Source organism: Panthera leo, chromosome E1 (genome assembly GCF_018350215.1).
Source record: "Panthera leo isolate Ple1 chromosome E1, P.leo_Ple1_pat1.1, whole genome shotgun sequence".
NCBI classification, from domain to species: Eukaryota; Metazoa; Chordata; class Mammalia; order Carnivora; family Felidae; genus Panthera; species Panthera leo.
In genome coordinates, this window is record NC_056692.1 from 41,396,638 (window position 1) to 41,537,037 (window position 140,400).

The following is a 140,400-nucleotide window of genomic DNA, read 5'->3' on the forward strand; positions in this document are numbered from 1 at the left end:
AGTCTTAATAACTAAGACAGGGAGAAAAGAATCACCTGTATCAAACAACAGTGGATAACACAAAAGCACTTTCAGTTAAGAGTGAGATTGCTTCCCCAATAAAGTCCATAAATGCCACAGACAATATTTAATCATAACTGAATGAAATTTCAATTCAAATCACCGTCATTAAGCGATTGGAATGCTGCTAGCTACAGTATCATTCTCTGTTCTAAGAAAACGGGGTCCAGAAGATCAGGACCAGTACAGACACGTACCTGAAAAGTCAAGGGAAAGAGACTCTCCTCCAAAACCACCCCTACTAACATCTGATATTCTATCCTTAAGCCATTCATGCCTTTGTTTGGTATTTGGTCTTCTTTGAAAATGTGAATGTTCTTGGGAAGGGCAATGAAGAACGCTTGCTACATCTACTAAGAATGTGTTTATTAAATGGCTCTCTCCCTCCTCCTTCAAGTTCCCATCCCCAACTACCAATGGGGGCAGTGAGAGAGCCTGAGCAGGAACGCAACAGCGTTGCAGAACATCTTCTCTTTGAGTTGTTAATGTTCTCATCAACCACAAGTCTACAGAGAGAGTGGTGGCCCTTAAGGAACTTGGAAAGAATGTTCTAATTTGTTTGTGTCCAGCTTGGTGTACCGCTGGAACGATTACATTTGTTCTTTTTGCCAAGGATAAATCTGATCTGATTTCTCTAAAGTGAAGTGGGAGAGGGGGCTGACTTTTGGCTGCCTGGAATGGTTGTTCATCAACCATTTGCTAAGCCGGTGGTTCTCAAATTTTGCTGCATGTTAGAATCATCCTGGAAGCTTTCAAAGCTCTCCGTCTCCAGCTTGAACCCCGGGTCAATTAAATGAGAATGTGTGGGAGTGGTTGCCAGACATCAGAAGTTTATAAAGACCCTCAGGTGGTCCCAAAGTGTAGCTGTTTGGGAACCACTGTCCTAAGCATTTGTAACAAGGTGATACAAAACAGACACAATGGTTAATTTTGTTAAATTTAATGAAACGTTTTTTTCTGTTGGTGTACAGTTCTATGTATATTTTTGTCCATATAATTCACATACCGTAAAATTCACCTTTAAAAATTTTTTAAGTTTATTTATTTATTTTGAGAGAGAGAGAGAGTGAGCACGAGTGGGGTAGGGCAAGAGAGAGAGGGAGAGAGAATTCCAAGCAGACTCTGAGCTGTCAGTGTAGAGCCCGACATAGGGTTCGAACCCACGAACTGCAAAATCATGACCTGAGCAGATGTCAAGAGTTGGACGCTTCACCAACTGAGCCATCCTGGCACCCCCTACTTTTTATTTTGAAAGATTTTATTTTTAAGTAATCTCTCCACCCAATGTGGGGCTTGAACTCACAACCCTGAGATCAAGAGTTGCATGCTCTGCTGACTGAGTCAGCCAGGCACCCCAATTCACCCTTATGTACACAATTCAGTGGCTTTAGTATATTTACAAAGTTGTGCAACCATCACAACTAATTCCAGGACATTTACATCATTCCCCAAAGAAACTTTGTACTCATTAGTAGTTATTCTCCATTTATCCCTCTCCCCAAACCTCTGTTAAACACTTTCCCTTTCTATGGATTTGTCTATTCTCGACATTTCATATAAATGGAATTACACGATATGTGGCCTTGGTGTTGGGTTTATTTCACTTAGCATGTCTTCAGGATTCATCCATGTTGTAGCATGTATCAGTACTTCATCCCTTTTTTTTTTTTTAAAGGTTTATTTATTTTTGAGAGACAGAGCTTGAGCCGAGGAGGGACAGAGAGAGAGGGAGACACAGAATCCAAAGCAAGTTCCAGACTCTGAGCTGTCAGCACAGAGCCTGATGCGGGACTTGAACCCACAAACTGTGAGATCACGACCTGAGCCAAAGTCAGACGTTTAACCAACTGAGCCACCTAGGCACCCAGGGTTCTAATTTCTCTATATCCTCACCAATACTTGTAATGATCTTTCTTTTAGGCTATAACCATCCTAGTGGGTTGTTCTATAAGTTTGACACATATATAGGTTTTTATAACCACCACCACAATCAGGGTACAGGATCGTTCCATCACCCCCCAAAAAACTCCCTTGTGTTAGCCCTTTATTGCCATCCCTCTCCCACCCCTCACGCTTGGCAGCCACTGATCTTTTTCCCATCCCTCTAGTTTTATCATGTGAGAACGGCATATGAATGGTATCATACAGCATGTAACCTTTTGATGCTTGCTTCTTTCACTCAGTACAAACGCCTTTGACATTCATCCAAGTTGTGTGTACCAAAAGTTTGTTCCTTTTATTGCCGAGTAGGATTCCATCGAATGGACACTCTACAGTTTCTTTTATCTGTTCAACCACTAAAAAGACATTTCGGATATTACCAGTTTGGGGCAATTATATAGAGAGATGCCATAAATATACATTTACAGGTTTTTGTGTGGACATAAATATTAATTTCTCCAGGATAAATGCCCAGGAGTGGGCACACTGGGTCATAGGGTAAATGTATGTGTGTTTAATCGTATAAGGAACTGATGAGCTGTTTTCCAAGGTGGCTGGTCCATTTTGCGTTCTTACCAGCAATGGACGAATTGGGCATTATCAGTAGTGTTTATTTTAGTCATTCGAATAGTTGTGTAGTGATGTCTCATCGTGTTTTTTCTTTTTCTTTTAAATGTTTATTATATTGAGAGAGAGAGAGAGAACGTGAGCATGGGGGGAGGGGCAGTGAGCGAGGGAGAGAGAGAGAATCTTTCTCCACCTGGGGCTCGATCCCATGCATGACCTGAGATGAAATCGAGTCAGACGCTTGCTTAACCGACTGAGCCACCCAGGCGCTCCTCGTCATGGTTTTAATCTGCATTTCCCTAATGACTAATGATATTGAAAATATTTTCATGTGCTTATTGGCCATCCTTATATCCTCCTTGGTAAAGTATTCACTCATGCCTTTTGCTCATTTTTAATTGAGTTGTCTATTTTCCCATTTGTCCTGAGAGTTTGTTGTATATTCTGGATACAAATCCTGTGTTGGGTATGTGATTTGTAAATATCTTCTCCGTCTGTAGCTGAGACACAGTCCTTTGTGTACATGTGTCTGAGGAGAGAAAGGAATGGCATTAATGTTTACTGAGCACCTACTATGTACTAGACATTGTATTAGGTTGCTGGAAAGGGGGAGTCTAAGGAAGGCAGAGTCATATGCTCAAGGGGGCTTTCTCAGGAGTGGGGGTGGAGAGGAAGCTGGGACACCACCGTCCCTACTACAAGTAGAAATGTCTGAGCCACTTGAGGACACACAGTGAGGCAGGAGAAGGAAATAGCAGTGCTGAAATGTTCAAAGTGAGGGTTCTGGAGTCGGACCGGTCCCAGCTGCACACTTGTCCCCCCCACCCCCCTGTGTGACCTTGAGTAGGTTACTAAACCTTTCTGTACCTCGGTTTCTTCATATGCAAAATCGGGGCAGTAATAACGCCCACCTTGAGGGGTTGGGGGGACTAAACAAGATGATGCAGGTGGCATATGGGAAACGCTCCACCAGTGTTAGCTTTTATTTCTTTTTGTAGCAACATTGTTCAGTGGCAATCAGCGAAAGCTTCCTGGAGGAATACCTCCTGAGCTGAGCCTCAAGGACTCAGTTTCCTGCCAGAAAAGGTAGAAGCTGCACTTTGGAACCAAGTACTTTGTCCCAAAGCTTGTATTTCTTCTCTCTTCCTCAGCCGATCCCCTCCCCTCTTTCCTTTCCCTTCCTCCCCCCTTTTCCTTCTCCCCACACTGGTGCCTTCGCCTTATGAGGTCGCTGATCACCGGGTTATGGACCACTGCCCTGAGGCCCCTTGATGGGGACTGTGCACCCCAGTCCAAAAGGAAGCTGGACGCCGTGCGGGGGCATCTTCCTCCACAGCCAGGTGCTGGAGCCAGCTCCAGGACAGATGGATTCAGAGCCAGGTCACTTCCAGGACAAATCGTTGAGCAGGTTTCTGTGCGGATGTCAGGCCTATGTTGGAACAGCAGCTGTACCACAGCTCAAGCTTGTTCGGTTAATAATTTACTGCTGGGGAAATGGGAATTAAATGAGCCAGGAGACATATTTTGTGTGAACTTTGAGATACCTCTGACAGCAATGTGTGTAATTTTTCCAGGAAGATACTAAAGCTGTCTGAATCCTAATGTCCTGCCTGCCACACTGACCCTTTGGATCCATTTTATTAACATGATTGGCTTTGATTTATGTCCATTTTATTGCTTTGGTTTCTCTTCTAAGCTCGTGACCACAGCAGCAGCGAGCGTGGAAAATGACTCTGTAAGGAAATGTGTTCCCGGGTGTCCTTGTTCGAGGAAACCGACCAGGTGCCATGGGTTTTTCCCTGCTTTGTGGGGCTGGATGTCTTGCGGCCAAACTGTCTCTTTCTGCCCCGCTGGCCACTGTGTGTGTGCAGGGCCAGCTCCATGGGTGGGTGACGCATGCACAGGAGCAGAGCCCTGCGTTGACTAGGCCCCCACGCTGGATTTAATGTTCTATTGTGACTCTTGGGAAATTCTTTTTTTTTTTTTTTAATTTTTTTTTAACGTTTATTTTTGAGACAGAGAGAGACTGAGCATGAACGGGGGAGGGTCAGAGAGAGAGGGAGACACAGAATCTGAAACAGGCTCCAGGCTCTGAGCGGTCAGGACAGAGCCCGATGCGGGGCTCGAACTCACGGACCGCGAGATCGTGACCTGAGCCGAAGTCGGCCACTTAACCGACTGAGCCACCCAGGCGCCCCTCTTTTTTTTTTTTTTAAAGGTTTATTTATTTTGTAGAGAGAGAGCATGAGCGGGAAAGAGACAGAGACAGAGAGAGAGGGACAGAGGATCCAAAGTGGGCTCCACGCTAACAGCAGTGAGCCGGACGCAGGGCTCAAACTCATGAACCGTGAGATCATGACCTGAGCCGAAGTCGGACGCTCAAGCAACAGAGCCACTGGGCTCCCCTCTTGAAATTCTTAATAATTTATGAATAAGTAGTCAACATTTTGTACTGGGCCCTGAGAATTATGTATCTGGTCCTACTTATGTGCCATGGTTCTTGATGTTGAATTCAGGTGACCCTCTAAGGTCATTCTGTCTTACCTCCTGCCTCTGGGACCATCCTGAAATCCTGACTGTGGAAGACACTGAGGGAGGCTATGGCGACCCTGTCCAAGAATCTTACAGCCTCACCAGTCAAGGTATTTTTTTTTTAATTTTTTTTTTTAACGTTTATTTATTTTTGAGACAGAGAGAGACAAAGCATGAACGGGGGAGGGGCAGAGAGAGAGGGAGACACAGAATCGGAAGCAGGCTCCAGGCTCTGGGCCATCAGCCCAGAGACCGACGCGGGGCTCGAACTCACGGACCGCGAGATCGTGACCTGAGCCGAAGTCGGACGCTCAACCGACTGAGCCACCCAGGCGCCCCGGTATTTTTTTTTTTTAATGTTTATTTATGTTTGAGAGAGAGAGAGACAGAGCACGCGTGGGGGAGGGGCAGAGAGAGAGGGAGACACAGAATCTAAAGCAGGCTCCAGGCTCCAAGCTGTCAGCACAGACCCCCATGTAGGGCTCAAACCCACAAGCTGTGACATCATGACCCAAGCCAAAGTCGTAAGCTTAACTGACAACTGAGCCCCCCAGGCGCTCCACCAGCCAAAGTATCTTATTTTATTTTATTATTATTATTTTTTTTATTTTTTAATGTTTATTTATTTCTGAGACAGGGAGAGACAGAGCATCAGTGGGGGAGGGGCAGAGAGAGAGGGAGACACAGAATCAGAAGGAGGCTTCAGGCCCCGAGCTGTCAGCACAGAGCCCGACGCGGGGCTTGAACTCACAAACCGTGAGATCATGACCTGAGCCAACCTGGCGCCCCCAAAGTATTTTACCGACCTGAGTCGGTTGCTCAACCGACTGAGCCACCCAGGCGCCCCCAAAGTATTTTAAAACACACACACAGATAACTAATTTGTTTAAAAGTAAGTAATGTATGGATAGATTTCAAAATGCAAAAGGTACAGAAGGGTATACGTTGTGGCACCTTAATTATTCTCCAGTTTTCTTGTTCTCCTTCTTCTGAAGCAAGCACCTTCCATGAACATATATGCATGTATCTCTATCTCTTTCTTTACCAGAAGGTGTGCAAATTATCCCACTATTCCAAACCTTCCTCTTTTCACCTAACTATGCATCTTGGAAATGATTCCAAATCATAATATAGATCTAGCTTATTATTTTTTTGGTAATAATTTCCTATGGCTTGGATTTCCGCAATTTCCTTAAGTCCCCCGTCGATGGACCCTTAGGTTGTGTCTGAGCTTTGGCTACCAACAACGTCCTTGAAATAGGGTTGTCAGAGTTAGCAAATTAAAACACAGCTTTCTCAGTTAAATTTGAACTTCAGGTAAACAATGAATATTTTAAAAATATAAGTATGTCCCATATTTATGTCCCAAGAAGGTAGGACATTTGGGACATAATTATACTAACAAAAATATTGTGTTTATCTGACATTCAAATTTAACTGGGCAGGGGCACCTGGCTGGCTCAGTTGGAAGAGTTGGTGACTGGCTCTTGGGGTGTGAGTTCAAGCCCCATGTAGGGGGGTAGAGATTACTTGAATGAATAAATAAAGAAAAACTTAGAAAATGTAACTGGGCAGCCTGTAGTTTATCTGGCAATTCTATCCTAGAACAGTGCCCAGCACAGAGGGACTCAGTAAAGGTTTATTTAGTAATGAATAAATGTTTCCTCGAATAAATGTTTCCTAGAATCAAAGCTTAGGAGGATAGCTACTTTGGCCTGGTTCTGGCTGTATCCACAGGGCTTAATAGATGTTCAATACACGAATAGACATTTGTGGCAATACAAAATGCCATGATGAATGTCTCTGCGAATGCTTCCTTTGGCCCAGGAGAGAATATATTTGTAGGATAAGTTCATTCATTTAAAAGTCTTATAGATTCTGCCAAATTGCCCTCCACAGGCCTCTGACACTTCTTGGCCAAGTGATCTGATTGTATTCCTGCTCAACACCTAAAGCCATTTAACCTTAGGAGAACTTCCCCCTTGAGGTTGCCCTAAATGGAGGTCAGAAAGGAGCTGAAAGTACCAACCTCATTACACCACCCCCTTTTTGCTTCCTCCATCAATTTATGCCAAGAAATAAGGGATTTTAGATGCAAATGGCAGTGGATAACATCTGGCTCATCAGGGGCCCCGGGCTCTCTTGTCCCCAGAGGCGCTGGAGGTGCCCATCGGGCCTGCCAGCTCCTAGTGATGGATGGCTCTCCTTGGTTGGCTGTCCCAGAGGCACTCTTGGGTTCATAGTCCACCTGCCTCCCAATCTTCTAATCTGTCACCAACACGGGACGATTTAATCATTGTAACGAGGCTGTCACTGAGCACGCACGGCCACATCTGGTGAAAAAGCCCGTTCCCCATCTTCCGTGGCCCCCCTAAGCACATGCGGTTTGCCAACCACCGAGATCTGGGTGAATCCGAGGTTACACGGAGCAGAGGGCATATGGTATTAAGACTCTGGAACTAGGAATCCAGATGCTTGGATCTTGGGCCCTATTTCACCACTTCCTGATTAGCTGTGTGACCTTGGCCAAGTTACTAAACCTCTCTGAGCATCAGTTTCCTCTGCAGTGAAAAAGGGGCTAATAACCCCTACCTATTACCTGAAGGTTTGTCGTGAAATTCACAACAATAATTTACGGGGAAAGGGGAGTGAGAATTGTGACACATTCTATAAATATACAACATTTTGAGGTTGACAGTGTAAATGGCATAGGGTCAGAGTGGTTTTGAGTGATTATTATTTTTATTATGTTTTTTTTTTTCTTTTTACCAGTGTGGCTTCAGAAATTTCTATCCAAGAGGGCCTAAAGGGCAACCACATGGAAAGTGGGAGTGGGGGGTTGTATTTCAGAAAAGACTGGGAGGGGTGCCTGGGTGGCTCAGCTGCTTGAGCATCGGACTCTTGATTTCCACTCAGGGCATGATCTCATGGTTCATGGGTTCAAGCCCCATGTCGGGCTCTGGACTCACAGTGTGGCACCTGATTGGGATTCATTTTCTCTCCCTCTCCGTCTGCCCCTTCCCCCTCTCAAAAATAAATAAACATTAAACAACTTTTTTCATTAAAAAAAAAAAAAAAGACTGGGAAATAGTCAATATCGATCAATATCCCCCATCAAAACCAGGGAGCAGGGCAGGCTGATAACAGGGTATGGGTGAAGCCTCTCTGAGCCACCCTGGGGTGACCCCGTTGTCTCCTCCCATGACTGGAAACTGGGGCGTCTGCTCCTCTGGGTTCCCTGTTTATGTAGAAGACTCTCTCAAGTTTGTTCATCAGGACAGACAATATTGACTCCGCCATCTTCTAGAAACTTGCCATTTCCAAAGAGGCAGCCATCCAACCTAATTTAAGATTGAGCTTCTTCCAAGTTCCCACGTTGGCACCTCTCAGTTCCTGGCGGGCGCTCTTGCAGTTCCAACCCGAAGCCAATTTGTCAGCGCTCTGGGATAGAGAGCCTTCCCAGAAATGGCTGAGGAAGTGCTGAGCCCCGGGGCAAGGGAGGGCACTTCACTCTTACATCCCAAGACGTGAAGTCCTGACCCACCCCTCTCTGCCTGCCAGCTCTGGGTTGAACTCCTTTTTGCCCTCTGAAGTGAAAGAAAAGGTGGCAAATCCCAGTGTGTGTGTGTGTGTGTGTGTGTGAGAGAGAGAGAGAGACAGAGAGAGACAGAGAGAGACAGAGAGAGACAGAGAGAGAGAAATGCAAAAGGCATTACTGACCTAGCCCCTCACCATGAGGACCATAACTTTTGTTGTTGTGTGAAATGCCAGCGAGCTGCAAATTAAGAATGACTTTCAACATCTACTTCCAGTATAAATTACACCCCAACATCATGTCACAGCTTCAAGGAGAGGCTGTCCTTGGAGAGACGCCTTCCTTTGGCAGTTGTCGGGCCTGACAGCCTCACACCTGAGGTGGGAAATCCACAAGAATGAAAGTGGGTTTGTCCAGGCTGCTGGGGGCGGGGCGGGGGGCGGATTTCCTGGGTGGAGAAAACAGACCTAACCCTACACCAAAGTGCAGCTTATCTCACCCCCAGGTGCTGAACGACTCTAACTCTAACAAAGCAGACAAGTGAGAAGTGGCTGGCTGACGCTTGGATGCTGGAAAAATCTAGTATAACCATTATGGCACTTGTCCTGGGTGCCTCCACTCCCTCCAGCAAGGGAGGTATGCATCTGGCAGAGGGAACCTCCCAAGTTTGGAGAGGGTGACTGGCTCCAGCCCGGTGGGTGGTGGCACAGCAGTATTTCCTCACCTGAACTCTTACTTCCTTGGGAGTTCAGATTAGAAAGCTGTACGAACCCCCCAACCCACACCCCCCTCCCCGCCCAAAGCAAGCAAGCAAGCAAGCAAGTTGGATGAGTCCCTTTCTGGATTCTGTTCCAGGCAGAGGAAAATGGGCAAGCGGGAGAAGGGAGTGAAAACCTTCCCATCCCCCAAACCCACTGCCACGCTCAGTGTCCCAAGGACTCCCCTGCCCACCTACAGTGCCAAAGTTTGGAAACTTGTGGAGTTTTTCAGAAAGTGAAATTCCTGCTTTGTTTTCCCTCCTGCTTTGTTTTCAGCCCCCACTGACCTCCTTTCGGTTCCTGGAAGCCTCCTTCCTGCCTCAGGGCCTTTGCATCTACTGCTCTCCTGTGCAGTTCTCTAGTGACTTCCTCTTCAGATCAAAAGTCTCTTCCTTAAAGAGGCTCCCCCTGCCCACTGCTTCTGTTTATCCCCACACTCTCTAGCCTCTAGGAGCTGGAACATAAATAAGATCCAGTGGGCAGGGATCTCTGTCAGATTTTGCTCACTGACATATCTCCAGCACTTAGCCTGGCCCATCCCAGATGCTCCTACATCTTATTTAAATGAACATTGAATGGGGCTGTCTAGGTGGCTCAGTCAGTTAAGCGTCCAACTTTGGCTCAGGTCATGATCTCACGGTCCATAGGTTCGAGGCGCTGTTCTAACAGCCTGGAGCCTGTTTCGGATTCTGTGTCTCCCTCTCTCTCTGCCCCTCCCCCTCTCGCACTCTATCTCTCTCTGTCTCTCTCTCAAAAACAAACATTAAAAAAATTTTTTTTAAATGAACATTGAATGAATCAATCCCCCTGCTTTATATTTCCCACAGCCTTTATTGCTATCAAACATCATCCTGTTTACTAATTTACTAATTTAACATCATCCTGTTTGCTTGTTTGTTGCCTATAGGCACTACAATTATCCCATTTCTCAGGTGACAAAACTGAGGCTCAAAGAAGTTAAGAGAATACTTGCAGCAGGAACGGAAGCACTCGGCCTCTGGGTGGGAATGGGGATATAGACCTATGCCTATTCTTGGTTAAAAAGATTTTTCCAAATGTTTCCTACTTATAATTTTTCTAGAATCTCTGAGGATAGAAACATCCCCCCCCCCCCCATCTGTAGTCTGCCTGGATTAGAACTGGAAATCAGGATAAGGACGGAGAGCCAGCCTTCTCCTTTCACTCACCCCACATATTACTAGCCTGCATTTAGTAAACTTCGATAAGCAGAACTTGCCACACATCCTTGGTTTTCCTGAGTTGGCCAGAGTCCGGCATTTCCCATGTGACTTGGGCAGGCATTTGGATGCTAATGAGTGACTGATGGGCACGCAGGGAAACAATTACCTGCTGGAGAAGCTGCTGGGATGTCTCTGCTTAGGCCCCTCTCTTTGGAGGGGCCACTGTTCCATTTCACGCACCTTGCTCCATTGTTTGTCTGTCACCCTCAAGGGCTCACAATTAATTTTCATCTGTCCCGGTGCTTTACAAGAAGGTTACAAATGGCCCCCTTCCTGGTGTCCTGCAAAAATCTTTCCTTTTCAGATAGTACCCTGCCACAGAGAGAATAGATCTGTTTAGAGCTAGATAATATATGAAGGGCTTTTTGTGTTGTTTTGAGGAGCGAGTTGGCTTAATTTGCCAAGATTCTAATGGCTGTCATTGATTCTGTTTTCAGATAGAATGCATTAAAAAGGGAGGACGTAGGGGCTCCTGGGTGGCGTAGTTGGTTGAGTGTCCGACTTCGGCTCAGGTCATGATCTCACAGTTAGTGGGGTTGAGTCCTGCATCGAGCTCTGGTGCTGACAGCTCGGAGCCTGGAGCCTGCTTCGGATTCTGTGTCTCCCTCTCTCTCTCCCCCTCCCCTGCTTGCACTCTGTCTCTCTCTCTCTCAAAAATAAATAAACATTAAAAAAAGGGGGGGTAGGGCATTTGCTTTTGTTTTATTTTCTTGCTAACTTTTAAAAAATAAACCCTGGGGCGCCCAGGTGGCTCAGTCATCGGTTAAGCATCCAACTTCAGCTCAAGTCATGATCTTGAGGTTCGCGAGTTCGAGCCCTACATCAGCTCTCTGCTGTCAGCATGGAGCCTGCTTTGGATCTTCTGTTCCCCTCTCTCTCTCTGCCCTCCCCTGCTTATGTTTTCGATCTCTCTCAAAAATAAATAAACGTTAAAAAAAAAAAAAAAAACCTAGGGTGCCTGGGTGGGTTAGTTGGTTAAGCGTCCGATTCTTGGTTTTGACTCAGGTCATGATCTCACAGTTTGTGGATTCAGGCCCCTGCATCAGGCTCTGCGCTGACAGTGCGTAGCCTGCTTGGAATTCTCTCTCTCTCTCTCTCTCTCTCTCTCTCTCTCCCTCTCTGTTCCCCTCCCCTGCTCGCTCTCTCTGCTCTCTCTCTCAAATAAATACACTTAAAAAGAAAAAACTAAAAGTAAACCCTGATTTAATGGCTGTGTGAAGCCACAGTTAGTAAACTGTGGTAAAATGCACATAAAAGTTACCATGTTAACCATTTTCAAGTGTAGAGTTCAGTGGCATTGAGTCCATTCATTGTGCAACCACTACCATCCGTCCACAAAACTCTTTCATCTTGCAAAACTGAAACTCTCCACCCATTAAACAATAACTCCCCATCCTGCCCTCACCCTTTCTTTTGACAGTATGTTTTAAGATGGTGGAAGGAGCACTAACAATGTGGATTTGTCCCCCTTAACTGACCCAGGTCTCTGCTTATCACCGTTTCTAGGAAGAAATGATTGTACAACCACATGAATCACTCACCTATAATGGGGTCAAATGATTGAACCTTTTCCTTTTACAGCTGTGGGCAGGGAAGGGACCTTGGAGTCACAACTCACGGAAGCCTATCAAGTTCAATGGCAAGCTCACTGAGTAATTGATGGTCCAGACAATGGTCACGCAGGACAGATGCTGGGCTGACATCATTCTGATAAAAGATCAAGTAGATTTAATTCTAATAAAAGATCAAGTAGATCAAATAGAATTTAAAAAAATAGTTAAATTAATTGCCCTTTCTTAGTTCTCTTGTTTCTTGTGCTTCTTTCTAGATTAGATACGTATGAAAACCTATGATTCTAAGTGTGTTTATATCCATCTGTACCATCTATTCTTTAAGAAAGAAAAAAATGATGGCACCACACCACTCTGCCAGTTCACAGCCGCTCACCATATAGTCGTGCTGCAATTCATTTAACCGTTTCCCTGCTGATGGGCACTAGAGTTATTTGTAGTTTTTCACTTTTTTTATTTTTTTTTATTTTTTAAGGGAGCGTGCGAGTGGGGGAAGGGCAGAGGGAGAGGGAGAAAGAGAATCTTAAGCAGGCTCCATGCCCTAAGCAGGTTCCATGCCCCGTGCAGAGCCCCAGGTGGGGCTCAATCTCACTACCATGAGATGATGGCCTGAGTCGAACGAACACTTAACCGAATGAGCCACCCTGGCGCCCCAGGTTTTCACTGTTGTAAGCAGTGGGGCAATGAACATCTTTGTTCTTTTGGACATGTAGTCTTACATGCTGCTGTGCGCATGTCTGTAGGATACATTCCTAGAAACAAGATTTAAAAATTAGATGGATATTGCCAAGTATGGAAACATACAAATTTTAAGACAACCGCTAACCTCTTGTGAAACTTACTCAGGGCCTGGTGACTCTATAAACATGAGACATCCTCATGTAATAATTCAGTTAGGACCATCCAGCTGATGGAGGTGCCATGTGGTCCTGGCACCTGCATAATTTCAGACTGGAGGACTCCCAGCACTGGGGAGGTTCACGTTCATTGTAAACGGTCGATGCGGCCTGATTAAGTCAGTCTCTTGGTGACTTGGGTGAGTAGTCATAAATTCTTTGGATACTGCTCGCCAACCTAGGTGGACCAATGTAACTTACGATCTCCTTCCTCCACTGGAGGTTTGAGGTGGTTGACCAAGGGGTAGCTGCACTGCTAAAGCCCGTATCGTGCACTGCTCAGTTGCTTTGCTGCATTGCTGGCTTGAATTACCAAATTCACAGAGCCACTCTGAGACCCGGGATAAATCTGCATGCTCATTATCTCCAAAGCTTGGGGGGATGCCAGGTTGATTGTGGCTGACCCCAAAAAGTCTGCCCTAAGGAGCAAATCCTCTTCTGCTGGGACTTATTCTATTTATTTCCTCAGGATTGGGTCTGCTTGGAATCTAGCCAGGAACTCCCATTGTCCAAGACAGATTTGAGTTGGAGATTCACACCCAGCTGATTCTGCCTGCCCAGGGAACAGAAGCATCTGTCAGGTACGGGGAGGGCGGGGGAGTCAGTGACAGATGGCTCCCAGGGGGTACAGGAAGAGCTTCTGTAACTTCACCAGGGGGAGATTCCCCAAGTGACAGCAACGCCTTCAGCCCCATTTAAATTTTGATCTAATTTCTGCACATGATTTCTGCACCGATATTCTTCTGGTGACAAGGGAATAAAGCAATGACAGGCCTCAATCATCTTCATGTGCTCGGCAGGAGAGATCACATTTTCTGCCACTGGGATTGCCTGCTATAGAAGGGTGGGGTTTTCACCTCCCTTTTACAGAACTTGGGCCATGGAATGTCCTTTCTGCCTCCTTGAATTAGCTTCACATGCCATTGAGAGTAGCAAAAAGGAATTGGGACTGTATGTTTGATCCATAAATCACTCATTAGCTCCATGCAGTAATCACTTTTTTTTTTTCTTGAGCATTTTTGTGCTGGAACCCTAGGTTTCAGAGAGTGCTTGCTTGAGAAGAAAGACCTTTCAATGCTAGAAGGCATGATAATATCTGCAGCCAGGCAGCATTTATTCAAAGAACTTTCTGCAGGGCTGGCAAGCCTGAGACACAGTAAAGCCCACTGCCTCTCTCGTGCAGTGGAGAATTAAGCTCTCTGAACTTGCAGTACATGAATTCACGAAGGGGTTAGAAATGCTCACTTCCTCTTTAGTCAAGGGCAGAGAGAGGCAGTTGCCTCGCTCTGCCCTTGAGTAGCTGTGTCACATTGGACAAGTCACATCATGTCCTCGCGCCACATTTTTCATTCATCAGATGGTTACTGAATGTCAGTAGTGCAGGAAATGAATGGATGAGTTTACTGAGCACCTACTATGCTCCTGACACTGCGGTAGGTATCTTTTTAGTCTCCTTCTCCATAAAGCGTAGGTTAATACTGCACCTGCTTTCTATCCCTCTTGAGTTGCCATAGGACCCAAACCAAGATAATGCATGAGAAAGAACTTCGGAAAGCAGCAAGGCATATAGCCACATAGAGGCCTATTATCTTTGCCTTTAATTCAGATTTTTCTACTTCTTCTATTTTCCCTTCCCATTCTTCCAAGGCTGTCTGGGTGTGGCTTCATAGGGCTGATTATTCACCATGTTCCTCAAGTCCCACGCAGAAACATAGCTAAGAGTGTAACATTCCCTTCCAAGCCCATGCCCTTAGGTGCACGTGTCATTTCTAAATGTACAACATCAGTGGGAACATCAGCTTCCCACACGCTGTGGGGGATTGAAGCTGAATGTATGTGTGGATCGAGTGAAGTTGATGGGCTGGGTTTGGTGCCTTTGTACTGTTCATTCCCACATTGCCAGGGACAAGATCTGAGCAGCCAGGTGAAGTTGATCGACTGTAGCAAACAGAGCGTGGGCTCAGGAGTCAGCTCCTCGAACTGGCCTCTTTACTTGCCAGTTACCAGTTGCATAAAAGCGACTTGACTCAGCTTAGGCAGAAAGGGGGATTTAGTGGAAGGTTCCGAGAACATCTAGAATCAGGGATAACTGAAGTCAGGGACTTAAATGCCTCCAGGACACTCTCTCCCCTGGAATTTTTTTCTCTCTCATGTGTTTGGCTTTATTCTTTCAATTTGGCTTTCTCTCCAGAGAGGGCATCAAGGTTTCTGGTAGTTCTTGTGTCTCATGGATCCTAACTTTACCATTAGAGAAGGCTTGGTCTCTTTCCTCAATTCCATTTTCAAATATCCTAGAAAAGAAGTTGGACTGCCTGGTGTGGGTCAGGTGTCTGGTCCTAGACCAATCAAATGTGGCAAGGTTGGGGAGGGAGGGTGTCAGGCAGTGGAGACGAAACCATTTCCAGAGATCTGGGAAACTCACAGTGAGCCTGGCGGAGAACCCACCGATACAGGCACTTCACCTCTGAGACTCAGTTTCTCATTTGTAATATGAGACTAATAACACCATCCAAAGCCATAGTGAGGTATACAGCTCTCACATTTGGACACTTCTGTCTTGTACTGACATCTAGCTAGACCTGGGGACTGAAAAATAATGAGACAAGTCAGAAAATCTTTAATGTATTAATACAAAGAAACTTGGTGACACGCAATATTTACTTTCACATACCAAAAGTATGCAAGGTAGTTACTTTTACTTTTGCCCAATGCGGGACTTGAACTCAAGACCCTGAGTTCAAGACCTGAGCTGAGATTAAGAGTCAGACACTCAAGCGACTGAGCCACCCAGGTGCCCCAAAGCAGTTACTTTTAAACAAATTATTTCCTGGGCAAGACCTAAATTTTGGAATTCCGTGTCTCATTAAACAACGATAATTCCATGTCTCATTAAACAACAAACAAAGCCCTGGGTGGCTTTGTTGATTAAGCATCCGACGTCGGTTCAGGTTATGATCTCACGGTTCGTGAGTTCAAGCCCTGCATTGGCTTCTGTGCTGACAGCTCAGAGCCTGGAGCCTGCTTCAGATTCTGTGCCTCCCTCTCTGTCCCTCCCTTGCTCATGCTCTGTCTCTCTCTCTCTCCCCAAAATAAATAAATAAAATTAAAAAAAAGAAAACAACAATATTTTTAAAAATGGTAAATGTGACTCTGTGAGTATTAAAAAAATGCAAACTGATATGAAGTCTATTATTACAGAATGGACAGAGAGATAAAAAGCATTGGTATACGCATAAACGAACATAATTGAATGTGGAATCTTTCTGTTTTATGTAAACCAGGTTTAAGACAAAGAAAGGGGGGCACCTGAGTGACCCAGTTGGTTAAGTGTCCGACTTCGGCTCAGGTCATGATCTCGCGGTCTGTGAGTTCAAGCCTCTGTTGGCCTCTGTGCTGACAGCTTGGAGCTTGGAGCCTGCTTCGGATTCTGTGTCTCGCTCGCTCTCTGCCCATCCCCCACTCGTACCTGTGTGTGTGTGTGTGTGTGTGTGTGTGTGTCTCTCTCTCAAAAGTAAATAAACATTTAAAACAAATTAAAAAAAAAAACAAATAAAGGGAGGGGCACCTGGATGGCTCAGTTGGTTAAGTGTCCTACTTCAGCTCAGGTCATGATCCTGCGGTTCGTGGGTTTGAGCCCCACATCAGGCTCTCTGCTGTCAGCACGGAGCCTGCTTGAGACCTTCTGTCCCCCTTTCTTTCTGCTCCTTCCCTCCTTGTTTTCTCTCTCTCTCAAAAATTAATAAACATTAAAAAAGAAATAAAACGAATGCAGGAATGATAATTATAAGAAATTTATAGAAAATTATAAGAAATATCTTTTAATGAATCAGAAATTTAAAATTATAATAAACAAATATATCAATAATATGTATTATTATATATGTAATTTGCAATATACAAGAGTATGAATACCAGTCTTTCTTTTATATTCATAGAAATAGTTAGAAGATACTCAGAGAGCATATTTCCTTGTGCTCTGGAGGAGGAAAGGTCTCTTTGTGAACCAGAGTGATAATAGCACGAACACTCTCTCCTAAGTGGCCAAGGAGATAGTTTCTTGATCACAAACTCAGCTGGAATTTACACATAGCTGTGAATGACGAGTCCAGGCCAAGGCAACTGGGGGCAAATGGCTTTTAGAAAGAGTTGGAGGATATAGTTCAAGGCTTAAACCAGCTGTGCTCAGATCTGCTTCTGAAAAGCAGTGAAAATTGGAGGCCCCATCATTTGAGGGCTAGCCAAATGGCCCTGCTGCCTGTCTCCCCACTTTCCTGTATTTTGCGGTTCCTACTTACCTCCTAGGGTTGTGATGATCACAAGTAGAGCATTTAGCCACATGCCTAAGTAGATACTCAATGAATACGGATTCTTTCTTTCTTTTTTTTTTTTATAGCTCAAAAATCTTTAAAAAAAAAATCACGGGCACATAAAAAGGGCTGGCTACAGACATTCAATTGTAAAAGCAGGCCATATGGCTCAAATATTGACTATGGTACCCTCTGATGTGCTTAACATTGGCCCAGAGGATCCCACAATGATCCTTCATTTCAAAAATGTCTCAGTATTCTAAATACTTACCGGCCCACAATGAGTTAGGCAGGCTAGAGCATGCTTGGGTGAAGATTTACATCTAGCCCATGAAAATACATAAAATGCTTATATTATATCTTATAGTACACAGATGCACGAATATAATTATAGTGCACGGTATGCCAAAGGCTCAAAATAGCAGAACACTTGTTTAATTGTAGTTTAGAATTTCTCAAATCACAACCTTGTCCTAAGAAGTCTGTGTCCTCATGGCATTGTCAGCCCCACAAAAAAAGCAGGAAATCATCTATCATTTGAACGTGAAATCTCCATCATATAGGAAAACATTTCTAACTCGATGTGTGGCTTGGGGCAAGCCACTCGATCTCTTCAACTTGAGAAACATTTTTGTGCCTACCACGTGCAAGGCTCTGGGACGGACTTCTGTGGGATGACTCAGATATGCCTCTAGGATTTGGAGCCTGAGTGATTTGGAGACTGGAATGCTTTCTAAGCAGCAAAATAGGAAGGAAGCAGGAAAACAGCAGGAAGAGTTAGTGGGGGGGAAAGCGTGACACTTTTGGTTTTAGACATATGAAGTTAAAGGTCCTTGTTGGAGGATCCAGCCGCAGCTTCCAATAGGTAACGGAAATGTGGACTCGGAGCTTGGGAGAGTTGTAGCGGCTGGAGACGTAGATCCGAGAGTTGCTGGAAGTGATAGTTGAACTTGACTGAATCTGTATTGATTAGGTTGTAGGTTCAGCTGACGCAATAGTGATGCCCAAATAATAGTAGCTTAAACCAAACAGAAGTGTATCTTTTTTTTTTTTTTAAGATTTTATTTTTAAGTAATCTCTATGCCCAACGTGGGGCTCACACTTATAATCCCGAGATGGAGAGTTGCATGCTCTAGTGACTGAGCTAGCCAGTCTCCCCTAGAAGCATATTTCTTTCTCTGTCACATAAGAGTTCAGGAGTGAGCAGTCTAGGTCTGGTATGGTGGCTCTGGGAGGTCAGAGACTTAGGCTCCTTCTGTCTTTTTGCTTCAACAACCCCAGGGTCGCGACCTTGTTCATAGGGTCCAAGATGGCTCAACACGACCACATGTGCACTTCCAGCCAGTGGGAAGGGGGGGGGGGGGAGTGGGAAAAAGACATGACCTGAAAGTATGATAGGACCAGAACCCCAGTCTTTAGCTAGACATGGCTGCCACAATAAAAGTCACATTTCTTGTGTCCCTTGTAGATAATTGGTTAAGGGGAGGTGAGCAAAAGACATGTGAGCAACTTCTAGGTCCACTCCGTAAACATGTTTTGAATATCAATACGTCTTTGCACACTGAGTCAGAGAGGGCAGTGTTGAGAAAGTCAAATTAAGGAGAGTCTTCTTAAGGAGGGTTTTTTCAATGCTACAGACAGGTCAAGGAGGGTGGGAACCGAAGACATTCTTTAGTGGCCCTCAACCAGTCTGATTTTGCTCTCCAGAGGCTATTTGGCAATCTCTGGAGACATTTTTGACATCTGTGACAACTGGGGGGGAGGGGATGCTGTTGGCATCTAGTAGTTAGAGGCCAGGGATGTTACTAAACAGCCTACAATGGGTAGGAAAACCCCCAGCAACAAAGAATGATCCTGGCCCCAAGTGTCTATAGGGCTGACAAGAGAAACCTCGCATTAGGGGATTAAGACAGCAATTCCCAAACTTTGCTACACGGTAGATTCATCCGGGAGCGTTTCAAAATCCTGATGCCCGGGTCACACTCAGACCAATTAAGTCAGTATCTCAGAGTGAGTTTGATTACATTGTTTTTCAAATCCCTTCCAACTCTAACACTTCGCGAGTAATACGAATGATTGAATACCTCATTTACATCCAAATTTCCAAGTAGCTGACAGCGTGACTCCAATCAATCTCTGTTATCTGGGAAGCCCCATTAGATCCATGTCCGTGGGGGTAAAGCAGAATGGGGATTTCTGCACGTGCTCAGTGGTGAGGATGATCAATCCATTTTGGACCCCTACGTCTTTCACACATTTTCATATAACTTCTACGGGCTGGGCTAGGGAAGTTAGGGAAGATCAGACTCTTTCTGGGTCACGTAAAGGCAAATATATGATTAAGAAGAAAAAATATCTTTGCCCCACACATACCCACGTGATAGAGGTTGATCCTTACTTCCCCTCTCTCGGCCAGTTTGCTACACAAGAGGGTAAAGTAGCTCGTCCTGGAAAGAAATGACTTGGAAAGGTAGCACCACAGGCTGGTGTTCACGACAGGACTAGGGGCACTGTGGAGGGGCGACGGAGATACTCGGTAGGACCTGCGATCCTTATTGAACCGGGCAGGGGACCCCGGGCGACTCTGCCTCCTTCTGCTGAGCCCTGAAAGCAGGAGCTTGGCTCCCTAATTGCCCCATATGCTGGTTTTATTTGGTGGCTCAGCTGGGTGGAGTGAACTCTAGGAAGAGATGCATTCATTTTTAGTTACCTCACCAGATTGCTAATTTTCACTCTGGCGGCATAAATCACCATAATTGCTGTGAACCCCAAGTGGGCAGGCAGCTCTTCTGGCACAGGGCAGCAGCTATTGCTACCGCCAAAGCTCTTCGACGGGAGGCTTGGGGCCCGGAGAGGCTGGGGAAGGAGTCTGGCATGGCTTGCTCTGCTGGGCATTCCAGATTCTGGATGGAGGCCCTGCTGGGAACTCACCCTCCTTCACTTGGGGGAAGAACTGGAGTTTCCAGAGGAGCAGTTTCTTTTGAGTTAGTGGCAAGAGTCTGCAGATTAACCCAGATCTTTGGTCCCGGACTAACTGGACAGCCGTTTACATGCTTGGCTTGCAAAGAGAATGTCAGCCCCTCTTTATTCTGGTCTCCTCCCATTAATGCACTGCTTGGTTGGGCTTGTTTTTTGCATCTCTTCTGAGGAAAGCCTTAAAAGTTCCTAAAGAACAACCTCAAACATGGGCGCCTGGGTGGCTCAGTCGGTTAAGCAGCCAACTTCGGCTCAGGTCATGATCTCACAGTTCATGGGTTGAAGCCCTGGGCCCGGCTCTGTGCTGACAGCCCAGAGCCTGGAGCCTGTTTCAGATTCTGTGTCTCCCTCTCTCTCTGCCCCTCCCCTGTTCACGCTCTGTCTCTGTCTCAAGAATAAATAAACATTAAAAACAACAAAAAAAAGAATGACCTCAAACAGAAACCAGAGGCTGCAAAAATATCACTAGAGAAAAAATAAGCCTAATGTAACATGTCACTTTGTTGCCCATACTTATCATAGTGACTGGTAAAAATTTCTGTTTGAAGAAAACCAACCTAGGGGTGCCTGGCTGGCTCGGTGGAAGATCATGTGATTCTTGATCTTTGGGGTCATGAGTTCGAGCCCTGCACGGGGTATAGAAATAACTAAAAAAAAAAAAAAAAAAAAAAAGACACTTAAAAAATAAAGAAAACCAATCTAAATTAAGTTTAAGAAGCAGGGTCACTTAAAGGATGATTAATTCATAAATAAATATGTGAAAATTCCTTATCATTCTCACAGAAGGTGAGGAGGTGGAGATGAGAGAATAATCTTTTGTTTTTCGTTTTTCACCAAGTTCAAATTGTAAGGCTGTCTGGATGTCTGATTTTTTTTCTTTTTTCCTGATATTTTAAAGATAGGCCTTAAAGTGAGGAATGAGGAAATTTGTGATGAAAAAGAAAGAGCCACTTTTTCTTTTTAATGTTTATTTATTTTTGAGAGAGCGACAGAGTGCGAGCAGGGGAGGGGCAGAGAGAGAGGGAGACACAGAATCTGAAACAAGCTCCAGGCTCTGAGCTGTCAGTACAGAGCTGGATGTGGGGCTTGAACTTGTGAACTGCGAGAGCTGAACCTGAGCCAAAGCTGGATGCTTAATTGATTGAGCCACTCCGGCGCCTCAAGAAAGAGCCTCTTGAGGAATATTTTTTGCCTAATACCATGAAGTTTTGGAGAATTGCAGCCAAAGTATCCATTATTACTGATGGTATTTGATGGCCTAACAAGAGAGGGAATTTTAGGTCAGGGATATTTGGGGCAAAATTGAGGCTGTGCCTGGGCATAAAAAGATAAGGCTGACAAATAATGGGTTGCAGCAGGAGAAACTGCCCTGTGAAATGGCCCTGACCCTGGGCTGCCCCTTCTCCTCCCCCAGCTGCCCCCAGATGACAGGGAGCAGACCTGCTTTGTTTTTTGTCTTCCAATCACCTGCCCTCATGTTTAGGCAGCAGAGAGCAGCTGTTATAAACACAGCTCTGCCACCAGCCCCGAGTGCAGCATTTAGAGTCCTTCCTTGATCGTTTCCCACCACCTTCCAGATCCCTAAGGGTCCTTTCCAGAACCTACCACAAGGCCCAGGCACAAAGTAGAGGTTTAATATGTGTTTGGATGAATCGATTCAAATTTGGAGAAGAATTTGGAGGAAGAGGCAAAGGGGTGTTTCAGGACTTCACTTGCTCTGGGGTCCCGTCCCTATCAGGGAGGGCCTCAAATGCAGGGGCTCAGGCCATGTTTGTCAATATATTTGGGTTGCCTCAGGGCCCCAGTGGAGCAGTGAGGGAGGCGCCATTTTTTCTGAAGTTCCTCTGCATTAATAACAGTAACAACTGAGTGGCAGTTATATGCTTAGAAGCAAATCATTCTGATTTTGCCTTCCAGAGCAGAGGTGTTTCTCCTGAGACCTGAGTTTTACCCCAGCAGAACAAGCTAGGCTGTGTTGGTTGTAGCAATACCATTTTGTTTTGGTGACAGGAAGTCCTGATTTTTCTCACCAACTTCCCTAAGGATGCCACCTTTCAGCTACACACACTTAGATGATTTCTGCCTTCCCCCATCCAATCTAGGGTTGCTAAGAAGTTCAGTGCCTTCTGCTCTGCTTTCTACCTTCCCCAACTTCTTAGCCAAATGCCAGGAGCTGTGACTAGTTTCTGGGACAGAGCAGAAATAATGTGGGAATTGCGATTAGGGCCAAACACGTATATCAGTCTAGGAACAGACGTAAATGCAAAGTCCTTGTTACTACAAAGAGGGTGGTAGGAAATCATTTCTTACCCATCATGGGTGGTGGTGAAGGTGGTGACCAAGCATGCTAAACACAGGCTATTTATTTTAATATATATATATTTTTTGGTGAAGGTAAATTATTTACAGGGAACTGTCAATGGCTGTGTTAAGAGGGTCACAAGGAAGGTATCCAAGGACAGCAATATAATGATAATGGGGGATTAATTGTATTGATGTAATATTAAAAATATCTTTTAATATTAATAAAAACGTTAATTAAATATATTAAGAACCAAAGGGCAATTAGAATGCATTCGTTTTTGGACTGCATTTGATTCAGTGTCTCTTAAGAGAAGGAGGATACCATGTGTATCTGTGTTTGGCTGTCAGGTTCCATTATCTACGCTTTTCTTTCTTTTCCTTTGGCTTCAAAAAAATTCCTTGGTGTTACAGGAAATATGTGTATTGCATAACAAACTTGCACTCCTGAAACATACCTATGTAAATAAAATTTAATAAGTTTTCCTGTTCGTATTTACTGTTGAGATGTATGTTCAATAACTCCCAAATAATTCTAAAAGTTTCTACAGTATTTTACTGCTCCTACTATTACCCATTGTGGTTCTATAGCCCTTTTCCCCACAGAGATTTTAAGACAAAACAGACTCTATGTACCCCCCGCCTTCTAGTTAAATATTGGAGAAGAGCAGAATATAAATATAACATTTCTATTTTTATTTATTTATTTTTTAATGTTTATTTCTTTTTGAGAGAGAGAGAGACAGCACGAGTCGGGGAGGGGCAGAGAGCAGGCTCTGAGCAGTCAGCACAGAGCCAGATGCAGGGCTGGAACTCACAGACCGCGAGATCACGACCTGAGCCGAAGTCGGGCACTTAACTGACGGAGCCACCCAGGTGCCCCATAAATATAACATTTTTAAAAGCCAAGAAGCATAGAGAAAGGAAGTCAAATGGAGTAAGTCTCTAATATCCTAATTCCAAGCTGGCAAGTTGAGCAAGTTGAAGGATTTTCCTTTCCATTCACGGGGAAAAGGAATCAGTGCAGTACTGACTCCTTAGGGACCTGGAAACCTGGAGCTCTTGCAGTCAGCAAGAACTACTGTTCCGTGGTTTGCTCTGCCATTTCTAGGCCCATGCTGACATGTTGGAGGGACACAGTCCAAAGGTACAGCAGTGTAATGTAGCCTGAAGCTGAAAGCAAAAGGGTCCGATTTCCTCTCTTTTACTTGATCGGAGGGTCATTCACTTCAGGGTGCCTTCATTTCCTTATTCATCACACAGAGCAGTGTGGTGTGGAAAAATCCTTAACGGTTAACGTTAACCGACTGAGCACCCAAAATTATTTTTATTTTAGACACAGAGAGATTGTGAGTGGGGGAAAGGAGCAGAGGGAGAGAGAGAGAAAATCTTAAGCAGGCTCCATATTGAGCATAAGCCCAACTCGGGGGCTCCATCCCACGACCCTGGGATCATGACCTGAGCCAAAATCAAGAATTGAACACTTGGGGCACCTGGATGGCTCAGTCAGTTAAGTGTCCTACTCTTTAAAAAAAAAATTTTTTTTAATGTTTATATTTCAGAGAGAGAGACAGAGTATGAGCAGGGCAGGGGCAGAGAGAGAGAGGGAGACACAGAATCTGAAGCAGGCTCCAGGATCTGAGCTGTCAGCACAGAACCCGATGCGGGGCTCCAACTCACGAACCGCGAGATCATGCCCTGAGCTGAAGTCAGACGCTTAACCGACTGAACCACGCAGGCGCCCCAAATGTCCCACTCTTGATTTCAGCTCAGGCCACGATCTCATGGTTCATGGGTTCAAGCTTCACATTGGGCTCTGTGTTGACAATGCAGAGCCTGCCTGGGATTCTCTCTCTCCTTCTGTCTGCCCCTCCCCAACTCACAGGCTCTCTCTCTCTCAAAAATAAATAAACTTAAAAAAAAAAAAAAAAAAAAAGAGTTGGACACTTAACTGACTGAGCCATCTAGGTTCCCCCCCAGAAGGGGTTTTCACAAGAGAGGAGCCAGGTGGCTCCCTGGGGTCTCAGATTGAGGGGATCTGTACTTGACAGATGAATTTTACAATAGCCATAGTCTCTCTCAGTTTTGGGATTATAGTAACCGTCATTTGTAGTGTGTTTACTGTGCATTAGGTTCCTTGCACAATTATCTTATTTCGTTATCACCTAAGCCCAGTTAGAACAACATTATCCCGGTTTATAGATGAGAAAACAGGCTCCACAGATTAATTTGCCCAATGTCATTTAGCTAGATAACAGAAGTGTTGTTTCCTCATCTGTAAAATGAATTAATAACAGAAGTAGACTATCACCTACAGAATCGCTCGAGATAGTTATGAGCCACGAAGAGGCAAAGCCCTGGTAATACAGGGAACCTCTGTAAACCGAGTTTTGCCTTTTCCAAACTTGAATTTGGGTTCCTTTTTCAAAGCGCAGGCGCAGGCGCGCGTGAGGCGCGGGGATCGTGACCTCCCCGGCGCCCCTTGCGCAGGCCACGGTCGCCCTCTGCCGACGGTGGGTGGGAGAGCTCTCAGAGTGAATGTTTCCGGGCCTGAGAACCGACCAAGAAACTGGACGGCCTGTAGAGGGCGCGGCCGGCGCCCAGAGTAACCCACTTGGCCGTCCCTTCCTTAAGCACTTCCTGTTTGATCTCTATGATTCTCTGTTGCGTCATGGGAAGTTCCGGTAGTTTTCAATTTACTGTAAACAACAGGGACGTGCGCCGACCCGGAAGTGAAAACTGGAGCAGGCCCGGAGCAGTTCAGAAGGCCGGGTAAAGCGGGGTGCGGGCGGCTGTAGCCATGGCCGTGGCCGTGGCCCTGGCGGGGGCTGTGACCGGAACAGAGCTAGGCCCCGCGGAAGAACTCGCCAAACTCGAGTATCTGTCTTTAGTGTCGAAAGTTTGCACCGAGCTGGACAATCACTTGGGGATCAACGACAAGGACCTGGGTAAGCTCGGGGAGGCCCCTGCGGCCTCTGGGCTTAGGGTCGAGGGAAGCGAAGGAGAAATGGGGTTGATAGGCTGAGTATTGTGTCCGTACGAGTCTCTTTTTCTCTGTCGCAGACACTCGGTCCTGCGGTACCTTCGGCCCGGGCTCACCGTTTGAGAACTCTCCAGGCCGAGCTGTTTAGAAACCATTGCCCAGAGCTGTCAGTGAAACCCAGAGTGGCTATCGCTCCTGCTTCCTGTTTTTATTTTCCTCAGGTCCCAGTTAATTAAACAGCGTTAATAATAACAGCAGCAGCAGCCGCATCATAATGATGATGATAATGGCCGAGATTTATTGGCATGCCAGATGTTATGCACGGTGTTTTACTTATGTTATCTTACTTGGTCTTGTCACGACCCTATGAGATGTGTTATCTGTTTTTCGATTAAGAAAACAAGGCACTGATTAATTAATTAAGTAATCCCCCTCGATATCACATATCAAATGTGAGCCTGATCTGGAACCCAGGTCTTTTGAGGTCTGCCTTTAACAGTTCTCAACCATTTATTAGGCGTTTTGGGACAGACGGTACAGGTGGAGAACCCCAACCGAGGAACTGAAAAAGGCTAAGGGCCTAGAGCTAAGGCCACAGAAAAATGGAGTCCTTATGAAGGCAAAGGGATGGATGGAGTCAAGAGCATGAGTGGAGGAATTGACCTTTGATAGGTGCAGGGATGCCTGATCCATTAAAGTTTTTTTTTTTTTTAATTATTTAAATTTATTTTTGAGAGAGAGTGTGCGCAAGCGGGGGAGGGGCAGAGAGAGAGAAAGAGAGAGAGAAGGACAGAATCTGAAGCAGGCTCCAGGCTCTGAGCTGTCAGCCCAGAGCCGGATGTGGGGCTTGAACCCACGAAGTGTGCGATCATGACCTGAGCCGAAGTCGAAAGCTTAACTGACTGAGCCACCCCAGGTGCCCCTAAAGTCTTATTTAAATAATCCCTGTACCCAATGTGGGGCTGGAACTCATGACCCTGAGATCAAAAGTTGGATGCTTTTCTGACTGAGCCAGCCAGGCGGCCCATCTGATAGCCAGATGGCCCACTTCCTTAATAGGAAGGAGAACAGAGAATGTGGTTATAGATGCGGACAGGTTTAGGGGTTGGTGGTAGGAAGACGAGGGAGAGGCATCTATTTGATTGTTCTGCTTTCTAAATGAAGATGAAGTTAAGTCACCAGCTGGAGAGATGGAAGGGGGAAAGGGCATGTGACAGAAGGGGTCCGGGGAATTAGATTGTGTGACCTTGAGTAAGATACCCAATTTCTCTGAAGCCCTTTTCATCATCTATGAAATGGGGATGATAGTTGCTTTTCCCAGGGTGACCATATAGCACCTAGGAAGATGCCCTGCTGCCAGTGTATTTTAGTTCACTTTTTTCTTGCTTCCCAGTCAAGATGTGCCTGTCCTGTATCATTTTCTCTCATTCTTTTTCTCTTTTAGATGGTAATGAGCAACACTCCTGTAGTTTACTATCTGGGTAATATGTTCTTTCGTTCAGCAAATACTTACTGAGCCAGTGTTAAATTGTTTCGATGTTACCCTCATTATGTACAAAAGTAAAGTGAGGTGTAAACTCCATGATTTTCTAGCCTGTATATAACTGAAGACCCCATTTAATTTGCAAGTAAGCCACAAATACGCTTTTTCTGTTTCTAATTCCAACACCATTTATTCACATGTTTATTTATTTAAAAGATTTTACTTTATTTTTTTAGATTATTTATTTTGAGAGAGCGGGGGCTCACATGTGTCGGAGAGGGGTAGAGAGAGAGGGAGAGAGAATCCCAAGCAGGCTCCACACTGTCAGTGCAGAGCCCGATGCGGGGCTTGAATCCATGGACTGGGAGATCATGAACTGAGCTAAAATCAAGAGTCTGACGCTTAGCTGACTGAGCCACCCAGACGTCCTGAGATTTTTTTTTTTTTTTTTAAAGTAATCTCTACACCCAACATGGGGTTTGAACTTATAACCCAGAGATCCAGAGTCGTATGCTCCACCCACTGAACCAGCCAGGCATACCTCCCCCCCCCCCCCCCCCCTGCAATTTATGATGTGTGTTTTTTCCAGTACCACTAAGCAATTCTGTGACACCAGCTCGGTGTCACTGAACTCAGTGCTGACACTATCTGGAGATAGCATCAGATCCCACCGGTTAAGGGCTCAGGCCTGTAAGACTGACTCACCTTAAACTTCAGTTGCCATTCACAAGTCCAGGTGGTCACCTGTGCTGAGCCAGTGGCTATAGATCAGAGGTTCCAACGACTCCCCTCCTTGGATTTGATAATTTGCTAGAGCAGCTCCCAGAATTTAGAAACATTTTACTGACTAGATTACTGGTTTATTAGGGAAGGAGATAACCCAGGGACAGCCAGACGGAAGAGATGGGTAGGACAAGGTATGTGGGAAAGATTGAGGAGCTTCCATGCTGAGTGCCCCACTGCCTCAGGTCTCCACTTGTTCACCTACCCAGAAGCTCTCCAAACCCAGTCCTTTTGCGTGTTTGTGGAGGCTCCATTATAGGAGGCATAATCGATTAAATCATTGGCCATTGGTAAGTCAACTCGATTTCCAGCCCCTCTCCCCTCTCTGGAGGTCAATGGTGGGGCTAAAAGTTTCAGCCTGTAATCGCATGGTTGGTTTCCCTGGCAACCAGCTCCCAAATGACATTATCTAGGGGTTTTACTAAAGTCATCTTCTTAATGTAACAAAAGATGTTTTTCACTCTACACTTCCTGAAATTCCAAGGCTTTTAGGAATGCTGTGCCTGGTAAGGGGATGAAGACCAAATATGAATATGAATATAAATATAAATAAGTATAAATAAACATAAATATATACACACACATATATGTATTTAATGTTTATTTATTTATTTTGAGAGAGCGAGCGAGCAGGGGGAGGGACAGAGGAGGGATGCAGAGAGAGAATTCCAAGCAGGCTCCCCACTGCAGAGCCAGATGTGGGTTTGATCCCACGAACCTGTGAGATCATGACCTGAGCCTAAAGCAAGAGTCAGACACTCAACCAACTGAGACACCCAGGTGCTCCAATGGACTTGTTTTTAACCACTAATTCATTTTTGGTAGCTCGGTTAATTTAATGTGCCCCCATATAATTCTGAAAATTAACAAAAAACAAAAACAACCGCCCTAACTAATGACAGCTGCGGTGTGAATATGCTGCTGATTGCTTTGAAATAGACTCTTGAACATTGCATGTCTAGCACCATATGACTGACTTCTCCCTCCACATTTCTCTACCGAATGTGGGCTTTGAAGTCAGATTGCCTGGGTTCCAGTCCTGGCTCCACCGTTTATTATTGGGTAGGTCAGCATCTCAAACCCTTAGCCTCCTCGTCTGTAAAATAGGGCCAGTCATGGTACCTACCAATGAGGGTTATGAGGATCATGGGGATAGCTCATGTGAAGCACTTAGCATAGTGCCTGGCATGTAGCAGGTGGTCAGAAGTCTTAACCACTGGCATTGCTGATACTAACTTGTTATGTGTAGGCTATGTTCATGTAGCCTGAAGGCATTTAGCTTTTACTTAATGTCCTCAAAAAAGTAAAGACAGGGGCGCCCAGGTGGCTCAGTCAGTTAAGCATCCGACTTCGGCTCAGGTCATGATCTCACGGTCCGTGAGTTCAAGCCCCACATCGGGCTCTGTGCTGACAGCTCAGAGCCTGGAGCCTGCTTCAGATGCTGTGTCTCCCTCTCTCTCTGTTCCTTCCCTGCTCACACTCTGTCTCTGTCTCTCTCAAAAAATAAACATTAAAAAAAAAAAAAAAAGAAATTCAAACACTGGGCAGGTTTGTAGTGAAGAATTTGGGAAGCAAGTAAGTCTTTTATCAACTTGGAGATTGGACCATCCAGCAGCTGCCTGGCTCTCATATGTGGATTGAGTCTGACCTTGCAGAAACTGTAGAATGCATCCTACTGTGGGCTTTCATCAGGAGGGTGAGGGTGGGCTCTTGCTTTTGGACGTTGTTACTTCTGGAGTCTGTATGACAACAGGTCACAGCTAGTAGTCTCATGAGAAGAGTAGGAGATCATCTGGGACAGTGAGGTGTGCCATTTTGTAGGAATATCTTGTTTTCATTTCTAAAAATTAACTAGAACATACACGGATAATCTTGGTACTCTAAATTCTCTTTCTTTACCCTCACTGGATAGTACTCTTTGGTTTCTATGACTGTTGGATTGGCTAATTGGTTTTGCTTTTAATGTACTTGAAAATGATTTTTTGCTCGCCTCCGTTCCAGTTTTAATCCCTTTTCTCGTTTGCAGCTGAATTTGTGATCAGTCTTGCTGAGAAAAATACCACCTTTGATACTTTTAAGGCTTCTCTGGTCAAAAATGGTGCTGAATTCACGGTATGTGTATCTGGAGACCCCTATTTCGTTTTAATGTCACTATTGAATTTAAATTTTGATAGGATTGAACATAGGATTTTGATAGAGAAAGGAGAGAATTTGTACATACCAATCAAAGAAACCATTAAGTGTGTAATGTTTTTTTATGCCACCGAGCAGTGGTGACATAACTGGATTTCCTGTGACACCTTTCTAAGAAAATGGGGTAGGATTTCCATCATTAAGTCTTTATGAGTGTTTATATCCTTGTTCTATGAATCTGGAAGTCAAAAGCAAAAGAGTTTAGGTTCTGGAGGTAGTTCTAAACCGTGGAAAATAAAAATGGTTGAAGGGAACTAAATTACCTTTCCCTCCCAAAAGTCCAAAAATAGCCGCTTTATCCGAAGCTACTTTGCTAGGTTCACGCCACATCAAATTGATACTCTGCACTTCATTTGTTCCAATTAGCTACATTCAGCTATGCAACCACCCTTTAAAGGTCATCCCATTTCTGACTGTTTTCAAGCACTGTTTCAGGGGCTGATCATTTTTGTTCTGTTTCTTTTCAAAGGATTCTCTTATTAGTAACTTGCTACGCCTCATACAAACCATGCGGCCTCCAGCAAAGCCTTCTACTAGCAAAGGTGAGTAGGGCATCTGGCTGAGCTTCAGCCTCCAGAATGGTCTAGCTTGTGAGCATCCTGTAAATTGTTTCTGTCCCTTGCAGCAGCTGCTGAGCAAGTACACATCCTGGTAAAATTTTCCAAATGACTTAAGCTTACATAACCAGATGAGTTCTGATGTATCTTCGCGCCCTCCCCCATGCCCACATAGTTTGTAATCAACGTTATTTTTAGGAAATTGAATTACGTGTATAGTAATGTATATGAATAACATGTAGAAAAATGCCATGTTCTGTTTTTAGTTTGATGCAAATCTGATGTTAAAGTTCATTGTTAACCCTTAAGAATATTAAATATATCTTTTTTTTTTTTTAACCCCTTTATATGCTCTGTGATGAAACAAGATCCAGTCGTTAAACCCAAAACTGGAAAGGAAAAGCTGAAGGAACTCTTCCCAGTGCTTTGTCAACCAGACAACCCTTCTGTCCGGGTACTGATACCATTTTGAGAATGTCTCTTCTAATTGGGTATTTCTCTGAGCCCTGTCCCTTTTGTGTGTGTCATTAGTTACTGGCTTTACATTTGTGTTCATTGTAATATGTTTTTCTTTTCTAAGTTTACGTATTTATTTTGAGAGAGAGAGTGTGTGAGCTGGGAAGGGGCAGAGAGAGAGGGAGAGAGAGAAACCCAAACAGGCTCCACGCTGTTAGTATGGAGCCCGATGTGGGGCTCAGTCTTACAAACCATGAGATCATGACCTGAGCTGAAATCGAGAGTTGGACGCTTAACCGACTGAGCCACCCAGGAGTTCTCATTGTAATGTATTCTTCTTTCTTTCTTTTTTTAAAATGTTTATTTACTTTTGATAGTGAGTGAGCAGGGGAGGGGCTTAGAGAGGGAGACACAGAATCTGAAGCAGGCTCCAGGCTCTGAGCTGTCAGCACAGAGCCTGATGCGGGGCTCAAACTCATGAACCGTGAGATTATGACCTGAGCTGAAGTCAGATGCTTTACTGACTGAGCCACTCAGGGGCCCCATAATATATTTTTCAAATTGAAAGTGTTGGATCACTCCCTGAGCATGTACTATACATAGTATAGTGTTAAAGAGTTTAGGGAATATTTGAGGGAAATGGGATTGAGAATTGTGGGAAGCAGTGATTAGGGCTATGAAATAAGGTTCTAGAACAGATACATGATGTGTGAAGTGAGATTTTTTTGCTCTGTTATGTGTTCAGTCTAATTTTTTTAAAGTGTTTTGATTTTTAAATTTTATTCTGGCAAGTGTTTATTGAGTACCTACTATGTACCAAGCACTAATCTAAGTACCAGGGATACAGCTGTGAACAAGACAGATAGAATGTCTGCTCTCTTGGAGATTACATCATAGTATTGGGATGGGGGCAGGAAATAAACATGTAAACTCCACTAGTGGGGAGGATACAGGCAGTAAACAAGTACACAGTGTATAATATAGCTGATAACAGTAAGCACTATGGAAAAAAATTTAGCAGGTGAAAGGGGGGAAGAGTGCAATTCTTTAAAAACACTTCTTTAAATTCTTTAAAAAGAATTGCTAGAATTCTTTTTTTTTAAGGTTTTTTTTTTGTTTTTTTTACATTTATTTATTTTTGAGAGACAAGCAGGGGAGGGACTGAGAGGGAATCAGACACAATCTGAAGCAGGCTCCAGGCTCCGAGCTGTCAGCACAGAGCCTGACACCGGGCTCGAACCCATGAACCTTGAGATCATGACCTGAGCCAGAGTTAGATGCTTAACTGACTGAGGCACCCAGGCACCCCCCTAAGCCTTCTTTTTAAAGCATTGCTTTTTTTTTTTTTTTTTTAAATTTTTTTTTTCCATTTATTTATTTTTGATAGAGATAGAGCACAAGTGGGGGAGGGGCAGAGAGAGAAGGAGACACAGAATCCAAAGCAGGCTCCAGGCTCCGAGCCATCAGCACAGAGCCCGACGCGGGGCTCGAACCCACAAACCGTGAGATCATGACCTGAGCCAAAGTCGGGTACTTAACCGACTGAGCCGCTCAGGCACCCCAAAGCATTGCTTTTTAAAAATTTTAACATCATTTTCTATTTATAATACTTCTTGCATGCTTTCACGGGAGGGGTGATGGCTAATTGCCCTCCATGGGCTTGTATTAAGGACAAAGGGCACTTGCCAGATGTATCAACAGCTTCCAAGAGTGTTTGCTCACTCCTTCTGTCTCTCTCTCAAATGGTGTTGGAAATCTCCACCCGTCTCTGCCTCCTTCACATAAGTGGTCAGTGATGTAGGGGTTGTCAGGTTTGTAGATGTACCCAGAATACAGATTCTTACATGATTTTCTTCCCCTCCCCTCCTAACTTTGCTGGCCTCTGGTGTTGCAGACCATGCTGGATGAGGATGATGTAAAAGTCGCTGTGGATGTCCTGAAAGAACTGGAGGCCTTAATGCCCAGTGCAGCGGGCCAGGAGAAGCAAAGAGATGCGGAGCACCGGTTTGTCCATCATGTCCTATCCTTTGGAGACTTAGGGTGCTGCAATAATTGAGTTTCGTGGGCCAGCTAAGCAAAATTTGGGACAAGTTTACAGACTCTAGACTGGCCATGTACTGTATTGTTAGATCTATTTTCATCGTTCCCCGCAAAGAGTATTTATGCAGAAAACGCTAAGACGTTTATAAGTTAGAAATCAGGGTTGAAGGAGGCACTTGTGACCTCATCCTTCATGGGCCTACAGGGATGTCCGAGAGAAACTAATTCAACTCAGCACTTAGTAGGTACCTGACATGTGCGTGGCACTGTGTGGGGTGCTTGGGGATGCAGAGGTGAAATTGGGCTGGTTTCTCTTTTAAAACAAATGTTTGTTGATTTGTTAGAGACAAGACAAAGAAGAAGAAGCGGAGCCGGAGCCGTGACCGTGACCGCGACCGCGACCGCGAGCGTGACCGGGAGCGGGAGCGAGACCGTGATAGAGACCACAAGAGGAGACACCGGTCCCGCTCTCGGTCACATTCCAGGACCCGGGAGAGGAATAAAGGGAAGTCTAGATATCGGTCTAGGAGCAGAAGTCAGAGTCCCCCCAAGGACCGGAAGGACCGGGACAAGTATGGGGAGAGGAATCTGGACAGATGGCGGGATAAACATGTGGACCGCCCTCCCCCGGAGGAGCCTGCCATTGGGGACATTTACAATGGCAAAGTTACCAGCATCATGCAGTTTGGATGCTTCGTGCAGCTAGAGGGATTAAGGTATTAGCTGGTGATCTTCTTTCAAACCTGTGATGGGCAGAATTTCTCTTCTCGCTGAGGATTTTCATATTTTAAAAAGTTGTTACGATTAATGTCGCTTTAATCAAATCAGCCGTATCAGGTTGTTAGAATTTGACTTTTATTTGAAATGATATATAGCCACACATTCCTTACTCTCCCTTCAAGAGATCTGCCCTTTTGCTCACTGAGACACATGAGAATTTGTCCCCCATGTCTTTTCTTTGGGAGGGTGGTAATACTATTTTATTTTTTTTAACCGTCTTTTTGGTACTTTCCTCTTGAGTTTTTGAGCTTAAGACCATTTCCTCTTGTTGAGTTCCAACGGGGTGGAAATTGGTTGGGGAAAAGGTATTTTAGGCATGCTCCACATATATGTGACTCTCCCTCAGGAAGCGATGGGAAGGCCTGGTGCACATCTCTGAGCTCCGGCGAGAAGGCCGTGTGGCCAATGTGGCTGATGTGGTAAGCAAAGGCCAGAGGGTCAAAGTCAAAGTGCTCTCCTTCACTGGGACCAAGACCAGTCTGAGCATGAAGGTAGGTGAGATATCCAGTCTGTTTCCAGGTCTTAAAAAAACATTTTTTTTAATGCTTATTTATTTTTGAGAGAGAGAGAGCGAGAGAGTGCGCGTGTGCATGTGAGCAAGGGAGGGGGAGAGAGAGAGGAAGACAGGATCTGAAGCGGGCTCTGCACTCAGAGCGGAGAGCCCGATGCAGGGCTCCAACTCACCAACTGTGAGATCATGACCTAAGCCCAAGTCAGATGCTTAACCAACTGACCCACCCAGGCGCCCGTTTCCATATCTGATGGCCAAGGAAACAAGAGGACAGCAAATGAGTTAGTTCCTTTTTTTTTTTTTTTTTTTTTTTTTTCCCTAGGATGTGGATCAAGAGACTGGTGAAGATCTAAATCCCAATCGACGACGAAATCTTGTTGGGGAGACCAATGAAGAGACTTCAATGAGGAATCCGGACAGACCCACTCACCTTTCCCTCGTCAGCGCCCCTGAAGTAGAGGATGACTCTCTGGAGCGCAAGCGCCTTACCCGCATCTCTGATCCAGAGAAATGGGAGATCAAACAGGTTGGGGCCATTTGCCTATATGGCTTCATAGCCATTCTGCATGTAGCGTGGTGGTTAGGAGTGTGGCCCCTGGAGCTCAGTGGCCCGGGGGAACTTCCTGGCCGCTTACTAGCCGTGGGATCCTGAGCCAAGCCACTCTACTTCTTTGTGCCTCAGTACCCTCATCTGTGGAACAGGACCAGTAGTGGCACCGTGGGGATTAAATGAGGCGGAAGAAGTGGAGCACTTACGTTAGTGCCTGCGTGTGGTTAGTGCTGTGTGAGTTCTTGTTTCCGCCATTCCTCAGTACATATCAGAGCCAGGTGATGGAGACAAATGTATCATGGTTCCTCACCCTTGAGGAGCTCAAGGTCTAGTGGCGGGAGACAGATAGAAACATAATTGTCAAAGTTGGATGTTACATAACGGAATGTGCACAGTGCTGCGGAAACCAGGGAAGGAGCAGATAATGCTTCCTGGGGCACGACCCTTGAGCCCTGCTTTTAAGCACCGTGTTGTGCCCCCTAAGGATGAGATATGTGATGTTTGAAGCCCTGCAATCCTGGTCAAAAGAAGAAAAACCTTGGTTTCCTATGTGGAACCTCTGTACTGAAAAGAAGAGTTTCGATCCCAGCAGGTTACAGATGTCGCTTCTGTCCTTTCACTAGATGATCGCTGCCAATGTCCTTTCCAAAGAAGAGTTTCCGGACTTCGATGAAGAGACTGGCATTCTCCCTAAAGTGGATGATGAAGAAGGTAACTAGCCACTTAGATTGAGCAGGATGGTGGATCAGGCCAGTGGATGAGCTGAGCAGTTGGGTGGGGTGGTTTAGATGTAGTTTAACCTAGTGGCTTAACTCATTTGTTTCCTAGGTCTTACCACTCATTACCTCCAAGAACAAGGGCTCCTCCAGGTTGGAAGCAGAAAATTCATTTTTCTTTTTTCTTTTTTTTTTTAAAGGTGCAAATTGGTTTCTTTTTTTTTCCTTTTTTTAACTTAAATTTTTAGAGAGACACAGAGTGCACACGTCGGGGAGAGAGGCAGAGGGAGAGAATGTTAAGCAGGCTCTATGCTGAACGTGGAGCCCAAAGCAGGGCTTGATCCCACGACCCTGGGATCATGACCTGAACCAAAATCAAGAGTCAGACGCTCAAGCAACTGAGCCACCCAAAAATTCATTTTTCTGACAGATGTTTATATATTGTTATACTTTTTGGTTATGATACATATTCAGGATACAAAAAATTCTGATTATATTTTGGGGAGGAAATTTCATCTCATAATCTTAGTAAGTGTTCTGCAAACCTTGGATCCAAGTAGATTACCTCTGAGTTGCCCTGGAAACAACTTTTAACTCAGCCTAGTAACAATTTTTAAAGATTGTGAAATAAATCCAATAAGACATATAATTGATATAATAGTAATAAAGGAACACCTATGTACCTACTCAATTTAAGTGGAATTTTTTTTTAATTTCTTTATTTTGAGAGAGAGAGAGAATGCCAGGGAGGGACAGAGAGATGGAGAGAGAGGATCCCAAGCAGGCTCTGCGCTCACGTCACACGACCTGGGGCTTGATCCCAGGAACCGTGACATCATAACCTGAGCCAAGATGAAGAGTCAGATGCTTAACTGACTGAGCCACTCAGGCGCCCCGGTTAAGTGGAATTTTATCAGCAGCTTTGAAGCCCTTACATGTACCCCTCTGATGAAATCTTCTTACTCTTTTCTCTGGGTAACCACTGTTCTAAATTTTGTGTTATTTCCCTGCCTTTTTTTTTTTTTTTTTTTTTTTTTTTTTTTAACATTTTATTATCTGTATATCTGTCCCTAAACATTGTCTTGTTTGGTCAGTTTTTGAACTTCATTCATTTTTTTCTGATCATGCTTTTGATATTTATCTATGATGATTTTTATAGTTGTATTTCACTTTTGCTGGTGTAGTGTTTTCTGTATAGAAATTTATCATCATTTATCCATTTTGCTTTCGATGGGCATAAGGGCTATTTCTGGTATTTTGTTTACATGTAACGCTATTACGAAATTCCTATTCTTGTTTCTTAATACACATAGCAGGACCTTTTCTTTTCCCTATATGTGTAGGAGAAGAATGACTGGGTAGTAGGAAGTGTGTGATTTAAACCTTATGACGCAGTCCAAATTGCTTCTTAAAGTTTGTGTTTCAATTTACACCTCTTTTTTTTTTTAAAGATTTTATTTTTGGGAAGCCTGGATGGCCCAGTCGATTGAGCTTCCGCCTCTTGGTTTTGACTCAGGTCATGATCTTGTGGTTTGTGGGTTTGAGCCCTGTGTCAGGCTCTGTGCTGACAGCTCGAGTCTGCTGGGATTCTCTGTCTCCTTCTCTCTGCCCCTCCCCTGCTTGTGTGTGCACCTGCTCTCTCAAATAAAAAACACTAAAATCATTTTAAAAAGAGACTTTTGGTTTTAACTCATTTTTGTGACCAATGTGGGGCTCAAACTTAGAATCCCAAGATCAAGAGTCTCATGCTCTACCCACTGAGTCAACCAGGTGCCCCCAATTTATACTTTTATCGTAAGTGTGCGCTCCTGTGGCTCATATTCTTGACGACAGTCGGTATCGTCCAATTGTTCAACTTAATTTTTTTGCCAATCTGTTGTGGGTTAAGTTACTCCATAATGAAGTTGGGTGGAAAATACCTAGTAACATTTGGGACGTTAGACCACGTTTCTCTACAGGCTTAACTTCTTTTGGAAGTAGTTCCGCTGATCAGTTTTTAGGCCAGAACATAAATGCTCAGAAATACCTGGAGGGCAGGGGAAACAGTCATTTCCATTAGTTTCACTTGGATTGCTGTCTTTTTGACCTTGGGAGCTATCTTTGATAAAGATTGCTGGTGCCCATGGAAACCAGTTGTGGTGAAAATGATTGGCTATTTCTCTCTTATTTTTTTTGCTAATTCTTCTTTGGGGGGACTTTTAGATGAAGATCTTGAGATCGAGCTGGTTGAGGAAGAGCCTCCATTCCTGAGAGGGCACACCAAGCAAAGCATGGACATGAGCCCTATTAAAATCGTTAAGGTGAGAAATGCTGGGACTCTAACTTGGACACGTCACATGAACTTCTTTTCCCTAAAGTAACTGTTCCGTTTTTCAGAGCAGGCTATTACGTCCATGTAAGCAGAACTCAGGCTAGAAGGTGTATTGACTGTTGGTCAGGGTCTAGAATATTATTGTTTTAAAGGGTGACTGACGGCTTTGTTACTTTGGACTTTTTAATTCTTTTGCTCTCATTCTACTGTATTTTGGGAAGAAAGAGGGGAATAGGAGTGTTTGATCTATCCCTGCTTTTGCCCTTGCCTTAGGGGCTTGGCTAATTACCTTACACGTTCAAAGGCAGTTTTGAAGCCTTCACTTGACCATTTGGGGCTGGCCCTCAGTGGAAAGCGGGTACTGGGAAAGACAGAGCTGTGAAGAGAATTCGTGGGAAGTTGTGATAAATTTTTAGGTTTGGAGAAGGGTATTTTATTTTATTAATTAATTTATATTTTGGAGAAGGGTATTTTTAAAAAGTCTCCCAGCCCAGCCATCCATGCAGTGCTTGTAATTCACTTGTGTCCTGCAGTGTTCCTCCCGTGTAGTCTTCTATCTGCTTGACATTGTTGGTGACAGAGAACTCATCAATCCTTAAGGAGAGCCATTCCGTCTCCAGATGGATCTGATTATTAGCTCTTCTGTAAGCAGAGTTGAAATCTCTCATTGAGGCATCCATGTTGGTCTTAATTTTAGTTCTTGGGACCTTACAGAAGAATTCTTATCCCTTTCTTGTCTGTCCTCTCTCTCATGGGGTTCTCATCTTCAACCAACACCCCCAGTACCTCCAGTGTAGTATGGTACGTCCTTCTAGGTGGGTCTCGTTTTTTAGATTCAAGGGGCTTAACATTTACATTTTAGTTCCTGGCCATTTTATGCTGAGATCTCATTCTGATGCTGCTTGTCTTCTGTTGCACTAGAACCCGGATGGTTCCCTCTCCCAAGCAGCAATGATGCAGAGTGCCTTAGCCAAAGAAAGGCGGGAACTCAAGCAGGCCCAGCGGGAAGCTGAGATGGATTCTATTCCCATGGGGCTCAACAAACACTGGGTTGATCCTCTGCCTGATGGTAAGACCCTGGTAGGGGTGTGTGGACTTCTCAAAAATAACCCGAGCCTTGAAGTACAAGCACTGCCAGCACATACTAAAAATTTAGCCTTAGCTTTGATTTGGGGATTTTTCCCTTTGGTTAAAGCATGTTTTTTGTGTGCTTGTTTGTTTGTTTTTAAACGTTTAAAACCAAAAATGTTTTAGTAACCCTGGTCAAATCATTAGACTGAGTTTTTCTTCTGAATAACTTAAGAATTTTTTATGCTTGGGGTGCCTGGCTGGCTCAGTCAGTATAGCATGGGACTCTTGATCTCAGGGTCATGAGTTCAAGCCCTATGTTGAGCATAGAGCTTACTTAAAAAAGAAAAAGATTTTTTAAAAAGTATTTTATTGTCAAGCGATCTCCACACTCAGTGTGGGGCTCAAACTCACAACCCCAAGATCAAGAGCCATACACTCTACTAACTGAGCCAGCCAGACACCCTAAGAATTTTTTTATGCTAAAGATAATACAGCTTTGAAACTTCCATTTTTACATAATTCTTTGTGCAGTAAATGTTAAGTAACTCCTCGATACAGTCATAACAAGTACTTAGTAGTATGTGTTAGGCAACTGGGGAACTGAGCCACACTTTAAAGTAAGTAGACATGATCTCTTATGAGGCTTGCAGTTTAGTGGGGAAAATCAATTATTAATCAAACAGTTCCCAAATTACTAACTAAATCATGACTAGTAGTACATGAAGAAGTACAGGTGGTGTAGGTCACTTCCCTGAGAAAGTTGAGACTGGAAGGATAAATAGGACTTTGTCATCGGAGGGGCTGAGGTGGGGCCAGGGGGCACGTGTTCCAGGCTGAGGAATTTTCTGGGCTTGGGCCGTGAGGTGGAAAGCAGGCCTGTGTGGCTGGACTGGAATGGTGGGGATGAGGTGGGCGGGGGGGGGGGGGGGGGGGGGGGGGGGTGGGCAGGACTTCGAGATGGCATTAGGAATTGGGGCTCAATTCTAAAGTCCACTCGGGAGTGTTGCCAGGTTCTATCTAAACAGGGGAAGGGCATGATCAGAGTTGCATTACCAAAGAATTACTGAGGGTACCCTGTAGAATGGATTGGATGGGCAAGTGTAGACACCTGAGCTGACTTAGGGCTTTTCTAATGGAAGAGACTGGATGGTGGCTTGAACACAAGAGGTAGCAGACAGGAGGGATGAACCGGAGAAATGGGATTTGTTGACTGTTGAGGGCAGGGGCACTGAGGTAGCTTCAGGATAGTACTAAGTTGCCTGTTTTCCTTTGCAGCGGAAGGCAGACAGATCGCTGCCAATATGAGGGGTATCGGGATGATGCCCAATGACATTCCCGAGTGGAAGAAGCATGCTTTTGGGGGCAACAAAGCTTCTTATGGAAAAAAGACCCAAATGTCAATCATTGAACAGAGAGAGAGCCTGCCCATCTACAAACTGAAGGAGCAGCTGGTCCAGGTGAGATGCCCCTTTGTGTTGTATTGGTGCAGGAGTAGCGGTGTTTTCTAAAAGAAGGATGACGTGTTTGAACTGAAATTAGCTGGACAGGTATGTGTACATTTGTACATTCTCCAAAGAGAATAGAAAAAAACCCAGAATGTTTCCAAGTACTTTAAAATACATATGTGTATTAGTGTATACATTGTCTAAAGTTTATTTAAGTAATCTGTACCTAACATGGGGCTTGAACTCACAACTCCCAGATCAAGAGTTGGATGTTTCACAGACTGAACCATCCAGGCGCCTCTACCTTTTTTTTTTCCCCCAAAGAAGAAATAAACCTGTTGGAACTGGTGGCCCCTAGAGCAGTTCCAAGTGGGCAGACCAATATCTCTGGTCAGTAAGAAAAATGGGGATGCTTGACCAGTGATCCCATATGGGCAAGACTTTGCTTTAGGTAGTTATTTCCATTTTTTTGGAGATTGGATTTTAAGACAACCAAACTTTCCCTAGGCAACTGAGTTTACTAGTTCACAGTGAATCCTTTCAGTGCTATCTCAGACGTACGCAAGCAAGTACAAGTACATATGCACATGCATTCATAGACATTATATGTTTTATGTGTATTGTATGTTTCTAGATGGCAGGCAGCATATTACGCATATACTCTGCATCTTGTTTTTCCCCTTAATGATACAGCTCAGAAATTGTTCCTTTTTTGTGTGTGTGTGGTGGTTTGTTATGTGGATATGCCCTGGCTTATTTAACTAGTCCTTATTTAACTAGCCCTGTATTAATAGACATATAGGTTGATGGCAGTCCTTTGCTGTTATAAACGGTGTAGAAATAAGATGACTTTTGGGGTATGGAGATTTGGCAGTGGAAAGGAACACGTTATATGCCTATTTTATTTACTGTTGAATTCTTTAACCATGTGGATGTAGTACTTAAAAAAAATATGTAGAATTAGAGATACCTGGGTGGTAGCTTATGCTTTTAGCATTGCCTTTATGTTTTTATAAATTTAAGAAAATGAATAAGGGGCGCCTGGGTGGCTCAGTCGGTTGAGCGTCCGACTTCAGCTCAGGTCATGATCTCACACTCCATGAGTTCGAGCCCCGTGTCGGGCTCTGTGCTGACAGCTCAGAGCCTGGAGCCCGCTTCAGATTCTGTGTCTCCCCCTCTCTCTGCCCCTCCCCTGCTCATGCTCTCTCTCTCTCTCTCTCAAAAATAACTAAAAACATTAAAAAAAAAAATTTAAAAAGAAAACGAATAACATTTTTAAAAAATAGAATTGAGTCATTTAAAGAATACCCATAAAGTTTCAAGTTTTTAAGTTATACGTGCAGTTAAAATAAGAAAGAGCCTTGCCCATAGAAAACCACCATTAATATTTTTTTATGTGTGATTAAAAATAATTTTAACTCTGTAATCTCACCATATGTATATTATCGATCCCCCTTTTCTTCTTTAGTGTTGGAACGTAAATATTATTTTCCTCCGGAGTAATGTGGGAGATTTTAATGACTGTATTTGTTTATATTCTGTTAATTTCAGGCTGTTCATGACAATCAAATCCTGATTGTTATTGGAGAGACAGGATCTGGGAAGACAACGCAGATCACCCAATACCTGGCAGAGGCAGGCTACACTTCCCGGGGCAAGATTGGATGTACCCAGCCCCGAAGAGTAGCAGCCATGTCGGTGGCCAAAAGAGTGTCGGAGGAGTTTGGTTGTTGCTTAGGCCAGGAGGTAAATGGGTACTGAAGTTGTTTCGGAAATGCCTAAAGAAAGTGTCAAAAGGCCCACATCTCCACCTATAAAATGGGAATAGTACTACCTTTCTTCAGGTTTCTCCTGAGGGGTAGAGGGTTGTCGTCATTGATGTGTTCAGGGTCAAGTCCAAGGCAGATTTTACTAAGAGGAAATCACTGCACATCTTGCTCAGATTCTTACCTAAGATTTCAGGTAACAGTCTAACTGGGCTACAGTCTTGGTTGGGAATTGCAGAAAGGAGAGATTTGTGTCTAGGTTTTCAGCTTTGGTTCTGCTTTAGGTGGGCTACACCATTCGGTTTGAGGACTGCACCAGCCCAGAAACAGTCATCAAGTACATGACAGATGGGATGTTGCTCCGAGAGTGCCTGATTGATCCCGACCTCACACAGTATGCAATCATCATGCTGGATGAGGCGCACGAGAGAACAATTCACACTGACGTGCTCTTTGGATTGTTGAAGAAGGTAACTAGGTGCTCTTTGGCGACCCTTCTTCTACCTGTTGGGGACGGAATCCTGGGAATTGGATTTGCGTACCTGTGCCTTACTGGTTAGTCCTTCTTAGTAAAGCCACACTGCACTTCTCTTTAGACGGTCCAGAAACGGCAGGACATGAAGCTGATTGTCACCTCAGCCACATTGGATGCAGTGAAGTTTTCTCAGTACTTCTATGAAGCTCCCATCTTCACCATCCCAGGTCGAACATATCCAGTGGAAATACTGTACACAAAGGAACCTGAGACAGATTATCTGGATGCCAGCTTGATCACTGTCATGCAGATCCACTTAACAGAACCACCAGGTAGGAGGAAAGAGAATTTTTTTCCTCATGGGCCAAAAGTCCTAATGCAGATAGCTTTTTTTCTCATCTTTTAAAAAATGTCTTTTAAATATTGGTCTCCCTGCAAGCCCAAGTCTTGCATGTTTGAAGCGGTGGTAATGGTCTATACAATAACGTGAAGCATAGACACAAATTTTAAAAAATGAAAAATGAGAAAAAAATGAAAAACCAGAATAAACATGGACAGATGAAAACCTCTTGGTTTCTTAGAGGTCGGAATAGGAGCGTGTTTTCCATCATTGGGCGTTCTTTTAATGTCACCGTGGCTTTCGTGTGGAACATACACACAGGAAGTAAACGTTCTCTTCTTAGGTGACATCCTCGTCTTCCTGACTGGTCAGGAGGAGATCGATACCGCGTGCGAGATCCTGTACGAGAGAATGAAATCCCTGGGACCGGATGTCCCGGAGCTGATCATCCTGCCCGTGTACTCTGCTCTCCCCAGTGAGATGCAGACCCGAATCTTTGACCCGGCCCCACCTGGCAGCAGAAAGGTAACGCTGGGCAGATGGGAAGCGCCCGCATGCTCTGAAACCACGTGGGGTGTGCACCTGGCCCTGATGGGGATTGCTTCGGGTGTATGCGAGCCTTGTTTTTTTATGTCTTAGAAAATAGTCCGACCAATCTGTTAAGGAATGAGGATCTTATATGCGGCCCCTGCTCCTCTTCCTCTCCTTCATTCAGCAAGTATCTTTGAAGCGTCTGTCAGGCTTTGGGGTACACGCCGGGGTGGGAGGCCAGGCCTCTATCTGCCATGGGGCATCTACTGAGAGACAGGCCTTTAACATATGGTGTGAAAGAGCTGCTGGGGCTCTGTGTACCCAGAGGGGGAGCCCCTGACCCAGAATTCTTAGAAGAGGTGAGGATCTAAGCTAGTCCTGAAGAGCACGTGGCTGCTCACATAGACGAGAAGGACAGCAGGACACGAGAGGACAGCCTGTGGTAGCCCAGGGGCAAGAGCGTGCAGAACCTTTCAGGGGCTGCGAGTTCGTAGTTCATGGCTGGAGCTAACTGCTGTGCATGTGAGACGGGAGAGAGGAGGCAGATGGACTTATTCAAATAACAGTTTTACTAAGATAGATATAAATACAATTCACCTCTTTAAAACAGAATTCAGTGACTTTTAGTATATTCACAGAATTGTTTGACCATTAATTACCATTAATAGTAACTAACCATTAATCAGTACAGTTGATTTTAGAATAATTTCATGACCTCCAGAAGAAACCCTGTACCCTTTAACAGTCACCGCCTCCCCCCCCCACCCCACCCCCCACCCCCCACAATTCCCCCTTCTGCTCAGCCCCTGGAAACCACTAATCTATTTTCTGGAGTTGCTTATTCTGGACACTTCATATAAATGGAATAATATGTGGTCCTTGGTGACTGGCTTCTTTCACTCAGCATATTTTCAAGCTCCATCCATGTTGTTGCATGTGTCAGGACTTCATTTTTTTTTTTTTTTTTGCCCAATAATATTCTGTTGTAGAATGATATTCTACATCCACAGAGTGGATGTACCACATTTTGTTTACCCGTTCCTCAGCTGTTGGACATTTGGGTTGTTTCCACATTTTAGGTATTATGAACAATGCTGCTAGGAGCGTTTGTTTACAAGTTTCTGTGCAGGCATATGTTTTCACTTCTCTTGAGTATATTCCTAGGAATGGAAGACAGATGGATTTGAATAACATTGAAGAGTTAGAGTGGACAAGACCTAGTGGGTGCCTGGAGGTATAGGGGTGAAGGGCGGGGAGAAGTCAAGAATGACTCCCAGCTTTCTGGCTTGGACAGCTGGACGGAAGATGATGCTGAGGAGGGAAAGACGGAGGAGGAGCAGGTTTGGGGGGGTGGAAAGACGGCGATTCCTCCTCTGTTCTGTTGGTGATGATCGGACTTCTTTGGAAGAGGGCTCTGCAGCTCTGTGGCAGGTGGAAGCCTTTCAGGGCCAGTGAGATGCTGGCATGACGTGGGATGTTCTGGTGCTTCCTTGCAATGATTTTTCCAAGCAATTGTGGTTTATTAGCTGAACCTCTGTGGAAGAACAGTGGCAGTGCCAAGCCGAGACCAATAATCTTCTAGATCACGCGTACTGCTGCATACACACAAACCGTGAAATTCCTCTGCCGCCTCGTTCATTTTATGATCAGGGAAAAAAAAAAATCTCTCTCTTGTTCCACATACACAAACAGCCCATTTTGTAGTCCAGATGTCCCCACGGGGGAAGAAAAATCTCATTTTGCACTGGCACATGTGATGCCAGGAAATCTCTGCTTTCCCAGGGTGCGAGAAAATTAAAATTGTAGTAATCAACATTGGATCTAGAAAATGAGATATGTAGCCATTTGCACCAAATGAAATTGGCTTTCATTGGCTTTTGCTTTCTCCTCTTCCACTTCTCCTCTCAGGTACCACCCTGTCCCCAACTTGACCCTTAAGATGAAGCCAAACAGAATAAGTGCCAGCTAGTCACCTAGAAAGGGAGATCGCTGCACAGTCCTTTAGGAAGATGTCTGGGGTCAGATGTCCTGTGTCACACCTCAGGGCTGAGCCTGGGCAGCTCACTCCAGCTGTGTCCCTCTTGTCTGCAGGTCGTGATTGCCACCAACATCGCAGAGACCTCGCTGACCATTGACGGCATCTACTATGTGGTGGACCCTGGGTTTGTGAAGCAGAAAGTTTACAATTCCAAGACTGGCATCGACCAGCTCGTGGTCACTCCAATCTCTCAGGTATGGCAGCGTCTACCCACAGTGGTCCTGAAAATCCTCTTTGAGGCTTCTCTGAAAATTTTTTATGATTTTGTATTTTGAACTTCATTGTTTTCAAAGATGAACCTTTAAGGTACTAGGGGCTTTTGTGAGATAAGGGACGTTTTTGTGTTGTTTGTGTTTAATCTTCAGGGTAGTGTTTTGATATTAAAAAGCCTCGTCAAATGTGAAATTAAAAAAAAAGTTTAACTTACCACTCTAGATTATAAAAATATAAAAGAACGTATTTTTAAAAATACCGTGCTTAGCCGCAGACATCTGAGGTAGTAATAATGCATGAGACGTTAATGTGTTTCTTTGGTTATTATGGAATCATTTCCTACTCAAATTATTTTTAAAAATGAATAACCTGGTCTGCCTTTTTGAGGACATTTTGGCTACAGCGTATCCAACATTGAAAAGTTCATTCTTTGGACAAAAGAGTTCCACTTCCGGGAGTACATCTCAAAGTTTAGTAGTGACTGAGCGCATGTCTGAGAGTAAGGGAAACGGATGTTCACTGAAGCATTATTTATGTGAAAGGAAACCTGGGAAAATTCTAGCTGAACTCCAGAAGGAAAGTCGTTTAATAAAAGATGGTATATCCACGCCATAGAATGTTGTGTGGCGTTAACAGGGTGGTGCGCATCTATGTTTAATGACATCAGCATATAATTGTGATGTGTTTTTTGAAAAAAGTGAGCTGAAACGTAGCATGAGCAGTAGAATCCAACTTTTGTTTAAAAATAAATAGCGCACGCGGGTATACAGTGTGCATGAGCGTGCCTGGGACTGAAAGCACGTAGTCAACACGGTCGTCGGGGTTATCTGTCGGTGGAGCTGCTGGTTATCATGTTGAGGGGGGTGAAATGCATTGTTTTTCTTTATGCTTCTACGTATTTTCTTAATATTTTATAAGAGGCACGTATGATTTTCGTCATCCATAAAAATCATAAGGCTGTTTTCATTTTGAGCTTAAGGTAACAATAGCTACCACTTGTAGAGTTCTTAGTAAGTGCCAGGCGCGAGGTACTTGTACAATACACGAACTCATTCTCGCATCCATCCTCGGTGGTGGGTGTTGTTATTACCCTCATTTCACAGATGAGCATGAGGCACAGAGGGGTTAAGTGACTTGCCTAAGGTCACACAGCTGGGGGAGCCAGGATTGGAACCGGGGTAGTCTGGCCCCTGCGTGGTGGGTGCAACTTGCACCGTGCAATTAGCAACTTGCTAATTGAGAAATTAGCTGTACTTGGCCTCTCTGATTTGGAGAGACATCTGTAGAATGCTGTGGAGTCTGCCAGTGTGCCATTGCTGCCTGCCTTTGTGTGGTTAGAGACTTCTACTGTATCCTTTGGTTTGGGGCTGGCATAGGAATTTGTAAAATCCTGATAACCATTTTTTTTTGTTTTGTTTTGTTTTGAAAGTTCACTTATTTTGAGGGCGGGGGAAGGGCAGAATGAGAGAAGGAGAGAGAGAGAATCCCAAGCAAGCTCTGCACTGTCAGTGCAGAGCCTGATGAAGGGCTCGAACTCATGAACTGTGAGATCATGACCTGAGCTGAAATCCAAAGTCGGACGCTTAACCACCCAGGTGCCCCAATCCCGATACCGTTTGTCATAAGACAGGTGGTTTTGTCAGCAAATTGCCCTCTTCAGATTGCTATTCACTGTTTCCTGGCAACCTGTGGTTAAACTACCTATATATCTTTTTTGTATTTTTTATTTTTTGTAATTTTTTTTTAATGTTTATTCATTTTTGAGAGACATAGAGCAGGAGCAGGGGACGGGCAGAGAGAGAGGGAAACACAGAATCTGAAGCAGGCTTCAGGCTGTGAGCTGTCAGCACAGAGCCCAACGCGGGGCTCGAGCCCACGAATCGTGAGATTATGGCCTGAGCTGAAGTTGGATGCTTAACTGACTGAGTCACCCAGGTGCCCCTACCTGTATATCTTTTTAATTTAAAAATTAGTGCTCCTTTCCCTTAAATAGTGCGGAGAAGTATTACATTTTTTGGGGGAAATAGGAGAAAAATGTTTAAATTATCCATAATCCTACTACCACCAACTGTCATCATTTTGATGTTTTTCGTGCCCATCTTTTTTATTTTTATTTTTTTTACCTTTATTTATTTTTGAGAGACAGAGAAAGAGCACAAGCGGGGGAGGGGCAGAGAGAGAAGGAGACACAGAATCTGACGCAGGCTCCAGGCTCCAAGCCGTCAGCACAGAGCCCGATGTGGGGCTCGAACTTACCAACCGCGAGATCATGACCTGAGCCGAAGTCAGACGCTCAACCGACTGAGCCACCCAGGCGCCCCTTGCCCATCTTTTTTTATGTTTGTTGCTTGTTTGCAAGTCTAGTAGTCTACTAAGTATGCAGTTTTGTGCATTTTTTGTTTAAATATTTAATTTTCTTCATTATTAAGGTATAAAACATGTTCAACGTCAGATATTTGTGAAAGTATAGAAAATAGAACCTATCTGCAAGCCTACCATCAGAGTTAGCCTCAGTTTTAGGGCAATTTTTTCCTTTTGCTAGTTTTTTTTTTTTTAATACAAAATTAGTATTATTTTATAACTTGCTTTTTCACTTCTATGCATGAACATTTCCTTCTGTCATTGAGAGTCCCAACCTGATTTTTAAAATGGCTACAAGAGTCATCATTGTTATGGTTAACGTTACATTTCTTTAGTTCATTTACATTTTTGGCCACAACTGTGGGGATGGTGTTTTTCATGTTACGCTTTTTCTATTGTGCCACACTATTTTGAATGTGTGTTTCTGGGATCTTTATATTTCTTCCATTCACATTGCTTGTATTTGCCTCACTTGAACTTTCCTGAAATGCTGAGTTTTAGGGAATGATAAAAGCATTGATAGTCTCGGAAATGGTCCTAAAGGAAGTGAAAAACCCCACTTCAGATTTTTGCCAGTTGCTAAGTGTCCCCCGCCCTTTAGCAGATTTCCTGGGCAAAGCCGTTCAGCAACGTTTTACAGATATGTTACTTTTATATGCCCGCCCCTCTAGGCTCAGGCAAAGCAGCGAGCTGGCAGAGCCGGGAGAACGGGCCCAGGGAAGTGTTACAGGCTGTACACAGAACGTGCCTACCGAGATGAAATGCTGACCACCAATGTGCCGGAAATCCAGAGGACCAACCTGGCGAGCACAGTGCTCTCTCTCAAGGTAGAAATCACTGTCTTGTTAGAATGGGTTGGTGGAATACTCCAATCCTACGTCCATAGTAAATGAATGTCAGTTTTACGAACCTCGTTAAATACTTTAGTAACCTCCTGGAACCAGTCCCTTTGAAAGGAATGCAAATGGCTGTGATAACAGCCTCTCCACTGTGGGTCTGGGGCTAAGTTGCCATGTCTGCTGTGAGCACACGGTTTTTTCTTACCTTAACAGCCAGCAGGATACTTGGTTATAAAAGATTTTAGTTAGCGTTTTCTAAAAGGATATTAGAAAAATCTAATTAGTGCCAAAGTGTGGACAGGCACAGTTCCTTCAACCCTCGTCCAATTCTCTTCTTTTAGAATGGCAGCAGAACTCCCCGTCCAAAAACTTTGCAAGGGAACTGTCAGTACAGGTTTGAGACTGACCCTCTGGGAGCTTGGTTTTCATTCTGAATCATTGCTCTTCCTCTCTCAGTCCCCAGTGAGGACCCTCATTTTCTTTTGGCAGGGGGAGCTGCATGAATAATTTCCCAGATGATGGCATCCCCACCCCCTGACACTGATGCTGCCCTGGGGCCCTGGCACTCTACTGGTGCAGAGTGCTCTGTTGTAATTTATTATTCATTTGGTATAAGAGAGACTAAACCAGAGCTTCAGGAAAAAAACCCGGTTCAGTCTCTGGAGTGAGAACAGAGCGGCATCTGTGGCTCAAACTTCTGCTCCGAGCTCTGAGTCCTTGGCAAATTTATCTGCTCAGCCCTCTGTTCTACGTTCTCCTTTCCAAAAGTGAGCTATTAATAGTATCTGTTGTGAAAATAAAAGACAATACAGGTAAAGGCCCTTGGCATAGTGCTTACTGATTGCTAGCATAATTCCTTGTAGTTGTTATTCATACAATAAGCATTTATTGAACACCTGCTGTGTTTATGGTCACAGTCACGTTAGGGGAGAGAAACAGAAGGCTTAGGTCCTACCGCATCCCCCTTATATACCCTGGGATGATGCATCATTCATTTGTTTCTTTGATTCATCAGATTAGCTAACAAATGTATTGAATGCCTACTCTGTAAGGCCCGCCGATTGCACTGTTATTGTGGTTTTGTGTCTGTGCTTTCCATTGTGAACTCTTCGAGAACTGGGACCATACCTTCCTTAGTCATCCTCATAGCCTGACAGGGTATGAGGCACTTCCTAGATGCACAGTAGTAATTATGTATGCAAGAGACAGCAGAAGCTGGTGTGCTGTTTTTTTGTGTTTTTTTTTTTTTTTTAAATCGTGGTAAAATACACAGCACATTACCCTTTTAACCTTTTTAAGATATACAGTTCAACGGCATTCAGTACATTCACAGTGCTGTGCAGCCATCACCACTGTCCGTTCCCAGGACTTTTTCTTCATTCCAGACAGAGACTTTGTACCCCGTAAACTAAACCATCCCTTCTTTGCTCCCTCCAGCCCCTGGTAACCATTATTCCACTTTCTGGTCTCTGTGAACTTAATTTCCATGTAAATGGAATCATGCAGTATTTGTCCTTTTGTGTCTGGGCTGTTTTGCTTAGCATAGTGTTTTCAAGGTTCATTATGTTGGAGCATGTGTTAGAATTTCATTCCTTTTTAAGGGTGAATACTATTCCATCGTGTATGTCTTGTTTATCCATTCACCTGTTGATGGATATTTGGGTGGTTTCTACCTTTTGGCTATTGTGAATAGTGCTGCTGTGAAAATTAGTGTACAAGTGTCTGCTTGTGTCCCTCCTTTCTTTTGGGCATATCTAGAAGTGGGAGTTGCTGGATCATATGGTGATCCTATGTTTAACTTACTGAGAAATCATCAAGCTTCTTCACAGCGGCAGCACCGTTTTTGCATTGTCACTGGCAATGTATGAGGGTCCTGATTTTTCTACATCCTTGCCAACACTTGTTCTGTTCTTTTCCTGATTCTAGCCATCCTAGTGGGTGTGAAATGGCATCTCGTTGTGCTTTTGATTTGCATTTCCCTAATTACCAGTTATGTCGAGCATATTTTCATGTGCTTTTTGGCCATTTTTATAACCTCTGTGGGGAAATGTCTCTTCAAATCCTTTGCCCCCCCCCCCCTTTTTTTGGAAAATCATCTTCCAGTAACTTTAGGGGGAAAAATACGTGCATATATATACGTGTATATGTGTGTGTGTGTGTGTGTGTGTGTGTGTGTGTGTATGTATATGTTTGTGTTTATATATATTATATATATATTTTTTTAAGTTTATTTAGTTAATTTTGAGAGAGCACGTGAGCAAGGGAGGGTCAGAGAGAGAGAGAGAGAGAGAGAGAATCCCAGACAGTCTCCACACTATCAGCACATAGCCCGACATGGGGCTCGAACTCACAAACTGTGAGATCATGCCTTGAGCCGAAGTCAAGAGTCAGATCCTTAACTGACTGAGCCGCCCAGGTGCCCCTGCCCATTTGTAAGTTGTCTTCTTTTTGTTGTTGAGTTGTATTTACATTTACTTTGAAGGAGTGGTTTTTATTTTTATTTTTATTTTTTTTAAGTTTTTATATTTAGAGAGAACGACAGAGCACGCATGTGTGTATAGGCGCGAGTGGGAGAGGGGCGGAAAGAGAGAGAGGGAGAGAGAGAATCCCAAGCAGGCCCCACGCTGTCAGTGCAGAGCCTGATGTGGGGCTCAATCCCACGAACTGTGAGATCATGATCTGAGCCAAGATCAAGAGACGGACGCTTAACCAACTGAACCACCCAGGGCGCCCTGAAGAAGTGGTTTTAAAAGTCTCCTGAGAGGAGCTCCTGAGTGGCTCAGTCGGTTAAGTGTCTGACTGTGGCTTAGGTCACGATCTCACAGTTTGTGAGTTCAAGCCCCGTGTTGGGCTCTGTGCCGACAGCTCAGAGCCTGGAGTTGCTTCAGATTCTGTGTCTCCCTCTCTTTCTGCCCCCCTGCCACTCGTGCTCTCTCTCAAAAACAAATAAACATTAAAAAAAAAAAAAAGTTTCCTGAGAACGTGTAAGCTTTCTGTCGGTCTGAGTTTTATGTGGTTCAGCCGTGGGGGTGACTGCTAATCTTGAGGATGACTTCCTACTTGCAATAGAAGAAACTGGAAAGAAGTAGACAAGTACTCTCCTTCCACGTTAACACTGGCAGGGCTGACCCTCCCAACACACACTTTCTTTCCTTCTTTTCTAGGCCATGGGCATCAATGACCTGCTGTCCTTTGACTTCATGGATGCCCCTCCGATGGAAACCTTGATCACAGCCATGGAGCAACTGTACACACTGGGGGCCTTGGATGACGAGGGCCTGCTTACTCGCCTGGGCCGCAGGGTAGGAGACAGACTTAACTTCTGGTCCTTTTGGGGAGATTCCCTGGCCAGCCTTCCATACTCTTTATTCTGTGCAAAATCAAACTCTGGGGCCCTGGATAAACTTTGAGGAGAATTCTAGATGCCCGTTTTTAAATTGGATTTTCCACTGTTACTTAAAACTATTTCTTCTTTACAGAAAAAGGAATTCTATCCACAGTTTTACTTCAGGATGTATATATATGTATATGTTTTTTAAATTAAAACAGTTTTCTTTTATTTTGGGGGAGGAGTGTATGTGCGTGCATGCGAGTGGGAAGAGGGGAAGAAGGAAAGAGAGAGAGAGAGAGAGAGAAAATCTTAAGCAGGCCCCATGCTCAGTGCAGAGGCCAACACAGGGCTTGATCCCATAACTGTGGCATCATAACCTGAACTGAAGTCAAGAGTTGGAGGCTCAACCGACTAAGCCACCCAGGTACCCCTCTTCAGGATATGTTATTGAGTCTAAATTTTAAAAGATGTCTGCAAAATTCCCATCTGTCCCGACAGTAGTTATGTCTTTGGTCACATACGTTTCGTTGAGGTTTATTTGGGAAATTAAAAAACAACATTCTTCCGATAGAGAGAGGCAACTCACATCATCATGCTTGAGTCAATGTCCTGTGGTCTGTTGCCCCCTCGGACCATCAGTGTCTGATGCTGGCAAGTACCGACGGGTTTTCCCCAGGGCAACTGTAGTTTCTTCTTCTCCCTCTAGATGGCAGAATTCCCTCTGGAGCCAATGCTGTGCAAAATGCTGATCATGTCTGTGCATCTGGGCTGCAGTGAGGAAATGCTGACCATTGTGTCCATGCTGTCTGTGCAGAATGTCTTCTACAGGCCCAAGGTAGGGAGTTCAGACTCAAATTCAGGTAGGGGTGTGGCGAAGGTGGGTAAAATCAGCCTGTTGCCACAGAAGTGCTTACAGTGGACACTTGACAGGGTCACATAGGGCTCCCTGGAACTGCTGGGTGATTACTTAGTAGCTGTTGGACAGAAAACGATCCTCTATCCCACTTCTTGGCAGGATAAACAAGCCCTTGCAGATCAAAAGAAAGCTAAATTCCACCAGACCGAAGGGGACCACCTCACCCTACTGGCTGTGTACAACTCCTGGAAGAACAACAAGTTCTCCAACCCCTGGTGCTATGAGAACTTCATCCAGGCTCGTTCGCTGCGTCGGGCCCAGGATATTCGCAAGCAGATGTTAGGCATAATGGACAGGTAACATCTGGCGACTTTTCCCCATGTGTGAATTCAACCTGCTTGACCGTCATGTCTGTTGATCTCTAAATGCACCTGAGAGAAGTTACAGGCTCCTCACATAAGCTTTTTCCTCCAGCTTTTCCATCTTTGTTATACCTCTCTCCAAGCAAGGGTGCAGCTGAGAATCACTTCAGAAAGTTCCTAAGAGGTTGATTTATTAGTTGTTGAAAAATGCTTAGTTTACAGGCATCTGGGACATTATTGGTAGAGTTGAATAAGATCTCTGGCTCTTACTGTATCCATCTTGCCCACTGTGGAGCTGTGCCTGTGGTACCTTTAGGTACCTCTTCCAGAGGGGAACCCCAGACTCTGGGGACCCATGGTGGGGGTGTTGGGCACCATCATTCTGGAAGACAGAACCTCTGAATGCAAGGTAGTCTCCCATCTTTATCTTCCCTTGATTTATTGCCCTGCTAGACACAAGCTGGATGTGGTCTCCTGTGGCAAGTCCACAGTCCGAGTGCAAAAGGCCATCTGCAGTGGATTCTTCCGGAATGCTGCCAAGAAAGACCCTCAGGAGGGCTACCGGACACTGATTGACCAACAGGTGGTCTACATCCACCCTTCCAGTGCTCTCTTCAATAGACAGCCAGAATGGTAGGTGGGCAGGGGCAGGGCCAGGGTCTGGGGGCAGTTGTGGACAGAAAGAACCTGTAAATTCTACTGCCATGTTACATTTAGGTGTTCGCCCAACCCAGCACTTTCTCCTCCTCCATTGCTTCTGTTTCTAGAACAGTGGAAGCCTGAAGTGGGCACAGTATCCGGCCTATTCAAGAGAAATAAAATCACAGGGGTGAGAGGGAAGGCGGATTTTAGAGATTGTCTAATGAGGCGGTTTAAACAAGTTTTTTACGCAACATTTTTAAAAAATGGGACTCTTACCCACCCTAATATCAAACTGATAAGAAACCACGGTGCTGCCTTGCAGGGAGGATCGGAGATGCAGAGCCTTGCTGCGTGGCCTTCCCCGGTCCCTGTGGCAGCCCCCGAGGCTCCTCTTCAGGGCCCCAGAGTCTGTGTAGACAGCCTGAAAAACCACCCTCACGCTCCACAGAGCAGGGAACCAGGTCCAGAGAAGGGCTGTGTTTGGCTTCGTGTCACTTAACCAGTTAGGGCCGGAGCCTCCTGACAGCTTTCTCGTGGGTAGAGGTACGCAGGCTCCTCAGTACTGGGGTGTGGCTGTCGTAAACAGAGACTGCAGTCCCCTGAGGGTTCAGGCAGGGGAGTTAAGAGGGTAAAACTGAAGCTCAGCTGAGGCCCACAGGGGACCACGGTGACTGGAGTGGAGCCTGGATGGGAGGCTTGAGCCTGATCTCTGTGCCCCACTCAGGGTGGTGTATCACGAGCTGGTACTGACCACGAAGGAGTACATGCGTGAGGTCACCACTATCGACCCCAGGTGGCTTGTGGAGTTTGCTCCAGCCTTCTTCAAGGTCTCTGACCCGACCAAGCTAAGCAAGCAGAAGAAGCAGCAGCGTCTTGAACCCTTGTACAACCGCTACGAGGAACCCAACGCGTGGAGAATATCCCGGGCCTTCCGACGGCGCTGAGAGGTGACACTTCTCTGTCTGCCTCTCCTGCAGAGGGGGCCCAGGGCTTGGACTCCCTTTTATTGATGCAAAGCTGGTCCCGAGGATGCAGCCGTCCAGTGACTGAGTATCTTCACGGGGCATTTTCTAAACTTGATTCTTATTTCTTCCCCGGTGGTCAAAATAGAAACAGGGATTTATGCCCGGTTTGACCAGAGCCCCCAGCCCTGACCGCTTCAAGGCACTGTGGCCAGCTGGGGCTCGCAGCCGGTATGGGAGTACATGGCATCATCTCCACAAAACGGGCAACTCGTGGAGCCCTAGGATGGGAAAACGGAGTTGCGAGCATCTGACGCCCAGACGTAGCGAGGGCCCTGACGCCCGAGCTGGGACTCTGGAGGAAGGGGCCGCGGAGCTCACTGACAGTGTTGGCCCCACTTCTGCCCCTGCCCAGCCCCTGTACTCTCGCTTAACCTCTTGGAAATATTTATTTTCTTAAGGAAACATAAATGGTTTTCTGTGGCTGTTTCTTCTAGCTGAAAGGCTAGGATATTGGCCTGGGCCCAGGGTGGGGAGATTTGTGGCTTTGGTGCACACGGTGGAGAGTCCCCTGTAACCAGAGCTTGGGGCCTCTTTGGGCTCAGAGGTGACGCATAGCCCAAGCCTGCAGTCGTATCTCTTGACACCCGCACCAGCCCGGTGTGGCTGCACACGGTCCCATGATTAACCACATCCACTGCCCCAGTCTGGGCGCCTGAGTGGTTACAGATGCAGCATGTGGAATCCAGAAGGCTCTCCTGGCTCCCTCCGCTGCACACCACACAATGTGCAGCGTGTCCTTTTCCCTTTTGAAACATGCAAGGGACGTCACAGCTTTTGTTTTGTTTGTTTTTTGTTTTTATTCCCCCTCCCCCCGCCCAGGTCCTCGATGGGCTTTAACAAAGGGTTTTTATGGTCAAAGCCTCTCGTCCCCCCACCACAAACAGAAAACCCACCGAACCCCTTTCAGAGTCAGCTTGCTGTTGCCGAGTGGGTTTCTTGTAGCATTTGGTTGGGGAATAGCCACCTCCCAGCGCCCCTGTCATGGCTCCCAAGGAAGCTCTTGACTTTGAAGGACATCCCACAGATGCTGCCAGGCCAGGTTGTTTCCAGAGCTTCTGGAAAGCTGGTCTGGATGTGGAGCTTGTAGGGAAGCCCCTGGGGGGTTGGACACCTCGTATAGAACTACTGACTTGTCCACCAGATGCTGAGTTTATGACATTCTAGGATGTGAAAGAACGTAAGCTGTTGTTGGGCGGCAAACTGACCACCCTAAAGACGATTCAGAGAGAATCCAGCAGAGAAGAGCACAGGCCAGGGAGTCTGCTGACTGAGATCCCCACCCCTTCTTTGAGTTGAGTGAGCGCCTCCAATTCTGTTTGCTCCTGGGAAGCCCTGGCCAGTAATTAAGGGCAGGGGATCTTTGTGTGTTCACCTTTAAGGCCCTACGGGGAGAGAGAGGCAGGGATGTACAGAGGAGGAGGCCGAGAGCAAAGCAGGGGCTGGGCACCCAGCTCCCCAGTCTCTAAGAACTCCCTCCGGGCTTGGCAGCCTGCCTGCCCCAGCTGAGCGCCCAGCACCAAAGACATTGGCACCTAGGAGAAGGTTATGGCCCTGAGGGCAGGGTGGGGAGGTTTGGGATTGAAGCTGAGGTTGAGAAGGACATGTTCCACAGGCAAAGGTGAGAGACAGCAGGGCTAGCCATCTCCTGTGGGTTAGGTGAGCAAAGGACCCTGGCTCTGTGGGTGTTCCTTAAACAACTGTCCCAAGAGCTGTCTCTCTGCTATGTCAAGGTGGTTGATGTCTGACCTTCCGACTGGCCATCAGGAAACAGCATGTCGGCAGCATCGCTGAGCCTGCTCAGAGGGAGATGGGCCAGATTGGGAAGAACTTGCCTGCTGCTCCCACACAATGGGGCCCTTGTTTCTCTTCCTCGAAACAATATTTCCCGAGATTGAGTGACAGGTCAGGAGAGGATGTGGGTCTCCTGCAGGGAGCTGGAATCTTCTAGGCCATTCACCCCACCCCGCAGGAGCCTAGCTCAGGGATTTCCTGCCCCTGTGCACGTGCTGAGTCTGTGCTTGCATACGTGGGGGGGGACCATCCCCGTGGGGCTCGTGTAAACTCTACCGCTGGGTCAGGCTCCTCGGTCTAGGGTTCACCTTCATCCAGTCCGGAGCTTGATTTCCCCTGGTGGTTGCTAGAAGCTGCCTCCTCTAAGCAGTGGCCCTCCAAGGTTAAGGATTTGAACAAAGAGCTGTGAGGAGTGACTTGTTAATAAACATTTCAGAGGGTAGAGGTCAGGCTGTGGACACCGTTTCTCACCCAAATCTGTCACTCCTATACACATACTCGGGACCTCAGGGTTTCCATGGACTTCTACACCTTCTTACCATGAGAGCCTGGTTTTAATATGGAATTAAATAACATGCATTTTTTTTATGAAGATTTTTTTTTTAATGTTTATTTTATTTTTGAGAGAGGGAGAGAGTGCAAGGAAGGGAGGGGACAGAGAGAGAGGAAGACACGGGATCTGAAACAGGCTCCAGGCTCTGAGCTGTCAGCACAGAGCCTGACGTGGGGCTCAGCTCAAACTCACGAACCGTGAGATCATGACCTGAGTCAAAGTCAGGCGCTTAACCGACTGAGCCACCCAGGTGCCCCTACATTATATGTATTTTTAAAAAACGTATATTTTTAAAAACTTGTGTTTTATTTAAAAAGAAAATGTTTTAATGTTTATTCTTTTTGAGAGAGAGAGAGTGAGTGGAGAGGGGCAGAGGGGGAGACACAGAATCTGAAGCAGGCTCCAGACTCTGAGCCGTCAGCACAGAGCCCGACGCGGGGCTCGAACTCCCAAACCGTGAGATTGTGCCCTGAGCTGATTGGATGCCTAACTGACTGAGCTACCCAGGTGCCCCTAAAACTTGTATCTTAAAAGTTTATATGGGGCGCCTGGGTGGCTCAGTCGGTTAAGCGTCCGACTTCAGCTCAGTTCACGATCTTGCGGTCCGTGAGTTCGAGCCCCGTGTCGGGCTCTGGGCTGATGGCCCAGAGCCTGGAGCCTGCTTCCGATTCTGTGTCTCCCTCTCTCTCTGCCCCTCCCCCGTTCATGCTGTGTCTCACTCTGTCTCAAAAATAAATAAACGTTAAAAAAAAAAAATTAAAAAAAAAAAAGTTTCTGTTCCCTTGCTCTAAATTATAAAAGTTGTTTTTGGTTTCTAGGAAGAACAGTAATGTTGCTTTTTATTTGTGCATAGTGGCTGACCAGCACCCTTCCTTTGAGGGCTCGGGGACTGGGGACCCAGGCTGTTCAAGCCTTAAGGAGGGCTGGGCCAGCGCAGCCTCGGCGCTGCAGTTCTGGTTTACCTGAAGAGTACATTTTCGCCAGAGCCTGGATCCTGGGAAGCCGTTTCCACAGGGCCTGGGTCTAGAACCTTCCATTCTGCCCCCTCGCACCTCGAGGGGTATCAGGTCTACTCCCTCCAGGTGTCACCACTTTCTCAGCCTTGCCTCTCCCAGCACCCACAGAGAACAGCCCCAGGATTCTGGGCAAGGGGCACGTGTTTTCTGCTCCCCTTTCCCTGAAGATGTAGTGTCTTCCTCCACAGGCCAGCATGCAGGGCCTGTTCTGGCCTTTCCCTACACCCTCTTGCCCGGGTGCCTTTCTTCTCTCTCCATTCTCCAGACCCTCTCCATACAAACTCTTGTCCCCATTTTCAGCAAAAACCAACCTGGAGCCACTGCAGGAGGGAGGGACACACAGTTGAAGTGTAGACATGGGTAGCATGGCCATGGGAAGGGCATCATAGAACCCACAAGCCAAACCCTGCCTGAGGAAGCCCCGGGAGGGCCTCCAAGCTCAGTAGCCCGATCTGGCCCCTGCCCGGGCAGGGAGACGCCTGGTGGCCAGGGGTCACCAGGCCAGATTATAAAAGTACCCTTCAACCATTCTTCCAGGACCCGGACACAATAATCGTGGGAGGAGGAGAGGCCAGGTAACACTGAGCCCATTTTTCAGAGGAAAAGAATCGGAGGTGAACTGTCTTCCAGATCCATAAGGGAAGTTACGTGTCAGGGCCAGGCCCCAAACTCTGATCGTCTGCCCCAAAGCTGGGGCTCTTTCCAACCCCAATTCTTCTCCCATGGTGGCAAAGAGAACACAGGATGCTAAGGAGAAGCAGGGGCCTTTATTGGGGTCTGGCAGATGTGGTGGAGGTGGGGGTGGAATCCCAGGCCCGGGCCTAGGAAAAGGCAGAGAAGAGGCAAAGGGCCCTAGGAGCAGGAACCCAGCCCTCCCTGCCTCCACCCTGCAGCCCCTCCCCCACCCCAGGTTCCTTACTCCAGCCTCCCCCTGCCTCTGGGAACACAGCACCAAGAATGGACAAGCAGGACCCTCCAGGGCCACCGCTTGGAGCGGAGTGCAGGATCCAGACTTCTGTCTGCCCACAGTGGGAGATCTGGGGAGCTCAATGCACCCTTCTCCACCAGGATAAAGTGGGAACGCGCCTTCTGTCCCCCAGAACAGAGCAGACTCTTTTCTCTGTGATGGGGGGAGAGGAGTGAAGCTTGGGCCTCGACGTAGAACCTGGGAAGAGGCTGGAGGTGACATCCCCAGAGGAGCTTCTAGACCCCACCTTTGCACTTGAGGGTCTCCGCTTTTCCTTCCCATCAACTCTGGTGAGCGGTTCAGAGTCTGGGCAGGGGCAACTGGTGGGCCAGCGGGGATCTGCTCCAAAGACATCTGCGGGCTTCAGAGTGAGGGTTTCCCCAACACCAAATTCATCTATATGTACACAGGGCAGCACCCACCGGCAGTAGGGGAGCAGCGGCCAGGGCTAGTAAGAGTAGCCACCCTTGGGGCCAAAGGGCTGGGCAGGGCCAGCCAGCTCTGGGAGGTAGGCAGGGCTCTCGTCCAAGTGGGACAAAGGGACTGTGTCCTCCTCACTGACTGGCCGGTCAAACTCGGCCTTGAGGGCTGGACGCTGATTGTCCGGGAAGGCCAGGGAGAAGAGGGCCTCAGGCTCACACACAAACTTGTACACGTAGCGCTCACCAGCCACCTGTGGGAAGAGAGGGGCTGGGTGGGCCTAGCTCTCCCTCCAGGTGAGTGTGGGTTGGGGGACGCAGCCCTGGGCCAGGTCCCAGCAGGTGCGTGGGGCACATCTCTCCCGTGCCGGCTCCTCCGAGAAGCCAGCTCCCCACAGAGTTCCCATTCTCCAATCTCAATGTCTCCACACTTTGGGCTTTTCACTTACTGTTTGAGCACTTTTTTGGGGAGAGGGAAATCTTGTCCACATTTTCTCATTCCCTCTGTCCGGTTCATCATCGGCTCCCACCAACTTGCTGAGAAATGCTCCCCTGCCCCCATCACCTTCCCACAGTTACTGCTTCTCACCCGCCCCGGCCCTGGGGCCTCGGCCCCTCACCTTCTGCATGATGCCTTTTTCATAGTAGTATCGGAGCGAGCGGCTCAGTTTGTCGTAGTTCATGGCCGGCCGGTTTTTCTGGATGCCCCAGAGCCTGGCAACCTGGGGACGGGACAGAGGTTTGGGATGCTGGTGCTGGCTCAGCAGACAAAAACGGGGGGCAGGTCAGAAAGAGCACCTGAGATTCTTCGTGCAAAACAGAAGCTGGCCCTGCAGACCAAGCAGCAGCCCACAGACCCAGGTTTGACAAGAATTCAGGTCAGGGGAGGCATGTGCCGCATTCCCAGATCCTGTTATCTCCAGCACCCAGAGATGTTGGGAGGAGAGGTGGGGACATCTGGGAGGCCCACCTCCTCGGGCTCTATTAGTTTGAACTCCATCCCCCGGCCAGTCCAGGCGATGAAGTGGGCATTCGTTGGGTCATCCAGCAGGGCCACCAGAAATTGCCACAGTTGCAAGGCGCCCCTGCGCTGGTAGGGCGGTCCCTCTCGGAACGCTCCGACCCCTTCCTGCTTGATGTCTCCTGGGGAACACAGAAAGCAGGTGTCAGGTTTGTGCCTCCTGGTCCCCCAAGTAACCCCATCTCCCCTCCCCAGCGGTATTGTGATTCTCGGGGTGGGGGGTGGGGACACAGAAGGCAAGGGTAAGACCCTGGCCCTTTTGTAGTCACTTCTCTGACCTTCAAATTTCTCAGGGACAACACAGACATCATCTGGGAATGGTCGAAGAGGTTTCTCATAGCCATAACCTTGAGGAGGAAGTTGGGGGTCACTCAGATCTGGGGGCTCATCGATATGAGCCTCCAGAGAGTCCAGAGGGACTCCTGCACAGGAGACCCTCCCCGACAGCATGACTCCCTCCTCCACCTTGGAGGGCTTGGCGGAGAGGAGGGGGCTGCCTTACCCATGGCCCCGTCGCCTGGAGAGTGTCCGGAGAAACCCTCCGTGTGAAGATACATTGATGCACACCCAGGGACATCTGGGAGGGGAGGAGAGAAGAAAGGGTGATGTTACAGGTGGCTGCGGTGGGGGCAGCAGTCCTACTCACATTCGAGAACTCCTTCCTGCCAGCCTGCTTTCCGGTTCTTTTCCCAGCTGCCTGCCAACCACCAAATCCCAAGGCAAGTTCACCCAGAGGGGGCACAAGGCTTGAAACTCTCAGCTTGAAGTTTGGGCCAGAGGGCATGGCCGGCAGCAGCTGGGCCTGGCAAACTGTTGCACAAGGCCCAAGATTCCAGGGAACAGCTGTTTCCTGTGAGTTTAGGGGGAGGAGGAAGGGGAGGGATGAACCTCCGGGGAAAGGGTTCAGTGTCCATACCTAAGACTCCCTTGGAATGGGCTAACCTCCGGTCAGCAGGTTGGGTTTCTAGCTGTGTGTGTGTGTGTGTGTGTGTGTGTGTGTGTGTGTGTGAGAGAGAGAGAGAGAGAGAGAGAGAGAGCGCGAGCACACTGAGCATGTGTTTAGGGAGGGAGGAAACGGAGGTCAGGGGCTGGGGGAAGACCAGCAGGTAGGTAGGGAAGGAGAGGGGGAGAGGGAGAGAGAGGGAGAGGGGGAGAGGGAGGAAGGGGGGAGCGAGAGCACGCCAGAAGCCAGAATGTATCTGTATCTGGGGACAAGGCAGTGGGCACTGGGCCGTGTTTTTTTCATTTCTGACAGCAGAGCATATTCACTCCCTTTTCATTCTACTCCCTAGGATGGAAATATCCCTACTCCACCTGGAGGAGGCGGCTGTGTAAAGCCACCCGTTCAAGTCCCAGCCCCTTCCCGCCCTACCCCCTCCACTCCCACCTATGAATGAGATGGTGAAACCCGACACCTCCGGGAGGAGGCGGGAGGGTGGGCTCATTCATGCCTCCATTTTGTGAATGGAATTCCTGACTCCATTGAGAGGAAGCTGAAGGGGGAGGGGCAGGAGTTCAAGGGCATGTAACCAGATCTCCTCCGGTCTACATCCTTTGAAGGTCAGCAGCGAGAGCGTTTCCCTCCTCCTTCCTCCACCTCACTGCCTGGTGAGACTCAGCTAATGCCCCGGGTTTGAGGAGAGGCGGGCCTTTCTGGTTCTCACTGGGGTAGCCCTGGATTGGGGAGGGGGGGGGGGGAGTTGTGGTTCATCCCCCTACCCCTGAAAGACTGGACATCAGGAAAAGGGAAATTCGAAAGCTCGAGCCAGCTCTGCGCCTACTCGAACCTCAGTATTTATTTTTCTCATACAAGCTGGCAGATGAATTCAAATTTGGGGATGGCAACAGTGGAACAGAAACCAAGGTTTTCTGGGTCCCTCCTAAATGAGAAAGGCCCTCCCTTCGGGACTTGAGGCTTTGAATTCCAGCTGTTTATGAATGTGGCTGAGCGTATCTCACTCCTGTCCACAGCCAGGCGGAACTAGCAGTCCTATTTCGGTATCTGGCCCCATCAACCCGGAGGCCCCAACAAGAAGGTGGAAACCACACAGTCACCCCGCGTTCCAGTTGGGAACTGAGCCTGGCTAGCTGCGGGTTCATGTTTCTCTTCATTCAAATCCGTTTATGTGTTTCGGATTCTGTGGGGACTGGGACACATCCTATTCATCACTGTGTCTTCCAGGGCCACAAGCCCACACTCCAGGCCGGTAAGGTCATTATAACCTCAAACCCTTGCTGAAGAGAAACAGGAAGAAAGGCTTCCTAGGAAGTCACAAGCTGCCTGAGGGCAAGGACCTGCAAACCACTCATCTTTTATCTGAGTACAAGTTTGCTGACTGGAAAATGACAATTGTTTTGAACCTCCATTAAAAAAAAGCGAGTGGTTGGGTGGGTTGGAGGTAGGCACTGGTAAATGGGCGTGGGGGTGGGTGGGGAAAACACTCGGGAGACATTCGGGGTCTAGTGGAACCGTCCATTTGATCACATGCCACCCTCCCCGGCGATCCCCCCCCAAACTCCTCCTCCCCCTCCCCGGGAGCATTTCTTACCAGAGTCGTAGGTGAAGTCCGTCTGCTCCTGTTTGATCACCACCCCCGCCCCTGGGTACCTGTGCCCGCTGACTCCACCCTGGCCCACTGGCGGCTGGCCCGGCTGGCCCGCCTGTTCGTACAGGGGGTCAAGGTATTCCTGCTTGAAGGTCTGCTGGGGGTAGGGTGGGCAGGGCTCCGACAGCTGGTGTGGGTAGGGGGCCGGGAGGGGTTCCCGGCCCCCTCCCTGGGAGGATGTGAGGGGGTGGCAAATATCCAAGGGTTGCTGGAAGACAGAGCTGGGTGTGGTTGGAGGGAGAAGGAAGAAGAGATTAATTTGAGCCGAGCTGGGTCCTCGCGCCGGCCACCCCCAGAGCTTGCAGAGTGGGCTCAGGTGTGTGTGTGTGTGTGTGTGTGTGTGTGTGTGTGTGTCAGGGTTGGGGGTGGGGTGTCGACATCCCTTCTTCCCTACCTCCCCCCACGCCAGGTCTCTTAAGGGCAGGTGGAGAACACTCAGGGATTGAGGAAGAACTGGTGAGGCCCGGGCCCACAGGTTCTGTGCGTCTCCTGGCCTCCTCCTTACCTATGCTCCCCGACGTACCCATGGCCAGGGTGGGGCTGGGAGGTGCCGGAGGATCTCAGGAAACTCCGTTGTTCTGCCCGGGAGAAGGGCTGCAGGGGCGACTGTCCAGGGGCACCGGGGGCGGGGGACTTGATGGCGATTTGTCTAGGGGGGTCATAGGCACTGGAGTTGAGGGGGAGATGGGGGTGAGGGGGCAGAGAAGCTGGGCGAGCATCTTTGAACCCTTTATCCCCCCGGGAAGTGAGTCACAGGGATCAGGGGAGGAGGACGAGTAGAAGGTGCTGGGAAAGGCCCGGGCCCCAAGCGAACTCTTTTTCTCCTTTTGTGAATCCTGAGAATGCCTCTCCCCTGGGTGGGCCGGTGGCTTCCTCGGGTGGAAGGGCTCTGCCCAGGCCTTGACACACACATCCCTTGAACCCCCTTGCTGCGTTCTTCCTCCCGCCAACTCAGAGGAAATCCTGAGCCGTGGGGCTCCCCTTACAGGGGCTCAGAAATCCTTTCTGTGGTCTATGTGGCAGTGCATCTGCCGCCTTTCGCCCTCCCTCCCCCATCCCGGCCCTTCACCAGGGCCAGGCTGGGGCTTACCTGGAATAAAGGCACTGCTCGCCATGGTGGTAGGGGAGTGGCAGCTTCCTGCTGCAGGACAGGGCCGGGTCTGTGCGGGGACTCTGGGGCTCCTTCTTGATCCTGGTGGGGGGGCTGTGGAAAGCTACTGCAGGGGTGAGGGGTGGGGGTGGGGGCAGAACAAGGCCAGAGCGGGTCACAGAAGAGGCCAGAAGAGCTCCCGACACCTTCTGCTCTTTGACGGCCAGCTGGGTGACCTGTGCAGACTCAGCCCCTCTCTGGGTCTCAGTTTTCAGAGACTCACGGTCAGACAGTTGGGCTGTTGACGCCATGTCTAGCTTTATACGTCGGGCTGATGTCCAATATTAACCAAAGAAACTGTCCAAAATCCAACATTTACTACAACCCCAACCCCCAAAAAAACACCTTTGTAGGATTGAGCACCTCCAACCCAGGGCCTGTGGTTTGCCTGAGCGCCCTGGAAAATTCCAAAGGAGAGAGATGTTTTCTTATTTGGTGCTCTAAAGAATCTTTCTTTTCCCGGTTGAGGTTGGATATTAGCCTACTTGCACGTCAGCTGACCAACATTAAACACATGGTCCTGATTCTCTGTGAAGACTAGTCTCTCCTGTGGCCCCCGCTGGGTCTGCAAACCCCAGCCACCAGGCCGCGCAGCACATTTGGTTCCAAGTCTGCTGAGCGCGAGGGTCTGTCTTCCTGCGTGGAGCCAAATGCCTGTGACTGACTGTTCCCTGTTTTCCATTATATGTGCCCTTACTGCATTTTATCAAAGACAGTTGAGACCGGAGTATCTGACAGTAAATCGGGGCTTCTCAACAGGGCACTATTGACCTTTGGGCCAGATCATTCTTGTTGTGGGGGGCCGTCCTGAGCATTACGGGGTGTTCAGCAGCACCTCTGGCCTCCCTACCCACTAGATGCCTGTAGCACCCCACCCTCGGTTGTGACAACCCCAAACATCTACAGACGTTGCCCCGTGTCTCCTCGGGGGCAAAATTGCTCCTGGGTGCGTGAAAGTAACTGAGAAAAGTAGAACCGGACCCTGCTGAGCTGGCTCAAGCCCCACATTTCGGAAACTGGGAACTGGGGGATCAGAGAGATGAAGTTCGCACGTCCCACAGCCAGGATGCAGAAAGCCCCGATTTGGACCAAGGGCCTCATCTCCCAGTTACTGAGTCCTGGAGTCCAAACCTAAGAATGGGGAGCCCTGTTCTCCCTTTCCTTTAGGAGGGAACAAGTTCATCTTTTGTGATTCTCTATCCCTATGACTCATTTCCTGCCCTCCCCTACTCCCCACTCCCTTGACCCAGGGCCCTCCACTCACAGTTTTCTGAATGGAAATCAGGAACGAACTGCTCATCACTGTCTGGTACCTGGGCTGCAGAGAGAGAGGTCAGAGGTGAGTCTGGGTGGGCCCCCCCCATGGCAGTCCCCAGGAGACACCATTGCGGTGGCCTTGCAGATTAGCACCAGCCCAAGGGGAAAACAGCCTTCCTAGGACGCAAGGCAACCCCACCCCAGGTCCTAGCGCCCTCCATCTCTACGCTCCATTAAGACCCTGGAGGGCAGGCTGCAAGTTCCCAGAACCTGTCTGAGCAGATTCCAGAGTCTTTTCCTGGATGCTTTGTATTCATTCCCTCCATTTTCCTGAAGTGAAGGCAGCCCTGCCCCTCCCAGATCTCCCAGCAGAGTCACATCTGGGAGGGGCAGGCATTGCAGGATATCCTAATGAACCTAGAATAACATGGGGAGATTCTGTAGCTGGGCCGGGCCCCGGAATCTGTGTTTTATACAACCTCCAGGGTGAAATCTAGAACCTGGGGAAGAAGATGGAATAGAGGAAGGGTGGTGGTCCAAGAGAGGTGCATAAGAGGACAGTGGGAGAGGAAGTGGCTGGGGACACGGGCAGGTCCCCTTGCCTCCCGTCTGCAGCGTGCAGCTAGGAGAGGAAGGTTTCCGAGCTTGGAGGTCTGAGAAGCACTCCCAGGGTGCCAGCATGGGTGGCACTGGGTTTGGGGGTTAGGCAGCAACAGAACAGCAGTTCATCCATGATCTCCAACCTGGATATTCCAGCTTTAATTTCTAGTGCTTACCCTGGCCTCTCCAACACCTTCAGGAGGGAATATAGCAGAGTCCCTCCCCTGACCCCAGAATCTTTGCCCCTCTCTCAAGAATAGTCAAAACAGAAGTGGGAAGGGGTAGACACCAAGAAGAACTCCCGGATACTCCAGGAAGAGAGTGGCTTGAAAGTGACGTGGTGGTGGAAGCCAAGGAAGGAGACTGCTCTCAGAGTGGACAAGGAGGAAAGTGATGGAGAAGGCAACCAGATCGAGAACGGCTGGGAAGGACGAAGGGCAGGAGGAGACGGCTGGAGAATACCTCCACTCCCAGCCCTGCACACACACACCCCAGCCTCTAGGCTTCCCAGTCAGCAGAGGCTCCATGGTTTCTTCCTGGGATTTCAGCCAGAGCCTCTATATTGGAACTCCCTGCTTCCGTGCTTACCTCCTACAGCAGGTGCCACACAGCTGTCAGAGTGGTCTTTCTGCAATAGAAGGCCCCTCCCTTTTCTCCTTGCTTAAAGCAGGGACCCCAAAGTCGTCTTCTCAGCAGGCCTCTGATGCCCCACATGGTCTGGCCTGCTTACCTGTCCGACCTGCCTCTCCTTGTCCTTCGTCTCCAGAGCTCTTCATTCCTCTTCCCCAAACCTTTGCCTGCCTGTATTTTTTTTTTCCTGGCCACTGAAGTCCTAGCTGTCACTTGGTCACTTCCTCAGACGTCTTCTCTGACCACCCACACCGAAGTGGTCCCTCTTGGCTACCCAACGCTTCCCTTGTTTATTTTTGCCCTTGCATGTACAGCTACGTGCATGTATCTTATTAATTTACTTGCATCTCTTTAATTCATTTACTTTTATGGGTTTGTTGTCTACCTTCTCCACCTGAAAGTTAAGCTCCCTGAGGGCAGGGGCGTTTGCTTTCTCTGTCTTCCTGATATCCCAGCAACTGGAAAATGGGGTCTGGCTAAGAATAGATGCTCAATGCATTATTTGTGGACTATGTGAATAAACATACCACGATCCCATCCCCAGGCTGGTGGGAGCTGACACTGTGGACTGGGGAGCAAGAGTGGCAGAGATCCTAACAAATCAGCTCTTCCCTCTCCCTGAGGACATCCCCCTTCCCACACACAGGCTAACTTTAATAAAGGCAAGTCCTCCCTCCAGAGAAAGCACATCTCACAAGGGATGCTTTAGGCTGTGATCAATTGCCCGGCAGGAGGATTCTTCCCCAACTTGCTTTGAATATCAGATGTGCCAAGTACTTCAAGGTACGTTTATGGATAGTTGACATCTTGACAGAGGGATTGGACTGAAGGGTTTAAGAATCAGAAGCCACCAGCAGCTAAAGAAGGACTCCCGAGAAGTCAGCGGGAAACTATTCCAAAGTGATCAAATAAATGAGTAGGACACGAAGTCCCCTGGCAAAAACACACAGGCAGCATCTATCTATTCAGAAGCACAGCTGAGGCACGAAGGCAACAATCCCCCAAACTGACCCAAATCAAGAATCCCCAGGGCATTAAAAGTACATATCCCTGGGGCGCCTGGGTGGCTCAGTTCAGCTGGGGTCATGATCCCAGGGTTGTGGGATCAAGCTCCGCGTCGGGCTCCACACTGAGTGTAGAGCCTGCTTGAGATTCTCTCTCTCTCCCTCTGCCCCTCATCCCTGCTCTCTCTAGCTGAAGTAAATACAATGAAAAAAAGAAAAAGACGGGGCGCCTGGGTGGCTCAGTCGGTTGAGCGGCCGACTTCGGCTCAGGTCACGATCTCACAGTCCTTGAGTTTGAGCCCCGCGTCGGGCTCTGTGCTGACCGCTCAGAGCCTGGAGCCTGTTTCGGATTCTGTGTCTCCCTCTCTCTCTGACCCTCCCCCGTTCATGCTCTGTCTCTGTCTCAAAAATAAATAAACGTTAAACTTTAAAAAAAAAAAAAAAAAAAAAAAAAAAAAAAAAAAAAGAAAGAAAAAAAGAAAAAGAAGAAAGAGTACACATTCCTGGGGCCCCTGGCTGGCTCACTAGGTAGGTGGAGCATGCGACTCTTCGAGCCCCACGTTGGGTGTAAAGTTTGCTTAAACATGCACACACTCCCGGTCCCCACCCCTGGAGAATCTAATTCCATAGGCAGGGTTGAAGCCCAGGCACCTGTACTTTTAACAAGCACCCCTGGTGGCCCATAAGAACAGGCAGGTTTGAGGGGCGCCTCACGGTCATGAGATCAAGCCCCTCTTTGAGTGTCCACACTGAGTGTGGAGCCTGCTTGAAATTCTCTCCCCGGCCTCCCCTGCGCTCGCTCTCTCTCGCTCTCTCTCTCTCTTAAAAAAAAAAAAAAAAGTCAGGTTTGGGAAACACGAGATAAAAGGAAGGAGCAAACCTTGCTCTGGGGCGCAAGGGCCAAGTTCATCCCCGATGTGCCCTCTGGCCCAGCCACGGGCGATACCCCCAAAATTGGCAGGATGGGGGTGATGGAGCAGGATAAGCAACCTTCCCATCCCTGCTACCTAGGCAAGGAGGGAGGGTCCCCAGGGCAGGGGAGGTGCAGAGCGTGGGGGAGGCTGACGCATTCTGGGCCCCCTTTGGGGCTTCATTACCTGCCAGTTTCCATTGAGGTAATGGGCTGGGGGCATCTCCTGCTGGCGTCACAGGCCAGTCACAGGCCAGTTCACGTGACTCTAGAGAGCCCTAGGGGTCATCCTGCCTTCCCTCCCGCCTCAGGCCCCCGAGGTTTGACCCCAATGTCCACTCCGCAGCAGTCCCCGGGGAGGCCCCTCCTCCCAGCACACAGCCCCTCCTCCCAAAGAGAGGCCATCCTCTTCCCAGGGCCAGGAGAAATCAGCCAAGGCAAAAATGGGCTGTGATGTGAACCCCAGTCTCTGCTTGGCTCCTGCCCAGAACACTGGCTTCTCAAACCAAAAGGATAGGAGAGGGGCCTCAATCAGAGACTGTCCACGAGGATAGAAATAGGAACAGGAACACCGAGCCCCGAGTTCCTGGAGAGCAGGAGAATTTCTAATTACCGTGTTTGGTCTTGAGTGTATGCCATTTTATTTATTTGTTGACTTGGCTGAGTTTTGGCTGCCGAGCTAGTGTGCCAGGGTCTACCCCCAACTCCATCCTGGCACTAAGGTGGAGTTTATCTGCCCGGGGACATGGCAGATGATTACGGAGCGGGTGGAAAAAGTGCCACGCCAGCATAATGCCCAGAAAGAGAGAATTTTGGGGATCATCCCTCCAATATGGGGGTCAGTAGAAGAGAGGGGCTTGGAAGCCTCCCAGGCTGGGCTCCAAGAGAAGCAGGTTAAAATAGCCAAGCAGCTTAAGCTCACCCCAGGTTAGCCACCTACCTACACCATATACGCCCCATCATCTTCTCCCCTTCCTGGGGCCCCATCACAGGGTGAAGGGGCCTCTTCAGGAGTTCCAGTAGAAGTAGGGGGAGGCATTCTCCAGGGCTTCTGCTTCACCGTGTCACCACTGGCCTTGTCGCTCACCCTTACCCTGCCCCCACCCTGGTAGCCTCTGTACTGGAAGGAACCAGTTCTCTATCTATGGAGGGACATTTGTCCCCAAGAGCCTTCTGGAAGGGGAGGAGACAGAAAGATGTCGAAGGAGGCATTGTAGCTAGGAAAAACTGGGGGAGGGGATTATCCCCATCTTGCTCCACGGACACGCTGAGGCACCAGCGTGCAAGCACACAGATTCACACACACCCTAATTCCTTTTACTATACGGCAGCACACGGGTGAAACACATCTTCCGTGCACACCCTTCACACACTAGGGTCTCTTTTTCGGCTTGCAAAAACGATGGGGGAAAACCAAAGGGCAAAGGGACTGGAGAACTTGGAGGAAGATTTGGGAGCCGTAAACCTTCTGAAAAGGGGAGCACAGACCCACCCCTTTAAGAACCTCATAAAAGCTATGGATCTTCTCTTCCTAGAAAAATCCACATTGCTTTGTGTATGGTGCACCCCTAACGATTTTACACAGTATCAGAGGGCTTAAGGACCCCTGCAACCTATCCACACAGATTCTGCAAATCCACAGACTCTACATTATAGACCCCAGCCTCATACAAAGGACATACGTGGTCCAGACTCAATGTTCCTTAATACCAAACAGAACAAAGTCATTGTCCCTGAGGGTTCCCGAAGGCTTCCGACAAGCCCAGAAAGGAACCTTCGACCAGAAGCAGCACATTTTTTACCATAACCAGGCACAGCTTGGGCTCAGCCTGCCCGAACCTGGGTTTCCCTACAGCAGCCTGATCCTTTCTCTAGCAACTCAACAGATACCCAAAAACAGACACACCCTCTTAGCCTTACTTCAAACCGCCCCCCCCCCATCCCCGGCCACTGTCTAGAAAAACCTCAAACCCAAAGATGTCTAAGTTGTCTCTACAGAGCCCCACTCACACTCACCCCTAAATAAGCCCGGACGCCAGACTGAACCCACAACCACATCCTCTCGGACCCAGCCTGGCATCCCCTGAATTCTTCACAGCCCCACCCACACTACTAGGACTCACCGCATCTCTCCAAATTGGGGCTTAAAAAAAAAATCCAACTTGCGAAGGGGAGGTTGGGCTCCGGGTCCCACTCCTCCTGGTGCACCCCACCACTGGCAAGTTTCCAAAGAAGCTAGACCCCTCCCTACCACCCCAAAGCTCCCCCCTGGGCTTCGGGAGTCACTGACCTGGTGGGAAGAGGCAGGAGAGGAGGCTGGGGTGGTGCTGGGATGGTGCAGGGGGACAAGGCCCCGGCAGCTGCATCTGTCTCCGCAGAGAGGGTGAGGAGCCAGTGGCCTCAGCATCCCCCTCTCAGGCCTGGCCATCCATCGCCAGCTGGGAACCTGAGCTGCTCCCTCAGAAGGAAGGAGAGGGAACCAAGGAGATCCCCACCCCCACCTCCCCACCCACTGGATTTAAATGTACAGGGACTCCCAGGGCAGCAGCATTGAAACACACACACTCGCCCTCACACTGACACATGCACAGTCTCTAGACCCCCCACCGCCAAGGGGTGGGGCTTCCAAGGTTGAGAGAACGTTTTCCTTCCCTTCCCATTCCAGAACCAGGCACAAATGGACCAGCTGCTGCCAAAATGCCCACCTCCGAGTCTGCCCTTAAATCACAGCCCTGGGAGCTGCCCACTGTGGGGAGCACAGGGACCCTCCGCTGACAGACAAGAAGCCTGGCAAGCCAGACAGAAATCAGGCACTGGGAAAGGAAGTCTTTGAGAGACTGTGGAAACTGACACCCCTGCGTTCTTCAGCTCCAGCCCAGCTCCGGAACCTCGGGAGGAGGATGGGCCGACAGGGCATACTCTGACTGTCACTCAGGGCTGGGCACATGGGGCTTGCAGTTGGGAGAAGATGTGTATAATACCCCAGATCCCTCCAGCACCCATGCAGCCATTGGCCACAAATTCTACAAAACGTCCTGAGTGTTTGCTCCATGCTAAATAGTCGTTCCATTAATACACATATTTTGGGGATACCACGGTAGTCAAGACAGATAGTCTCACTCCAAGGATCCAGTCAGGGGTCTTTCCCTTTTATCTGAAGGTTTTAAAGATGGTTCCAGAGGAGCTGGGTTTGAGCTTTAAAAATCACCAGATACCCAGGTGGAAGGATGGCGAGATCTTAAAGGAAAGCCCTTAGAAAGGGGTTCCCAGTGGGCAGTGGTTTCTTGGTTTCCAGAGTGTTAAAATAAAAGGACCCTAAGATGGGGGTATTAACCCTTCCCTTTCAGAGACGGTCTAAATACCATAAGGCTTCTACCTGCAACCCCACCAGCGACACCCTGAGGCTCCACGAAAACACACCAGTGGATCCAACCAGAAAACACTCGGAACCCACCTCCCTACCCGGAGAAGGCCCAGCTCCTGACCCCTCCCCAGCCAGCTCGCAGCTAACCCCTCCGCAAACACCCCAGCCAAAGCAGGGGGAATTTGCCTAGGGCAGAGGTATTCAGGAGGGAAGGAGGAGGGAGGATCACATGCCATCAGAATTACAATCAAGGCTGTTTGGGGGGGAAGCCCTGGGCCCTCTCTGCCAAAGTGCCGCAAAAAGGAATTATTTAAACTTTTGTTGTGCTTTTGGCTCAGACAGTAAATTGTTTAGCATTGGGGGTTGGAAAGAGGAGAAACCAAGGGGGTGAAAATCAATGTTTTGGCAACTCCAGCACATAGGTTACATATTAATCGCTCTTTCTCCCCACCCTCTTGTCTCTTATCCGCCCCCCACCCTCAACACACCAACACACACCTTGGCCTGGTGTCTGCTGCTTAACCAACTTTGCAAATGAAAATTTCTACCAGGAAAACGGGCCTGGGGCCAAGTTCCATTCAAATAAGCAAATACCCCACACAATGGTCTGATTCATCCCCAGGCCTAGTTACACAAGCCTGGCTCAGGGCAGAGAAAATAAATATCAATATAAGTGTCCACACTGGGCGCTGGGGAGAGCGGGGAGTAGGAACTGGGGGCGGGGTGGGGGGGGGGTCTTGGAGAGCTCCTTGAGGCGGGGAGAGAGAAGTGGGTTAGGTTGGAATACCAATTCCAGAGAATTCCTCACCCCAATAATAGAGAAAAGGTCTCAAAACTACTCACCTTCAGCGAGCCACGTCTCCTGGAAGTGACTGAGATCCTGGAAGAGATCTGAGGGGTGAATAATGGAATTGGAGAAGGTGAGGTGGAGGTGATGGTGAGAGGGAGGGAGCCCTAGCAAGCCGGGTGGCCCTCCCCCCTTGGTGGTAGGGGCCCAAGAATGATCAGAATCCCTTGGAGGGGACTCCTTTGGGGAACGAGGCGGGGGCTCCGGGATCGGCCCTCTGGGTGTGCGAGGTGGGGAGGGTCACGATTTGTCTCTCCGGCTCTTTACCTTCGGAGTCGGGGGGCGGCAGGGAGCCCGGGTCCATGAGCTTTCCCTGCGGGACCATCAGCGCTTCGCGCAAGCTCCCATTTCCGGGCGATTTCTGCGGAGAAGGGGAAGAATGCCCCCGAGTCACCCCGAGGCCGCGGGGCCTGGGGGGCGGGGCTGGGGTCCCGGGGTGACACAGGGGCCGGTCAGCGCTGGACCGCCTTGGGGTCTCGGGGAAGGGGCTGTGGGGCGGGGTGCGGGGCGGGGGCGGGCGTGGAGGCCGGCGCGGCGCTCACGCTGCAGAAGGTGTAGGGCACTTGCTGGTCCAAGTATCCGCCTTTCATCCTCCGCTCCATCCGGCCGCTCCCTCCGGCCGCACGGCCAGGGCCCCGCGCGGGGGCAGAGACCTGGGGGCGGGGGGGCTGCGTTCGCACACCGTCCTGGGAAGGCATTGGGTGGGGGTGGGTAAGGGCAGCAGGGAGGGGCAGTCCCGAGGCTCTAGGTCCGACAGCAAAACTTCTCCGACTCACTCAGGCAATGGGGAGGTTTCCGCCTGCCGAGCTGAGCGCCGCCACCACTCCCCCTCCCGCCAAAGGAGGTCCCACCTGCTCCTGGGAGCCAGGCTCGGCGTTTCGGCTGCTTTCTGCAGCCCTGCTCTGCCCAAGCTCGGTTACATAAGACGTGTGTGTGTGTGTGTGTGTGTGTGTGTGTGTGTGTGCGCTCGCGCGCGGAGGAGCGGGCGAGGCGCTCACCATTCGCACGCCCACAACTCCCGCGCCCCCTCCAACCCGGAATCCCAGCGCCTCCCACCCCTTGCCCTAGAATCTGCGGAGGCGGCAGTTGAAGAGTGCAGCGTGTGTTGGAGATGGGGCGAGGAGTCACAGACGCTCTCCCTCCCTCCCCCTCCCGCAGCCTCACCTGAGGCCCGGGCGTCTGTCTTGGAGCCCCGGGGGCTCGAGAGCTTGCCCCGGGGCCGCACGGAGGGCCGCGGGGCTAGGCCGGAGCGAGGCAACCCCGGCCCTGGGTTCCCCGCGCACCCGCTTGTTTTCCGGGCGCCGCCGACAGTTGTGAGCCCGGGGGAGCCGCTGATTGGTGCATTTCCTTTGCCTCGGCCTCGACTCTCTCTCCAACCCCCACACCCCCACCCCGTTCCCTTTGTTTCATTGACTTTTGTGAATGAAACCCCAGGGCCGGGCACGCCCGCCAATCCGGAGACTCGCCCGGCCGAGCCGTGGGGGGCGGAGTTTCCCAGACGCGGGGGCCAATCAGGACGCAGGGGCTGGCTCCCGGCTTCATTCACGGCCTGGGCTCCCATTCATAAAAAAATAAACTCCTCAGCGGCCGGAGTTCATTCATAAAGAGCTGAGAGAAAAGGAGCTAAGCGAAGGACCCGAAGGCTTCACCGAGGGGTTGAGCGGTGTCCCTGGGTGTGAAGCTCAGCGAGCTCCTCGGGCTGGCCCGGCTGGCGTCTGCACACGTCTCTGCATCTGCGTGTACGTGGGAGTGTGAACATGCCTGTGTGTGCGCGCCCTGCGGGGAGGCGAGCGGACTTGTGCCCAGAGGAACAGTAATAACTAGCATTTATGAAGCACTTCGCTTCCACGTGCTCATTTCATTCCCATAACCTGGCGAAGTGCTTCTATTGTTTCCATTTGACAGAGATTGAGAATGAAAACTCAGTGAGGGTGGTGACTTGGCCGCGGTCACTCAGCACAGCTGGGGTTTACAGCCCCCAACCCCCCACATTCTCCTGTACAGCCCTTTGAGGCCACAGTTAAATGAATTAAGCTTTGTGACAACAACTGATACACAGTAGGCCCTCAATAAATGTAAGTTAGCATGGAATCCAGGCTCTTCCTCAAGGGTCTGCTCTTCAGAGCTGTTCTGTGACCTACTTTCTGTTGATTGCAGTAGAAACCAGAGGCCCCAGCGTGGACTTCGGAGAGTGCAGTTTCTCTGAGCTACCTTTCCCCTTACCCTGAGAGCAAACATAGAGTCTTAGGGAGAAAAGCCTCAAGGTATCTGAGAACCTGGGGGTAGGACTGGTTTCAGTCTAGCCAAAAAGCTGGTCATAGGCTCTGTTCCCTCAATCATTCACCAATTCATTCAATAAACATTTATTGTGCCAGACATAGTGCTGGGTGTCAGGTAGGCAGGTAGGCAGCTGTGACCAAGACACCTGATAAGAGCGGGGCTGTTTAGGCTATAGCCATGGGGGCACACAGGACATGAAGTCACCCAGGCCTTCTTTCAGAGACAATCTCTGGGTCTACAGAGCATACATTCCTTTAAGGAGTGACTGAGGGACGCCTGGTGGCTGAGGGACGCCTGGTGGCTCAGTCGGTGTCAGACTTGGGCTCAGGTCATGATCTCACCTCTTCTGAGTTCCAGCCCCGCGTCGTCAGGCTCTGTGCTGACAGCTCCAAGCCTAGAGCCTGTTTCAGATTCTGTGTCTCTGCCCCTTGCCTGCTCATACTCTCTCTCTCTCTCTCTCAAAAATAAATATACACATTAAAAAAAAAAAAAAAAAAAAGAGGAGTGCCTGATTTTGCCCCTTGCCTATTTGTGATATATAGAAGAGACTAGTTGAACCCCAGGCCAGTTGGGGCTGCTTTCAAAATTCATCTAACCTGGGGTGCCTGGCTGGCTCAGGAGGTAGAGCAATGGGGCTCTTGATCTCTGGGTTGTGAGTTCGAGCCCCATGCCGGTGGTAGCGTTTATTTAAAACAAACCACAAAATTCATCTAATTTAACACCCCCACTTTACAAGTGAGGCAATGGAGTTTCAGAGAAGGAAGTGATACCTGTAAGCTCTATCAGCTGGTCAGGGTTAGAACTCGGACTAGAACGCCAAACCTCTAGCACCCAGGACTATTTATTTTATTTAGTGCTCATTCCAGGAGATCATTGTGGGCAAATGAAAATAAACTTCTCTCTTTTCTCCAAGCAACCATTCTTTAAAATGTTTTTTTTTCTTACATTTATTTATTTTTTGAGAAACAGAGAGACAGAGCACAAGTTGTGGAGGGGCAGAGAGAGAAGGAGACACAGACTCCGAAGCAGGCTCCAAGCTGTCAGCACAGAACCTGACGCGGGGCTCGAACTCACAAACCATGTGATCATGACCTGAGCCAAAGTCAGACGCCCAACCAATGGAGCCACCCAGGCGCCCTGCAAGCAACCATCCTTTAAAGCTCATGTTTCTTGCCCCTCTCCTCCAGGAAGCCTTACAGATAACTGAGTCTTAAGGACCCCACAACATTCCTGCCTATATCTCTGTTGTAGATGCCTTTCCTTCTGCCTCATTGGTGTAGTCATCCTTATGTATGGAGAGCTCTCCAGGTCCTGAGGACCCAGGTCTCATTGCCTCTTAGAATCTTCCCCCAGCCTGTTTCATGCTTGTGAGAGTCCCGTGAAATACTAGTTCTGTGAATAGGTGCAATAAAGACCAAACTAATCGAGCTTAGTAGGAGCCCTGCCCCAAGAAGGAGAGACAAGCCCAAGCAAATCCCAGCTTTGGGCTGGATGGAACCAGCTTAGGGAGGAGTTTGTGTCTCAGGGCCAAAAGAAGTGGGGGAGGAGGACAGAGGATTCTTCCTGGAAGGCAGCTCTGATGTGGTCTCCATGACAATGAAGAAGGTTCCCCGGGGTCCCAGAGCAGGCACTCTGGGTGGGTGGGGGGCTCTCTTAGGGGTGCCTCTCTGGTTCTGAGCTTTTGCATTTCTCTGGAGGGCCCCAGGCTCTCTGGGGAGTGAGTGTTCTCTTTCTATTCCCCTTCCGGGGTCCCGGCTGAGAGCCACCCCCAACCCCTTCCGGCTCTGGCTCAGCATGCTGGCTGAGCCAGAGGAAATACCACTGCTGTTGCCACTGCCCTCACCTGGCCTCTGATTCAACACCCAGGTTCAGAGCAGTGACAACTCCAAGGGGAACATTCTAGCCTCTTCCAGGGCTTGAGCTAGTTCGGGAAAGGAAGGAATAGAGGGGCTGGAGGTTTCTGTCGGAAATCACATCACGATAAGAAACGTATTCTGAGCACGTCCAGTGCTTAACCTGCATTAACTCGTACAGCCTTCACAGTGATCCTGTGAGGTATCTTCTCCCCATTACACATGAGGAAATTGAGGCTTTGCAAACACACATCCTCCCCAAGGGTTTACTCCACAGACCAAGGACACCAAAAACAGACTCTTTGTCACAGAGACAATGTATTGAGGGAACACACAACAGGCTGGTTGGAGGATTCTCCAGAGTCAGGACACAGACACGTGGACACAACTCAGCTTAAGGATGTTCACAGTCCCCTCTGGCGGGGGGGGGTGGTGGGGGACGAAGCACAACATACTCCCTGAAATGTCCCCAACACACCGTGGGTGGGGGTTGCCCAGGTAAATGCTTCTTTCTAGTATATCGGGGCTGGAGTCTGACCAGTTTCCCAGGAGTGTTGGTCAGTGTGGGTTTTTTAGAAATGCAAATGTTCATGTACAAGCAGCCTGGGGCTTATTCAGAGACCTGGGCTGAACCCTGGAAGGAGAAGAGAGAGGCACCTAGATCAGACAGGGAGGCCCCGGAGCCATCAGAGAAGCCGGCTATCCCAGGCGGCTTTCAGAGAGAGTGTCGTGGCGGAGCGCTGGGTGACCTGTCCAGCCTGACTGTGAAGGGTGGACATAAATATTGTCAAAGGCCTGGCTTCCTCAGTGCCTGGGAGAGTGCAGAGTCCCAGGGGCATAAAGGGTGGAATTCAGAAGGTAACCCCGGGAGACAGCTCTGTAAGGCCGGATGGATGAGACAAACAGGGTCAAGGGTTGTCCCATGTCCCTTTAGTGTCTCCCAAACTAGAGCTGTCACCAGGGGGAATGAACCAGAGAACAGGGTCAGGCTGTAGGGGTGGGAAATCATGGGGTCTTCCCCACGGGCTGGTGGGGCAGGACCACCAAAAACAAAGTACCACTCGTGGGCATCCTCTTGTCCTTGACTCACAGTCCCGCGCTCACACTGATCCCTCCAAAGCGCAGGGGTTCTGAAGCAGGTCCGTGGACGTACCACCCACTGAAGCCAGCTGCCTGCATGGGTGTGTGTGTGTGTGTGTGTACACGTTGCTGAGGAGAGGGGCCATGGCTTTTAGCAGGGTCATCACAGAGCAGGTCTGTGATTCCCCTACCTCCTCCACCTCCAGGTTAAGAACCACTGTGCTGGGGCACCTGGGTAGCTCAGTAGATTAAGCATCTGACTGTGGCTCAGGTCATAATTCATGGTTCATGAGTTCGAGCCCGGGTCAGACTGTCTGATCTCAGCGCAGAGCCTGCCTCAGATACTCTCTCCTCCTCTCTCTCTGCCCTCCCCTGCTCCCTCACGCTTGCACACACACGCTCTCTCTCTCAAAAATAAATAAACATAAAAAAAAAAAAGAACCACTGTGTTAATGTCTTTCATCATAGATGTCTTTACAAATATCTTGTCAATATCTATTACCTTAAAAATGGTTGGGGGCGCCTGAGTGGCTCAGTCGGTTAAGCGTCTGACTTTGACTCGGGTCATGATCTTGAGGTTCATAGGTTTGAGTCCTGCGTCAGGCTCAGAGCTTGGAGCCTGCTTCGGATTCTGTGTCTCCCTCTCCCTTTGCCCCTCCCCCACTTGCTCTGTCTCTCAAAAATAAACATGAAAAAATAAGTTTTTTTAAGTGGTCGGAAAGGCATCCACTTTGGAGGATATATTGGGGGTGGGAGTTGCAACCACTTCCCTTGTTCATTTCTACCTTCCCTTTCTTGTGACCCCACAGAAAAGGGAGCCCTCCTTCTAGTCAGATGGCTGGGAGCATATGAGGCTAAAGGGGAAGGTGCTGGTAAAGCTGATGTCTTGCTCAATTCCAGAGGGCACCCTGGTAGAGGAGAGTTGTTTTGGGAGAAAAGTCCTAAAGATGAGGTCTTGGAGACCAGGCTTCTCTTCCTCTTGGGTATTGTAGGGTGGGTTATACTCAAGAACTTTGGGAGAAGTAGAAGGTGATGGGGCGCCTGGGTGGCTCAGTCGGTTAAGCGTCTGACTTGGGCTCAGGCCATGATCTCATGTCTGTGGGATTGAGCCCTACATGGGGCTCTGTGCTGACAGATCAGAGCCTGGAACCTTCTTTGGATTCAGTGTCTCCCTCTCTCTCTCTGCCCCTCCCCCACTCTCTCTCTCAAAACTAAATAAAGATTAAGGAAAAAAAAAAAATAGAAGGTGATCAACACCAGCCTGACTCCCAGGGAATCTTCTATGACAGAAGGAGCTGGCAGTCAGTACTTTGAGGTGGGAGGTCCAGGGCTCCAGAAGACCCTCATCTGAGTGTGGCAGCTGTGATATCCTCAGGAGGAGAGGGATGGACACAGTGACCTCCTTGGGGCCCGATCCAATCCCTGGGAGGGGCTGATTTTAGGATTCCTCCTGGGGAGCCATATTTTGGGGGAGGGCTGTATAAGAACTTGTCACAAACCTAGTGAATAGCATTTAAATATATTTTTAAGTAAGCTCTACACTCTGCACCCAATGTGGGGCTCAAGCTCACGACTCTGAGATCAAGAGTCACATGTTCTACTGACTGAGCCACCCAGGCGCCCCTAGCATTTCAATATTTTAGTATTTAAAAAAAATTAACAATAATTTTTAAATTATTATTTATTTTTGAGAGAGAAAGAAAGAGAGAGAGAGAACGCACAGACGAGCAGGGGAGGGACAGAGTGGGAGACAAAGGATCCGAAGCAGGCTCCTCACTGATAGCAGAGAGCCCCATGCAGAGCTTGAATTTACAAGATCATGACCTGAGCCAAAGTGGGACGCTTAACCGACTGAGCCATCCGGGCGCCCCTAGCATTTCAATATTTTTAAACAAGGCTGAATACATGTATCCTCCTTTCATCTGGAATATTGTCCCAAGAAGAAAGGTTGAGCCTAATACTGGGAAGAGTCTGGAAGGCCAAAGAGAGACCAAGGGCGCCCCGAGGAGAGTAATGTTTATTTTTAGAAGGTTCTGGTGACTTCAGCTTTTCCTATTTGCTCCCTGCAGCTGCTCGGGACTCCCCCAGAATGCAAAGCCTTCCTTGTCCTGTTCTGTCTCTTCCCCTATTAATTTAGCTTTCAACCCTCTACTTATAGACCAAGTGCCCCAGCTCAAGTTCAGGCCCTGTCTGAAAGCTTCAGGATTGAAGATTCTTTTTTTTCCCCCCCTTTTGATTTTTACCCCCTCTTTTTATCAAAGAGAGACAAACAGACAAATGTCAGCAGCCTGAAGGATTAGAATGGAAATGGTGCCAGTTGGGCAGAGTCCAGAATGCTCCCCTTTTTAATTGCGTGCAGACTTGAATTATGAATGGTCACAGCTCCTGCTGGGCGGGGCTCTACCAAGGGAAGGCAATTTTTCCTTTTAAAGATTAAAAGTCTTTTATTTCACTTAGTCTCTCTGAGTGTCTATATTTGCTCTTTGTCATAACGAATAATGGGCAACTGAAGGGATGCCCCAAATCGCTAAGGCTGTGGCAAGAAGCCAGGGTACTTGACTCGTTCTGGACTGTTTTGGGGGGAAGAGTGGTGGGGATTCCCGGTTTTATTTCTGAGTGTTTTTGTTCTCCAAAACAGAAACTCGTCTGTCACCCCCAGCCCCTGGCGGCCCCTGAGGCACCCTAGGGCTAAACTGTGACTCAGGGAGCCCCTGCTGTAGATTTACTTCTGTTGATCCTCATCTGTCCCGCCTGCTGGTGACCGCAGCCCACATTTATCTGGCAATTTACAGCCATGTTTGTTAATTTACGGTCTGGGACCACGGAGCCCGGAGCCCAGAGCCCAGGAAATGACCCTCCCTCTGGGTGGAGCTCTGTTTTCTTCTCTCTCTGTGGGGACCAAGTGCCTGGGTGGAGAAAGTACGTGGCGGAGAGGAAGGACGGTAGGGGGGCGCCTGCTGAGAGGACACAATACCTAACCCGGGGAGGAGGGGGATGACCAGGCATTCGGAATCCCAGTTTGAATTTCCAAAATATGGTGTTCGCACACAGGCTTTATGCTTTATTTTCCTAAGCCTTTTCAGAGAGGACACAATACCTAACCTGGGGAGGAGGGGGGCGACCAGGCATTCGGAATCCCAGTTTAAATTTCCAAAATATGGTGTTCTCACACAGGCTTTATGCTTTATTGTTTTCCTAAGCCTTTTCAGATATGTTATCTTACATTTGCCCGGCCCTCCTTGAAATTGGTATTTTTAGGTCTGTTTTGTTTATTTATTTTTTTCTTAATGTTTATTTATTTTTCAGACAGAGAGAGATAGAGCAGGAACGGGGGAAGGTCAGAGAGAGAGGGAGATGCAGAATCCCAAGCAGGCTCCAGGCTCCGAGCTGTCAGCACAGAGCTGACGCGGGGCTCGAACCCACGAGCCACGAGATCATGACCTGAGCCGAAGTCTGACGCTTAACCGACTGGGCCACCCAGGCGCCCCTGGTTCCATTTTATAGTTGAGCACTTTAAAGTTCAGAGAGCAATTCACTTTTGTCATCAGGGGCGGGGACCAAACTCTTAGCTCCCGATTCCCCTCCAAGCTCCACCCAGTTCCAGGGGTGGCTGCCGCGTCTGGGAGTAGAGAGCAGACAGGAGACAAAAGCAAGTTGTTCTTAGCAGCGGATCCCTAGTCCTCCACACCCTGACCCCATCTGACCCCCCCCCTTGACATTTACTTTTTATGTTCTCCCCCGCCCCCCACAAGTCCCACTTTCCTGATAAGAAATACCTGTTAGGGTCTTGTTAATTGCGGATCTTCTTAGGGGGTGCTTCGGCATTTTCTTAAATTGCGCATCAGACATGAATGTCTCCCACAAAGGGAAAACTGATGGGGGGGGTAGCATTTTGCTCCCTAGAAATTGAGAATGTAAAGTATATTTAATTAAAATGATAAATCTGATCTTCAGTTTTGTTTTTACTACTGCTTAAAACTAATCTATTTTATGCGTGTTTCCAGAGGCTGCAGCCATCAAATCAGAGAATATTAGAGCTGTGAGGCACCTGGAGATCTTTCTGGGCCAAACCCTTCATTTTATAGACAAAGAAACCGAGTCCCAGATTGGCGAAGGGTCCCCTGAAGTTCCAGTGATGTGTGAGGGGCTGGTTTTCTGTGGCTCCACCTCCTTCTTCTGTTTGGATTTACTGGTGTATTTCAGGAATCACCGGCTGGGCTCCTCGCTTTAAACGTCTCTCCCCCCAATCCCCCAACCCTCCATGCAAACTCCTGCTGGGAGGGGCTTGGCCTCTGGCGCCCCTTCCCCTGCCTCCCTAGTTGGTACCAGTTCTCTTCTCTGCCCACTTCCCTCCCTCTCACTTTCCTGACTTCCTCACTCTGCATGGATCTCATCTGGTGATGTTTTAAATTGTATTTGGTTCTCTGTATTTTTCTGTCTGCATTACTACAAGGCAGTGACCAGACCCTTGTTTTTGTTTTTGTTTTTTGTCCCAGGTACGTCTTCAGAGTTGGAAACAGAAGCTACTGAATTCTGTTGTTTTTGCTTAACACGAGGCGGTAAATGTTGTAAGGCGTTTCTTTCTTTCTTTGAATAGGTAAGACATCCATATGGTACCAAATCCCCAAGTCATGTAATATTCTCCGGTGGGATTTTATCATCTCTGTCCTGGCAACCCATTTTGCCTTCCTAGGGGCATCCAAGATGTTCGTTTTCTTGTGTGTTCTTGGTGACCTGGACCATGTATGTGTGTATACACGCGCGCGCGCGCGCGCGCACACACACACACACACACACACACACAGCAGCAGCAAATACAGACCTCACACACATACATTAATCTCCTCTCCTTTGTTTACACAAATGGTGTGGAATTGTGAGCACGGAGGCCTGAGTGTATCACCAGCAAAGACACTTCATCCCGACAGAGTCTGGAACAACCAGAGAAGCAATAGTTCTAGTAGAACTGGTAGTTCTGTAGTAGAAACAATTTACGCATCAGGACCAGAACTTCTGGAGGTTGTTCTGTGTATTGTTAAGATACAACAGTTGTGCCCCTTGTCCCATGCCACACAATTAAAAATACAAACAATAGATAATAGAAACCACTGAATAACTTAGAGGAAGTCCAGACAAGATTTGATTTTTATCTTTCTATTTTTTTTTTTAGTGTTTATTGTTGATAGCGGGAGAGAGACGGAGTGTGAGCAGGGGAGGGGCAGAGAGAGAGGGAGACACGGTATCCGAAGCAGGCTCCAGGCTCTGAGCTGTCAGCACAGAGCCTGACATGGGACTCGAACTCACAGACCACGAGATCATGACCTGAGCTGAAGTCGGACGCTCAACCAAACTGAGCCACCCAGGCGCCTCAATTTTTATCCTGATCACCAATACCAGAGCATTTAAAAGAAAAAAAGATGTGGCACCTCTGTTTTGCTGGAGCCCTAGGCATAATCATAGACTGACTCTGGGGTTAGCGGCATGGGTTGGGAAGTAGGCCTAGATCCAGATTCTGGTTGTGCCTCTGATTGGCTTTGTGATCTGGGTGAGTCAAGTAATCTCTTTGTTTCTTTCTATAATTTATTTATTTTTTATAATTTACATCCAGGTTAGTTAGCATATGGTGCAACAATGATTTCAGGAGTAGATTCCTTAATGCCCCTTACCCATTTAGCCCATCTCCCTCCCTCAACCCCTCCAGTAACCCTCTGTTTGTTCTCTATATTTAAGAGTCTTTGATGTTTTGTCCGCCTCCCTGTTTTTATATTAGTTTTGCTTCCCTCCCCTTGTGTTCATCTGTTTTGTATTTTAAAGTCCTCAGACGAGTGAAGTCATATGATATTTGTGTCTCTCTAATTTCGCTTAGCATAATACCCTCTAGTTCCATCCACGTAGTGGCAAAAGGCAAGATTTCATTCTTTTTGATTGCCGAGTAATACTCCATTGTGTATATATATATATATATATATATATATATATACCACATCTTCTTTATGCATTCATCTGTTGTTGGACATTTGGGCTCTTTCCATACTTTGGCTATTGTCGATAGCACTGCTATAAACATGGGGGAGCATGTGTCCCTTCGAAACAGCCCACCTGTATCCCTTGGATAAATACCTAGTAGTGCAATTGCTGGGTCGTAGGGTAGTTCTCTTTTTAGTTTTTTGAGGAATCTCCATTCTGTTTTCCAGAGTGGCTGCACCAGTTTGCATTCCCATCAAGTAATCTCTTTGAAGCTCAGTATCCTCATCTGTACAATGGGGATAATAAGATCTCCCTTGGCTCTTGATGTCAATGACCTTATAGGAGGGAAAGCCCTGGAGATAATGTGTAGTAAATGCCAAGTTAACAGGACAAGCCCTTTCCCAGTCTCTCTTTGTATGTTTGTGCACATATATGCATGTACACGTGCAAGTGGCCGTCCCTTTTCCTACACCCTCACTTCATTGCCTCCTCCTCTTCAGGCTCTCAGTGTACGGACTGACGTTGGATAGGCAGCACATCCTGTGGGCAGTGGTGGGTGGTGGGCTAGCTTCGGGGTCAAGGGCACTGGCGGTGGGTGGTGGGAGGGGCGGAGTCCCAGTCCCCTGAGAATTCCTCTGGGGAGGTCAGTCAGCCCTGGCAAGCGGGGTGAGGAGGAGAAAACCAGTGGTGTGGGGGTGGTGGTAAGGGCTCTTTTCAATCTGTCCCGACTATTCCTCCCGCTTCTCCTGCGTGCTGCTACCTTGGGCATGCATCAGTAGCTGTCAGCCATGGTTCTGGTTTGCCAGCTTCAAGGGAGTGACCCATCTCATTCACTGGGTATTGGTGATCGGGCTCCTGTGGATCCTAGGGGAGTTGGCTTTGAGGCCTCTAGAGCCCAGTCTGCTGCGGCTGTTGGGATGTCTCAGAGACTTCACGTTTTTTTTGGCAGAGAACTGGGCTGTCCAGTTAAGAGGCAGGAGGTGGCTGTCAGAGAAGGGGGGTTTGTGGGTCGGTGTGTGTGTGTGTGTGGACACACACGGACAATAGTAGTTGCTGCTTCCCTTCTTGTTTTCAAGAAGTCAGAAGGCTGCAGTAACTCTCCCAGAATGAGGAGCCCCCTCTAAGAGCCTCTTAGGTTGTGCCCAAGACAGCTGGCACATTCCTGGGGAAGGCCTTTCTGGAACCTGGGGAGTTGGAGATAATGGAGGGAACAACACAGTCTAGTTGGTTCAATTTCCATCAAATCGTTGTCATCCGCTCTCCCGTCCCCACCCTCCTTTCAATCTCAGCAGACATTTACTAAAACATACTTTGTACGAAGAACATGTCCTTGGAGGGGCGCCTGGGTGGCTCGGTCGGTTAAGTATTCGACACTTGGTCTCAGCTCAGGTCATGATCCCATGGTTTGTGGGATCGAGCCCTGCATCAGGCTCTGCACTGACAGTGTGGAGCCTGCTTGGGACTCTCTCTCTCTGCCCCTCCCCTGCACGTGCTCTCTCTCTCCTTCTCTAAATAAATAAATAAATAATAACTTAAAAAAAGAGAGAGATTCCTTTCTTTGGGAGCAAGAATTACTACAAAATAAAAAACAGACAAACGAAACACGTTTTTTGGGAGGATCCAGAGGCTAAGAAATGAGTCAGGCCCCCACCCCTGCCCCAAGTAGCCCACCGTCCAGTGATGGCATTATGGGTATGAGGCGTGGCTACACATTCTCAGTGTTTTTGTGCAAAAGCCAGAGGGTGCCCTTCGTGTGGAGGTGACCTCTTCATTCCTGGAGTTCCTGTTCTCCAGTCCATTTCCAAAGTCATTTCCTCCATGGGGTCTTTCCTGGTACATTTCTTCTCCCAGAGAGCTGGTTATTTTCCCTCAACTTTTCCAAGCACGTTGCCAGAACTTGCTTGTTCACTGGATAAGGTAAGTTCTCTCTCATGACCCTGATCTTTATCCACCTGTGTTAGACTCCTCCTTGGACTTGTCTTGGACACCCCCATTGGATTAGAAGTTCCTGAGGGGCAGGCTGGGTGCCCCACTCCTTTTCTGTACCCCTGTGTGGTGCCCCGTCCAGTCCCTGGAATAGTTAGCGCTTTGCAAAGGGCCTGCTGAAGCTGCTTTGTGCGGCCCCCGGAACTGAGTTTGTGGCCAGGGATGCTCGCTGGAGAGATCTGGAAGGACCAGAGTCTCTGAGGGGAGGCTTGGGAAACTATGGCCTGTGGGCCACCTCGGGCCCAGTGCCTGTTTTTGTGTGGCCTGCAAGCTATGAAGGGTTCTCACCTTTTTTCTTTTCTTTTAATATTTTAAGTTTTTAAAAGTTTACTTACTCATTTGAGACAGACAGAGACAGCAAGTCGGAGGGGCAGAGAGAGAGGGAGAGAGAGAGAATCCTAAGCAGGTTCTGCACTGTCAGTGCAGAGCCTAGTTCGGGGCTTGAACTCATGAACCGTGAGATCATGCCCCGAGCCGAAACCAAGTGTCGAACGCTTCACCGACGGGGCCACCCAGGCGTCCCCTCACCTTTTTTCAATAACTAGAAAGCAGCTAAAGAAAAAGAACATTTAGGACATGCAAAAGATAAGAAATTCAAATTTTAGTGACTCTAAGTAGTTTCGTTGGGACACAGTCACACTTACCGGGTTACATGTTGTCTGGTTGCTTTTGTGCTGCAACAGAGGAGTTGAGTATTGCAGGAAAGACAGTGTGTCTGATTCTCAAAGCCTATGTTATTTATTCTCTGTCCTTTGACTGAAAAAGTTTGCTGAGCCTTGCTCTCGAGTGTAGATGGAGGACATAATTCACAGAGAGTAGGAGTCCGTGTTGGAGGTTGGGCAGCCCAATGGAAGGGGCCGACTATCTCTGGGCAAGTCAAGGGCAGAGGCAGCCCATGACCCATCTTGCCAGCAGGAACCCTGACTGCCCAGGAAGCCAAGAAGGACCCTTGCAGGTGTATTTTCCCCAGGTCAGGAAAGTTGGAGGGTGGGGTGAAGAGTTAGGTGACAAAGGGGCAGGGGCTTTTCTTCTATGTGGCTTGGCCATCTGGCTCTAGGTCCAAGCTTCTTCCCAGGGCCCTCCGGGGTACAGAGGAGTGAGGAACCTGCAGGAGGGGAAGAACAGGCTCCAAATACACCATGCTCTTACTTTCCTGAAGCCTGACTTAAGGATGAGATGGGGAAGCGAATCAGAATCCTCGGGGAAGAGCCCTGCCCATCACCACACACCGGGTCCTGAGTCCACAGGATGCAAAGTGACAGCTCAGCCACCGTGTCACTGGAGTCAGCCCCCAGCCAGCCCTCCACCACCTAGAAAGATGGGGTTCAAGGGGACTGTGCTCCCCTCCTAATTCCTGCACCCTCATTGGGGAGGCCAGGCAGCTGGAGACACTTAGGAAACTTGCCTTAAAGAACAGCCAAGAAGGAAACAATCAGCAAAACTAAAAGGCAACCGACAGAATGGGAGAAGATATTTGCAAATGACACATCGGATAAAGGGTTAGGATCCAAAATCTATAAATAACTTATCAAACTCAACACCCAAAAAACAAATAATCCAGTGAAGAAATGGGCAAAAGACATGCATGGCCAAACGACACATGAAAAAAATGCTCAACATCACTCATCCCCAGGGAAATACAAATCAAAACCACCATGAGATACCACCTCACACCTGTCAGAATGGCTAAAATTAACAACTCAGGCAACGACAGATGTTGGCGAGGATGCAGAGAAAGAGGATCTCCTTTGCACTGTTGGTGGGAATGCAAACTGGTGCAGCCACTCTGGAAAACAGTACAGAGGTTCCTCAAAAAATTAAAAATAGAACTATCCTACGACCCAGCAATTGCACTACTAGGCATTTATCCAAGGGATACAGGTGTGCTGTTTCGAAGGGGCACATGCACCCCAATGTTTACAGCAGCACTATCAACGATAGCCAAAGTATGGAAAGAGCCCAAATGTCCATCGATGGATGAGTGGATAACGAAGACGGGGTATACAATGGAGTATTACTCGGCAATCAAAAAGAATGAAATCTTGCCATTTACCACTACATAGATGGAACCGAAGGGTATCATGCTAAGTGAAATTGGTCAGAGAGACACAAATATCGTATGACTTCACTCGTCTGAGGACTTTAAGATACAAAACAGATGAACATAAGGGAAGGGAAACAAAAATAATCTAAAAACCGGGGGGGTGGGACAAAACAGAAGAGGCTCATAAATATAGAGAACAAACAGAGGGTTACTGGAGGGGGTGTGGGAGGGCAGATGGGCTAAATGGGCAAGGGGCATTAAGGAATCTACTCCTGAAATCATTGTTGCACTAGATGCTAACTAATTTGGATGTAAATTTAAAAATTAATTAAAAAAAACCCAGCCAAGAGTCAGAGAGATGAGCAGAAGATGCCTGAGTGGCACTTCCTGGGGACCAAGTAGGGAATGGTCACTGTTGTGGTCCACCCCAGGAGACCATCTTGAACAGCACTGGCAACAACTCTTGAAAGCTCATACTCATAGTGCCAGCCTTGTCCTCCCTCATTCATTCGTTCATTCGTTCATTCATTCATTCATTCATTCAACACACATTCATGGAGTTCCTTCTGGGGGTTGAGTTTGCCCTCTGGCAGGGAAGACTGACATTCTCCGCTATGGGGAGAGTGTTGTATGTAAAATAGAAACAGCTAACGTTTACTGAGAGCTAACTAGGTACCAGACATTATTCTAAACCTGCATAGAATAATTTAATCCTCTCAAACACTCTATGGGTGGGGGGCAGGAGGGTCTGTCATTATCCCCTAATTACATATAGGTGGGAGCGCACAGGTTCGGTGAGGAGAGGGAATTTGCCTGAGGTCACCCAGCTGGGAAGGGGCAGAGCCAGCCTATAAACCCAGGCTTGTCTGATTTCAGAAGCCAATAAATATTTGTGAATGAAGAAGTGAGTGGGTGCTGGGGGAAGGGGTTTGTCCATGGAGACGTAAAACAGGCCTCTACCTGCCAGAGGCTTCCTGTCTGGTCGGGGAGGTGGGCGGGGAGTGGCAGCGCAATGTTATAATAATAACATTTTTCATAACTCAAGTCTCAAGTTTGAGGCACCGAGGCAGCCCGGGCAGGGTATATGCCAACACGAGGGTGGGGAGCCACTCCTGGAGGGGGCGTCCCCAATTCTAGCCCGAAGAGGTTCTGAGCCCCCTGCTGAACACTGGCTCTTCCTGGAGGTCCTTCCACACTGGGCCCCTCACACCCACGTTTTGGGGTGTCAGGCTCTCATTTGTTCTCTGCTGCTCCCTGCCGAGGATGGAGAGTTTATGGCCATACTGATGTGTGTGTGTCCGTCCTGACACATACAAGGGGGACTTGAGATGCTGGGTCCCTCCCGTTCCCTCTCTAGGAGTTGCAAAGCCTACTTGCTCTGCTCAGACAGCGCTGGGGAAGCAAGTTGTGCCTTTTGTTCAAACCCGATTCCAGCAACGGCTTGTGAAAGGGAAATGGCAGCCCAGGGCCACACTGAGGGTGCCTTGTCACGAGGTCCCCCTGGCAGGAGGGCGTCTGCCCATACCCTCCGAGTCCCCCACCTTTCCACGGCCAGGGTCATGCGGGTGGCTCTGTATCCCACCCCTCCTCCCTGGTCCCCTCAGGATCTCCAACTCTGGAGACCCCAAGGCATTTAGCTCTGATTCTGCCTCACCCGGTCTCCCAGGGCAGGCAGGGAAGGGGGCCCATCAGGCTAACCTCTGGCTGGCTTTGCACTGCTGAGTCTCACCCATCTCCCTACAGTATCACACTGCACCCTGGGGATTCAGAGAGGTCAAGTGACTTGCCCAAGGTCACACAGCCCGGAATGATGGAGCCAGAACATCTCTGATTCTGTCTAGTGCTCTTTCCCTTGTGTGAATGGACTCAACAGACTGAGAACAGGAGATGTGTAACTTGTCCCAGACACCCCCATCCTGAGGAGCAGGGCAAGGGGGCAGAGTCCTGATTAAGCGCTCAATTGGTTTCAGATAACGGAGATTGTAACCAGAGTCAGAGAAAGAATAGAAAAAACAAGAGGGATGGCCCTGTGGGGGCAAAGATCTGGGTTCTCCAAATCTGGAGGCAGGACATTCTGGACAACGGTCCATGCCTGTGGTTGCTGGTTCAGGATGCCCTCTGCTGCCCGCTTTGTGGAAAGGAGGGAGACTGGGGACAAGGTATTCATTTATGTGGAACCCTGAAAGCCGTGCTTTCCAGAGGAAGTACACAGCTAGCAGAAACAACAAAAGAGATGCTATATTTGGGGTCCCAAACTTGGACGCACAGCATCATTTCTGGGGCTGGAGGAGGGAGGAGGTGGGAGGTAATGAATTGATTAGCTATTTTACCCATTTTATTTACTTATTAAGCAGCTACTACATGACAGGTAGTGTGCCAGGAGAAGGGAACACAATAGTCCACGACAGCCAAAAATAACAGCGAACCTTTCTTTCGGTGCTCACCCAGTACCTGGCTAAACGTTTCATGTGTGTTACTCGTTCCACACCGCACAGGCGAGGATCAGAGAGGTGTTTCCTGGAGGCACAGAGCTAGTAAGTAACCGGGGGAGACCACTGAGCAAGCTCATGCCGGCAGTACAGGCGACCAGGTGTCCTTCCCAGAGAGGTGTGCTCTAAGTGTCCCGGGAGGTTTGGGGAAGGGGGGGGGGGAATGGGGGCAGCATTTGAGCCGGACCTTGTGAAATTTCGTCCGTAGGGGAGGGAAGATAGGTCCAGGTTGAAGAAGCAGCATTTATAAAGGCGCAGAAGCCCAAAAGGAAAGAGGGGTCCCAGGGAAATGGAGTTTGGGGCATTAAAAGTGGGCTGGGGAGTGTGAACATTCTATAGAGGAGACCTCGTTAAGGACCTTGTATCCTGCAGGTAATGTGGAGTCATTGACAGTGAGGGTGTGGAGGTGGGGGGCTGTTAAAGCAATTCTGAGGATCAGACTTTGGGCAAGAGGGGCGGGGGGAGAGCGCGGCCTTGGAGCTCATCCCTAGTCCTGCCCTCCGAGGCCCCCTACCTCCCCCCATCTTGCCACAGAAGCTGTGATGTCATCATTCCACTCAGACAGATGGTGGAGGCATTACCACGTGGCTGATGAAAGCGTGGACTTTGGAGGCTGACTCTCCTTGCTCTGCCACCAGCAAGCTATGAGGACCCGAGAAAATGAACGTCTCTTTGCCTCAGTTTCCTCATCTGTCAAAGAGTGGCTAATACGAGTATCTACCTCAGAGAGTGGGGTGTCAAGACAAAATGCGGTGACCTAGGGGAATACAGTGTCAGGCTGCCAGTGAGGGGTTCCATAAATGCTAGTTCCTCTTAGTAGATGCCACCTCCCCACCCTGCCCTGGTCCAGGCAGCTCTTCAGAGTCCTGGCTGTCAAGAATGTGTCGGATCTGATCTAAATCCTTCCTGCTGGAAATGGATTCCAGCCTCCCTGACAGCCTTTCTGAACCCGGAACACTGTGTTGTTCAGGGCTCCCTTACCTCATCCTGCCCCTCTAATCTCAGCTCTTCCCCTCTCCCCTCCCCTGTGATTATCACAAACCCCCTCGAGCTAGCAGCGAGCAGGCAGGCTTGGCTGGGCCCCATGCCCCTTTGAAGTCCGAAGCCAGGTTCCCAGTCCCACACACTGACTTCTGAGAAAGCTGCTTCCCATCAAATCCTGCCGCCAAAAAGACTCCCCTCTTAGGTATTCCTGCCAACTCCGTTTTATAATCTCTGCGCTGGGGAGGGAGGACAGTACAGGCACTTTGTGCGCAGGAAGGAAGCAATTAAATTATTAGCACTTTGAGAAATTAAACGACATAACTTATGGCGGAATAAGTTTAGCAAAAAAAAAAAAAAAACCCTTGTAATGTGAGAAAACAATTAAAAAGAATTATATAAGGTTGGGCTCGCTCCTTTATTGCAATAGAGTTAGCAGTTCATTGATTATCGTCTTGTTATAATGCAGGAGGATGGCGCGGCTGCCACGGAGGCAGAGACATTCAGGAAGCAAGGCGCTTAGCGGGGTCCCGCAAGAGGACACAGAGGAGGAGCTGAAAGGTTTTCTAGACGGGAAGGGGGAGGGGAGAATGGGGTCAGGGGAAGACCAGCAGAGCAGCTCTGCCTTCTCCCACCCAGATCCTGCTTCGGTTGAACCTGTCAGTTTCAGCCTGACTCTGTCCCTCAGCAATTCCGCTCCTAGGTATTCATCCCAGTGAAATGCACATACAGCTCCGTAAGGGGAAGTGGATGAGGGTGGTCGCCGAGGCACATCCCCTGGGTCCCTTGCTGGAAGGCTGGAAAGGTAAAATGGGGCGGACGTGCTGTGGAGCGGCAGCGAAAAGTAACAGCTGGATGTACACAGAGCCGCGTGGCTGGATCTTAAAAACTTCCTGCTCCCCGACAGTTCCCAAGAGCAAACTACTACTACCCACACCATATGTACCGATCTCCCAGACAAGCCGAGTGAAAGAAGCAGCGCATGAAAGGAGAATTACCATCTGATTCCACGCAGATGAAGTTCAAGAACAAGTTGAAGCTGGAAGAGTGGTTACCTCTGGCAGCAGATGGGGGAAGGGAATAGACCCTAGACGGGCAGGGCCCCGAGGGAATCTTTTAGAGGGCTGGAAACCTGTCCTCTTGTGATGGTGATGGTGATTACTCAGGGAGATTTATGGATAAAAAATCGAGTTTTATACTTAAGACCAGGGTACAGTTCACATTTTACTGTTGTGTGCGTGTTGTACCTCAATAGGAGGGTCCAGGGCAAAAATGTTGCCAAGGGGAAAAGTAGGGCACAAGAAGAAATGACACAATACCATTTAAGTAAATAAAAAGCCACATACATATAAAATAACACTACCCATTCTGCAAGAACTCAGCAAACAGAATGATAGATCCTATCATATGGACATAGGCTTGGGAATGAAAGAGAATGAAAGAGAATGAATGAATGAATGAATGAAGCCAAGCACATGACTCTGCAAATATGAATTATAACAGGCCATGAACAGAGTATGGTTAAGCCAACCCTCTGCCTCTGAAGTAAAAGTTTGTGGAAAATCACTACAAGCAGGGAGGGGCAGAGAGAGGGAGAGACAGAGAATCCCAAGTACAGAGCCAATACGGGGCTTGAACCCATGAACAATGAGATCATGGCCTGAGCTGAAACCAAGTCGGATGCTTCACCCACTGAGCCATCCAGGGTCCCTGAAAAATCGCTAGTTAAAAAAATTTGTTTTAAACATTTATTTATTTTTTGAGAGACAGAGAGAGAGAGAGAGAAAGAGAGCACATGTGAGTATGGGAGGGGCAGAGAGAGGGAGACACGGAACCTAAAGTGGGCTCCAGGCTCCGAGCTATCAGCAGAGAGCCTGATGTGGGGCACAAACTCACAAACCGTGAGATCATGACTTGAGCCGAAGTCAGATGCGTAACCAATTGAGCCACCCAGGTGCCCCTGAAAATTGCTAGTTTAAATCAGAAGATCTTTGGGCTGGATAAGGTATGTGTAAGGTATTGGGGCCTTTTAATCTGAGAGGGGGTGTAGAATCAGTCACTGATGACCGCCAGGTTAGGGAGGCACCTATCGTTTCTATCCTTCTCTGCAGTTTGCCAAGCAATGCCATCACACCCACTGCTTAGAGGGCCTCACATATGGCGGGCAGCTCATTGGAGTGGGTGGATTGGATACAACAGGTGCCTCACTTAGCTCAGACCTCCTACTCCCAGCTGGGCCCCCCTGGTAGTTTTCTTTTTTTTTTTTTTTTAATTTTTTTTTCAACATTTTTTTTTTTTTTTTTAATTTTTTTTTTTAACGTTTATTTATTTTTGGGACAGAGAGAAACAGAGCATGAACGGGGGAGGGGCAGAGAGAGGGGGAGACACAGAATCGGAAGCAGGCTCCAGGCTCCGAGCCATCAGCCCAGAGCCTGACGCGGGGCTCGAACTCACGGACTGTGAGATCGTGACCTGAGCTGAAGTCGGATGTTTAACCGACTGAGCCACCCAGGCGCCCCACATTTTTTTTTTTTTTTATTTATTTTTGGGACAGAGAGAGACAGAGCATGAACGGGGGAGGGGCAAAGAGAGAGGGAGACACAGAATTGGAAACAGGCTCCAGGCTCCAAGCCATCAGCCCAGAGTCTGACGCGGGGCTCGAACTCACGGACCGCAAGATCGTGACCTGGCTGAAGTCGGGCGCTTAACCAACTGCGCCAGTCGGGCGCTTAACCAACTGCGCCACCCAGGCGCCCCCCCCCCCCCCCCCCCCCCCCCCGGTAGTTTTCTTAACCTTTCTGGATCTCAGCTCCCGTATTTGTTACGTGGGGATGTAAAAAAAAAAAAAAGTGCCCACGGTGAGGGTGGTTTGAGGTAGGAATCAGCAACCTTTGAGTGTTTAGAGCCAGTTAGTAAATATTTTCAGCTTTGTGGGCTGTAAGGTCTTTGTTACAGCTGCTCTGGAAATAGTCATAAACCGAAATGAATGTGCATGGCTGTGTTGCAGTAAAACTTTATTTACGGACACTGAAATTAAAAAAAAAATTTTTTTAAGTTTATTTTTGAGAGAGAGCATGAGTGGGGGAGGGGCAGAGAGAAGGGGGGACAGAGGATCTGTCTCTGGGCTGACAGCAGAGAGCCTGATTCGGGGCTCAAACTCACAGACCACAAGATCATGACCTGAGCTGAAGTCGGACACTTAACCGACTGAGCCACCCAGGCGTCCCGGGCGCTGAAATTTGAATATCATAGTTTTCATGTGTCATGAAATATCATCCTTTTAATATCTTCACCATTTAAAAATGTGAGAATGTTTCTTAGTTTGCAGGCTATTTATTTACCAATAGGTGAGGGGCCAGATTTGACCCACGGGCCACAGTTTGCTGACCCGTGGTTCTAGAGGATTAAGTAGGTTGGAGCAGTGCTTGGCATACAGCAAGTGCTCAAGGAAGTTTAATTATTATTCTCACCCCCTACTGTACAGGTGAGAGAGCAGAGGTTCAGAGAGACAAAATGGGTCATCAGAGAGTTTGGGGCAGAGCTGGGACTCTCTGGCCCAGATCTCCGGAGTCTGTATTCAGTATGGTGGTTTCAATCCACTTTGAAAAATACCCCAGGAGGGATAGGTCTGGTTATACCTCATATCCTCTGTTCTAGGGCTCACGTCCTGCCGTCCTGCAGCCAGTCTGACTTTAGTTTCGCCCGATGGATCAGAGAACCCCTTGCATCAGTAGATTGCATTTTTACTCTTCAAAGCCTTTCCTTATTCTTTGTCTAAACAGAGTGATTAATGCCTGTTTCCTAATCTTCTTTTGTCCTACGGTGTCAGTGTTATGAATTTCTGGATGTGGATGTTATTATGGGGCATCGAAGTGAGTTTCTGGCTGCATTTGTGTAAAGTTCAAAACCAGAAAGAAAAAATAAAGTTCAAAACGAGGCAAAGCTAATCCCTGCTGTTAGGAGCCAGGAGAGTGGTTATCCTGGGAAGGAGGCATGTGGGGGCCTCTGGGATCAGGAAACGTTCTGCTTCTTGATCCAAGAATGGTCTTTGTAAAAAGGCATCGAACCTACACTTAACGATCTGGGCACGTTTCTGTGTAGCTGTTCTAGTCCAATAAACTGTACATAAAATAGCTCCAAAGGCATCTTAGGAAAAGCAGTGAACTTTTGGTAAGTCTAGTTGTTTTTTTTCTTAATGTGTGATGTGTGTGTGGGTGCAGGTTGGGTGCGACGGTGAGTGTCCGTGTGTGAGTGTGTGAGCAGCACCTTAAAACAGGGCCCAGAAGCTTTCCTCTCTCTTTGGCGTTTGGATCTGGGACTCAGCGGGGGCCTGGGCGAATACACGCATGTAGCGTGTGCCGTGCGGGGAGGTGCTGAACCTCCTCTCTCTGGCGGGAGCGCCGGGCACGCACCCGCTGCTGCTCCTCCAGGCGAACAGCCGTGATGGGTTTTTGTCATGCACGTCCCCCGATGGCTGCAGATTTATGCGGACAAAAATGGGTTCTGGTCACCAGCCGACCCTTTTAGCCGTTGCTCATTTGGGTGTATCCCAGGCTCTGTATTTGTTTCTGGAGGGTTTGCTGGAATTCTTTCTGAAATGTGCCAAGCTTCCTGTCTAGGAGAAGAAATGTGTTTAATTTATTAAATTCAGATGGTTTAATTCTCTCATTCACAGGGAGCAAAACACAGATTCTGCATTACAGGGGCCTGAAGGAGAGAGAGAGGGGGAGGGGAGAGGGGGGGTGAAGAAAGACGAACATGGTGATTTCCAGCCAAAGCTGGGAGAGAACCTCTCTCCACTGGAAGGAGTTTGACGCACGGACCAAAAGGATAATAAGGGCCTGTCTTCGGGGCCTTTCTGTGAAAAAGAGTTCACTTTGTTGGCCAGATTTGAAGAGGGACATTCCTGCCTGTCCTTCCACCCAATGTCACCCTCTTGGTCCCCCTGCTGACTGATCTCCAGAGTCCCAGAGTTCAGAAGCAGTCCCGTCCGCCGTGATCCACCCCTGCCTACCTCTCTCCCTCCTTTGAACTTGACTGTTCTAGTTCCAAGAGCACGCCATGCCCCTGCATGTTTCTTTCTATTGCCTGGAACACCCTCCTTCACCCCCGGCCCACTCGGTGAACCCTTACTTGTCCTTAACTCCGCTCAGACGTAGCGTTTTGCCAGACGCTTTCCTTTCTCCTCTCCCCTGCAAATATCTTGACCGTGGGGCTCACCACATGCGGCTGTAATTCTTTGCACATGTGTTTTTCTCCCACATTCCACCATGGGTTTCTCCTGGGTAGGGACTGTGTCTCAGTCATCTCTGAATCACCGGATCTCAGAGCAATGCTTGCCACAGAGAAGATGCTGGGCGAATAGAAGCTTCCTGAATGACTGAATGAGCACACGAGTAGGGGACTGGACAGGAATAACTCCGTAGGCCTCAAAGGCAGACACACAAACATGGTCACAGTCCCTCATCACATCGCCCCTCATGTGCTGAAGCCATCACATAAATATTTACCCATACAAATACATGCCCCCCATCCCTAACTCGTGGCTGTGGAATTGAATCCTCTCAGTTGATTCTTGTTCTGCACGCCTTGGCATTTGGTTTTCAGAAAGGAGCCGGATAGTGGCAGCTGTGCTTCCGGACAAGGTCTGATTCCAAATAAATGTCTTTTCTTTTCCATGTATATATGAAACGCTACTTAAAAAAGTTTTTTTTTAATTTTTTTTTAACGTTTATTTATTTTTGAGACAGAGAGAGACAGAGCATGAACGGGGGAGGGGCAGAGAGAGAGGGAGACACAGAATCGGAAGCAGGCTCCAGGCTCTGAGCCATCAGTCCAGAGCCCGACGCGGGGCTCGAACTCGCGGACCGCGAGATCGTGACCTGAGCTGAAGTCGGACGCTTAACCGACTGAGCCACCCAGGCGCCCCAAAAAGTTTTTTTTAAGTTTGTTAATTGAGCATGCATGCAAGTGGGAGAGGGGTAGAGAGAGAGGGAGAGAGAGAACCCAAGTAGGCTCTGCCCTGTCTGCGTGGAGACTGATGTGGGGCTTGAGCTCATGAACCTTGCGATCATGAGCTGAGCTGAAGTTGGATGCCTAACCAGCTGAGCCACCCGGGCGCTCCAAGGTCTATCTGATTTTAGAACATTACAAGCTGAGAGTGAAAGATGGCACTGGAGGGGCATTTTGAGTGGGACGGAGACCAAGCCGGGGGACTTGGCGCTTTGGGGTCCTGGCCGGAGATGGGCTGCTCCGAATATGGTCACAGGCTGGGGTGGGAAGGGCTATGGAGGGGAAAAGGTTAGACCAGTGACCCAGGAGAGAGAAGGATCAAAGGCGGTCTGGACAGATGCCATCTCGACATGAACGAGTGTTCCCACAGGCGAATGGCTCTTCCTTTGCACTCAAGTCCTTGCTTACCACATAAGCTCTCATGAGAACACATACTAGTACCTGGCACAGAAAATAAATGAATGAATGAATGAATGAATTCATGGTGTGAATTGGGCATGATTTTATATCCCCGGGACTCATTTTCCCTCACCTGTAAGTTGAGGGGGTCGAACCAGATGCCTATGGGAGCCTTTCCAATTCTGCTTCTGTTCCGCCCCCTATGCTTACATTAATTTTTTTTTTTGTTTGCTTACATTAAATATTAACTTTGCCTTATATTTCTTGGTATCCTCTTGGGTTCTTAGCCTAGGAGGATGGAGACTCTGGAGTCAGACAACCGAAGGCTTCGTTCTGAGTGTGCCACTAGCTAATTGTGTGATTTAGGGCCACTTTCTTTGGCCTCGGGTGCTTTATCCCTGAAGTAGGGATAATAACCATCCTACTTATGGCTCAGAATTGTGAGTGTCAAGTGAGATAATAAATCCAAAAAAGTTCTGCAACTTGCAAGTGTTAACGAAGGCATTATTTATGGTAGTCGTAGGTGCTCAGTAAATGCTCAGTAAATGGGTGACTTTCTGGATTTGCTTCTGTCTTTATTCAAGCTCTTGCTAGCGGTAATTCTTGGGGTGTGTGTGTGTGCGTGTGTGTGCGCACGTGTGTGTGTTTTAATGGCCTTTACCCTAATGCCGCAGAGAACTTGAGGCAGTGCAGCCAGAAGTTTCTTGTCACTCCATAAAGCCCCCCACCTAATGCTCCGACTTTGTCCCTCCCATAAGTCAACACAACGACTGGGGGTTGGGAGGGGGAAACAAAGGAGCCGTTAGCAGGTAGGAGCAAGTCGGCTCATCTCTGTGCAAGTTACCACCAATAAAACCTAATCGCTGCAGCCCCTTTTAAGTTGGTTGGATCAGTGACCCAGAAAATAGCTCCCCTGCAGAAAAGGAAATGATAGTCAATAAAGTGAGACGTCAATGGGAAAAATCTATTAAAGTGAGTGAGATATCAGGAGACCTCTGGTGTTAACGGAGACCCTTTGGAACGGAGCCATGGAGGAGAGTGGGTTTTTAACCCTCTGGAGGCTGGAGCCTCGCTTGGCCCTGGGTCTCCCCAAACAGTGTTGGGGAGCCCATGCCATGCTGAGTTCTTGTGCCGGTTGCCTGTGCCGCCGGCCCTCTGGGTGCCTGGGTTCCCCACTAGATGGTCAGCAGGTGGGGCTGGTCTGAGGCTCTGTCTTCTGGGTGCTGCCCTTACGGACGATAGATACCGGGCCTATAGGGAAAGGAGCTGGGAGTCTCTGCTCCCTCAGTGACAACAGCTGCTCTGACCTGGGTGCGGGGAGCCAGAGGGCAATGCCTCACCCCGACACCGTCATCACCCTGCCAGTTAATCAGAGCTTCAGGCTGGCTAACACCACCCCGCCAGTTCGTGGAGCTTCGCTCCTCTGGAGTTCACAAGGAAAAGAAAGCTGTCCCCAAGAAACTGTTCCGCGATAAGGTAAAGCTTTCCCCTGGCTTGTACATGGCTTTCAGTGGCTCTTCAAGCTGCCTGTGATCGAGTAGGGCAGGGGCTAAGGGCCAGTGTAGCGGGCTGGTGGGTTTCACGGGAAAACCCAGGGCAGGAGGGTAAGCTCTCAGAGTGGCATGTGCTTTCCGGGGATGCTGCACAGTCTTCCCAGGTCCCCTGCGCGTCTACACAGCTAGTGCCAAGCTGTGTACACCGTGTCGTGTGCAGTGGCCGAGCATGTGTCATGGAATGATAGCTGCTGTCACGGAGCATCACCATCGTATCACGCTCAATGGACAGTGACAACGTCTTAGATAAAGGACATCTGGATGCGCTGCCGTACTGTGAACAAACGTGAAAGTGTCAGAGGAAGTTTAAAGGAGGGCATGCTTCCGTGGAACGGGGGTGAGCTGCACAGGGACAGGCGTAGGGGCAGAAGGTTGCAGGGAGCGAGACCTTGCTGTGCTCTGCCTTTTCCCATTTGTCTTCTGACGGAGCCTTTTCCTGGTTAGCTCTGCGTCCAGTTGACTGCACGCATACTTTATGTTATTATCATTGTTATTGCTATTGTTTCATCTTTGAGTTTTACAGGTTTCTTTTGGAAGGGGTAGAGTCATGGAGCCGTAGTATTTATGCCATCTTGGTGTTGGTGGGCTCTAAGGGAGATACTGGCAGTGTCTTGGTCCATTTGGGACATTTCCGGGGCCTGTGGGTGGGTGTTAATAACAGCCCATAAGAATAAGATAAGATTACAAGATGAGACAATTACGGACGGATATCTCCAGCCTGGGGTAAAGATCATCCCTGCAGCTCTCCTTCCGCCTCTCCTGATGATACCCACGTTGTTTGTGGGGTATCAGCTGTTACGGGGGTGGAGGTGGTTACATTTGCTGGGGATCGTGCAAGATGTCCTGGCTGAGTCACGGGTTCATGCCTTCTTTAGGATGTGGGGTTTCTCTTTGGCATCATAGGGAACATTCTGAAAGCTTCTGATGTGCCCCAAGTCAGCCTGGTGAGCCCAGAGCCTTGGGTGAGGTCTCAGCGATTCCCATTTTAGGAGCAGGGCAGGGTGTTCCTTGGAGACCCTGCTCCCCAACTTGAGAGGCCTGTGAAGATGTATTCTGAAATATCTGAGAAAAAACAGCTGCCATTTCTGGGGAGGCAACCGGAGCTTTGGAGTCTGATGATCTTTCTCTGAGTTTCGGGGTCATCTTTTTCTAGCTATGTGACTTTGGGCAAGTCACTTGACCTCTCGGGGCCATAGTCTCCTCATCTGTACAACAAAGGCCAATTATATCTTCCTTAGAGCACTGTTTTCAGGATCAAACAAAAGAATATGTGTGTAACCTATTTACCGTCGGAAACTGGCACATGGTAGGAGCTTGGAAATGGTAGTCCTCCTCCACCTCCAAGACGGGATCATATTTGTAACAGTGTGTGTCCTAGGTTACAGACCCTAACAGAGAGATTTTTCAAAACAGAGCCGCTGTTTTGCTTTTTAAAGTTTATTTATTTATTTTGAGAGAGAGAATCCCAAGCAGGCTCCGAGCTGTCAGCAGAGCCTGATGCGGGGATGGAACTCACAAACCGTGAGATCATAACCTGAGCCAAAATCGAGTCAGATGCTTAACTGAACCACCCAGGTGCCCCAGGTGCCCCTGTTTGTTTGTTTTAGTGAACTCTACATCCAGTGTGGGGCTTGAACTCACGACCCTGAGTTCAAGAGTTGCATGCTGTACCGACTGAGCCAGGCAGGCATCCCCAAACGGAGCTGGGGATAAGAATGAATTTCTGCTGTGGGATGGGGTGGTGGGGTGGTGGGGTGCAAGGACCCCGTGGGTCTTGGTGGCTTAGACAGGATACCGAATGGAAGCCTCAGGAGGGAATTGCATGTTCCTGCCACAAGGTGGCAGTGTTGGCGAACCCACCACATCCCATGCGCCGCAGAGAGGCCCAAATCCGAAGAATTTTACCTCCAATTTAAATGATTTTTAGAATGGGAATGCTCTTAGAGATCACCTAATCTCATGATTCTACATCTTGGGAAGTGGAGGCTCAGAGAGGCGAAGACCTTTCCCCGAGGTCACAGCGCAAGTCAGTGGCAGAGCTGGGTTCACCAGTGAACCAGGACTTCTGACTTGATTCATTCAGATAACATCCATTTGCCATCTGCACTTTCCCAGCACATTTCTCATCTCAGGACGGGGGGTGGGGGGAATTACGTGGTTTCTAGACTCCGTGGTTTCAGTCTTAGCGTCCGTGCCTTCAGAGGTACCAACAGGAGCCCCAAAAGGGTTTATACGGTTACCTGAAGCAAATTGAGGGATCCCTGAGTCCCCAAGATCTTGAGTTTATATTCTGCATCTCACGTACTGCTCATTAGTATCCTAGTGAGAGACAATGAAACCACCATTGTATTCCCTCATCCTCGTGCAATAATCTGGTATTTTCAAAATCCAGGGTGAATGGGTTTACCTGCTCTCCTACAGGATTAGGACTCCGGTCTAGCTGTGTGGCCAGCAGTTCATCTGGCTTCTGCTCTATGTTAGGAACTAGGTAAACGCCAATGGCCTGACCTCCCTGGGGTGATACTGGGAGATGATGATTACAAGGCAACTCACTGCTGAGGAAAGCTGAGGCTCAAAGGCTCAGAGAGGAATAGTAACTCACCCAGGTCACACAGGATTTCCAGATTCTGAGCTCCTGCTCTTTCTGGGCTGGCCCAGTAGGGTGGGGGGTGGGGGAGGGCGGGTACTGAGATGGCCCACCTTCATGATTCCGGTCAGACCAGGTGCTTTGTCCTGGATGGAAAGTCCCGGAGCAGACCTTTCTTTGCACCCATTCCTTCCCTCCTCCAACATCGCCCCCTCCCCGCTGCAGTTTCCTTGCGAGTTCCTTTCCAGAGCAGTCACTTGCTGAATAGGTTGCTAGTGGAAATGTGGTTTTCAAATTTGGGAAATCTCCATTAAGTCCTTTTATTTAAGGAGGATGTCATTATCGCGCCTCCCCGAGGACTATTACGGTTCTATTAGGCAAGGCCGCAGACTTCCTAGGTACTGTCTGGGGTCTGATTCCTGGGCAGGAAAATGTGAGACAGGAAGAAGGGGAGGGGGGAGGAGAGAGAGCACAGGGGATGGGGGAGAAGGAAGAAAGGCAGAGTCAGAGCGGAAGAAGAGGAGGGAAAGAGAAAGGAGTGTGGAGTGGAGGAAGAGAGGCAGAGGGCACATGCCCTGTGCTCCGAGGTAGTGGAGAGAGGGCAGAGGCCCCGGCCCCATGGCCACCTGCCAGTCCAGCCAGTTTAGGATTAAACTGGAGGGAGATGCTTGCCTTTCCTTCCTTCACCCTTCAGAGCAGATAGCGGCCACAGGGGAGTCCTGACGACCCGGCCTTCCTGCCCTCCACAGCCCTCCACCCGCCAGCCCAGCCTCAGGCCTCCAGGTTCAGACTTGGGAGGGGCCTCTCTGAGGGAGAGAGGAAGAGGACGCCCAGGGAGGGCAGTTCTGGAAACTGGGTCTGGGCTCAGGGCGTTGGCCTTCCTAACCACTCTGGCGAACATACCGTTTCCCCATTCTCTGCCCCTCTCTCTAGAAGGTGGGCGGCACTCTCTCTGCTCTTTGCTGTCCCCTGGGCACCCAGGACAGAGCCAGACACACGGTGGGTGCTCAGGCAGTGTCTACGGAGTGAATAACGAACAAAGGATGAAGACCCAATTCCACTGGTTCCCCGTCCTCTCCCTTGTCGGGTTCAAACCAATCTTTCGAACGGATCTTCTCTCCGTTCTCAGTGAAGGCTGGTGACCCTTGAGGGTTTCAGGTTATCCCCTGACACACACACACACACACACACACACACACACACACCCTGGACAGGGTTTAGGGAGGGTCAGGAACCGCATGGCAAGCAGCTGACACTGGCTTGGCCAAATGAGAAAGAAAAAACCAAATGCTCCTCCGGGGACCTGCCTGTTAGGGGGTTACCGGCCGCAGGCTGGAAGTGGTTTTTAACCTCCGGGCAGGAAGGCTGCTACTCTTCGGACAAACATCCTGGCTGGGAAATCCCCTGGCCTTGGGGGGGGGGGGTCGGTGGGGGGTCCCTGGGGCCTGGCATCCTCCGTCCTGCCATCCTGGCCTCTTCAGACCTTCCCCTGGCTCCGGGCTGGAGGCCAGGCGCGCCCCCCGCCCCCTCGGCCCTCAGGAGCCCCGGGTGAGAGGTAGCCCAGGCCCCTGGGGTGTCCCTCCCTCGAGCCCCCCGTTCAGAAGTGATTAATGAGGCCGACGGAGCCTCTCTTCCCCAGCTGTGTCAACACACCCCTGCCCACCTCAGAGCGGGCCTGCTAGCTGCAGGTATGGGAAAGAACCTCGGCCCCGGGCTGTGGTCTCCTTCGTGCCTGTTGTCCCCCACCCCGGGGGCTCCCTTTGGGGCCCCGGGCCTCCTGCTGGGCCCATCAGAGTCAGATGGTGATGATGACGATGACGGGATGACGGCGATGATGACGTTATGGTGCTGACAGCACTTGATATTTGCAGAGAGCGTGGCCCTCCTTTCTCTCAGCTTCTTCCTGCCGCCTGAGCCAGAGGATTGGGTGTGGCTCTCTGGGTCACAAGGAGCAACTGGGCTCTAGTTGCTAGAATGTATACCACCTCCTCCGTGAAGCCTTCCCTGATCACCCCAGCAGGCACATCCCCACACTGCAGTCACTACCGGGCATTGTCACTGCGCGGTGGGGTGGGGGGGGGGAGCACATCTGTTTCCCTCACTGCTTCCTCAGGAGAGGAGACTGTAGTTCTCTGGGTCTTACTCATCTTTACACCCATGGGGCTCTTCCCCCTCAACGCTCCCCTTCTCACAACAGCCTGGGACGACCCTTGGCGTGTGCTGTGATAAATACTTATTAGGTGAACAAATGCCCTGTAGACCTGGAATGATCTGGAATTCCAGGGCTTTGGGCTGTCTGTGGTTCTGCGGACGGATTCCCTTGTGTTCGAGCTGGCTCAGACCTGCCCATGACCACACATCCTGCCTCTGGTCCCAGCTCATCCTTGTGGGGCTCTTGGGGATTGCCACCCAAGGATCCCTGATGGAGCCAATAATGAACTCACGCTGCTGGGGATTGGGGGGTGGGGGTGGGGGCAGGAAGCCCGGAACAGCCACGTGGGTTTTTTTTTTGTTTTGTTATTTGAACTAAACTTTTTGTTTTGGAATCATTTTAGATTTATAGAAAAGTTGCAATGATAGTACAGAGTTCCCATATACCCTTTACTCAGTTTCCCCTCGTGTTAACACCCTACATAACCACGATCCTTTTGTCAAAACTGGGAAATGGGGGTGCCTGGGTGGCTCAGTCAGTTAAGCATCAGACTCTTGATCTCGGCTCAGGTCATGATCTCACCGTTGGTGAGATCGAACCCCTTGTCAGGCTCTGCACTGACAGCAGAGAGCCTGCTCTCTCTCTCTCTCTCTCTCTCTCTCTCAAAATGAATAAAAATAAACTTAAAAAAAAATCCAAAAGCGGAGAAGTTAACACTGGTACCTTATAGCAATTAAACTCCAGTGTTCACTTGTATCTCTCTGGTGTTTCCATCATGCCCGTTCTCCGTCCCAGGATCTAACGGTGGATACCACATTATATTCAGCCCACACGATTCTGAAGATGGTGTTTTCCTTAAAAATTCACCTAGGTTTGCTTTCTTCCTCATAACCTCTCCGGGTTGACTTGGTGTGAGAACAAAGGTTCTCCCTGCCAGATATCCCAGTAAATGATTGTCACCACGTTTGTTTCTTGTGGCTTCTCAGGCTAGTCCACACCCTGCCGCGTGCCTGTGGGGAGCGCAGCGCCATTCGGAGAGGACAGTCTCAGGTCATTCTCTGGATTCACAACATTAAAATCTGCTGACGGCGAGCCTGCTTTGAACAAGAGACAGGGATCATTGGGCCAGTGTGGGGCTGGGGCAGCAGAGGAGCGGTGGGAAAGGATGCATGTGTGTTTGGGGAGGTTCGGGGGGAGGTGGGGGTCTCAGGGTAGTAGCCGGGGGTCTCCTGGGAGGCAGAGACACGGTGCTTGAGCTTCGAGTCGGAGAAACGTCCAGGGTTCCCCTGGTTCCTTGCTCCTCAGCCTTTGCCCCTTTCTGCCTCTCCTGTCTTTTCCCGTGTGGATCTGTTTGCTGCCTCACGGTTGGGCTTGGTTTTGTTCGCATTCCTGGTCAGCAGGTAGCATAATTAGAGTTAAGTTTTCAATGAAAACCTTACCGGATGTTCTGTTAATAGCAGAGGCGAACATTCCGGCTGCTGGAAGGAAGACAGGATCTTCCTGGGCAGCTAAGGCTTTGGGGGCCCAAAGGGCTGAGGAGAAAGAAGCCAGCACGCAGGAATGTGGGGGGGGGGGCGGTGAGGGTCACTCAAGGTCCCTGCTCTTTGGTTCCTTCCACAGACCTGCTCCCCTTCTGGTGTGAAGGTCTCTAACGAACATCCGCTGATGTCGTTGTCCCTGCTTGCTGATTTCTGTCTTTGCTCCAAGCAGGGACAGGCTGGTGGGCTGTGGGGGGAAGGGGAGGTATTGCATCTGGAGTTTGCTCTTGGGATTCTTCCTCCTTTCCAAAGGATAGCCGGTGACTGAGCGAGAGCCCTCCGCAGGCTGTGTGTTTGGTCAAGGGCTGGGAGGGTGTGGGAGGTGGGGGGGGGGAGGCTGGGGAGGGAGAGAAACCTCCGTGACCTTTCCACCCTGCTGGGGACAGGGCGCCCTGCTGGGCGGGCCTCAGGCCAGAGGTCCAGGACCCACCCTCAGGCCTCCACCCCAGGCCACCCAGGGCCTGACCCTTATTTGAAGGAAGAGGTCTCCAGAAGGGCAGCCCTAAGTCGACAGGCTGGAGAGCGCTGGGCACAGGGACCCCCAGAGCCCACAGACACTAGTATATTAAAGGGGCAACTCCTCTCATCTCTGGGTGGAGGGAGCCAAGACGTATGCAGTGGGAGCAGGGGGTGCTTTTTTGTTTCTTTGTCTTAAAGTTTATTTTTATCTTGAGAGAGAGAGAGAGCACACGTGTGTGATGGGGGGGCGGGTGGTACAGAGACAGAGACAGAGAGAGAATCCCAAGAAGGCAACACAGAGCCCGATGCGGGGCTGAACCCATGCACTATGAGACCATGATCTGAGCCAAAATCAAGAGCTGGACGCTTAACTTGCGGAGCCACCCGGGTCCCCCAAGGGGCACTTTTTGGACAAGAACCCTGCCGTAGTCAATTCAGGCTGTTAGAAGAAAAATGCCACAGACTGGGTGGCTTATAAACGAAAGTGAATTTCTCACAGTTGTGGAGGCTGAGAAGTTTGAGATCAAGGAGCCAGCAGGTTTGGAGGCTGGTGAGGGCCTCCATCCTGGCTCATAAATTGTCCGTCTTTTTGCCATGTCCTTACGTGGCAGAATGGGTAAGGGAGCTCTCTGGGGCCTCATTTTATAAGGACACTGATCTCATTCATGAGGGCTCTGCCCTCATGACCTAATCATCTCCCAAAGGCCCCGCCCCTACACACCATCAACTTGGGGATTAGGGTTTCTTTTCTTTTCTTTTTAAAAAAGATTTTATTTTATTTTTATTAATTTTTAAGTTATCTCTACACCCAAGGCGGGGCTCGAACTTACAACCCTGAGATCAAGAGTCACATGCTTTACTGACTGAGCCAGCCAGGCACCCCCAGGGATTAGGATTTTAACATGAATTTTGGGGGGATACAAACACAGCAGATCTGTATGTGTTTTGCAGAGTGTGCAAGAAGCAGCGTGATTAGAGACTAGGAGAAGCATGGAATCTGGTCAAAGTGTGCAGGAGAAGGAGTGGTGGCAGGGCGGGTGGTAAGACCAGCCCACCATAGACCGTGAAAGGCTCTGTATGCTAAGATAAAACTGTGGTTTTTATCCTATTGGCAATGGGGAGCGATTGGAAGCTCTTAGGCAGAAAATGGCACGTTTGATCTGTTTCTAGAAAGGGAATGCTGGAGGTCATGGAGAGGAGGGATGGAAATTGGAAGTGTCTAGAAGTAGAAAAGTCAGTTGGGATATTTTGCAATAATCTAAGGGAGAGGGGCGCCTGGGTGGCTTAGTTGGCTAAGGGTTGGACTCTTGGTTTCGGTTCAGGTCATGATCCCCGGGTCATGGGATCGAGCCCGGGGAGGGGTGGGGGTTGTGGGGGTGGTCCATGCTCAGCATGGAGCCTGCTTGAGATTCTCTGTCTCTCTCTCTCTCACTGACCCTTTCCCCTGCAGGCAGGTCGAGAGCAGAGGATAGGCTCAGTTTGGGACTTGTTGATTCTGAGCGAATGACAGATGTTCAGATGAAACGACCAGATGAGTCATGATAGGCTCAAGGCTTAGAGAAGAGTTTAGGTTAGAGATATTTCAGTGCAAGCCCAGGGCATTTGGGCTCACAGGAGCTTAACCAGAGGGAGGGTATAGAGGGATGATGGGAAGTGGGGCAGAGGGTTGAGAGCTCAGTGGGAGGGGAGGGAGGGGAGGCAGTAAGTGTGGATGGCTCCTTCAGGAAGTTCTGGGGAAAGAGGGAGAGGGGAGTGCATGTGGGACTGGTAGGGTCTGAGTGGAGGTAGTGAGAATATGAGTCTGTCCCATAAAGTGAGAGAGACTTGAGTCAGCTTTTAGGATCAAGAGGAAAGAGGAAATGGAGAGAGGAGTGAGATCTCAACTGGGCTGCATGGGTGTGCCATGCTCAGGCCCCAACTCCTTGTTAAACTGGTGGTTCCAAAGTCAACACTCATTTTCCCACATGATGCTTGGGTTCCCCAGCCAGACCCCCCAAGCTATTTCACCTGTAATCCACCAGAAACATAGTACAAGTGATGCATGGGAAATACATCCCTCGTCCCAGCTAAGAGCTCTAGCGAATATCTCACCATTAAAAAAAAATTTTTTTAAATGTTTATTTTTGAGAGAGAGACAGAGCACAAGCAGGGGAGGGGCAGAGAGAGAGGGAGACACAGAATCCGAAGCAGGCTCCAGGCTCTGAGCTGTCAGCACAGAGCCCGACGTGGGGCTCGAACTCACGAACTGTGAGCTCGTGACCTGAGCCGAAGTCGGATGCTCAACCGACTGAGCCACCCAGGCGCCCCAATATCTCACCATTTTAAGGATGCTGAAAGAAGAAACTGGTCTCCCAGGAGTGGGCGAGATGGACCTATTCTGATCCGGACCATTTATCTGCAAGGCACAGAGACTTGCTTGTGTCACAGCGAGGAAAAGGGAGTTTATGGCAAGGCTACATGTAGTCAGGGCTCTAGAACCGGAATGCAAATGACAAAGCCTGGGAGAAGGTGACGGTATTTGGCCCCTGTCTTGTGGTTGCTCTGTTTCTCTCTGGGCATCGATGACCCCCTCCCCGTCTACGGTCTTTTGTTTGTCGCGGCCTGAATGGTAAGACAAAGTCCTTGTCTGAAAAGTGCTGGGCAATCTGGCAGGATTCTACTTGAACTGAATTCAAGGTCCTGCTCTGCAACACCTCCCCTGACTCTCTAAAGTCCCACAATCTTTTGTCTCTAAAGAGCACACGTCACTGTATTGCAGCCATTTTTCTATGCCTGCCTGACTCGAGGATCTCGAGGTCAAGGATCACGCCTGATGCAAACAATGCCTGGCAGCATCCGGCGAATATAGCTATTCAGTGGAGGCCTATTACTGAATGAATGAATGAATGAATGAACAAATGAATGGATGATTCCGGTCTCTCCTGGGGCCTCGCTCTTTCGAATCTGTGGGTATAAACTGCAGTGGTGGGTAGGGGGTGGGGAGTACATTTCTTACATGCTGCTTATCTCCCCGTCTCCCCAGGACAGTGCTTGACACGTGGTCTGGGCTCATTGTTGGTGGACTGGATGTACGAAAGGTCCCGGGCTTGGGTCCTGGGCCGGCACCGACTTAGATATCTTTGAAATGAGAAGGAACGAATAAACATTCCTCTCTCCACTTTACAGATGAGGCAACTGAACTTAGAGAGTTTGCACAACCCTTCCCAGATGTGTGGTAGCATCAGATTTTCCAAGCGACAGGGTGCCAGGTTCTGTAGGACCTCTTGGTTCTGGGTTGCTGGTCCACACAGAGCCCTCAGTGCACAGGAGCTAGGAGAAATCTCAAGCAGGATTCAAGTGGGCGTGTTGATCTCTGCAGGCTGGAGGGCTCCTCACTGGGGTTTTATTCCAGGAAGGGACCCTCTTTGGCAACGCCTGGTCTAGGGGGAGGGGAGCGAGGCGCTTGTCAAAGGCTCAAAATGCAATGGGGCACCAAAGGACTCAGTAAGCGAGAGCAATAAGATGTAACACAGTATTAAAAAAAAAAATCAGGCTGCCTGTTTTTTTTTTTTAATTTTTATTTTATTTTATTTTATTTTATTTTTTATTTTTTATTTATTTCATTAAATTTTTTTTACTGATTTATTTTTTTAAGTCATCTCTCCACCCGGCGTGGGGCTCAAACTCACGACGCTGAGATCGAGTGGCAGATGTTTTACCGACTGAGCCCGCCAGGCGCCCCTGGCTGCCCGTCTTTTAAAATAAAGGGTTTTTTTTGGAACCAGATTTGGGATTGGGGTGAGGTGGCTGAGGCAGAAGATTGGATGGATGTGAGGTTGGGTTTTGTCTTTATTTCACATTTTCACATTTTGGTTTATCATAAAGCTTTTCATTCACTTTGATTTAAAAAGTACTGCATTAAAATATGATCTCTCTTGATTTCTGAGTTTTGAGCATCTCCTTAAATTTTGTGCAGGCAAGTGCCTTACTGGAAACCCTGGGTTCCAAGATGGGTCAGGGCCAGGCCACGGAGACTCCCTTCCTCTGGGTCCCCGGCTGCCTGGACGAAGCGGCCACGGGCCTAGATTCTTTCTGTCCTTTGGAGATTATGGCATGAGGTCTTGCTTTGAGTTCTTTAGGAAGTTAGGTCTCCCCTCGCCCACTGATGTTTGGTAGTTGAACTCCCGTGTTTCAGCCACCGCAGGTATTTGAATTGGGATTCTATATATCCTCTAAACCCTGCTCTCCCCTCTGTCCCCACTGCCCTGCCTTATCAGCCTGTCCTCTCTGCTGACTGGTCCCTCTGCCCTGTAGTTATTATAGGGCAATTATTTATTTACAGGGCTATGCCCCCACCTAGCTGTGAGCTCCTCAAGGGGGCAGGTCACGTCCACTGTGTATTCCCCCTGCCCTACCCCACACCCCCAGTACCGGGCTTGGCACAAAACAGGCTCTCAGTGAATGAATGAATGAATGCACGAAGGCAAAGGACATAATTTTGTTCGTCCGTCCTTTTAGAATTTGCCACACAAGATTTTGAGCAGAGCCCTAATCCCGGGCTCTATTCTAGAGCTCATAGCATCAGATTTGGAAGTCAGGGGGTGCTCCTGGTGCCCCAGCATCAGGGAGGGCTGATGAGGAGTCCACTTTGGGAGAGCTTGAGCCACTCCAGGGAAGGAAATTAAAACTAAATTGAATTCATTAGTGTTCATATTGAACCCTACTTCTTGACTGTGCTAAATCTGATTAAACAAACAACAGAAAGATAGAATCACTTTGCTATCTTTTTTTTTTTTTTTTTGGTAAGAGAAAAGAAAAAACCCAAAGATGTTGATTTAAGATACGGCCCAGGGCTGGGGGCCAGGGGGAACCTGGTGAAGGCTCCTGTTGTTTGGGGTCAGAGGTTGCAGGAGCAGCCGCTGCCTGGGGATCAAGCTCAAGGTTCTGGAGTGATGGAAAAACCTGGCCTGACGCTTTTCCTCAGCGGACCCTTAACTCGCTAACAGGAGCCAGCTGAGCGAACACAAACAGAGGCGCTGGAACCCGCACAGATCCCAGCTTCCTCTGAAATTTCCAGGCCTCTTTTTTCCTGTCGGATTCCAGACAGATGAAATTTTCCTGGCCCCAGCCCTGTTCCTGGCAGCGTCTCCCCTCTGAATCACCATAAATCAGGGCTGGGGGTGAGCAGAGGGATTTTCCTGATTGACAAGCGGCTACCCTGGTAAAATGGGGGGCTCCATTTCCTAGGCTAAAAATAGCTCTGGGGGGCTTGCCCGAGCCCTCTTCATCCCAAGGTCCTGTAGGTATCTGCTTTGACTTTTAAATATTCGTGTCTCCCTACGAGTATTATTTCACCGAGAGGGGCTGTGGATGTGCAGATGTGAGCCTCCGGGGGCTCGGTGGTCGTAAGTGACACCATTGTTCGTGGGATCACAAGGGGGGGCCTGTGCATTCCTCAAACCCTTCATCATCCACGGAGCCCCCAATTAATTTCAATACAAACACCGGATTTGGCCTCCCCCGTGCCTTTGCAGCCATAACACATGAGGTCATGCCGTTTTCTGGTTAAGTTTTGGGGTGAGGGGGGAGCTTCCAGGCCTCTGGGGGCATGGCTCCTGCGTGGCTCAGACCTGGCTGTTCACTGCAGGGGGGTCCACCTGCACACCTCAGATCTCTTTCTCACCTGCCTTCTATCAGAAATTCTGAAATCTTTTATTTCTTTCTGTCTTGCTTTCCCCAGCCCCTCTACTCTCATCTGCAGAGAGTTGCCAACCCACCACTCACTCCTCTAATTCTTTGAAAACAGCCAGAGCCCCTCACCTCCTATGCATTTGCATGCCCGGCTTCATCTACCTGGGACAGCTTTAATCACCTTCCTCTGGCTCTTTGTTCTCGAAGATTCCACTGCAAGAGTTTCTTCCTTCAGGAAGCCTTCCCCATCACTCCATTCAGGGTTAAGTACCACTCTCTCTTCTGTATTCCTATAGCTCATTGATTCTGAAACATTGTCGCCTGCGTCAGAATCACTTGGAGGGTTTGTTAAACAGCAGATCCTAGGCCCACCCCCAGTTCCTGAATCAATAGATCTGGAGCAGGGCGTGCAAATTGGCATTTTTTTTCTTAAGTTTATGTATTTATTTTGAGAGAGGGAGGGAGGGAGGGAGAGAGAGAGAGAGATAGAGGGAGAGAGAGAGAGGGAGAGAGAGAATCCCAAGCAGGCTCAAACTGTCAGCACAGAGCCCGATGCGGGGCTCAATCTCATGAAGTGTGAGATCGTGACCTGAGCCGAAATCAAGAGTTGGCAGCTTAACCAACTGAGCCACCCAAGTGCCCTGACATTTTTTTTATTTACTGAGAGGGGGGAAGGGAGGGGCTGAGAGAGAGAGAGAGAGAGAATCCCAAGCAGGTTCTGCACTGTCAGCTCAGAACCCAACGTGGGGCTAGATCTTAAGAGATCATGACCTGAGTCAAAATCAATGGTCACATCCAAACCCACTGGCCACCCAGGTGCCCCCAAATTTGCATTTCTAATGAGATCCCTGGAGATACTGATGCAATTATAGCCCCCAGTGATCACCTCCACTGATAGAATTTCTGCTGGGTTCCAATGTTTATTTGTCCTTTCCTTCTACCAGGAGGGCGGGGCTGTCTTTTCCACCTCTACATGCCAATGCCTAGCACAGTCTGTGGCACAGTGAAGTTGCCCACTCGAGGTTTGCCGATCGAATGAAATGTATACCCAGAGCCGACTTACTGGTTGCAGAGCTCAGCTGAGGGAAGGAGGGCAGCAGACAGAGGCTTCCCTTTTAAGGTCTCGGTTGCTGTCTTCCGGTGAGGGTCTGCTGGGCAAGAGGGCTGGTTACTGGGGCCCTCCAGGTCATGAGTGGGAATCGCCCCAGGATTTCAATTTGATTTCCCCCCCTCTGGGAATGTCTCCCTCTGGGATGACAAAAGGATCCTGGGGACCCTGTCCCTTCTCTGGAGCTAGGTCAGAATCCCAGCCACCTTTCCTGTTACTTTATGCTCCAGACGCAGCATCGGCTGAGATCTCACCCCTGTCCCAAACTATGAGGACACATCCTATGTCTCAGCCATCCTGTAGCTGCCCCTTCCTGCTCCACACTTACAGCTGTGTTTTCTGTAGTTTCTTTAATGCGCCTTTTCTTTCAGACCCCCACACCTTTGCTCATGTTGTCACCCCACTCAGTGCTTCCCTGTTCCTTCCTTGCTGGCAGACATCCAACTCACCCATTCAAGGTTGAGCCCAAATGTGGCCGCCTCTGGCGAGGTCAGGGGCTCATTGCCTCCTCTGGGCTCCCACACGGTAGCAACATCATGGCCCGTTATGTTAGTACAAATAGCTTTGGTTCCTGCCCCAGGTGAGAAGTCTTGCTAGTTCCTCTCTGTTCTGCCTGGTTTACAGCAGGTACTCAGGGCACTTGGAATTAGATCACACCTGCTCATCCCAGAGAATATGTTGGTGAGGGGATCAGCTCGGGCCATCACTCCTCCTTTAACTGCCAAAGCCGATTGGCTGAACAAGGGGTCTCCATTCCACAAATGTCCCTGTCTAGCCACATGCTCAGCTGAAAGGGATAACAGGTTAGGGTCGAGGGGGGCCAGTGCCCAGCAGCTGGTGTGGCTCAGAGAGCAGGGATCCTGAGTCCAGGGGGAGAGGGTTGAAAGCCTGGTTCTGCTTCTTATCACCTCTGTCAATTTGAGCATGTTACCTGTCGTTGAGCCTGTTTTTTCTTCTGTAAAATGGGGATAATCACCCTCACTTCCAGGGCTGTGGTAAGGAATAAAGAGGATAACGTATGCCAGGCTTCCGGCACAGGCCTTGGTATGGCTGCCTCCCCCTTCTTCACTACAGCTTCAGAATAGGGTCCATAAACTTTCTCTTTGTAAGTCTCAGAAGTGGTCAGCTCTCCACCAATGCCCTCCTTCATTTTCGTATAGTAACGGAGGACAGCAGTCTGAGAAAGGCTGGGAGCAGGCTCTTTCACCCAGGCTGATTTCAGCTGGAAAACCAGCCCTCAGACAGGAGGGAGGAAAAATTATTAAAGGATTAAATCCTGAATAATCCTATAAGCCCCAGGAGGCTCAGAAAGCAATAAGCCACAGACTTAAAATCTGATCTGTGAAGTCACGGGGGCGGAATCAGAATCCGAAGGCTGGGAGTGGGTTTCGAGCGTGCAAGGGCGGTCAGACCTCTTCTAAAAAGTGGCCTCATTTTCATTGCTCGGACAGCGTTTTTCTTTCTTTCCTTTTTTTTCTCATCTTGTCATGGTTTTTAATAACAATGAGTGAGCTGTAGGAGTAGGGGAACTTTAGCTAAAATTGCATAAAAATAAAAATTTAATTAAAATGCACAAGTCGTGAAATTCCATCCTTGTAAAGTGAGATGTCTTGGGACTCTGCCCCAGCAGACCTTGGTCCCTGGGCCCGAGGTTCACACTGGCTCCTCCTCGGCCCTGAGAGAGGACAGCAGCCCGGCCTTGCATTGCCAGATGAGTGGGGAGGTGTCTTCCAGCCCCTCCTCCACAGTCACGATGAAGGAGATCCTCTGTGTCCTGGCCAGAGAGGCTGGGGCAAGGGGCATAGGGCTGGAGTGGCGGCCATTTTATAGGACTGGAGGCAGGTCCCTGTGTGGGCTGTGGGAGGCACTGAGCACCAAGAGCTTTGGGAGCAGAAAATATGGCTTTCGCATTTTCCCAGGCAGAGAGAAGAGCACAGACCTGGCCACTGGAACCTGGAAGTCATACATTCTAGTCCCAGTGATATCACAACTAGTGGGACAACTTGAGCATCTCACTTCCCGGCATGGGTCTCAGTTTCCCCATCTGTAACACGTGTCTAATGGCTAGATCAGGGATTTTTCCGAAGTGTACATTGGGAGTCTTAAGGATTTCCCAAAACCTCTGAGGTCTTCGAGGGTTTCCCTCGAAGCCTTATCTGCCTCCATTTGTCTGTTTCACAGATTGGGTTTTCTTGTTAAGATTTCATTTGAACAAAGGGTGCTGAGCCTGAAAGTGTTTGAATACCTCTCAGGACACTTCTGGTTGGAACGGCGTGTGATGTGCCCATTAGTGTCTGACCCCAGCTTTCATCTGGCTGTTCCTCCCCCTGCTCCCGTGCGCAAGGGCCTCTCCACCTCCCCACTCCTGTCACCTTCTTTTTTCCTATCTTGTTTTCTGAGTCTTGGAACTCTTTGAGAATTGGATGAAAACTACCAATGCTCTCTCCAGAAAAACACACATAGAAAAAAATACATACGTGCTATGAAAATATAACTATTTTCGCCTCCAGATTCCTTTGGGGAAAGAAAATGTCCCCATCTGAGAAAATCACTTGCCAGGGCTGTGGGCCCCAGGTCAGGGTATGAAAGGTGGGAGCAGAACAAAGGGAAAACTAACTTGCTCTGCATGCGAAAATGGTTCACCATCCGGCAGGTACTTCCCTCTTTCTGCTCTGGTTGGCCTAGATGTGGAAATTAGCCCCATGACTTCAATACCAAAAAATGTGTTGTGGATTTGGCTAAAGGTTTGAGGACCAGCAAAGACGGGTAGATGGAAACCCTTTCTGTACTTGGTCTTTCGGTAGCAAGTGATGGAACGTCAACTCATATTTCTTAAGGTGAAAAAAAAAAAACTCAGGGAAAATGAAATATATTGGCTCACTTCACTGGGAAGTTGGCAGGGGAGCCATGATCCCACTGAACTGTAACAGTCAATCAAGGGAGCACCATTAACGTGATGGCTGCTGTCACACGGGCTCAAGAGGATCTAGGACACATCTCTCTTCATCTCCCTGTCCCTCTTGGCTTGGCTTCTCTTGGTATTGGGTTCATTCACTTTCCTGTAGAGAGGCGTCTTCCATGCAGTTGGGAAGAGGGCCCCAATATCTCCAGGCCTACCCCACACCATCTGGGGTATCTGGAGATGGGGTACCTTAGTTGGTTTGGGCAGGGCCTGGGTCAGTGCTTACCCCCGGCTGAGGGACTGGGACACCATCTATGGCAACATTTCCAGAAACATGGAATTGGGGAAAAGTAGTCTATTGTTTTTGTTTGTATTTTTAAGATTTCATTATTTTCAGGGGCATCTGGATGGCTTAGTCGGTTAAGCGTCTGACTCTTGGTTTCAGCCCAGGTGATGATCTCGTGGTTCGTGAGTCTGAGTCCCATGTAGGGCTCTGTGCACTGACAGTGTGAAGTCTGCTTCGGACTCTCTCTCTCTCCCTCTCTCTCCCTGCCCCTCCCTCACTCATGAATGCACACTCTCTCTTTCAAAATAAATAAATACAAATTTTTTTAAAATTCACTTTTTAAGTAATCTCTGTACCCAGTGTGGGGCTCGAACTCACAACCCCAAGATCAAGAGTTGAATTCTCCACCAACTGAGCCAGCCAGGCACCCCAGCAGTTCTCTGTTTTTACTGGGTGGCAAAAAGGACACTGAGCAGATAAAAAACAAACTCGCAATGCGTGCACACACACACACACACACACACACACAAAACAGCAACATCGAAACAAAACAAATGTCTAATCTGCCTTGCTGGTCTTTGAACCTTCAAACATGTATAACATTCTGGGTAAATGAATGATTTAATGAATGATTAATGAATGATTCTGTATGTGTGTTGAAGTCATGGAAGGAGGCTGATTTCTCCCTCTGGGTCAATCCAGAGTAGAACAAGGACTGTACCAGCAGGCGAGTGTGATGAGATGACCCACAAACTGAACTAATTTGGAAGATGGTGGAGTCTGTGATAATTGGGAAAGTCATAAGCTAGATCCCAGTAACCCTGGAGGGGCTGGGAGGAGTGCGTGTGGAATGAGGTGACTTTATTCAAACCCAAAGGATTGGGTGTCTTAGCTGGATACACCTGGATCACACACACACACAAAATATTGCATAAGGTCCTGGGGATTCAGGCTGTCCTGAAGCCCGTCCAGTGGAGAGCCGCCATCTTGGACCCTGCCCCTTTCTGGCCTTTGCTTTCCGTCTTCATGCTCATTCGCGTGCTTTTTCTCACGAAGCAGATTCCAAGGCTGGGGCCCCAACCCTAACCCTTGGCTGCCTCTAACTCCACTCTGAGATGTGATACCTACACTCCCATGAGGATTTTCTGGGCTGTTCTCAAAGGACTACTGGGCAAGCCTGCCGTCTGCATGTGTACCAGTTTTCCTCCCGCTCAGGATGAGGTAGCCGTCCCAAGAGACTAAAAACGTCCCGCTCCTCCCTCTCCTCCCACCCCCACTGTTGAGACCCTGTCCTTCCCGATGATGTAATCTCTGGCACCCGGGCATCAGCCAGAATGAGCAGCTGTGGGTCACCAGCCACAGGCAGTTCCTAGCAAGGGTGCCACCATGGTGTGGTCCCGGGCCTTAGCTGCTACCGGATTTACTGCTACCTGCTTTCCTGGGATCTGACAACTGCAGAAGGGTTGGAGAAAGGATTTGGAATGGATCCCAAGGAAATAATTCAAAAGACACAGGCAAGAAGGGGTCCACTGATACGGTAGTGACACTCATGAGCCACACCCTAAATGGTGATGAGCATAAGTAGCATTTTGCCCTGCTTGTCACGTAACTCCACCCACCCCTCGCAGGTGCATCGCGTGCTAGGTAGGCGCTTGGCCCAGCTTTGTACAACGAGCAAGAGGCAGAGGAAGACTTTTATTTTTTATGAAGTGTTTACTTATTTTTGAGAGAGACAGAGTGTGAGCGGGGGAGGGGCAGAGAGAGAGGGAGGCACAGAATCCAAAGCTCGCTCCAGGCTCTGAGCTGTCAACCCCAGAGCCTGATGCGGGGCCCGAACCCATGAACTGTGAGATCATGACCTGAGTCGAAATCAAGTGTCAGATACTTAACCCACTGAGCCACCCAAGTGCTCCACGATGGGTGTTATTTTGAAGATAATGAAACGGGCTCAGAGTGGGTGAGCTGTGTGCCCAGGGCCACAGATAGCCTTTTAGGTTGTGTCTGATTGTTCTCCACACTTGTCTGCCGAGTGTCATCCCCAGCAGACTCAGCTCAACTTGACGGGAGGGCATGTGTCATCCTTTCTGGCACAGAAGCACCTAGTCAGTGCCCAATGAAGGAAGAGTACCTGGGAGTCACAGCTGTTTCTGTAACACTTTCTGGAATCTAGCACGCACTCTGAGCCAGGCCTCAGGTTTCTGGGTGGCTAGGAGGGCTGTGGGTAGAGGCTGAAAGAAAAGAAAGCAAAGCAGAGCTAATCTGGTTCTCGTGGTCTGTGTAACCCTGTGCTGAACTCCCCCTCACCCAGCAGCTTGCATAGACCTGACTACAGTGTTTATACCCTTATAGTAGATTTCCACGCCTCTTTTTGCAGGGCAGGGTTTTTTTTTTTTTTTTTTAAGTTTATTTATTTTTGAGACAGAGAGACAGAGTGTGAACAGGGGAGGAGCAAAGAGAGAGAGAGGGAGACACAGAATCTGAAGCAGGCTCCAGGCTCCGAGCTGTCAGCACAGAGCCCGACGGGGGGCTCGAACTCACAAACCGTGAGATCGTGACCTGAGCCGAAGTCGGCCGCTTAACCGACTGAGCCACCTAGGTGCCCCTAGACTTCCACACCTCTAAACAACTCAGTTCTCCACCGTCACTGCCCAGGTGTCCCACAGATTTACCTCAGTTCTGACACTGTCTCTCTGGAGATAGCATCAGATCCCAAAGGTTAAAGTCTCAGGCCCACAAGACTGCTGCTCCCACCCTCACCCCTGCTTTAGACCCGAGATGCAAGTCCAGATTGTCACCTGTGCTTCTGACTTACCGCTATAGATCAGAAGTTCCCATGAGCCCCTCCTTGGGTTCAGTTCATCCGCTAGAGCGGCTCACAGAACTCAGGGAAACGTTTTACTTACTAGACTACCGTGTATTCAAAAGGATATATAACGTAGGAACAGCCAGATGGGAGGGGTGCACAGGGCACAGAATGGGGGCAGGATTGGGGAGCTGCCGTGCCCTCCGAGAGAGCCACTCTCCCCGAATCTTCACGTGTACCTACCCAGAAGCTCTCCAAACCCCACCCTCTTGGTTTTTCTAATGGAGGCTTCATTTACCTGGGCATGATTGATTAAATCATTGACTTTTGATGACTAAACTCAATCTCCAGCCCCTCTCTCCTCCCTAGAGGTCAGAAGAGGTAGGACTGAAAGTTTCAGCCCTCCAATCACGTGGTTGGTTCCTCTGGTGAGCAGCGCCCCCATCCTTAAGAGACCCAGATGCTTCCCCCCCACCCCTCCCAGCTACCTCATTAACATAACAAAAGACTTGTCGCTGAAGGTTTTAGGAGCTCTGTGCCCGGAAGGGGACAAAGACCAAATATATATTTCTTATTATAAATCACAGTATCATACTATGTTATAGTGTCATCATTTATTTATATATCTGTCCCTCTCCTTAGGCTGGAAGTGTCTCAGGGTTTCTGTCGCCCCGGCACTTGGACCGATGCCTGGCACATGACAGGTGGCCTGTATACGACTGTTCATTAAATGAGTTGATGAACTGAGGAAGTGTGGGTAAGAGGCAGGATGGGGACAAGCTCAGGGATTAGAGGCGATCACAGCCTCTGTGCTGTTCAGTTTTGCTGCGATAATGCCCCGTAGTAAGCCATCTCGAAACAACCAGCGTTCATGTATTTCTCGGCTCACACGTGGCTGGCTCTGCTGGATCTCACCTGTATTTGGCTCCAGGCGGAGGTTCAGGTATGTTCCACGTGTTTCTTCCTTTTCTTGGGGAACCTGCTATTTGGGACATGCTCTTCTCCAGGCAAACAGCAGGGGCAGAAACATATCGTGCCCCTTTAGGCTGTGCCTTGGAACTGGCACGTTGTCACTTCTGCTCCATTGGCCCCTACCGGTCACGTGTCCAAGCCCAACGTTACTGGGACGGAGAAAACCGTTCTGCCCGTTCTCCTGCCTAAAGGTCGCAAGGTGGGTGCAAGAGGGAAGGGAGGGAGGAAGTACTGAATGAGCATCTACTGTGTCCTAGGTATTTTCCCAAATGTTTATTTATTTATTTATTTATTTTATTTATCTTTGAGAGAAAGAGAGAGAGAGAATTCACGCGCGTGCGCGGGCGCGCACACACAGGCATGCGAAGGGGAGGGGCAGAGAGAGAGAGGGGGAAAGAGGATCTGAAGTGAGCTCTGTGCTGACAGCAGAGAGCCCGACGTGGGGCTCGAACCCATGAACCAGGGGATCGTGACCTGAACAGACGCCAAACCGACTGAACCACCCAGGCGTCCCTAATGTTTATTTAGCTTTGAGAGAGAAAGCATGAGCATGGGAGGGGCAGAGAGAGAGGAGGGATAGACAGAGGATTTGAAGCAGGCTCTGTGCTGACAGCAGAGAGCCCGATGCGGGGCTCAAACTCACGAACCGTGAGATCACGACCTGAGGCGAAGTCGGACACTTCGCTGACTGAGGCACCCCCCATTTGCTTTCTCATCTAGCTGCAAGATAGTATGGAGACAGCAGAGGCCCAGAGAGGCGAAGGCCCTTAGCCAACGCCACACAGCCAGTAACTGGTGGGGCTGGGATTTGAACTGTGGTCTCTCAGATGCCAAAGCCTGGGCTCTTCCTTTTGTGCAACCTCCAAACAAGAATGTGCCCAGACACTCAGGCGTGTTGAGGGGGAGTGTTTGGCCAGAGATGCGAAAAGATAGAGGGATCGAATGGGAGCAGGGCCCACATACTGGAGGAGCGAGACGGATGGAGCAGGGAGGCGGCGGGAAGGTCAAAGGGTTCTGCTTTGATGAAAGACTTGGGATTCAAAGCAGGGAGCCCTCTTTCCACCCTTGCCCTGCTGGAAACTCCTCCCGTCCCCACATGCGATGATCTCACTTCTCTGTTGACACTGACCCGCCTCTCCTCTTGGCCCTGGCTGGGACACACCAACATTTCTGCAGGAGGAATAAAGCAGTAACAGGAATCTCATTTTTCTCCCCAAAATAATCCTTCTCTGTTCTGCCAGCAAGCACGGAGCTGCTCCTGCCAGTAGTCCTGTGGGAAGCCTGCAGGGTTAGCCTGATGCTGGCTTCCCAGGAGCCCCCAGCAAAGCAAAGCAGCCCTCAGGTGACCTGAGCTCCTGGTGACACATCCCCGAGGCCTTCCTCAGCCCTAGAGGGTCACTCACTTCTCTGACCCCATGCCAGGCTCTCCCGGGTAAAGGGACACGACTGTCATCAGTGTGGGCCTCAGGCTCCAGTAGTTGGTGGTTTCCTCGGCATCTCTCTAGGACCTAAGACATTTCCTACAAGGAAAGGATCATTGGAAAAACCATTTTGAACAGGAAGAATTTAATTTTTCTGCAACAGGCTTTTTTTCCTCTTAAAAGAAAAAAAAAGAAAAAAAAAAAAAAGAATCCTCATTTACCTAAAGGTCTGAGCGCCTGGAAATTTTTTCCCTGTGTGCACATTATCCACTTCCTGGCTGCAGGGATGGAAGGACTCGCAGAATTTGGAGGATATTAAACAGATTCATAATGGACCCGGCAGTATAAACATGTCTCAAGTGCAGACAGAAATGCCACCGGCTCCTATTTGGTTTAATGTAAAACATACACCAGTTGTGTCTGTGTTCCCATTTTACAAATAAACAAGGTGAGAAGACAGACTCTGAAATCGTCCCCCGGGAGCCAGGTGCCTCCGTGTCTTGCATTTTCCAGGCTTCGTCTGCCCACAAACAACTCGGAAAAGAATGCTTAATGTAGCCTTGTGCACCAATGCCAAAAGGCAGAGCAAATGGGTCAGGCCCAGCCAAATGGTCCCCGGCCATTCCTACCCTTCGCCGTGATGCCCCAAGTGGCCGGGGGCTCCGACCCCCTCAGAGCGCGTTACCAGCGGGATGGTCCCGCCAGCTGGGTATACGCAGGTGCATCAGAAGATCAGCAGGTTCGCGCGTCACCTCTGCCCCCACCGCCAGCAGGCTGTGAGATTCCAGGCAACTGACTGCACCCCTTTGCCCCCAGCTGCGTTTCCTCAGCTGTGAAATGGAACCACAGTCGCAGACCAGTGTATCTCACCTTACGATGGTGTCCCCTCACGGGACAAGGTGGCTCAGTGTCCTTGGTTAAGAGGTAAATGATCAGAGGAGTGGCCATTTTCCCATTGTAATTCAAAATCAGGATTTCCAGGACGCCTGGGTGGCTCAGTCAGTTGAGCATCCCATTCTCGATCTCAGCTCAGGTTTTAAGCTCAGAGTCGTGAGTTCAAGCCCCATGTCGGGCTCCATGCTGGGCGTGGAGCCTACTTAAAAAATAAAAAAAATAAATAAAACAAAATCAATATTTCCTACCACTGCTTCTTTCAAACCCAGAGGTAGAGGGATGTGTCACTGTCAGAAATTCTAAACACGTTGAAGCAGGATCATTGACTCAGGGGCCAAAATGACTAATTTGGCTCCATTACTAGTTTGGTGGGGGGAATAGTGGCCAAACCAATGAGCTGGCTGGATTGACCAGAAGGTTAGGTCAGAAGGCACTGCCGGGTGGCTCTGGCAGGGGCACGGCCCACATTTGGACAGGGAAGGACAGTAGATCAGGTATCAGTGAAGGGCAGCCAGGCTGCCTGTGTCTTACTGGGTGACATGGGGCAAATTCCTAACCCTCCTATGTCCCGAATTCCTCATCTGCCAAATGGGGAATAATAGAAGGCTCCTCAAAGGCCCCCAAAGGGAAGGATGAAATGACATCATGTGTGTGAATTGTTTTGGATAGCGTCGGGTCCCCAGCAGGTCCTTTGCAAGTGTTAGCTATGACTTGTGTCAGGGGACCTCTGGGCATTGATGGTGAAATGTTTCCAGAGAATAAAAGAAATTCAGGTGAGGAAATCAAGGGCCATAGACGGGACATGACCCCCTGAAGGTCATACAAGTTCGACCACCATTTGACGGACATTTCCCAGGCATCTCGATCATTGTAATAATCACGTAGTTAACATTTATTGATCCTTTTGTCCGTTCCAGGCACAGCGCTAAGCGTATCTTGTGCTTTATCTACTCAAATCCTCACCATCACTCTGTGAGGAAAACATCATTATCCCCATTTTACAGATGAGAAAATTGAGGCTCAGAGAGGGATAGGACTTTGCCTGACCTCAAACGGCTGGTAGCTGGGATTAGTAAGAGCTGGTTGCAGGTCTGGGGTCTCAGAGCCCATGTTCTTCTTGCCCAGGATGCTCACCACCCCTCAGCCAGGCCCAGGCGTGTGGTTCTTGATTCTTGGTCCAGATTCCGGATCTCTTTGCATTGCCCCCCGTGGCCTCTTCCCCTCTGCATCAGGCTCACCAGGGCTTGGGTGTGCCGTCTCACCTGATGCGGGGACATGGGACAGGAAGGCTTTGAGCCCCACCTGGGGTGTGGATCTCCCCTCTAGGTGGGTGTCACCACGTCTCCAAGTGTCCTTGTCCAGCCCTACATCCTTCACTGCTTGCTGAGTGCTTGGAGCGTACCCCCTCCCCCTGCCCAGGTTTCGGCCATGCTCTTATCTAAGGCTCTAAGGATCCTCTGTTTTCAGACAATAAATTAGAAGCCTCTTGGCCTCTCAGCGATGTAGGAAGGGAGATACTTGCAGGCTTCGAAGCCTGAAAACCTCACCCAAGAGTTCCTGGCATCCCGGTTCTTGTGTCCCTAAGGGCATCGGATCTCCCACTTCTCTGACTGGCTGGTGCGTAAATTATCCCCAGATTTGTCCCAAGGAGAATAGAAAAGAGAGGGATGGAGAATCCGAGAGAGCAAGTGAGGAAAGAAATACCAAAACCTTGGGGAGAGAATAAAAATCCCTCCTACTTGGTATCACTTCAGAGCAGTACCTACCACCTTGATCAGCAAAAGGGGCCCCGACCTGAGTGCTGGTTTCTCACCCACGCCCCTGACCACGGGGTGAGCAGTGTGCGGGGCCAAGGGAATGTGCCCACCTAGAGCCAACGGCCTCCTCCCCCACTGAGCTGGGTGTTCCTGGGACTGGGGAGCCCTCTTCTAGGATCTGTACAAGCTTCTTCCCCGAACCCACTGTCCCCAGATATTTTCCTAGTGCGTGTACCTCTAGGTCCACAGCTATTTGCAGCCTGTGTGTGTGTTGGGGGGAGGGTGGGGTACACAGGTTAGACCTTAGGCCTGGGCTATCCTCGTGGGTCTGCATGGAGCCCTTGCTATGCAAGCTGGAGCTGGCGGTGGGAAGAGAAGGGGGGACCGGGCGGCGGGCCAGGGGGCCAGAGGCCGGCTTCCCCATGCCGTGGGGTTTCATATTGAACTCCAAGGAGTCCAGGAGCTCCAAATTCAGACCTGGCCTTCCAGGTTCTCATGGCAGACTATTTATCAAAGTCGGAGGACACGACATATTTCATTCAAGAGCCTGTTGGTGTTTGGCTCTGTAGGATTTAGACACGCCCAGGTGGGCCTCCATCTATGCTCTCGCTCCAGGCCCTGCCTGCCTCTTTGGCTGGGGTGGGGGTGGGGGGCGGGGGCTGCGTGTGTGGGGGGAGCCCTGGTTTCCAAAGCGCCTCTCCCGCCCCCTCCTGCCTTGTTTCATCGCCCAGCAAACCCAAGAGCTGGGTTAAATCATCTTTACTTCCAAGTGAAGACTGAGGCTCGGAGGTTTAGGACACTTGAGCGAGTCTGCAAAGCTGGGAAGTGGCAAGAGAGCCCTCCAACTCCACATCTGGCTCTTCCTACTCCCTGGAGCCCCTTCCCGCACGGGGGGTGGGGGGGCCCTTCTCCTTTAGGAGGGGGTGCCTTGCTCCTCTGCGGGTGCCCAGGCCCAGTGGTTAGCCAGGCGGAAGGGGGCACATGCAGGCTGGCCACATAATAGGACAGACTCGCCCCGGCAGAGGAGGCTCTAAACTGAGGTCAACCAAGAAAGAGAGCCCACTCAGAAGAAAGAAAAAACGAGAACCTCGTCACCCTTCAGATCGGCAGTTCCTGACAGCTCCTGTTTCAAAACCATAACCTCATCAAGCTCCCCGCCGCCCCAGGTTCCCCTCTCCCATCTTAGAGTTTTCCATTGTAGAGAAGGGAAGAAATGCGGCTCTAATCTTCTTTGTTCCATGATTTCATCTCCTTCTCTCTCTTCCCAGGGGACTCCCCGGCAAACAGTTGGAGCAGGGAAGGTGGGGCAGGGAGGGTAGCCAACACTCTTTTCATGGTCTGGGGTGTCGTCTGGTCTTGCCTCCCGACTTGCCAGGGAGGGAGAGGTGGGGGAGTTTGGGGCGGGAGGGAGGGGAGCAGGAGGGGATAATCTACCCCTCCCCCAACAGCCCACCGGAGCTGGGAGCTGGAAACCTGGGAGACGTCCATGAGGCCGCCCTCCCCTCCGCACCCGCCCCCCCCGGCTCACACGCCACTGATTTCACCTCCTTGACTCTGTCCCCAATGATCCATCACGAATACTCGCTGCCTGAGTGCAAGCGTCATCATTTCTCACCGGATTTTGCAACAACTGCCTAAGTGGTCTCCCAGACTCCGGTGCCGGCTGCCTCGGGCCCATCCTCCACCCGGCCGCCCAAGCGAGCCACCAGGTCGCCGCTCAGTGGCTCCGCATCAGCCGTGGGGTAAAACCCAAGCTGCCGCGGGGCCCTCCAGGTCCTCCTGTCCTCTCCTCCCGTCCTCTCCAACCGCAGTTGTCCGACGGTCCTCTTGGCACTGTGCTATTCAGTAAGCCTGCACCCCTCATGGTGCTTGCCGTCCTTTGCCTCTGAAATGTGGCTCCTGCTGCTTTTTCTCCTGCGGGATGTCTTCACACACACACACACACACACACACACACACACACGCACGTGCTGGCTGTACTGGCACACTCACAGGGGTTCCTATAGCCCTGTGCTTATCTCCACGTACCCTTACCACTTTTTAAAAAATCATGCACTTTCGGGGCGCCTGGGTGGCTCAGTCGGTCGCGCGGTTCATGAGTTCGAGCCCCACGTCTGGCTCTGTGCTGACGGCTCAGAGCCTGGAGCCTGCTTCGGATTCTGTGTCTCCCTCTCTCTCGGCCCCTCCCCCACTTGCACTCGGTTTCTCAAAAAATAAATAAACATTTAACAAAATTGTTTGTTTTTTTTTTAAATCATGCACTTTTCTCTCACCCACTAAGCACCTGGAGGGGAGGATCTTCTCCACGGTTCTACACTTGGGCTTTCCCCGGCCCCAGCAGCACCCTATGCCCCACCATCATGCCAGGCAAGCCATCCACTCCCTAACCCTTGGCCTCTCATTTACCGTCACCCAGTCCCTCCTGCTGCCTGACAGGACCCCCTGCAGAGCCCTTCTTTTTTTTTTTTTTCTCCCTTTGAAAGAGGGCAGATGGATGCCCACACATCACTTTTGCTCCCTCCCAAACCAAAAATCACACTAAAACAACAATTTTCTTTTTATTTTTAAAGGCATACACCCACAAGAACAAAGAGACCCGGAGAAGAAATAACACACAACAGAAGAAAGCTCAATCTCACGTCGGCTGTGGCAAAAAGCTGAAAACCTATCTGATTTTTACGGCCCAGATTTCAGGAAGGGTGACACCGGAAACCCCTGGAACCTCTGGGAATCTGAGTGAGTGTTTGACAAAGGCAGGCTGGTTGGCAATCTGAAAAACAGTGTTAGATCCCTGCCTCCCGTTGAAGAGCTGGTGGTACAGGGCTTCTCAGGGCCTTTAATAAGTTGATGTGCAGTGTATGTCGAGACTGTCCAGAAAGGGACAAGGCAACGTGTTATAAACATTTTTATATTTAAAATATAAACACCATATGAACACCTTGAAACACTTTTTTTCCCCCCACCTTTTAATGTCTTGAGGGGCACAGCTTGGGCAATGCTGTTAAAACTTGCCTGTGGCTCGGAGGGTGGGCAGGAACATATATCAGAGGTTAGTCTGAGTCACCATTTGAGTAACCTCTTCACTCAGGTCAACTAAGTCCAATAATTCATTCGTTCATTTGTTCATTCATTCATTCATCAATGTTGTTAAATGCCAGGCTGTGGAAACAAAGATAAATAAGATATTGTTCCCGCCCTCAGGGGGGGCTGACCTCCTGGTGGGGAAGTAATTCACTGTCTGCTCCCACATGGCCCCATTCAGGTAACAGAGGGATACAGCTTTTTCCCTTCCTCCCTGTAGAACCACCTTCTTCTAGAATATTCAGGGCAAGCGTGCTGTCACCGTGGGCTCCTGGGTCATGTAGCCCTCCATGTGCCTTCCCTCCCAGCTCTGCCTGGTTCTCCCTCCCTGAATCTGCCCAGTTCTGTCTGGGGCTTTCTCCACTCTGCTGCTGGTCGTCGTGAGCTCCACTAACAGAGCTGGTGCGTCTTTACAGACTTTCACTCTGGGCTTGAGCTAATAAGGGGTTTCCAGACAGGAAGGCACTTGAAGTTGAAAACCATCCATTGCTAGACCAGGGGTCAACACACTTTTTCTGCAAAGGGCCAAATAGGAAACATATTAGGCTTTTGTGGACCAAGAGGCAAAATCAAGCACATTATATGTATACTTATATAATAATAGAGAAAACAAATTTCCGCATTTTTTTAAACATTTATTTATTTTTGAGAGACGGAGCCAGAGTGGGGGAGGGGAAGAGAGAGAGGGAGACAGAATCCAAAGCAGGCTCCAGGCTCCAAGCTGTCAGCACAGAGCCTGATGCAGGGCTCGAACCCACGAACTGTGAGATCATGACCTGAGCTAAAGTCAGAAGCTTAACTGACTGAGCCACCCAGGCACCCCTATTCATTTATTTTTGAGAGAGAGAGAGAGAGAGAGCACTCAAGGGAGGATCAGAGAGAAAGGAAGAGAGAGAGAATCTCAAGCAGACTCTGCACGGTCAGCACAGAGCCTAACTTGAGGCTCGAACTCATGAATCATGAGATCATGACCAAGAGTCGCTTGCTTAACCGACTGAGCCACCTAGGTGCCCCTTTTGTGTATTTTTTAATGTTTATTATTCACGGAGAAAGAGTGTGTGCGTGTGCTCGTGTGTGTGTGTGTGTGTGTGTGTGTGTGCGCATGGGGTAGGGGCAGAGAGAAAGGGGGACAGAGGATCCAAAGCGGGCTCTGTGCTGACAGCAGAGAGCCTAATGCAGGGCTCAAACTCACAAATCGTGAGATCATGACCTAAGCCAAAGTTGGACGCTTAACCGACTGGGCCACCTGGGCGCCCTGTGACACAAATGTTTATTAATGAATTGCAAAGCACAATAATAATTGAGTAAATTTCTTTGTAATACAGGTCTACTAATGAGAAGAATGGAATTATTTGGGGGGGTGGTGGTGGTGGTGGTAACACATTTGGCTCGATCAGTGGTCAAAGTCAGTGTTCCCTATCATCAGATTGATTGCAAAGGATCATTTGTAAAAACCATTTTTAGCTCACAGGCCTTCCAAAAACAGGTGGTAGGTGGGTTTGGCCTGTGGCCCGTAGGTGGCGAGCTCTGGCCTCGACACTCATCAGCCATTCCCTGCCTCCCTCACCAGCTTTCAAGCCCTCTAGCCCAAGTAGTCTTCTTCTGGCCTTTCTTCCCATCTTTTCTCCATCTACCCTTCCCCCATCCCACAGTATTCCTTTATTACGCAGAGCATTTAAATCTGGTTCCGCCAAATGTTTCCTATCTAGGCCAGGGGTCAGCAAGCTATGTTTGCTGTCTGTTAGTGCACAGTCTGTGAGCTAAGCGTATAGATATTTTAAAACATTGAGATACTATCCATGTACCGTATAATTAACGACTTCAAGGGCACACTTCAGTAGTTGTTGGGATATGCGCAGATATGGGCAGCCATCACCGCACTCAATTTTAGAATATTTTCATCGCTCCGAAGAGAAACCTGCACCCTTTACCAGACACCTCCCTACTCCCCCCATACTCCCCCGTCTTAAGCCAGTACTAACTTACTTTCTGTCTCTATTAAGAATGTTTTTTTACATTTTTAAGTGTTTAAAAAAAATCAAAAGAAGAAGAATATTTTGTGGGGTGCCTGGGTAACTCAGTCAGTTCATGAACCGACTCTGGCTCAGGGCACGATCTCATGGTTCGTGGGTCTGGGCTCTGTTGCTGACAGCAGAGAGCCTGCTTCGGATCCTCTGTCTCTCTCTCTCTCTCTCTCTCTCTCTCGCGCTCTCTCTCTGCCCCTCTCCTGGTTGCACTCTCTCTCTCAAAAGGAAAATAAACATGAGAAAAAAGGAGGAAGGAGGACATTTTGTGACGTGGGAAAATTATATGAAATTCATATTTCAATGTCCATAAATAAAGTTTCATTGGCACACAGCCACACCTACTCATTTATATGTTGTTGAACGATTGCTCCAGAGACTCTGTGGTCTGTGAGCCAGAAGTATTGACTCTCTGGCCCTTTGCAGAAGTTGTCTGATCTCTAATCCGGGCTTGTGCCCTGGGTGGCGGTTAGGGACGTGGGAGGGGGGAGCTTTTCTTTCCCAGCCTAATGGGCCCATTAGAAGAGCATTTCTCACTGTAGAGGAATTGAACTGCCCTCCTGGGCCAGGGGCTCTTAGCCTTCCTGTGGGGAGCTTGGTTCCAATGCTGACTCCTGGGCCTCATTCCCGGAGGGTCTGGTTTAGACAGTTCCAGGGTGGGGACCAGGAAGCTGCCTTTCAATCAGCACCTGACGGTTCTGAGGCAGGTGGACCCCAGAGATACTGGAAAGTCCTGTCCCCTGCCAGCGAGCTCAGACAGTCAGACGACAGCCCCTCTCAGGAAAACAAAGATGTTTTCTTCCTGTTCCAGAAGCAGTGACCTTGAGGTGTGAGAAACGCCATGGTGACGGTGCAGTGGAGTGAGTAGGAGCCCGGAGGGGGGCTACTGAGTGGAGGGAGGAGTCCCTCCTCCCCCCGCCAAGCAGCGGTCCTGAAGGGATCCATCTGTTCTCCAGAACGAGCATGGAAGATGTGAGGGACCAGATACGGACAGTGTCTCCTACACCAGGCGGGCATAAGCCATGGAAGAAGATTCTGACCAAATGCTGAGCTTTTGGGGGCTGGCCTGGAAAGACCTCTGTCAGTTCTTGAGGGCCCCGGATGTGAGGGCGAGAGGTCATACCTGCTCAGGCCTCTGGCAAGATGGCTGCCTCCCCTGGGCTCCCAGGGGCGGGGGATCTAGTGCTTTTGCCAGCCAGCCCCTTCAGGGGGAATTCTCTTCTTCCTCTGTATTATGAAAAGCGTCAAAAGTACAGAAAACCAGAAAGACTAGTACAATACGTATCTTACCACTTGGACCCGACATCAGTCCACATTTTGCCACATTCACCTCATTTTCTCTCTTCTCTCTGGACAGATTTGTTAGATTTTTATTTTTATTTTACTTTAAAGTGTTTGTTTGTTTATGCTTATTTTTGAGAGAGAGAGAGAGAGACTGAGCATGAGTGGGGGAGGGGCAGAGAGAGAGAGAGAGGGAGACACAGAATCCGAAGCAGGCTCCAGGCTCTGAGCTGTCAGCACAGAGCACGACATGGGGCTCGAAGTCACGAGCCGTGAGATCATGACCTGAGTCGAAGTCAGACGTTGAACCGACCAAGCCACCCAGGCGCCCCCATTTTTATTTATTTTTGAGAGAGAGATAGAGAGTGAGAAGGGGAGGGGCAGAGAGAGAGGGGAAGACAGAATCCCAAGCAAGCTCAGCACGGTCAGTGCAGAGCCTGATGTGGGGCTCGAACTCACAAGCTATGAGATCATGGCCTGAACCGAAATCAGGAGTCAGGCGCTTAATTGACTGAGTCACCCAGGCACCCTTAGAGAGATTTTTAAATGCACTAAAGTTAGTGGGGGCACCTGGCTGGCTCAGTCAGTGGAGCATGTGACTCTTGATCTAGGGGTGGTGAGTTCAAGCCCTACATTGGGCAGAGAGCTTACTTAAAAAAAAAAAAAAAAAAAGATTGGCATAAAATAACACAATGAGGTTGGTTCTTTTGATGTACAGCTCTAGCTCGATGAATTTTAACACATGTATTGATTTGTGTAACCACACCACAACCAGGAGACACAGTAATTCTATCACCCCTCCAAACCTCCTGGTTTGTCACCCCAATATGGACACTCTATCTAGCAACCACGGATCTGGTGTCCAATTCCACAGTTTCTTTTTGAGAATGTCATAAAAATGGAGCCATATAGTATATAATCTTTTGAAATTGGCTCCTTTCACTGAGTACAATACCTTGAGTTTATCCAAGTGGTGGAGTCGATCAGTAGCTTTTTTCTTTTTTTAATGGCTGAATAGTATTCCACTGTAGGGTTGTACCACAGTTCGCTTATCCATTCACCTCCCGAAGGATATTTGAGTTGTTTCCAGTTTTTGGTAATCACGAGTAGAGCTGCCATAAACATTGCGAAAGCTTTTCGCGTGAGCACAGATTTCATTTCTCTAGGGTAGAAACCAGAGTGTGATTGCCAGATCATATGATAAGGGTATGTTTAACTTTATAGGAAACGGTCAAGCCATTCCAGCCGTTTCAAAGGATTACAAACACCATGACAATTCAGTCCAAAATGCTCGAGCGTACATTTCCAAAAATAAGAATTTCACCCCCCAAATCACAAGGCTAGTATAAACAAGTGTTGTTAATACCTGTTTTTATTTATTTTATTTTATTTTTATCTTTTTACCTTTATTTTATTTTATTTTATTTTATCATTAAAAATTTTTTACGTTTCTTATTTTGAGAGAGAGAGAGAGAGAGAGAGAGAGAGAGAACTAGCGGGGGGGGGGCAGAGAGAGAGAGAGAGAGAGAGAATTCCAAGCAGCATCTGCACTGTCAGGGCAGAGCCTGATATGGGGCTTGAAGCCATGAACCATGAGGTCATGACCTGAGCTGAAACCAAGAGTTGGATGCTTAACTGACTGAGACACCTGGGTGCCCCTAAAGATTTTATTTTTTATAATTTTTATTTATTATTTTATTTTTTTAAGAGAGAGAGAGAGCGTAAGTGAGCGAGGGGCAGAAAGAGAGAAAGAAAATCCCACAAGGGGCAGAGAGAGAGAGAGAGAGAGAGAGAGAAGTGGAGCTTACCCGGTGGGTTTTTTTTTTTTTATTTTTTTTCCCTGAAGCAGGGCTCGAGCTCACCTGATGTAGGACTCGAGCTCATGAACTGTGAGATCATGACCTGAGCCGAAGTCAGATGCTTAGCAACTGAGCCATCCAGGCACCCTCAAGAATTCATTTTTAAGTAATCCCTACACCCATCAGGTAGCTTGAACTCACCACCCTGAGATCAAGAATCATGTATTTTGGGGCGCCTGGGTGGCTGAGTCGGTTAAGCGGCCGACTTCGGCTCAGGTCATGATCTCGCAGTCCGTGAGTTCGAGCCCCGCGTCGGGCTCTGTGCTGACAGCTCAGAGCCTGGAGCCTGTTTCAGATTCTGTGTCTCCCTCTCTCTGACCCTCCCCCGTTCATGCTCTGTCTCTCTCTGTCTCAAAAATAAATAAACATTAAAAAAAAAATTTTTTTTAATTAATAAAAAAAAAAAAAAAGAATCATGTGTTTTACAGAACGAGCCAGCCAGGTACCCCTCCAATACCTGGTTTTGTTTTTGTTTTTTTGTTTTTAAATAGGTTTCACACCCAGTGTGGGGCTTGAATTCATGACCGTGAGATCGAGACCTGAGCTGAGATCGAGAATTGGATACCCAACTGACTGAGCCACCCAGGCGCCCCTCCGATACCTGTTTGCTTTTTAATCAACTTCTCGATAGTGTGGCACGTGCAAGAGACTGAGCCCGCAGGCCGAAGGCTGGCTGTTGTAGGTAGACCAGCAAACCCATGGACGCACAGATGAGCGATTCCAGGGCCCCAACCTGCCATGGGCCCAGCAGGGACTAGAGAACGGGCATGCCAGAAGCCACCCGGGAGGACGGAGCACTTGAAGTCCGCATGCATGCCGCCCTTTCCTCTGGGCAAGAAGCTGGCTCTGTGGCACAACCCTGGGCACATGGGGGAAGAAAACAGAAGCACTGAGGTTAAAGTTCTCAGGATGAGGTCAGAAAATAGACGTTGAGTTGAGTTGCAGACAGTCAAGCTTCCCTTCTCCGTCTGAAGTTTGTGGTCTGAGAGTTATGCCCTCCTGCAAAGGAAGGTGGTGGAACTGGGACTGGAAGCCAGGTGTTTTGACTCTAAAACCACAGCTGTTCTCCTGCACCTGCTGTCCCTTATGTTATAGCTATCTGTCCCATGTCTCCTTCCTCGGTAGTTGGGAATGTTCAGCTTCAGAGGCTAAAGTCTGGCTCATAGCAGGTGTTTCATAGAAGTGTATTGATTTGGTCCAAAAGGAACCAGGGGGCAGCAGGGTAGGGGGTATCTTGATGACTTGTGGTCTTCAGGCAGGCTGGTGGTTACTGGTCAGCTGAGGTTCAACAGGGAGTTTACAACAGCCGAATTGAGAGCCAAGGAGCGAAGGGTGGGTTGGTCTCTGCCTGGCCACTGTGCTGCGTGTGGCCCTGGTCATATTTGGGCCTCCATTTCTCAGAGGTGATGTCTAAGGGCTTTTGCCTCCAACATCCTGAATTTGTGGCTGGGCCACGAGGGTGCACTGTGGGGAATGTGGAGGTGGGGTGAGGGGCTTGGGGACAGACCCCTCACTTGACTTGCAATCCTGGATTGCAGTCCTCTTCCCAAGAGGAAGAGGAAGGGAGCGCCTGGGTGGCTCAGTCAGTTAGGTGTCCGACTCTTGATTTCGGCTCAGGTCATGATCTCGTGGTTCGTGAGTTTGAGCCCCGCGTCGGGCGCTGTGCTGGTAGCCCGGAGCCTGCTTGGGATTCTGTCTCCTTCTCTCTGCCTCTCTCTCTCTCTCTCAAAAAGAAATAAACATTTTTTTACAAAAAGGAGGAAGAGGAGGAAGTGGATGAGGGGGAGGGAAATGAGTAAGGACTGTGTGTGGGTCATCCTTACAGACTCACGGAGCTAGAGGGAGGGGACCTGGTTTTATAGAGAAGAGAGAACCAGAAAGGTGAAGTTACTGGGTCCAAGATGACAGAGCTCAAGTTGGCTAGTCAACTTTAAAGAAGATCTCGTGACTCCCAGGGTGGAGACCAATTGGCAACCCTTCACAGTTCCACTGGGCTCTGACTCTATTCCTGGAATATGGTGGCAGTAAAGATTAGCCCCCAAATGGCAATGGAACTGTCCACTGATGACCATACATCTACCCTAAGAAACCACCCACCAGCCTCGGCTAAGAGAAGGCAAGTAGAGGGAAGGACTTGGCATTTCTCTGAGCATTTTTGTGCCTCCAGACTGCTTTCTATTAACAGCGGCCTCCTTTCTTTCAGACCCCACATCTTTGGGTCCTGCCCCGGAAAATCAGTGGGGTGATAGAGCACGAGTGGGGTGCTTTCAAAATCCTGGGCTCTTAAACGTACCCCGGCCCTTTGTCTCATGAAGGGGAAGAGCTTCTAGGGCCCAGTCATTCTAGGGCGAGGGTCACTGTGTGGCGGGGTGGCCTAGTCCCAAGCCGCAGCCTAACAGACCTGGCTTTAATGCCAGCTCTGCCCCATGGGCTGTGTTCCCACGCCTGGTCACGCTGTGCCTTGGTGCACTGATCTGCAAAATGGGTACAATAGGTACGTCTCTTTTGTGGTGCTCTTGTGAGGATTACATGAAATGACCTGGCCCAGAGGGAGCCTTTGCATGGTGACATTGTTTTTTTTTTCTTTCAGTTTTCTTGAGATATAATGGACACCAGCACTGCGTAAGTTGAAGGTGTACAGCATAATGACTTGACTTAACATAAACTGTGAGACGATCACCATGACAAGTTTAGTTAATGGCCATCATCTCATATCGATAAAAAAGAAAAAAGAAAAAATATGGTTTTCCTTGTGATGAGAACTTTTAGGATCTACTCTCTTAGCAACTTTCTTTTTTTTTTAATTTTTTTTTAACGTTTTATTTATTTTTGAGACAGAGAGAGACAGAGCATGAACGGGGGAGGGGCAGAGAGAGAGGGAGACACAGAATCGGAAGTAGGCTCCAGGCTCTGAGCCGTCAGCCCAGAGCCCGACGCGGGGCTCGAACTCACGGACCGTGAGATCGTGACCAGAGCTGAAGTCGGACGCTTAACCGACTGAGCCACCCAGGCGCCCCTCTCTTAGCAACTTTCAAATATACCATACAGCAATGTTAACTACAGTTAACCACGTTGTGTGTTTTAACATTCTTCCTATTAGCTTTATTACTATTTTTATTTTTTACTTTAAAAATTTTATTTATTTATTTTGAGAGAGAGAGAGAGAGAGAGAGAGAGAAAGGTGAGTGGGGGAGGGGCAGAGAGAGAATCCCAAGCAGGCTCCACACGGTCAGCTCAGGAGTCCAATGTGAGCCTCAAACCCACAAACCGTGAGATCATGACCTGAGCCGAAGTCGGACGTTTAACTGCCCAAGCCACCCAGGCGCCCCAGGTTTATTACTATTTTTAGACACAGCTCTGAAGCGGGGTTCACGGGGGATGCCTCTGAGGGTGGTCTACACTAGCTCTGACCAGCAGAAGTAGAGCCACATGTAATTCTAAATTGTTTAGTTGTCACATTTAAAAAAGGTAAACCTAGGGGCCCCTGGGTGGCTCAGTCAGTTAGGCATCCAACTCTTGATCTCAGCTTGGGTCTTTATCTCAGGGTCTTGAGCTCAACCTCCATGTTGGGGTCCACGATGGGCATGAAGTCTACTTAAAAAAAAAAGGAAGGGGCACCTGGGTGGCTCAGTCAGCTGGGCATCTGATTTTGGCTCGAGTCATGATCTCGCGGTTCGTGGGTTCCAGCCCTGTGTCGGGCTGTGTGCTGACAGCTCAGAGCCTGCAGCCTGCTTCTGATTCTGTGTCTCCCTCTCTCTCTGCTCCTCCCCTGCTCACGCTCTGTCTCTCTGTCCCTCAAGAATAAATAAAAACATTAAAAAAAAAAAAAAAAAGGAAAACTAAACTCATGAAATTAACTTTAATAGTATATTTTATTGAACCCAATATATCTAAAATATTATCATTTCAATGTGTAAACAATAACACAGATTATTAATGAGATGTTAGGCAATTATTTTCATACTCAGTCTTTGAATTGGTGGGTATTTCACACATCTTTAAGAAAATTTCTTTTTTAATGTTTATTTATTTTTGAGAGAGAGACAGAGCATGAGCAGGGGAGGGTCAGAGCGAGAGAAGGAGACCCAGAATCCGAAGCAGGCTCCAGGCTCCGAGCTGTCAGCACAGAGCTGACGCGGCCCTCGAACCCACAAACCGCGAGATCATGACCTGAGCCGAAATAAGGAGTCGGACACTTAACCAAGTGACCACCCAGGTGCCCCTCACCCAGTGCATCTTGATGCAGACCTAGCCACAGCTCAAGTGCCCGGTTTTCACCAAGTGGCCAACGGGACTGCCCGGCACAATGCGGTCCATACACATCTCCCAGTTCCCTGTCCCTTGATTGCCCAGAGCAGGCCACCTGCCACGACACACCCTTCATTGACCTCTTTCCCTTCCCTGCCCCAGTCCCCACTTCCTTGCTGGCATTTCCTGGCCTCACCTCCCAAATAAACCATTTGCCCTCAAAGCCTTGTTCCAGGGTCTGCTTCTAGAAGAATGTGGCCCCAAAGAGGGGCTCCTTTCATCCTCCCACCATTTCAGTGAAGCTGGGAAGGAAAAGGGGCTTTTCTTCCCATTCTGTAGAAGGAATGCTGGGGTCCAGAGAGGGCCCGAGGGTTGCCACCAGTCCCCCAGCAGACCTGTGGCAGAACCAGGTGCAGAAGGTAAGTGTTCTCCGTCCCTGCTTCTACCCACCCTGGACACCCTCTCTATATTTTTAAGTTTGTTTATTTATTTGGGGGGTGGGGTGGGCAGAGAGAGGGAAAGAGAGAATCCGAAGCAGGCTCCAAGGCTGTCGGCGCAGAGCCTGACATAGGGCTCGATCTCACGAATCTGTGAGATCGTGACCTGAGCCACAATCAAGAGTTGGACGCTCAACCAACTGAGACACCCAGGCGCCCCTGGACAAAATATTTTTTAAACCAGGAGAACAGCGTTCCACGGTTGGGGGGTGGGAAATGGGTTTGTTTCCTGCCCTGTGTGCGCCCCACCTTGATACCTTGCAGTGTAGACAGTTCTGCCTGGCTGAGATCTTGTGGAGGCTGTGGACACAGCCTGAGACACCGTGAGGGCCAGTGGCGGCTGGAGTGGACATGGGCTCCCTCGAAGGGCCTGATGGGAAGAATGCCCATGGGTCTCCCAGCCTCATATATCCAGCAAGGGCAGCAGACAAGATCTCCTGGAAGGGGCTGGGGGGTGGGGGGGGTGGGGGGGAGGAAGGAAAAAAAAATCTCCCATCTGTTGAGTATTAACCTCTGAACCATTTAACCAAACATTGGCTTCTTTTGTCATTTGATAAGGTGTATCCAGCAAAGGGAGATGAGAAAATTGGGAGGTTATTCTTTTAAATGACATCAGCAGGGAGTTTGTTCCTGCTGCAGAGCTCGGAGGGTCCCGTCTGAGCCATCACATCACCACCAGCACACTCAAGGACAGATTTGAGTGCTTTCCTCTGCCTGGGCGTTCAGGCATTCACAGGGATATAAAAAAAAAAAAAGCAAGAGGGATTTGAAAATAAAGCCCATGCACGGCAGGCTGTCTGCCCTGGGCCAGCACTGCAGGGAGGGTGATTATGGAGGAAGGAATGGTTTGTGTCACCGTCACATGGAAATGTCCGACGGCTTTTCTGCAGAGACAACACCTCTCAGTCTTCCAGAGACTCTGTGTGCAGACTTCCGGAGCTGTCGGGGACCTCCAAGGCCATCTTGCCCGTCCGGGCCCCCTTGAGTCGAGTTTCTTGGTGGGATGGGCCGACAAGCAGTCTAGACAGATAGGGACTTCTAGGGCTGGCCAGCTGGCTTCTGTTGGCAGATCTGACCTGTCGAGAGGACATCAGGCCCTGGACAGGAGTGGGGAGCCCAGGCTTTGGCTGCTGTCACTGGTCCGGCTCTCCCTCTTGGCCCTCTCCTGACCCCCAACTGATGGGAGTAAGTTACCTCCCCAGGCCCCACCCTGGCATCCTGGGAGGTGAACTGAGTCCTGGAGGGAGTTAGGAACTTGTCATAAGTGCTGAATGAGCCCCTTCTCGGTGGGCCTCAGTTTCCTCGTGGGTCAAAGGAGCTAGATGAGATGGTCTCCAAGATCCTGTCATCTCTGCCACGTGGTGGTGTTTGTTCATAACATTCCTTCAATAGGGAGGAAACATGTATTCTCTACTTCTGCCAGTGACCCACAGTGCTTGAGTGGGAGTCTTTTCTGCCATCTTTTCTAGACCTGTCTCCCTGAAGCTTCGCTCTTTTTCTCCTTCGTTGCTGAGCTAATGGGGTCTCACCTGCCTCCTTCCCTGGACTCACCAGGCTTGTATCGCCTAAGTTGCTTCTCTGGGGAAAGAGGAGAAAGGCAATCCACTCTCCCTAAGCACTGACTGAGCCCAGGCTCATTTCACCTTCACGGTGGCTCAGAGCCACGGATGAGTTTCGTTTCGCATGGGGAAACCGAGGCTCAGAAACCATGGCTTGGCCAAGCTCCCATGCTAGGAAGAGGTGAGCCAGGATTCAGACCAGATCAGTTTGATTCTAAAGGCCACATTCTTTTAACTGCATCCTATAACACCTTTCATGTGTCACTTAGCCATCTGGATTCTTCCTGGGTGAGATTCCTCCCTGGGTGAGGCTCCAGGCTCCTTGAGGACAGGGGAGACACAATGGTACAGCAGGCAAAGCATGGGATCTTGCTTCAAAGACCTACCTCCTCACAGACAGGGGAAGAAGTAATAGGGAAGAGAAGGAATAAATCTTTGAAACTGGTCGGGACATGAAAATCACTAACTTGAGCCCAAGGGGCCACTGCACATGACCTCACACCAATTCCATTTTCCATCTCAGGCCATGCCCAGCTCCATTGACCAAACTGGTTTGCTAGAGATGGCTCCATAATGAGTCCCACATGGCAGCCCAAATGGCATGACGCAAAGTGCCATCACCCCCAACACAGGGTAGGTGTGTGATCTTGGGTAAGACCCTCCAACTCTTAGAACTTGGTTTCCTGCTCTGCATAATGAACTTAACCTTCCACCCGCCTCAACAGGCAGCAGCCATGAAGAGACTTCATTGGCTCTGACCTAAAAAATGCCTTTTTAAAAAAATTTTATTTATTTATTTGGAGAGAGAGAGCGCGCATGAGTGTGTCAATGGGGGAGGGGCAGAGAGGGAGGGAGAGAGACTCCCAAGAATTCGAAGCGTGAGATCATGACCTGTGCCAAGGTCAGACGCTTAATCAACTGAGCCGCCCAGGTGCCCCCGAAATGCTCTTTTTTCTGCTTCCGTCACAGTGCCTATCCCAAGGGTCACCGGTAGCACAGGCCCGGCAGACATTTGTATATGAGTCATCAACCTTTGGGCAGCCCTTTAAACTTTACTGAATAATTTCCATATTCTGTATTCTTTAATTCTCCTGACAGACCTTTCGGAAGGCAGGGCTGCCCTTGCTCTTGGCCTTAGTTTGCAGTCAAGGAAACTGAGGCCCATCTTTTATGCTTCCCA

At 48.9% G+C, this 140,400-nt stretch overlaps 2 protein-coding genes across 4 annotated transcripts; one reads left to right on the plus strand and one right to left on the minus strand.

The window, feature by feature from the left end:
- Nucleotides 1–25,398: 25,398 nt before the first annotated feature.
- On the plus strand, nucleotides 25,399–57,722 carry DHX8 (DEAH-box helicase 8). Its single transcript, XM_042915073.1, has 23 exons — nucleotides 25,399–25,633; nucleotides 29,961–30,046; nucleotides 30,597–30,669; nucleotides 31,053–31,138; nucleotides 33,035–33,144; nucleotides 33,525–33,896; nucleotides 34,307–34,451; nucleotides 34,794–34,997; nucleotides 35,645–35,732; nucleotides 37,940–38,037; nucleotides 38,970–39,117; nucleotides 40,395–40,576; nucleotides 42,116–42,310; nucleotides 42,615–42,800; nucleotides 42,927–43,137; nucleotides 43,489–43,670; nucleotides 45,768–45,908; nucleotides 48,960–49,115; nucleotides 52,292–52,429; nucleotides 53,165–53,293; nucleotides 53,474–53,670; nucleotides 54,130–54,309; nucleotides 55,043–57,722. The coding sequence occupies exons 1-23, from the start codon at nucleotides 25,486–25,488 to the stop codon at nucleotides 55,260–55,262; spliced, it is 3,675 nt and encodes a 1,224-aa protein (XP_042771007.1). The 5' UTR covers nucleotides 25,399–25,485; the 3' UTR covers nucleotides 55,263–57,722.
- Nucleotides 57,723–59,231: 1,509 nt separating this feature from the next.
- ETV4 (ETS variant transcription factor 4) lies at nucleotides 59,232–74,822 on the minus strand. 3 transcript variants are annotated; one of them, XM_042916787.1, is made up of 13 exons: nucleotides 74,762–74,822; nucleotides 74,021–74,131; nucleotides 73,746–73,839; nucleotides 73,475–73,522; nucleotides 66,131–66,184; nucleotides 64,807–64,933; nucleotides 64,222–64,365; nucleotides 63,660–63,937; nucleotides 61,613–61,687; nucleotides 61,389–61,457; nucleotides 61,060–61,232; nucleotides 60,710–60,811; nucleotides 59,232–60,343 (listed from the first exon to the last, which is right to left on the minus strand). In XM_042916787.1, the coding sequence occupies exons 2-13, from the start codon at nucleotides 74,078–74,080 to the stop codon at nucleotides 60,119–60,121; spliced, it is 1,449 nt and encodes a 482-aa protein (XP_042772721.1). In that variant the 5' UTR covers nucleotides 74,081–74,131; nucleotides 74,762–74,822; the 3' UTR covers nucleotides 59,232–60,118. The 3 variants fall into 3 exon arrangements, with proteins under 3 accessions (XP_042772721.1, XP_042772720.1, XP_042772722.1); XM_042916786.1 differs by having other exon boundaries at nucleotides 64,222–64,383; XM_042916788.1 differs by lacking the exons at nucleotides 63,660–63,937; nucleotides 64,222–64,365; nucleotides 64,807–64,933; ... (3 more) ...; nucleotides 74,021–74,131; nucleotides 74,762–74,822 and adding an exon at nucleotides 62,027–62,052.
- Between the last annotated feature and the right edge of the window lie 65,578 nt (nucleotides 74,823–140,400).

Coding starts and splice junctions, on each gene's coding strand:
- DHX8 (XM_042915073.1), top strand. CDS start 25,486: ATGGCCGTGGCCGTGGCCCTGGCGGGGGCTGTGACCGGAACAGAGCTA. Junction 30,670..31,052: donor AAAGCCTTCTACTAGCAAAG/GTGAGTAGGGCA, acceptor TGATGAAACAAG/ATCCAGTCGTTAAACCCAAA. Junction 54,310..55,042: donor TTCAATAGACAGCCAGAATG/GTAGGTGGGCAG, acceptor TGCCCCACTCAG/GGTGGTGTATCACGAGCTGG.
- ETV4 (XM_042916786.1), bottom strand. CDS start 74,080: ATGGAGCGGAGGATGAAAGGCGGATACTTGGACCAGCAAGTGCCCTAC. Junction 73,840..74,020: donor TGCCCTACACCTTCTGCAGC/GTGAGCGCCGCG, acceptor CCTTCTCCGCAG/AAATCGCCCGGAAATGGGAG. Junction 61,458..61,612: donor TCCAGGCGACGGGGCCATGG/GTAAGGCAGCCC, acceptor TTCCTCCTCAAG/GTTATGGCTATGAGAAACCT.